This window comes from Cupressus sempervirens, chromosome 1, assembly GCF_028749045.1.
Source record: "Cupressus sempervirens isolate cs-2001-9-10 chromosome 1, ASM2874904v1, whole genome shotgun sequence".
NCBI classification, from domain to species: Eukaryota; Viridiplantae; Streptophyta; class Pinopsida; order Cupressales; family Cupressaceae; genus Cupressus; species Cupressus sempervirens.
This window is the reverse complement of record NC_143118.1, coordinates 758,361,299-758,505,477: the sequence shown is the minus strand read 5'-3', so window position 1 is coordinate 758,505,477 and position 144,179 is coordinate 758,361,299. Positions and strand designations below refer to the sequence as shown.

At 36.3% G+C, this 144,179-nt stretch overlaps 1 protein-coding gene across 4 annotated transcripts; it reads left to right on the top strand.

The window, feature by feature from the left end:
* Nucleotides 1-30,353: 30,353 nt before the first annotated feature.
* LOC149580113 (enhancer of mRNA-decapping protein 4-like) lies at nucleotides 30,354-124,798 on the top strand. 4 transcript variants are annotated; one of them, XM_089789297.1, is made up of 13 exons: nucleotides 30,363-31,373; nucleotides 52,891-52,940; nucleotides 53,020-53,176; nucleotides 53,362-53,583; nucleotides 98,334-98,462; nucleotides 98,695-100,120; nucleotides 100,217-100,350; nucleotides 110,007-110,363; nucleotides 110,572-110,691; nucleotides 110,922-111,092; nucleotides 123,465-123,632; nucleotides 123,760-123,903; nucleotides 124,003-124,798. In XM_089789297.1, exons 1-13 carry the CDS (start codon nucleotides 30,561-30,563, stop codon nucleotides 124,303-124,305), a joined length of 4,194 nt encoding a protein of 1,397 aa, XP_089645423.1. In that variant the 5' UTR covers nucleotides 30,363-30,560; the 3' UTR covers nucleotides 124,306-124,798. The 4 variants fall into 4 exon arrangements, with proteins under 4 accessions (XP_089645398.1, XP_089645423.1, XP_089645415.1 ...); XM_089789289.1 differs by having other exon boundaries at nucleotides 100,211-100,350; XM_089789280.1 differs by having other exon boundaries at nucleotides 100,202-100,350.
* The last annotated feature ends 19,381 nt before the right edge of the window (nucleotides 124,799-144,179 follow it).

The window sequence follows — 144,179 nt, the reverse complement described above, 5'->3', positions numbered from 1 at the left end:
ATTTAAAGTCAAGTTAGTTGTAAAAGGATTTGCACAAAAAAAGGGCATTGATTTTGATGAGATATTCTCTCATGTTGTTAAAATGACTTATATTTGCATTGTTTTAAGTATTGTGGTCGCTGAAGATTTGCATTTCGAGCATCTTGATGTTAAAACAACCTTTCTTCATGGTGATTTAGATGAAGATATATATATGGGACAACCAAATGTATTTGAGGTCATAGGTAAGGAGAACTTAGTTTGCAGATTGCAAAAAACTTTATATGGCTTGAAGCAAACACCTCAGAAATGGTATCTGAAATTTCATAGTTTTATGCATGAGCATGAATACAATAGGTGTAATATATATCATTGTGTTTATTTTAAGAGGTTAGATGATGATAGCTACATTATTATTTGTTTATAGATAGCCAGAGTGTCATTCATCTTGTAAAGAATTATGCTCAGCATTCAAAGACAAAACACATACATTTATGCTACCATTTAATTTGGTTAGTTTTGGATGATGGAGAGTTAAAGATGGACAAGATACATATAGATGGAAATCTAGCAGATATGTTTACAAATGTAGTGACAAAGGGAGAAGATGAACTTTAGCGTTGGTTGGTCTTCTCAACTAAACACAATAAAGGTACAACTAAGTCTAGGGTGGTTTGATCTACTGGAAGCCTTATGGATTAGCGACATTGTTATAGGATCAGTCTCCAAGTGGGAGATTGTTGTCTAGTGTGGACCTTGATCAGTCCCCAAGCGGGAGAATGTTAGTTTGTGGTGACTAATCAGGGAAGTATTGTACATACTCCATAATTCCTCAATGGGGCTCTTTTATCGACTTTTTTGGGTCGACATGTTGTAACTAATTTTTACCCCTAAAGTGACAAAAATACTTGTATAAAATGGCTAAGTGTTAGGGATTTCATAAGGTGTGATGCAATAACTTCTTCTTGAGGTGGTATTGAGTTGTAAGGATACAGATTGTAATCAGGTTGTAATCACTTGATAATAATTATATTGGACTCTCTTTTTGGTGGACGTAGACCAGGGTTGGGTGAACCAAGTTAAATCTTGGTGTCTTGTGTTCTCTTCTATGTGATTAATTATTTTCTAATATTTGTTAAATTTTCGTGTAATTGTTATTTTTTGTTTGTGGTTAATCCTAACAAGTATTTCACTAAATGGGTCTAAGTTGTCCCTCTTTCTATTACTATAGGAAAGCATGTTACTCTCTTTATACTAAACCGCGTCATTTGTCATTATGGAATTACCTCCTCTATAGTCACTAGAAATGGAGGACAATTCAAGAATAAGGACCTTAGGAAACTCTATATGAAATTCAAGATTAAACAACATTGGTCCTCTATATACTACCCCCAAGGGAATGGTCAATCCAAAGCTTCAAATAAGACATTGCTCAAAATCTTGCATAGAAATGTACATAAATTTGGAATAGATCGGCATCTACAGATTAATCCTGCACTATGGGCTAATAGGACTAGCATATGCACACCTACTGGAGCTGTAAATTTTTCTCTAATTTATGGTTTTGAGGTTGTTCTACCATTAGAGGTTGAGATTCCTTCCTTGAGAGACTCCTTGAAAGGGCTAATTACATTTGAGGATTATAGAGCTATATAGGAGCTTGAACTCCTAGATGAACACTACAAGGTTGCTTTTGATCACATGAGAGCATATCAAAAACAAATATCTACTAGCTATAACAAGAAGGTTCATCCTAGGGAGTTTCAAGTTGGAAAATTTTTCCTTAGAGAGAATATGAAGAATCAACAAAATAGAGAACAAAAGGGCAATTTCGAACCTAACTAGATGGGTCCCTACATTTTTTACTATTAATTTTGGATCTGGTGCATATAATTTCTCTATACCTAAGGGAGAACAGTTCTCTGATCCCATCAATATACTACATTTGAAAAAGTTCTATGCTTAGTGTTCTTGCTACTCTGAGCTTGTACATACTTTATGATACTGAAAAATTCAAATAAAATCACACATGATGCTAAACAAATCCTAAAAACTTGAAAATTTCCTAAAAAAAATGATCATCTTAGTGAAAATCTAGAAATAGGCACTTTGATGTATCACCAAAAAAATCACATATCTAAAAATACAAAAAAATCATTAAAAGTCCTGAAAAAATAATCATGCAAAGTGGTGAAAATCAACAAACATGCACTACTTGAGACCCTTTCCCATATTTCTATCAGCATCTCCCCTTGCACTCGTAAGCTATTCATCTCATATCACTTTTCCTTTCCTATCTTGGTATTGACTCGTGTCTACGTCTAGGGGGCACAGACTATTTAAGCTTATCAAGGTCTCTTAGTTGTGATAGGGTTTCTTTGACAGCTGTTAAAACAATGTTTTTCAACACTTCCCCTTGACATCGAGTGTTTCTCAACATTTATCATAAGCTTTAGCTATAGTCTAGGATGTTGTGATATTTCTCACTAGTAGATTTGAGTCCTAGGAAGATAGTCATGTGACTTACACACACACACACACACACACACACACACACACACACACACACACAAACGATTAAACTAGAAATTGATTAATACTTGTTGACTTGTTTTTCTAGTGTGTTGTCTATGATGATTTCTTTGTTGAGTGTTCCTTCCCTAGTATTCTCTCGAGGATGTCATTGAACTAGAGGACTAGGGGCATGAGGCATGTTATCCTTTGATTTCTATATGTGGGTGTAATTTGTAGATCTTGGGTGTCTTGAGCATCTCACTTGACCCACTCAGTACTTAGGATACTCAAACATATGTCCTTGTTTATTTTCTACAAGACCGTCCTTATGGGAGTCTTGACATTTTGTGTCTCAATGTGAGCATAATCTTGTTACACTAAACTTAGGGAATCTAATTGCGTAGTGGTCTTGACCTCTATGTCTTTGATGCATAGGTTGGGCTCCCACATTCCTATATGATATAGATCATATGCATATCCTCATGGTTTGCACTAGTGATGATTGTATGATATTTTAATGTCCCTAATAAGACTCGATGATAAAAACTAGTACCTAATTATATAAACCTTGCAATTGCACTTTGCATACTAGCTTACATTATAGGGTTCATTCTAGCTTAGCCTGCATTTGAGTGTCAAGAGAGTCTTATCTATCTTTCACAAATGTGTTAGTCAGTTGTGTTCATCCTCTTGATTCTTCTTGATCATATCTTCGTCTTCTTTTGATATTGTCATCTCATCTCTTCTCTTCTTTTTCTATCATCACAAAGGGGTTAATCTTAACATCATATTTAATCTATTCAAGTGCTAAATTTTCAAATCACGAGTCCATATAATGACATAGAGCTAGACACATGAGAGAGATATCAATACATCCATGAGCACATAAACATAATATAAGCATACATAAACCTGAACATACACATCAACATCACATGAAAAGATAAACACAAGTGTGAAACATAGAGAAACATCCATCACATGAGCATTGAAGAGACAAGCATACAATGTTAAACCCAAAATCCAAAATCTCATGTGTGTGTGTGTGTGTGTGTGTGTGTGTGTGTGTGTGGTGAAATATCAAGTATACATCCAACATGAGTACAAAATATGGATCAATGTCTCAAAGTGATACATCAAAATATCACAAGGACATAGAGCCCTATGCTACATCCTAGCTTTGACTCCATCCCTCTTGAGTTAGATGTGGCTGAGGAGGAAGTGCATGAGTCCTAATTGGGGTTTGCACTACTCCCTTTGATCTACTCCTCTAAATAGTAGGGCACCTGTCTCTCCAAGGGTATAACTTCTATGTACGCACCAAAGCAATAAGATGCTTTATCCCCATGCTACTATGTGTCCTTCCATGCTCTAGCTAGGTCCTCACATGGTATCCTCTCTCTATCCTAAGCCTCATCTCTAGCATCTGCTAGTTGTTGATCTCTCATAGCTATAGTAACCTAGGCATGTTGGAAATCTTCCTTCAATGCCCTAATATGATGCTCTCACTCATCGTCTCTCCTAGCTAGCACAAGATAATCATGTCTCTTCTCTCTATCTCACTCCCTCTCCACTCGAGGTTTTCTAACAAGCTTTTCCTCCTCCTTTGGCTCCTCCTCCTTTGTTCTTGTCCTACTCTAAGATTGAGTAGCAACCTAACTACTAGATGCTCCTCTTGACCTGCTAGGATTATCTCACTCTCATCCTCCTCTCCCAACATCCCCTTTGTCTCATCCATGATCTTTGTCATCCCCATCTCTACCACTATCCACTTGTACTGCATTAAGGTCAGTAAACCTCAAGAAGAGTCATCTCCTCATCTCCCTCACATAATTTGGTGAGACCCCTACATCTATCACCACTACGAGATACTCCTATGCCACTTATTGTAGCTGTTATGTCTCTTATAGGCATGGAGTATAGTTGAGCATAGCTAGCCACCCCATGTCCTCCTCCTCATAATATTTGGCATAAGTAGTGGTCTCCATAGGCACTCTCTGCCTTCACCTAAATTGTCACCATACTCAATTGATGGTGAACCACTCTACTATCCCCTGATGCCTTCCTAATCGTGCCATGCTATAAAACATGTACCCTAGCTCCTCCTACGTCTCTACCCATCTCTCATACACCACATATTGTTACAAGCTAGAGTTGTCATTACACCAAAAGATCAACTTGTTAATGCCCGATACAACCACTAGACTTATAGAACACAGGAGGCAGTTAAGCCATGTCATGAATCTTGAAGGGGAACATTGGTGGTTAGTCCAATAATCCCCCCCAACATTACCCAAGGAGATTCAAACCTATGACTGAGCTCTAATAGCACTTGTTACAAGCTAGAGTTGTCATTGCACCAAAAGATCAACCTATTAATGCCTGATACGACCACTAGACTTATAGAACACAGGAGGCGTTAAGCCATGTCACAAATCTCGAAGGGGAATGTTGGTGATTAGTCCAAAATGTACGGCCTCCACTCAAATGATGCCAAATCATCTAGCACTCATCTATAGTGTGTGGTATCTCCATTACATGGCTATGCAATGAAATCTGATTACCTATAAATCTAGGGCCTACCCCTATCTCATAGTTGTGCCCTAGGGTGCACTATAATAATGTGGTCCCATGCCCATAACTATGTTAGGATGGCCCCATACACCTAACTTTTTGCCTTCATGTAGATAATATCATGGATGTTTTCCAAGATGGTGGGTCCCCAAGACATGCGTCATGGCCTTCCTAGTAGGTTCATCATTAATATTCCTTAACTACATGGGAAGCCCTTCTGACTTGTGACTATAATCAAGGTTTGTCCATTCAAGGAGTATACTATGCATGTCATTGGGTACTGACCCTTGTAGTGCTCTATTATTTGCTCCCATATGATATATTTGTCCAAAATGGTGTCATCCTCGAAACCCTGTTGTAGGGTCACTCTACCCTCCTCCAAGGATTGATCAAAGTATACATGCAACACAACATTTTCACATTAGACATGATAAACATGAGGCTAAGTATACATGACAACTCAAATGCTAAACTGATATGCACAAGATATCCAGAACATGGGATCTGTAGGATCCTATACACATCATCTAAGGTGATGGTCACCTAGTCAGTAGAAAGGTGAAAGGTGTTATGCTCACTATGCCACCTCTCTACTAACGTTGTCAGGAGCCCATGGTTTTCCCAAATATGGGGAAATCACAATAACTCTCCAAATCACATGGCTCACTTTGCATCATCCAACTGGGACACAAGTCTCAACCCCACAACCTTAGGTGCCTTAATTGCTAGCATTGGAAACACCTCCTACATCATACAAACACATAAATGTATCAATATATGTTAGATCATAATCATAATGAAATACACACATCATAACACAACTATATGAGCAATCAACTAAGTCCTCAAATTTGAAAAATTCCTAAGTATAATTTGTTTTTGGCTGAACTAGTATCATACGATACTTTCTTCTATACCAGTATGATACTTTATGCTAGTACAATACTTTGTTCAGTATCATATGACTAATGGCTTGGTTTGATATGATAACAAATAAGATAGTGAGCTATACTTTTTGGACATCAGAATTATCATATGATATTTTGTATAACACTAGTACAATACTTAAAAGTATTGTATGCAACTTTCAATTTAACTCTCAAAAACATGACAAAATGCTAAAAAATATTCAAAATAGGGCTCTAATGTTCATTACTTATCGGTGGACCATACACTTGGACCTAGTTGTGCAATTTACTAAGCTCAAAATGGTGCATCATGATAGGAATCCTCTTCTGTGTCATCGTGATCTCTCTCTATGCTCTAAGTTTTCAAAAATCAAATAAGACAAATGATTTGAAAATGACCCCTTGGGCCCCTTATATACCCTTTTGACCTAATTTTTAACTCCTACTATTTGTGTGAAAATTGCACCCTTATCTAATTTCGACATCTTGGATCCATTTTTGGGATTGAAATAGAAATCTAGGTTCCTCTTGCTAGTCAAAGTTGTATTTTAAAGTTCTTCCTTCTGTTACATAGTTGGCTAACCTATTTGAGGCTTAATGGATCCTTCTGAGGCAATCTTTATTTCTTCATCATTTCTCATCTCTTCTTCTTTATTCCATTCCATTTCATTGCTTATTTTCTTTTTGTTTGACCTAATTCATATACTTTATCTTCTGGTCAAATCTAGTCAAACTAGGGCATATCTTCACTGCTTGGTGGTCATATTTAGTCTTAATCTCTTATATGTCATCATGTACCTCCTTTATCTCGATTTGATCAAATACAATTCATTTCTACATATCCTCTACCTCATTTCAATTTTGATCCCAAGGGGTCAAAAATATTCTATCATTTCTTTTCACTGCTGCAAAGTGATTCTATTATAAGTTATTTCTCAAGAGCATATTGTTGACCTTTCCATTTGCTCTTTATCCATCTATTTTTCTAGGGCATATGATATCTCTCTCTCTCTCTCTCTCTCTCTCTCTCTCTCTCTCTCTCTCTCTCTCTCTCTCTCTCTCTCTCTCTCTCTCTCTCTCTCTCTCCCCCTAATGCTCAGGCATTGTTTCTTATCGACTATGCATTCAAGATCGTCCATCTCTTTATGCTTTGTTCTTCAAAGTCAAATCTATCAACTATAGGATTTGAGCAAAAGCACATAACAAATCCACGAAGCCCAAGAAAATCTGCATGCAGAAAACATGTCACAGAGAAGAAAAAGAAAAGAAGAGGCAAGGGTTTGATCTAAAAAACTCAAACAAAGAAAATATTAGTCAACGAATCTTCATAATAAAAAAATACAAAGAGATCAATCCTTATAAAAGGAGATTGAAACCTGAAAAGGGTAACCTAAAGCCTAAAAAAGCTAGGGTTGCACATTATAATTAATAAAATATTAATTATATGTACCTACAAGATAGCTTAAGCAAACTAGAGTAATAGGAAACTTAATTAATTAAATGAAAGTGATTTAATTAATAAGTGAAAAAAACTAATTACTCTAATACCCCCCCTTAAGCGAAGCTTAGGAGGTAAGCTAACCTAGTACAGTTATGAAAGCAGAAAAGTGGGTCCTGGCAACAAGGCCTAATCAAGTACCCAATACAAGGAAATCTTTGTAAACTAAAGAAATAGAGAAAACCACATGGGAAAAACCCTACTCCAAAAAGAGATAGCAAAGAATGTTTTAGAAGATAGGAACAAAGAAAGATCGTGAAGAGAACCACTGAAGCATGAAAAGTTGCAAAACTCTATCAAAAAGTGCTAATCTGAAGAACCTCAATGAAAAAAGAAGACACGAACTAAGTGTGTCTATATGGTAGATGATCCATCTCACTGAAATGCATAGGTAGCCAACCACTGCAATCGCCTAGTATGTAGGATCAGGTACTAAATACATAGCTCACACTAATGAACCATCGAACCAAGGAAGCATTAGAACCAACAATATAACCCCCCCCTTAATGCAAAGGGGGTGAGGTGACAGGCAACTGAAAAGATGGGCCAAAAATCTCCTACAACACAGGAACCAAACACGTCAAGAGTGAGGTACAAACACCTATAAAGACACGTGTCATTGACATATCATGGGGCTAATGTCATGGAAGGTACACTCACTCGATAAAGGAAGAGGGCCTAAATGGCAATCAACTATCCCCCCCATGGTACTTTATAAAATAGTGCAAGCACAACAAATCACAATGATGAAAAGGATCCCGAAATGTAAGAAGTGGCACTTTATCTCAGTGTGTTTGCATAAAGATTCTTACAATAAATATCAACAATGATTAGAAAAAGCATAAGGCTAGTACAATAGAAAGTACAAGCCAAAACAAAGCATTTGAAGCAACAAAATCGATCCCCAGACTTGAAATAGCCAGGATATCCACCAACATGCAAAAACATAGAAGGCTGAATAAAATGTGCCTAGAGTAGAATCTAGAACAACAACCAGCATCATTAAAAAGAGCATAGAAAGAGCTTTCCAGCGATATAAAGAAGTCCAAAATCAGAGATCGGATGCTCAAGCTACGCCTCCCAGAGTGCAAAATAGAACATCTAGCTTTGACTGCCAAAATAGGCAACCAAACTGCACCAAAACCCAAAAACACCTATACCAGCATTTCCATCTTGGAACCAGCTTTTCGGCACATTTTTTAGATCAAAAAAATACATCCGTATGCTCAAGTTATGGAAAAAAAACCTCTAGGGCCTCCAAAATGCAAGAAACAATTTTTTTTTTTTAATTAGAAAAAAAAAAATCAACCATTGCCGCGCTGCTGGTGGAGATGAGGCCGGGGTGGTGGGCTAGTGGAGGGCTGCCTCGGGCAGAGTTACGGTGGGAGCCGTTGCGAGCTGTTGGCAGACTGCCAATAGTTTCACCGTGGTTAAAAATCGTGCCAAAAAAAAAAGCGATTTTAAAAAAAATTTCGTACCTCAGAGTACATGCAGAGGTCATACGACAAAAAAATTGCCTCCCAGATCAACGTTGTCCAAATCGGACAAATTTTATATCAAAATGAGGGTTTTAACGCCTTCTGAATCCATCTGTGATGTCCGTTTGGCCTCAAATTGCTCTGAAAATCAGTGACCCCCCCTATTTTATCATAAAAAAACTTGAAAAAACACAAAATCTAATCCACCAAATCCTTGTTCTCCCTTTTTCTTGAAACATCAAACAAGCTACAACAGATCTAGCTTTGATACCATGTAGGATTTGAGCAAAAGTGCATAACAAATCCACGAAGCCCAAGAAAACCTATCACGAAGAAGAAAAAGACAAGAAGAGGCAAGGGTTTGATCTAAAAAACTCAGATGAAGAAAATATGATTCAACGGATCTTCATAATAAAAAATACAAAGAGATCAATCCTTATAAAAGGAGATCGAAACCCGAAAATGGTAACCTAAAGCCTAAAAAAGTTAGGGTTGCACATTATAATTAATAAAATATTAATTATATATACCTACAAGATAGCTTAATCAAACTAGAGTAATAGGCAACTTAATTAATTAAATCAAAGTGATTTAATTAATAAGTGAAAACAACTAATTACTCTAACATCAACTACTAGCTTAGCTTCTTCATTATTTGATGTAATGTGTTCCTAGATCAATCACACACAAGTCAAAGAGGGGCAAATGTAATCCCTCAAAAATGGTCCTCTAGACAATGAGCTCCCTTTCTAGTATTTTGCTTAATTTATTTATCACTTATTCTTTGATCAAATCATCACTTTGTTATTTATTTGATTATAACCTATGGTTTTACCACTTTATCCAAAGTCATTTATTTAATTGAACGAACTTGCCCCTATTTAATTAAATAAAATCCCCAATATCTCACTTGTCCTAAGTGTGCACATGAAAAACATTATTCCTATTTTAAAAATAAAAGAAAAGGTATTTTTGTCTCACATGAGGGGTACACTTTTCTATCTGAGAGGAATATTTATTTTTAAAATAACTTTAATTCTCCTTCGTATATATTTTGCCTCTTAAACACCATCGTTGATATTTATTGGGTAAGATTCCATACACATGGATCATTGAAGGCTCATTCTCCACCCTTGATTTTGCCTCTTAATATATATCATCCATTTTTCTTTAAAAGGAGGCTCTCTCCCCACTCTCTCATCTCTTATACTCTCGTGCTATTGTTGTGCTATAGGTTTTCTTATAGCTTTTGGAATTTTTGGATCACTTGGAGCACTTGTCTTGCACTTGCATTTAGCTTACTTTTTTTCATGCATAGCTTATCTCACATGGCTTAACTAGGTGGTTCTTGTAACCCTTTGTTAGCTTGCATCTCATTTAGAATACATTGCACTTCTTGATTCTTAGATATTGGCAATCCTACCTTTACTCTTTGAATCTTCCATTCTTGGTGCACCTTGCAAGGGTTGTTTAATCTAGGTTCATTTGAGAGCCACCATCTGATAGCTCTTCAACACCATAGATAGGAAGCTCTAAGTTGTCATCCAAGGCTCCTAATCTATTGGATCCCTTGGATATAATGTCCTAGAGAAGTGTGACATATTTGATGCACATATAATGCACCACTACTTGTGCTCTTCATGTCATCCATATTACCTACCCAATTAGCATCAATATATGCACTTAATTATTTGAAGAGTCCCTTAACTACAATCAAGTGGGATTCCTTTGGATTAAAGGAAAACCTCGAACTACTAATCTAGCTACCTGTGCTATTTTGGGTTTGTTATGCACCATGTATTGTATCTTATTGATCATGCATTTGTATAATATTTCATCCAAAACTTCTACATATTCTTCTTTGGATAGCTTCCATCTTATTATCATATGAGTACCCAGTAGTTTTGAATCTTGAAGACCAATTGTCTTCAATATCTCTTTTATATACTTGGTCAGACTAATTTAAATGCCATCCTTAATTTGATAGATTTGCAAACCTATGAAGAATTTGATCTTATCAATCATTGACATTTCAAATTACTTCTTCATTTCTTGTGAGAATGCAATACTCATCACATCATTTCCTCCAAAGACAATGTCATCAACTAATATTTCTACAACTAGCAAATTGTCATCACTTTCTACATTCAGGTACACATTGATGTTGTGACTTGTCCTAGTAAGTCCAATTTTGATCAAGTATGAATGTAACCTCTCATACCATTCTCTAGAAGCTTGTTTAAATCCATACATGGCCTTCTATAATTTGTACATCATGTTATTTCTTTCTAAACTATTTAACCCTTCAATTTTTTACATGTAAACTTCTTCTTACAAGATACCATTCAGAATTGATGACTTGACATCCATTTGATAAACTTAAAATCCTTTGTAGGCAAAAAATGCAAGTAGCATTCTAACCCCTTCTAGTCTATCCATAGGTGCAAAAGTATTTCCATAGTCTAACCCCTCCTCTTGTGCATAACCTTTGCAAACTAGCCTTACTTTATTTCTTATTACTTTACCAATTTCATCCATCTTGTTTCTAAAAACCCATTTAATTCAAATCACATTCTTGCCCACTAGTCTGGGCACTAGAGTCCATGTTTGTGTAAGCCCTGACTGATAATATTGAAGATGAGGGAGATAATGTATGTGAAATAAGCATATCAATTGTTATATTGTCGTTGATGTCAAGCCTAAATTGGTCAGACATTGTGTTAATTCAGTAAAGTGATAAATCATCTAAAGGATTTAGTGTTGATTAATGAAGAGGATTTGAAAAGGAAATGGAAAATTTATTGAAAAGTATAAGATTTCAATGGACACTTAATGATTTTGATTTTGATAGTATAATGTTGATTTGATTATTTGACATGAGTTGAGTGAGTGTTGATATCATGTATAAGCAATATATGTTGGTTGACAAAGAAGAAAAACAAGTTATGAAGTGAGAAAATAAGGAAGTAGTAAGTAGCATCGAGATAGACAAATGAGGTCTGTAAAAGAAGGATTGTTAATCACAGAGCATTCACACTAGTCATCGAGTGCAAAATAAGTGAGTGAAAAATGAACAGTATTAACAAGGAAGAACAATGGTAACCGAGTGTAGTACTGACCCAGTGAGTGTAGTGTTAACCAAGCATGGGAAAGATGAGAAATTTCTAGAAGAATAAATTTGAGGCCAACACTTGATGAAAATATGGATTACACGAGAATTTTATAAGATAAGGACCAAGTTTGTTATGACATATATGGCTGGAAAAACTCAAAGAAGATCTTATGATGGAGATATAATGATTTGAAATAGAGCTCATAGTTTGAGGTCAAAGGGTGATACCTAAGTGTCTAGATCCGATGAATCTAACTTGGTTAAAGATTAGGTGATTGTTATTAAGCGAAAAAACATTAGAGAATCTAGCAAAGTAGCAATAAGATATCTATTTAAGGGATGAATGAGTTGTTCATTATTGTTGATCAAGTTATTATTTATATTGATAGCCAGGGGGTCACCGAGCATAGAAGCATTATGAAATCAAGCAAGTAAAGTGTGGATCTAATGTATATGTGATTGGATCAACCAAAATGAAGGAAGATGAAGAAAATAAGAGAAAATATGAGGGAAATGGGGATCCAAAACAACAAATGTAGTTGCATTACTTATTAGGTCATTTCATTGTTACTCTCTAACCATTGTAATAGAATTTCTCTTGACCGAGTGGACTTAATAGTCTTATTTGTAAACCCTTTTTAAGGAAACATTCCATTGAATGTTTGTAAGTCAGTTAGAGTAGGCCACTTAAATGAGAATTGATATGGTCTAGATGATCTTATGTGTAAATCCCCTAATAGGGTCACATCTAACAATGTGTATGTAACCTTTAACAAGGTTGACTCATAACAAAGCTCACATCAAAAGAGTGCAAATTTTGGGTTGTCAATTCCAAGGTGGTTTTTCCTTAACAAAGTTTCCACATTAAAATACTTGTGTCAAAATGTGCGGATGAATTTGTTGCTTGTTATTTCACGTTTCATTCTCTATTACTGCAACTCACTATATATAATTAATTAATTTCTCTAATACTCAATAGATGAAGTTAATAAAGTTAACAATTTATTGGTAATGATTAAGTTTGATGTTAGTGTGAAGTTTATATCTATTATTGTGATGATGTATTAAAAGTTTAAAGTATAGTTAAGTTGTTGAAAAGTTATAAAAGACCCAAGGAACCGATTCAACCCTCCCCTTTTAGTTATCTTATAGTTTGGTTCTTTTCAATGTGTTCCAATTCTTCCTTCATGGATTTTACCCAGTCTTCTTCTTTTAAATCACCTGTTGTAGTTTTTGGCACAAATTGAGATAGCAGACATACACTTTCTCTTACCTTTCACCTTGTTAGTACACCAATATTCTTATCACCAATTGTTTGATATGGAGAATGATTTAACTTGACATACCTTGGTAATATTAGTCTTGCTTTGGAAGCTTCCTCAATTGCTTGAACTATTTCCTTTTTATTCTCTTGTTCTACCATAATTTGTGTCATAACATCCTTTTTCAACTATCTGCATGTTGAAAATCATTTATAGTGTTCTAGTTCTTTGTTGCTAGATTCATCATTCTATTCAGAGTACTCATCAATTTTCACATATGCACTAATTTCATCTTGATTTTCCTTTTGTTAAAGTACTTCTAATATTTTCTTTTGGTAGAATAGGTTGGAAATATTCCTTCATCACCTATTTGATCAAACTTTCCTAATCTATCGTATCTTTTGATGTAACATCTACTTCCAAATACTCTAAAGTAACTTATAAAAGGTGATCTTCCATACCATAGCTCATAGGGTGTTTTGTTTGTACCTTTCTTCAATTTTACTTGGTTTGATGTGTATATTGTAGTGCTTGTGGCTTCTCTCTAGAAGATCTGAGCAACACCTTTCTGCAACATTAGTGTTCTTGCATAATCAATGATCAACCTATTTCTTCTTTCAACAATTCCATTCTACTTAGGTGTCTCAGGAGATGGCATTTCCTTTTAATTCTTTTTTCTTCGTAGTATGCATTGAATTCATGTGAAGTGAACTCACCTTCTCTATCTAATCTCAAAAAAGTTAGCTTCTTATTGGTTTCCCTTTCTACTCTAGCTTTAAACATGTGGAATTATTTTGATTTGCACTTTAGAAATACAACACACATCATCCTAAAGTAATTATCTACAAATAGAATAAAATACTTGACTCCATGATAACTCTAAGTTCTTATGGTACCACATAGATCTGTATGAACTATGTTATCAATACTTTCATAAGTGTAACTCTTACTTGTAAAGCTAGAACTGATTAACTTTCCAAACTAACACTCTTTGCACATTACATTGTGTGGTTTCTCTAGATTAGGAAATCCTCTTACCACTTTTATTTTACTTACTTTGACTAGGTCATCAAAGTTGACATGGCAATATTTTATTCCATGACCAACACCCCTCAATCTTAGAAATTAGACAACTTTTAATAGTATACTTTAGTTGGAATACGTTACCTATTGTCTATTCACCAATACTGATCACATATCTTGATTTTCCAATGATCCTATGCATTCTTTTCCTAAATTCCAATATGTATCTTGTTATTCATTTGGGAAATGCTTAACAAATTGTATTTCAATCCTTCAAAAATATAAACATTTTCACACTATGTTTTATCATTCAAAACAATATTTTATTCCATGACCAACACCCCTCAATCTTACAAATTAGACAACTTTTAATAGTATACTTTAGTTGGAATACATTACCTATTGTCTATTCACCAATACTGATCACATATCTTGATTTTCCAATGATCCTATGCATTCCTTTCCTTAATTCCAATATGTATCTTGTTATTCATTTGGTAAATGCTTAACAAAATGTATTTCAATCCTTCAAAAATATAAACATCTTCACACTATGTTTTATCATTCAAAATAATAGTACCTTTAGATTTCACAACATAGGGACCGTTGTTTCCAAACTTCACTACTCCTCCATCACATTCTTCAATTTTGATTTATTTTATTTTATCACAAGTCATGTAATGTGAACAACCACTATCATTTATCCATTCTTTATCATTGTTCATTTTGGAGATCAAAACTTTCTCATCAACCTCAATAAGATATTCCTTGACTGCAATAAACACAATCTCTCTTCATCTTCTCGATCAGACTCTTCATTGGTAACACATCCTTCTGTAATGTAGCATGTTTTCTTGTTTCCCTTGTGTTTCTTTTCAATTATCCTTATTTCCTTTTCCAGAGCATTTGATATAGAGATGTCCACATTTTTGCAGTTAAAGCACTTAAAAGGTAGGATACCTTTATACTTATCACTTCCTCTAGGTAACCTCGAGAAAGTAGAACTCTATTTCTTCTTGTTCTTTTTATTTTGTTTAAATATAATCATAACCATAAATTTTTTTTTTTTTAAAACTATATCATTCTCTTCCTTTTCTTCCAAGAGCAAGAGTCATAGATGCATTGAAAGTAACTTTGTTTTAGGCATATTATTATCAAAATTACTAAGCTTAAAAGTTGTCACCTTGTCTATCAATTAATCCAATGCAACTACATCAGTGCCTAAAGATCTAACCTTTTGAAAAGATGAAACACTAATAACATATTTCGGTGTTAGGGTTCTTAGAATTTTGCTTACCACATAATCTTTCACAAGTGTTTAACCAACACCTCTGATAGCAACAACTATATCCTTGATCATTTGTTGTATTGTTCAATGTTCCCATTTTACATCATTCTTGTCTCATCATATTTTCCTATCCACTTTTTCCTTCTATAAATGTACATCTCCTCCATAGAATATCTTTAGCAAGGAAAGGTATTACTTGCAAATTAGGGTTTGTTAAACATATTCAAAGTGTAACTTACAATAGTGTGTTATAAGCTCATTATACCTTTTGAAAATTCATTTTTTATGTTGTTCTTGAAGGAGAGAAGAAGAAAGAAGAAAGATGAAGCCACAACAACCCACACAGATGGAGGTTCTTCGACATGATGTGCTAGATGGTACCACACTTGAGGAGGTGAGTACCAAATCCATAATTTGTACCATTTCATGTATTTTATGCATTTATGATTTCAGTGAATGTAGAATCTTTCCATATAGGTAATTTTTAGTGTCTCTGGTGAGACGTCCACCTAGTCCTAGGCCAGGTTGACCTAGTCCTTGGTGCATCTAGGGTGTTCCAAGGTGATGTTGACCTTAGCCCTAGGTAAGTCAGCCTAGTCCCTGGGAAGTCGACCTATTCTAGAAAGAAGCCGACCTATTCTAGAGGTAAAGAATATGACTTATAGATGTTGATATGTTTGATAGATTCCTGTATTGATGGTTTGTAGGATCCACTAGTGATGAGGGAGTCTTGTACTTTAGATGCGATGGTATACATCTGAGAGCATATCAAAGATATAGGGGTAGTAGATATCCATATACTTTGGGATAATGGCCTCTATTGGGTAGCATAGTAGCCGCATGCAAGACTTCGCAGAGGGAAGTTATTAGCTTATATGGGAAGATTGGATGACACTACACACTCAATCTATCTACCAGTAAGAGAGATGATAGTGACCGTAAATGACATGTATTGGATCTTATGATTATTAGTCCATAGATTGACAGTAAGACCACAAGTACACTCATCACATGCAAAGATCATGACAAATTTTGAGTATTGTATTGGTATGAGAGACAAAAACTAGAACATGCGTGCTTGTAGGGCATCATCCTTGGGTAGATACCTCTACTTAGGAAGATCATGTTGTGTGTCATATCATGAACATCATACATGACACAAAGGGTATAGTGTTTTTGACTCCTCTTGCAGATATAGTCAGGCATATAAAGAGAGTCAATAACCTATGCATGGGGATGAAACATGCAAGCGCATTTATACTATGAGCTAAGGAAGTTTGTGAGGTACCATTGATAGAATCTTATGACATGTACACTCTTATTTATAGGTTTGGGGCTTTGATCACTTGACATGTATGTTACCATCAAGGTTTTTGATCGAGATACCGAGTCGAGTTTATTATTACATAGCGAGTTATCCTTGACAGTTTGGAGATATAGTATACTAGAGGATCAGATTCGATCAAATATAGTCTAGTGATGTTACATGGAGACCCTACCATCTCATGATAGTATGGTTGGACTCAATAGTATAACTGAAGTAGATGTATAGGTGGAGGGTCTTAGAGGGCAGTCACAAGTACATAATGGTGCCCTACTATTACGATAGAGTGTTGTGGTAGTTTGGTCTTCAACATGGTCCTCTTCCATCCATGCCCCAATATTCATATGGAGCTCCAGGTGTCATAAAACCAAAGGAAGAGAAGAAACCCATGAATCATATCACAAATATAAAAGGGAGTAAATATAATTCTAGATCAATATTGTGTGTGGTTTGCAACAATCCATTAAATGTGACGATGTTCATGAATAACTGGTGAAATGTCTATATGAGATGCAAGTAGAGATCTACCAATGATGGTCTTCTGATTACAATCGCCATGATGTTCTTTAAGAAGTGAATCTTCTCATCTTTTGTAATTAATTTTTGTTTTTATATGCATATTTTTGTTTTATCTTTAATTTGCAGGCTAACAAAATCATGCTCTGATACCACTTGTACTATCCCCAATTGAAATTTTATCTAATTTTTACTTTGTGCTTGTCCAAATTAATTTATTTCAAAATATATATCTAATAATTGAGGTTCCATGAACTTTATATACATGATAATTCTAGGGTTAATGCTCTTTCGAACCATTTGATTAATAATATATCAGATATGATTACTTTTATTAACATTTTCTTTTGATTACAAACATCATGAGGTTCTTTAAGAAGTGAATCTTCTCATCTTTTATGGTCTTTTTTTTTGTTTTTATATGCAGATTTATGTTTTATCTTTAATTTGTAGGCTAAAAATATCATGCTCTAATACCACTTGTAATATCCCCTATTGAAACTTTATCTAATATTTACTCTATACTTGTCCAAATTTATTTCTTTTAGAATCTATATCTAATAATCGAGGTTCCATGACCGTTATATACATGGTAATCCCAGGGGTAATGCCCTTTAGACCCATTTGATTAATAATATATCATATATGATTATTTTTATTAATATTTTACTTCATATAATCAATTTATTTTATCAATTAAATGTTACCGCTTCATTACAAAGTTAATTAGATTACATTATTACTCCTGCACTTTGTTATCTTATTATTTCTTTATATAATTTGATAACATAATATTGTTTGTATATTATTTACTTATTTATATATATTTTAATTTCATTATAATTATTATAATATCAATTATGTTAATTATATTTTCATCATATTTTATATTAACAATAGAATTACAATAATCTATTTACTTGAATATATATATATATATATATATATATATATATATATATATATATATATATATATATATATATATATATATATATATATATATATATATATATTTATATATTATGATATCTATATTTATGCTTATTTTATTTAAACTTTATTAATTTATTAAATTTAAATTATATTTCAAAGGTGAGTGGTTTAATTAAGATTTTAAATGAGGGGATATCACATCCTCCATGTCGAATGTCTCCATGATCTCCTTCACATATTTTGTTCACCCTATGAAGATCCCTTCTTTCAATTTGGATACTTGAAGTCCAGTGAAGAAGTTGATCTCACTGATCATGGATATTTTGAACTCTCTCTTCATGGCTTCAATGAATTCAACACTTTGCAACTTATCATCTCCTTGAAATATGATGTCATCCACAAATATTTCTACAATCAACAAACTTGCATCATGTATAGATTGCAGTTGTTAGTTGTTCTTACAAACCCAATTTTTATTAAGTATGAGTACAGTCTCTCATACCATGCTCAAGGTGCCTTTTTCAATCCATATAGGCGTTTCCTTAATATACACACTTAATTTTTATCTTCTTCATTCTCAGGCCCTTCTAGTTGTTCCATGTACACTTCCTCTTCTAGAATTTCATTTGTAAATGCAAAACTTACATCCATCTGGTACACTCTAAAGTTCTTGTATTTTGAAAATTATAGGAGTATCATGACTCCTTTCATTTTGGCCACCGATGCAAAGGTTTCTCCATAATCTATGCCTTTCTCTTGTGCATATCCTTTGCAAACAAGTCTGACCTTGTTTATGACTACTTCTCCATCCTTGTTCATCTTGTTTCTAAACACCCACTTTGTACCAATGACATGCTTGTCTTTTGGTCGGGTCGCCAACACCCCTGTATCATTATTTATTTTATGATCAATCTCTTTCTCCATGGCCTTTCTCCAATCTTCATCTTTGAGAGTATCCCTTGTAGCTTTGGGCTCCATGTGTCAGAGTAAACATATTCTCTTTCCTTTCTCTTGGTCATCACTCCAATGTCTTTATCTCCAATGATGTAATCGACTGAGTGGTGTCTTCTTACATACTTTTCTAGCACTAGTTCCCCTTTAGGTGCTTCTGCTATTTGTTCTTCAGGCTGAGCAACTTTTGCATGAGTGGGTACAACTTCTACTTTTAGAAGATTTGTGCAACATTGTTCTAGATCATCAACATTCTAGCATAATCTATGATTGTTCTATTCCTTCTTTTAACAACACCATTCTACTGAGGTGTACCAAAAGCTAACATTTTTCTTTTGACTCTGTGCTCCTCATAGTAACTTTCAAACTCTTGTGAGGTGAACTCACTTCCCTCATCTAATCTCATTCATTTCAATGCTTTGTTGATCTCCCTTCCACCTTTTCCTTATAGACTTTGAACATATGGAAGGCTTTTGACTTATCTTTTAAATAGATAGTCCACATCATTCTAGAAAATTCATCAATAAATAACATAAAGTATATGTCATCAGATACAATCTTTGTCCCTGTGGGACCACACAAGTTAGTATGAACTAGATCTAGAATTTGTTCAGAAGTAAGTGACTTGCTAGAGAAACTAGAGCTTGCCAACTTTCCTAGTTAACAATCTCTACACATAACATTGTTAGGTTTGGTAGTAGGAGGTAGACCCCTTACAAATTTTTTCCTTCCTATCTTAACAATGCTTTCAAAGTTTAAATGACTTAACCTACTATGTTGTAACCAACTATTGTTATTCTTAGCTATCAAGAATTCATTATCAAAGATATTGAGGTAAAAAAGGTTACCTCTACTTTGTTCTCCCATAATTAAAAGTTTGTATGTCTTGTCAAGTAATATGCAACACCCTTTGTTAAATTCAAAACTATAACTTATAGCCATCAATTGGGCTAGACTAAATAGGTTATATTTCAATCCTTTGATTAAATAAACATCTTCATAATTAGTTAATTCATTTAAGAATACAATACCCTTTCCTATCACTGTAAATGGCGAGTTGTTATAAAAATTCACCATTCCTCCATTGTAGAGTTTGACCTCACAAAACTTGCTCGTATCACCAGACAAGTGGTGTGAACAATCACTATCAATTATCCAATTCTTGTGGATATCGATACTAGTTATGAGGGCTCTTTCCACCCTTTCTTTTGTGATAGCAATTAAGGATACTTCATCCCCACAATCATCATCATTATTGGTTGACTCTTCATTAGTCACAACTTCTTCAAGAATGTAGCATCGCTTCCTCTCCTTCCCTTTCAATTTTTGCCATCTTTTGTCAGTCTCCTTCTTTACATTCTCTGGATATATAACAACATAGTGTCCTACCTTTTTGCAGTTGAAGCATTTGAATGGAAGCTTACCTTTGTACTTCCCTTTCCTCTAACCATTCTTTTTGCAAAACAAGCCTCCAACTCTTCTTGTTCAACCTCTTCAACATACAGACTCTCTAGTTCTCTTCTGTATCTAGATGTGCTTGCCTCCTCCCTTCCATTTTGTGTTACAACCAGTGCAATTGAGGCCTTGAATGCAATAACAACCTTAGGTGGTTGACTGTTGCCAAAGTTGCTTAACTCAAATGCAGTGAGCTTGCCTACTAAGGCATCAAGAGACACCTCCATTTTTTCTATTGTTCTCAGCTCTTGAATGACCAACACCCTTATGGAATATTCAGGTTGCAAGGTTCTCAATATCTTTCTTACACACTCATCTTCTTGTAGTACACCTTCAGAAGCTCTGATGGCTAACATTACATCTTTCACATATTTGTTGTAGGTTTTGATGTCCTCCCCTTCTTGTATCCTTAGGTCATCAAACTTTACTCTAAGGCTTTCAACTTTAACCTTCATGACATGCTTATCTCCACCATAGACAATTTTGAGCTTTTCCCACATCTCATATGTTATTTCCAAATCTTCTAAAAAAATTACTCACAGTAGGATAGGGTGTTGGGTAGAGTATCAATGTGGTAGTGTGCGCTTCTTTCTCCTTTAACTGGTTCGAACTGAGTTGACCAATAGGTTTAACATATTTGAACTCTACATAGGTCCAGTAAGCATCAACAAGAGTTCTCAAGATGCAAACACATCATTCTACACCATGAGCTATAGTTCTCCTTTAAAAAATTTGATGCCTATCTTTTAAACATCTTCATTTATTCCTCAATCTTTAAACTCTTACTTCAAAGGTCCTTGGATTTGATACCAATTGTTGGTCCAGTCACATGATGGTATACTAAGAGGAGGGGAATCAATATACCCTACTAGTTTCAACTTTTCTAGTTCTATCACACTTCACAATAGTCTACAAGTTTGTGTTGACAACAACTAAACCAATTATTTGTGTTGACTACAACTAAACCAATTAGGATTAAGAAAAAACAAGAACATGAACATAGCAACACAACACATTATTTATCTAGTGTAAACTTAGTTACAGTAAAAACCATGATGTGTGAGTCAATCCTCACAAAGATTGCACTCTGCTGAGGTGCACTTAGTTCCTTGGTATGACAACTCCATCACCATTAAGTGCAATGATGATTGCACTTCTACCCACTTCATAACGTGGTAGTCATAGGTATCATGCTTTATGCTTCCCTAGCTGATTCGGCTAAGTCATCTTGTATGGTCACTAGTTGATTTGACTTTATTCCTTTATTGACATACTTCTGCACATTCTTTCTTCACTTAGCATAATTCCATCTAGGCAGATCTCCTTTGTTGTAGCCTTTGCTGAGCTTGTACTTCATCTTTCTTTGATCACCCTCGCGAACTAGAATCACACATATAAGATCAATATTCCATGCCGATCATCGCTTCCTACCTGTCTTGGTTCCTTCTTGTGCCTTGACATCAGTGAAGACATCATCATAATTGAGTTCACTAGTAATTCTACTAGTCAATCTTCAAGCTTTGAGACAATTATGCCAACAATACCACCATTTTTTTTATTGCATTCTCACGAGAGTACAATTTAGTCTTGTCATATTGATCTTCTTCGTTCATGTGCTTTGTGTTAGGCCTATGTATCTTGGGTGGATATCTTTGTAAGAATTTGGTATAGCTCTGATACCATGTAAGAATTTTCCTAAGGCAATAATTCAACACCAAGATCAAGAAGCTCAATAGATAGCACACGAGATACAAATGATGATAAAATGAGAATGGATGTTAGATGATTAGATATCAGATAACTGGATGAATACAACATAGAAGCACCTTGTATATAAAGGCAACTGATATGACTAGGAGTCAGCAAAGAGATAAGCATACCAAGCACATGTCCACCAAGAGTGGATTATCCTCCATTATGCATAAATGTGTGCAACAATGAGAGGATAAGAATGCAAAAGTGTATCTCATAAAGAGATGTAGTAAACAACACGTGCTCAATTGGAGTGCAAACTACTGTGTTGTCTACATGACAACTCATATGAATATGCAAACTCCTAGGTGTCTACATCACAACTAATATGCTAATTCATTAACCTAAGTAAACTTAAGTAAAGTGTAAATAGTAAATACTTATCAATACCCCCCCTCAAGTGTAACTTAGGGGAATGCACTTAAGCTCACAAAAGCTAGATGAAGATGTATGATGGGTCCTGACTACTAGGCCATGTTAGGTACCCATGTACAAAATGCAAAAAGAATGAAATCTCTCATAAAGTGGAGAAAGAGAAAAAAACCTCATGGGAAAAACCCTCCCCCAAAAAAAGAGATGAAAAAACAAGATGCAATGATGATAAAGACAACGCCCCCCCCCCCCCACCATTATGACATACATTATGCATATACAATAGAGAATCCCTCCATAAGAAGGAAATAAGGAAAATGAAATTCCCCCATAGTGAATGATCTTGGAAATGATGAGGGACTGAAGAAAAAAGAGAATCCAATGCTTATAAACAACATTTCTCCCTTTAGGAAGAAGATACACCAAATACAAATGCAAGAAGGCTTCTCATTGTGGATAGGAAGATGGAAGGGGAATCCATATGAAGTATGTTGTCTCAGAAGTCTGAAGATGTGTCACCATGTCCTTGAATAATGAAGATGTCATGAACTAATCAAGATCAAGTCTAATAGAAGATGATGACAAACAAGGAACCAATGACAACTGCTTTGTATAGGAATGTGGATCAAACTCCAAAGACCAAGATGCCTCCTCAAGAAAAGTAGGAAGAGAAACAAAGAAGCCCCCCCCTCAATGTAGAATCTGCACCCATGAAATATGCTCCTAGATCAATGTAGAAGTTGCACCATGAAAACTGAATGATATTTATCCCTTGAGAAAGAAATGGTGGCATGGGTGTACAAAAGAATCCTCCCCAATCAATAGGAAGAACTCTTAGAATGTAATTTGTCTCAAGAAACTGCATAGGAAACTGCAACACATGAGTATGATCAACCATGCAATTTGACATCTCAAGTGAAGTTTGAGATTCATGTAAAACAATGTCCAAAGACTCAAATGTCTTCTTTGAAGTGAAAAGGACCTCTTGCAAATGTTGTAAGAAAGTATCCACAATCATGTCAAACTCGAAAGAAAGATCAGGTGGAGAATCATGAGGGTTAGAGTATTCCCTCGCAACAATTGAAAAAGGATCACCCTCAATAAAGAGAAGATGTATATCATCAATAATGTCTCTCATATCCTCAATGTAGGACTCCACAAACAAACTTGCAATATCTATCAAGAAGTCATCCCAAGGAACTAAGTTTGGAAGACGATGAATATCTTGTTGCACTGAATCATGTGAATCCACGACTATGTGAATACAAGCATCATCAAGAGCAATAATAGATGCAATATCAATAGGAGAATTAGTAGCTACAACTGGAGGTAAAATATCTTTTGGGAATGGAGAAACATGTGGATCTCCATTCATCTCCCAAAGATAGATCCAAAAATCATAAAAATTAGTTGACTTCATGTCATCAAGTGAATGCATAACCTCCATATCCATATGTAGAAAGAGTGCACGACAAATGATTGTAACACTGTTACCATTGTATGAAAGTCCTTTCACATATGGCAATGCATTATGCTCACTAAGATAAGTGAGAACTAATTCACTCCACTGCTTATAGTTTTATGCTGTTAAGGTAATTAAATCTTCCTCGTCCATGATGTACTAATCAATGCAACGCCCTCCCCCCCCCCCCCCCCCCAAAAAAAAAAAAAAAAAAGATTTTTGGTAGTTTATACTAAGTGTGTGTACAATTGCCACTTGTCAAAATGAACCAAAGTGGACTTCTGATTTGATGGTTACAACAACAAATATGAAGCTATATATGACTCAACAAGATAAGACACAAGACCTCTCAAGGATCTACTTAATTACAAGTGCCAAAATAGGCCAAAAAATGACCAAATGCTGAAAGTACTATATGTCTACTCAAAATTACTCCAAACTGATACCAGATCTGGACAGTACACAAAAAATTATGTACTTTCAAAAAAAAATAGCATTTGAATATGTGTCTAGAAGCCTTTGAAGTTGTAAAAATTGGGATTGGCAATTTTTAGAAAAATTCAAGCACAGAGATCACAGACAACCTACACCCAAGTGTAGATCATGAAATTCTACCCCAAAACAAAAAAAAAAATTGCTTTGAAAAAGGAGTCTATATGAGGGAGATATTGTCGTTTGAAAATCACCTCTGTAATTATTTTTCCTAAATCGCCACTGTCGCACCTTGAAAAATCAAATGACTCTAGATTTCACCTCAGATGTCCAATTTTGATGAAACAAAAGTCAAATTGGGGGTTTTTTGACCTTCTGAATGTGATACCAATATCTAATTTGCACCAACAAGCTCCAATCTTGCAAAAAAAAATCTCTCCAATGGTTGTGCAATGAAACTCCTATGGCTCTGATACCATGTAAGAATTTGGTATAGCTTTGATACCACGTAAGAATTTACCTAAGGCAATAATTCAACACCAAGATTAAGAAGCTTAGTAGATAGCACAAGAGAGACAAATGATGATCAAATGAGAATGGATATCAGATGATTGGATGAATACAACATAGAAGTGTCTTGTATATAAAGGTAACTACTACGACTAGGAGTCAACAAAGAGATAAGCATACCAACTAAACACATGTCCACCAAGAGTGGATTATCCTCCATTGTGCATAAATGTATGTGCAACAATGAGAGGATAAGAATGCAAAGGTGTACCTCATAAAGAGACATAGTAGACAACATGTGCTCAACTGGAATGCAAACTACTGTGTTGTCTACATGACAAATCATGAATATGAAAACTCCTAAGTGTCTACATCACAACTAATATGCTAATGCATTAACCTAAGTAAACTCAAGTAAAGTGTAAATAGTAAATACTTATCCACAATCTTCATAGCCAAAACTCTCTCTTTCTCTCTCTTCGTACACACACACACACACCTCTCATCCCTCACCACTCCCCCCATCTCTCCCTTCCCCCCCCCTCCCTATATGTATCTTAATCTCTCATTCTCTATCACTATCTTCTTTCATTTCTCTCCTCCCCCTCTCTTCACATTTCTATCTCTATGTCACTCTATAACAGTACCATGCATAACTCTCTTTCTCTCTCATCTCCCTCTTCCTCGTCATTTATTGATTTTTCCCCTCTCTCTCTCTCTCTCTCTCTCTCTCTCTCTCTCTCTCTCTCTCTCTCTCTCTCTCTCTCTCTCTCTCTCTCTCTCTCTCTCTCTCTCCCTCTCTCTCTCTCTCTCTCTCCATTAATTTCTATACATCCATTAATCTCCATCTACCTCTATCTACATCTCTCCCTCTATCTCTTTCTATATCTCCCCCTCTTCCCTCTTTCACTATCCTCATCTCTACCTCTATCTTCCTCTACCTCCTCTATTTCTAGATACATCTCCCTCTCTTTATCCATTTATCCTTTTACTTCTCTTCCTATATCCTTGTCCATATCCATCTCCTTACATTTATCCTTCCATCTCTTCCTCAATTTATATCTCATTATTTATCCAAATCTCTCTCCACTCTTGTTTCTCTCCATTTGTCTACCTCTCTCTCTCTATACATCATTTCTTACATGTATCTTTTTCTCTATCTCCACCTCTATTTTCCTCTCCATCTATGTACACTAGTTCTTTCTCCTCACCCCTCTCTCACACACTCTTCCCCTTCTATCCCTCCGTCTGATCTTTACACAAGCTTTTGGTAACGAAGCTTGGTTATCCTAATGATTTGGAGGTTTTGGATCTTTGCAAGTGGACACATAGTTGATAGTTGATTTGAAGTGAACAATTCTCCATTGAGATCTTTGTTAAATAATTTCATTTACTGAATGTCCCACCAATGCACCCCATCTACATTGCACAAATATATTAAAAAATTAGACTAGATTTTTTTGTAATTATGTTTCTACACCTCTTCAACATCTGCATTGTGAACTAAGGTGTGATTGCTGGGTCTACACACACACACACACACACACACACACACACACACACACACACACACATGTATATATGTGTATATGCACGCATGCACGCACGTGCACACACACACACACACACACTCGCACACACATCCGCTTCACCCCTTCTTAATTTCCTTCTCTTTTCCATTACATGCCCAACAAGCTACGCAACTTTCTATATCTCCCCCTCTTCCCTCTTCCACCATCCTCATCTCTACCTCTATCTTCCTCTACCTCCTCTATTTCTATACACATCTCCCTCTCTTTATCCTTTTATTCTTTTACTTCTCTTCCTATATCCTTGTCCATATCCACATCCTTACATTTATCCTTCCATCTCTTCCTCAATTTATATCTCATTATTTATCCAAATCTCTCTCTTCTCTTGTTTCTCTCCATTTGTCTACCTCGCTCTCTATACATCATTTCTTAAATGTATATTTTTCTCTATCTCCACCTCTATTTTCTTCTCCATCTATGTACACTAGTTCTTTCTCCTTACCCCTCTCTCACACAATCTTCCCCTTCTATCCCTCCATTTGATCTTTGCACAAGCTTTTAGTAATGAAGCTTGGTTATCCTAATGATTTGGAGGTTTTGGATCTTTGCAAGTGTATACATAGCTGATTTGAAGTGAAAATTTCTTCATTAAGATCTTTGTTACACAAATAATTTCATTTGTTGAATGTCCCACTAATGCACCCCATCTACATTGCTAAAATATACCTAAAAAGTAGACTAGACTTTTCTCTAATTATGTTTCCACACCTATTCAACATCTGTATTGCAAACTAAGGTGTGATTGCTAGGTTTACACACACACACACACACGTATATGTATATATGTGTATATATATACCTATATATACACACCCACACCCACACCCACACCCACACCCACACCCACACACACATATACACACACCCACACCCACACTCCTCCACACACACATGCATATACACACACACATATATTTACACACACACACACACACACACACACACACACACACACACACACACACACACACACACAGACACAGACACAGACACAAACACACACATCAACCCTTCTTAATTTCCTTCTCTTTTCCATTACGTGCCTAACAAGCTACTCAACTTACTAATTCATAAGCCCCACTTTAATATTGTGTTTTCCTTTCCTCTAGCACATCAAAAATATTCAACACATTAGAAAAAATATACGAAGAAAGTAGAGTAAAAAGCTAACATATTAAAAACTTTTGGACATTTGATTTTCTCGAATTAATTTACAATAAAATTATAAGAAAATTTCCACCCTCTCTCTCTCTCACACACACACCCACACCCACACCCACATCCACTGTTGGAAATATATATGATAGGCTAATTTACTAAGAGGGGATGGGTGAATCAATAACTAATAAAACTTAATCCTTAATTACCAATTAATCCTTCATGTGTATTCTGATCTAATTGCATGCATGAATAATTGAAAGCATTAAAACATTCACAACACTTTTGACACACAATATGGTGACCTAGAAACTTTCTAAATAGAAAGTAAAACTAGGGTGGGGATGATACCCACAAGCTTTAGTACTGCAGTATAAAGTTGGCATTTTAAGGCTTACAATGATCACTTTTGATGATCTGCCTTGTTAGGAGCAATAATGACTGCTAGGTCCACCTTGCAAAAGGATTTACAAACATACGCTGAAGTATGTACTCGGTAAAGAGATTTACAAAAGACTCTTAAGTCTACCTTGTGAAAGGATTTAACTGATCCACTTGTTAGGATGAAACAGTGACTAATCTCTGATCTGCAAATTGGTTTGCTGAACGAGATTCCTTTGAGTGTAATGATCACCTTCCTGTGATAGATAAATCTTTGCTGCTCCTTATATTGCTATAGCCTTGTATTTTGCCCTTCTGCTCTTCTCTACTTGTTACATTACTTTCATTCTATATTTTGGATGTGATACAATACATTACATATATACCAATCCAATTTACAAATAAAAAAAGTTAGCTACAATACAAGTTTACACAAAATACACAAAGTCGACCCAACTGTAGGAACTCAGGTTCTGAAGACTAGCTCATTGAGGTTCTGATACTTGACATCCACAGTCAATGCTCGACATCATCATGCATTTGGTAGATGTAGAAGCTCAGTCTATACTGATCACTTCCAAGTAGTCTGAACTCGGTCTGTACTGGTGACTCGATGAATACTGTGAAACTTGGCAAATGCTATCACTACAAGCTTGGTATAAATTGAATCACTTGGTTAACATCGAGTGGCTTGGTCAACACTGGATTCACATTGCTGTAACTATGAGCTCGGTAAGCACTGCACAAGTCGGTAAGCCTTATGAAGCTTGGTTTACATCGCTGATCATTATCATGGTAGAAACTGCTTGACATAAACTGAATACTATCCCTTGAATTTGGTAGCAGCTGTAGAACTCGGTAGAGTTTGAAATGCTTGGTTAACTCTGTTAACTGTACAATATGCTTGGTAGATACTTACAATCTGAATAAGTGTGTGTCACTAATAACAAACCTAACTGTAATGTCAACAAACCCACACACCCCCCCCCCCCCCCCCCCCCCCCCCCCCCATGCACACACACAATATCTTCATATTTAATCTTCAATCTCTCATTCTATTTAGGTCTCATTATCTATCCATTGATCTTTATTACTACATCTCTCTCCATCTGTCTACCTCTCCCAATATAACATTTCTTATCTCTATCTTTATCTTTCCATCTCTCCCTCTTCTCCTTCTTTATACATTGATCTATTCCATATCCCTCCCTCCCTCCACAATCTCTTTTTATGTCTTTCTCTCCTCTCAATATCCATCTCCACCTCCTCCTTCCTCTTGATCTCTATCCAATGATTCTACTTCTTACTAATCTCTCTCACTCCTCCTCTTATCCCTCCATCTTTCTCTCCCTTTGGCTCTTGCTTTTTCTCCTTATTGAAAACATAATACGAGCTTTTTGGTAATAAAACTTGGTTACCTTAATAATAGAAAGATTTTGGATTCTTACAAGTAGATGCACAATTGATTTAATGAAATGATTATTTCTCTCTAGATCATTGTTGCACAAATAACATCATTAATCATATGACCCACCAATGCACCTCACTAACATGACATAAAATATATGCCAAAAAAAACATACTAATTGTTTTTCCTAATTAAACTTCTACATATATACAATATTAAATTGATCCATCTTTAGAAAAAAAAAATGTTGTTTCCCTCTACACTCATCCACATCACCCCCTTCTTGATTTCCTTCTCTCTTCCGTTACATGCCCCACAAACTACCCAACTTTTGTCATTCATGAGGCCCACTCTACTACTTCGTTTTCGTTTCCTCCAGCTCATTAGAAATGGTCGCGTTTGAAAAGTAGAATAACAAGAGGAAGCAATTAAAAAAACCATCATATTATTATTTAAAAATTCCTGACAATTATTTTTGTCCAATTAATCAATAAACAATTCGCGTCCAATGAATCAATAAAAAATTCGCATCATTCTTCCCCAATTTTTTTCCCCTTCCAGAGGAGGAAAGAATCCAGACTCCCACAACACAACCATGGCAAGCCGTCGCTCAGATTGAGCGGTTTCGAAAATCCCATAACTCCTTAACTGAAAACCACTTGAAAAAGCCCTAGAATGGGCTCGGCAGGAGCACCAGCAGGTGGTTTCGACATGCAGAAATTCTTCAAGCCAGGCAGCCCTTCAAATGCCGCGATGCCGTCCCCTTCAGCTCCATACCCACCAGCTCAGTACCCTCCTTATTCCGCCGCCTCATTTTCCTTCCCAGCTCAACAACAGCAGCAGCCTCAAATGCAACAGCAGCAGCAGTATCTCCACCATTATAACCCTAACCCTAGCCCGCCGAATCCTCGCCCTTATACCGGCTTACAAAACCAATCTGGTTTTCCACAGCCCTCTATACCGCCTCTGCCCTCCCCCATCGCAAGCCCTCCTTTGGACGGTGCGCGCTTAATGGCCCTTCTGACCGCTCACAATTCCGACAATAACAATGCAAACAATAGTAATTTGCCTTTGCCTTTGCCATTGCCGTTGCCTTTTCCGTCAAATCTTGAGTTGCCGCCGGCCGCCCTTAGCGCTACCCACGGTCACATGACCGCTAGCTCTGTTGCTCCCCCGGCGCTGGCGCCCGCCATTCCTACGGCTCCGCCACAGCCCCCACCTAGCAGGCTGCCCAGTGGTAAGCTTCCGCGCGGCAGGCATTTGGTGGGAGAGCACGTGGTTTATGATATTGATTATCACCTGCCCGGAGAGGCCCAGCCGCAGCTCGAGGTTTCGCCCATTACGAACTATAGTTCCGATCCACTTCTCGTAGTCGGACGGCAAATTGCAGTCAACCAAACCTACATTTGCTATGGATTACGAGCAGGGACCATCAGGATTCTTAATATCAATACTGCACTGCGAGCGTTGCTTCGCGGCCACACCCAGGTACTCCTGATTTTTTCTGATTACTTAGTTTTATTTGTGAGTTAATTATTACACTCTCAATGACATTTACTACGAGCTTAGAAACAAGCTACTAGAACTTTGGTTTACAGCAACACTTTAGTAATATTGACCGAAAATTCTTTCGTATTTATTGTGTTCTACCACCCAGTCGCCATGACTTCAAGCGGAAAATAATGTAGACTTTTGTAAGAAGTTTTATATCCAAATCCATGAAAATTGCATGTGTATAGTGAAATATTAAGTGATTCACAATATTCAAATTTAGGTCTTGCTCAATTTGGATGACTTCAAGTGGTAAATATTAGAGGCTTTTATAGGAGATTACAGGTACAAATCCTTGCAAGACAATTTAAATGAGTAGCCTACCTTATCCAGTTTTAGGAATTACTCAAATGTATAGAGCTCAAGAGATGATTAACTGGGGTTTTTGTTGAAGTTGCTAGTTTAAATCTCTGTGGAAGTTGCATTGCATAAATGCGTAATATGTCACTTTTCACATACAATTTATGGTCTAAGTAGTCTGACTTGCACAGTGAACTGTGTTTAATTCCCGGAAACACATGTTTATGTGTAATATTGAGTAATATGCCCCGTCCAACATTGGAACTTATGTTCCATTAAAGACAATTAGTAATATTGAGTAATATACCACATCCAATTTTGGAACTGAATTTAATCTGTTGTGATGATCTTAACTGCTAATCATTGGAGCTGCAATAAAAAATTCTAGGATTATCATCGAACCCACTGAAAAGTATGTTGGTATGTAATATTGAGTAATCTACCACTACCAATTCTTTGCGCTGCCAACGTAACCTATCCTACACAAAAGTCCTCAGTCAATTTGACACACTTCACATGTAATAGTTTAAGGATTTTGAAGTTATGCCTTCAATATTGATTTTTGTTTTCTTGATTTGATTACAAAAAATGTGACCCATGCCTTTACGCACATTTCCTTATTTACTTAATGTCAACATTGCGGAGAAGTGTGCTTTGTCACCAGAGGTAGGAAATTTTGCTTTATAGTTTTTCTTTATATGTAACTTTGGCATAAGGGAGTCATGCCTATGCCACAGGAAGGGATTACATAATCCAAACACATCACATTCAAAAGAGATGCTACATATTCAAAATTTTGGATCTACCCATCGAATCCCTTAACTGTTTAAAACAGCGCTATCCAAGTCCATGTGTCAGCATTAGAATAGGTGGAAAAAAGCATACTATAATCATTTGACAAAACCAGAATGACTTAGACTTCTTACTTCTCATCCTTCTTGTTTCATTGTTGTGTGACCACCACAACACTAGTTCCCTCCTTTCCTGTGGCATGGGAAGAGACCATCAAATCCTTCAGTAACCCAATACTTATAGCAACTTGGCCTCTTTTTGCATGTTTGTTCTTGTCCAATCCCCAACCAGAAGGGGTAGGAATGGACTATTGAATTTGTAGTATAGCCTTGACCAGCATCCACCCTTTGGTTTAAGCTCCCTCAGAGCATTAACATATTTAAAAACTGGGATATGCCTACTCTCCATTTCGGCCGTAGAAAAGCTTCTGCTTTCCTTACACCTTGTCGGTGTCCTCCAACACCATCAGCCATGTCATGAACAGAAAGACCTAGTCAAAATTTGTTTTTGTATTTATAGGCCAAGCCAATGTATTCTTCTTCCATTATCATCTTGATGGCCTGCAATTCCATCTCAAAATGGCTCTGAAAAATATTCTTCGGGTGCCCATATGCAATTCACCTGATGAAAGCAACTCATTATTCCCTAACTTTTAGATTGAAAGTGGCCTTCATGTTTACGAATACCCTCTGCTCTCAACAATTCAATAGATAATGCCTTCCATTACTTCCCATGTAGGTGGGTGCATGGAGTTCTACTTGTATCAGCTTTAGTGGCATTTAAAGATTTTGTTTCTTTATCCTCTATGATGTGCGATGTGGTCCAATTTCTGCCAGATGTATCCCACTATCATTTGTCTTTTCTGTTGTTTAATTTGCAATTTCCTTCTCTACACACGAGAAATTAAAAAAATTCAATTTTTTTCAGTAGACTCCAGTGGAAGTAGTAATTTATTTTATCTTCCAGTTAGATGGATTTCAATGAATTGTGTTCACGATAATCAGAAAGTCTTCTTTCAGGTGGATTTTCTTGAAATTGAAATAAAAGGCTCTCAGTGCAAACTAGACTGCTGTAAGACCCAAACCCGTACAGCAGTAGTCTGGAGTAGTTTAACTGAATGTGTAAAATAAGTGTGATGACTTGGTTTTGTCCCAACTTTAACTTTTTGCAGTTTGGCAGAGATCACAAAGATAACACATAGAAATACTTTAAGAGGAACTCAGCTATTATAGAGGACTCTAAACTGCCTTAAGCCAAAGATTTGATTTCTTCAAGTTTCCAATCCAAAACAAGTTTGCAATATCAATTAACTTAGGAATGCCTCACACAACGATTCCTAGCATGAACAATAAGCTGGAAATGTAGATATCAATTAAAAGACACAACAGATAATACTGACACCTGCTATAGCCGTGGACGCTTGACTGTAACCCACCCGCAATGTGGAAGACTGTGTGGCTAGCTGCTACTGCTACTGCCGTGTGCCTGGTACCCTGATGCTGCCGTGGGTGGTATGACTGCTCACCAGTCTGAACTCAGATTACCGTCCAGTGTGCTCCCAACCTTGCTGGTTACCAGTGCCTCCAGTCACTTCCGCAACACTCGATATGTGTAAGTCGTAAATTCGGGCTACCCTCACACTGTAATTTCAACGTCTTGGCTCCTTCCTGCTGCCAGGTAGAACTCCCGGTACCATTCACCACCTTCTTGCTAACTGAACCTGGATGTATCTAGAGGTCATGGGATGGTATGGTCCACCATCTAACTTCCGTCATATGTATTGTCTGATATCTTAACCTGGGGACCCTAGTAACCCTAGTAAAATAACAGCAGTCTTCTCCTAAGGTATATACGTAGGATACTTACTTCTGAGTGCCGATTCTTAGCTATGCTAGAGGCTGCCAATCTCTGTACTTGATTCTGAACAAAAATCTCCAACGAGTTGCTGGGGCTACGTCCAGCTCCTCCACTCTCTCAAGGGGTTTCATCCATTAAGTGTGCCGAGTCACATTCAAGCAACCATTTGTCATTTTTCAATAATATTATATTCATGCTCTAAATCCCAATGTAGCTCCTTGTTTTTATAACCTCGATGTGAGGGAAGATGCAAATAACTAAGCAATGTGGGATAAAGCCAATTTTGTCTTTTAGTCACTTAAGTTACTTTTGTCATGAAGTGACTTTAAATGATAAAGTAACTTTATAAATCAACTTACAAAATAAAGTGACTTAACTTTAGGAAGTTCCCACTTAATATTTCCCCAACGAAATCAAATAGACTCCTGTGACTGGCTGGCATCCTCAAAATAAATGTTGTTAGCTTGTTCGGATGGAAAGATAGACCAATAAAGCACCATAAGGTATAGTGCGGAGAAGGGGACATTACAGTCCTCCCTTCTTGGGATTGTTTGCCCTCAAGCAATCCCAATGCCGGATGCTGCAGAATCGATTCGCCCTCCCAAGTGGCATCTTCATATGGCAAGTTCTTCCAGCGAACTAGATACTCCCTGATGGACTTGTTACGCAGCTTCCTTTCTTCGATCTCAATCACCTCTGTTGGGACCAATTCCCTTCCACATCAAGTGGTGGCAATCCAATGGAGGGTACTACATGCTGACCAACCGCTTTCTTGAGGCAAGAAACGTGGAAAACGTTATGAATTCTGCTGTCATCTGGTAAGTCCAACTCATAAGCAACCTCCCCAACCCTTCGTGTAATGCGATAGGAACCATAAAATCTAAGCTGAAGTTTTTCAAACCCACTCTTCTTTGAGGAGCTCTGCCTGTAAGGTTGGAGATGAAGTAAACCATGTCACCCAACTCAAGACTTCGCTCTGTCCGACAGTGGTCAACATACATCTTCTGCTGATTTTGAGTCTGTAGAATGTTCTCTCGAAGAGATCTGAGAATGTCCTGCTGATCCTGTATCCAATCTCCACCTAGTGGTGCCCTATTGTCCTGTAAAGCTAGATCTACGAACGACAATTGTTCACTGCCATAGAGAGCTCGAAATGGAGTCATCTAGATGGACATGTGGTAGGAGTTGTAGCAGTACTCCCCTAGATGTAACCATTTAACCAAGCTCTCTATTGTTCCAATACATAGTTCTGGAGATAACCCTCCACCCATTTGTTTACTATCTCAGTCTGCCTGTCCGTCTATGGATGGTAACTCGTGCTGGGTATTAACTATTTACCTACTAATCTGAATAGTTTCTTGTTAGAAAGTGCTGAGAAATTGCTATCTCTGTCGCTCACAATGGTTCGATGGAGACCATCTAGATGAAAAACCTCTCGAAAAAAATAACTCGGCTACCTAAGAGGTCTACCAATCTGTCGTTATAGCAAAAAAGTGGGCGAACTTAGTCAATCTGTCCACAACTACAAAAATAGAGTCTTTGCCTTACACTCTCGATAATCCTGTAATGAAGTCCGTGGAGATACTTTCCCATTTTTGTGTTGCAATAGGAAGAGGCTGTAATAATCTAGCTAGAAACTCGTGCTCTGACTTGTTTAGCTGACAAGTCCGACATACTTTGACATGCTGAAGGACATCATCCTTGAGTCCCTTCCATGAAAATCTTTCCTTGACCTCCCTATAGGTTTTGAAGAAACCTGGGTGTCTGGCTGATGGTGCATCATGAAGAGTCTCCATAATTTTTCCTTTGAGCTTAGACTCTGGTACGAGATAGATCCTATCTTTATAAAAAATCACATTATCAATTACATTGTACCTGCTGTCTTGGAGCTGCCCATCCATGATCTGACACACTTGAGTATTCTTAGAATACTCAATATGCTGAAATCTTGGAAATGGCACAACACTCTACTACTGAAGGTCTCCTAGAAAGAGCATCAACAACTATATTGTTCTTACTCTTGACATACTCGATGCCAAAATCATAGGTCTAAATCTTGCTGACCCACTTTTGTTGTCTTTCATTAAGATCCTTATGTTCTAAAAAGTATCGCAAGCTGTTGTGATCTGTCTTAATTGTAAATTTGCCCCCCACTTAGTATTGTCTAAACTTGGCTAAAGCATGCATAATGGCTAACATTTCCTTGTAATAGGCAAAGTACAATCTCTCACCGTCCTTGAGTTTCCTACTCTCATAAGCTATCAGATGCCTATCTTGCATCAAAATTGCGCCAATTCCGCTACCTGAAGCATCACACTTTAGGACAAAAGGGCGAGAGAAATCAAGAAGTGCCAAAACTGGGCATGTGCTCATCACCTTCTTGAACTTATCAAAGGTCACCTCTGCATCATCGATCCACCTGAACGCCCCTTTGTGTGTGAGATTGATGAGGGGAGTTGCTGTCTGAGAGAAGCCTCTAGCGAACCTCCTGTAATAAGAGCAAAGACCGAGGAAGCCTCTCAAATTTGATACGTTCCTCGGAGGTGGCCATTCTAGGATTGCCTGTATCTTTTCCTGGTGTACGTACCTTCACCCCATCTGCACCAATCACGTGACCAAGGTAAAGAATCTCGGTAATCCGAACTCACACTTTGACTGCTTAACAAACAATGAGTGCTTCTCCATAATACTAAGTACCTCATCTAGGGGTTGTAGATGCTCCACCCAAGTTTTGCTGAAAACCAAGATATCATCAAAAAATACTCACACGCTCTTGCGCAATTGTTTTTTAAAAATATGGTTCATACATGACTGAAATGTAGCCGGTGCATTGGTGAGCCTAAATGGCATAAACAAGAACTCATAGTGTCCATAGTGACATCAGAAATTTCTCTTATGCACATCCACCTTGCAAACCCGTATCTACTGGTTTTCAGATCTAAGGTGTATCTTCGAGAAATGCACTGCCCCATGTAGTTCATCTAGTAACTCATCAATGCGAGGAATAGGGTACCTGTTCTTGATGGTCCTCTTGTTTAGAGCACGATAATCAATACACATGCAAAGAGTACCATCCTTCTTCACCAAAACGACTAAAGAAGCAAAGGGACTGGAGCTAGGTATGATGTGTTCCATGTCTAAGAGTTCCTTAATCATCCTTTCTCTTTCCTCTTTATACTGACTGGGATGACGATAAGGTGCAGTGATGACGGGTTTGGCGCCCTCCTCTAACTCAATGATATGCTCAAACTCTCTATCTAGGGGAATGCTCAGAGGTATGTCCTCAAAAACCTTCTTGTGCTTATCAAGCACCAGCTGAATGTCAATATGAATCTGCTGCCCTGAGTCTAAAGTAGCCTTAGAGGAAATGAAATAGTGTGCTGCCCACTCCATGTCATCATGCCTCATAATAGCCTCCATCTTGTGGGTTGAAATCAACCTGGGTTCACCCTTTGGCATAGCTTTGAGGATCACCTGTCGGCCATCCTGTAAGAATTCCAGCTGCATCTTATCAAGATCAACTGTGTACCTGCCAATAGTTTGCAACCATTGTCTCCCTAACATGGCATCTAATCCGTCCAAATCAACCACATAAAAATCTGCCTCAAAGTCCTCAAAGTGAATCGGAAGTCCTGACACTTTCCCTGAGCACCTCAATCTCTCATCTCCTGCCACTCTAACCTCAAACTTGGGTATGTAATCAATCTGTAATATTCTCTTTGAAACCCAACGCAGGCTTATGAAGTTATGTGATGCCCTTGTATCTAAAAGACACACAATACACTGTCCTCTAACTACACCCTTCAAGCGAAAGGGGTGACCCGTGGGATCGTTGGAAAGGGAAGCTATGATAGGAGACTGTCCTGGAGTGGATCCCTTCTCTCTCTCTCTCTAGGTGTCTGCTCCTCACTTTCTTCCTCATCGCTGCCATCAACATCACTGCCCTTGTGCTGCTCATCCTCCTCTTGTGAGAGTACCTCGACATAATGTATTTTGCCTTTGCCAAGGCATTTGTAATTCGGTGTCCATGGCTCCCTGCAAGTGAAACATGGCTTCTTCCTCCTGAGTTCATTTTGTGTCTCAAAGTCCAACCTGGGAGGGGTAGCCTTATGCTGGTTCTTGTTCTTTTGGAACGGAGTAGACCCCTTATAGGGTTTCTTAGGTGGCTGTAGTATCAAAGAAGGTGAGTCTAGATCATGTGCGATCTTAATAGCATTATCCAAGGTGTTTGGTTTAAGGAGCTTGACCAAACCTCTATATTTGTCCTGTAAACCCTTAGTGAATAGCATTACTTTACGCTGTTCTGACATATTCGGGACCATCACTGAAATTCGTTGAAACTCATCAATGAAGTCCTCTAGAGATCCACCTTGTCGCAATTGCACCAAATCCCTGTAGTAGACCTTAATGTCTTTCCTATCAAAATGGGTGATCAATATAGAGCTGTTTTGGTTAACAGTTTGTCCTTCTATTAGATTTTATAACCTGACTCGTTGATACCCAATGCTTGGAGAGACGAGAGGATGTTTACCAACAAATGGGTCAGTGTAAGTATTTTATCATTGCCCTCTGAATTACTAGGTACAACTCCCTATGATTTGCAATGATATGCAATGAATATGTTTTTATGAGATAAGAAGTTTTGACATTATAAGCTCTTAACCTAAGAGCAGTGAAGGATAACCAAATTGTTCGTAGGCACAAACAATTCGGGCAAAATTGATTTGGACAACCTATCAAACCCAATGGAATGACTGTAATAGACTATCTTGAGATTTCTGACTCTTACTTCTATTCTAAATGTAGAATTAACTATCTAAACGCAGAAGAGGAATGAAGAGATATACACATGAGGGCAAATGGAATTACTTTAAAAATTAGCCTTGAATGAAGTGGAATCCAATTAACAACTAATAGATTCATACACATTTATCTTTTATTTCCCAATGAAACTATCTAACACGTTATGAAACCAGCAAGAGATGAAGCAGAACCATACATGAAAGGAGTAAATGGAATCACCTATACTATAAACATCAAAGTGAAATGGAATCCATCTGATTATCATAGGATCATATATAATTGTCCTTCAACTTTCAATGCAAAACTAATCTAAGAATGTGCCACAAAACATGACAAGCAAATAGGGTAAATGAAATTACAGACCAATTCACCATCAAGTTTGCAGACCTTTGTATTGTCAAATAAGGTTACATTTATAGTTTTCTGTCATCTCTCAATTCAGCAGGGCAATATTCGCAAAATAAAAAGAGGATAAAATATACAATTATCGAATCATACGAACACCTGACATCTTCTCTATTAGTGATTCTAAATCCATGGTGCTTCTGAAAACACGCGATGACTATTTAGCTTCCTGCAATCTTCATAAAATCTTGTAGAAAATCACTATTTTGTTCATCTTCTTTCGTTTCGTGTCAAAACCATGTATTTCATATTCCAACGGTCATTGCATCTTTGAACTGTGGCCTTTGATCTTAAATTAAAGATCGTGATTAAAACATTATAGCCTCCCTTTATAACTTCCTTTGCAGGTCCCTCCATATACACGTGACTTTTTCGTTGTTATGTCGCTATGATTATTTTCCATGCAACTTTACATAGTGAGATAGCGACAAACGTAGATCTTTTTTCCGATCTGATGGTGGTAATAAAACGATGTTAAGTCTCTTTGTTTCGCGACGTGGGTCTACTTTCCAATTAGGCACATTGTGGCAGATAGATGGTAGTAATTCATTGCTTGGAGAGTCTGACGACTATAGAATGTAATGGGCCCATTGAGACATGTGCCTTCATGTCGCTTTGTCGCATAAATTATCAACTGGGCATCTTTTTATGATGACACAACGACCTTTGTAGATCTTTTTTTGATCCAACGATCAACATTATGTTACTCAATACTGCGCATGATTCAAAGAAGGTTCTACCTCAATAGGGTCCCGTGGACAAGTGTCAGCTTGTTGCTATTTTGCATTGGTTATTCCTTGTGCAACTTAGGAAAGCGACAAAGCGACGTCTGTAGATCTTTGTAAAATTTGACGATCGTGAAAAAGGTCTTATTCCTAAGGTAACTTGACTATTCAACTTGATGACATGGATGTTCAGATTGTTTTGATTTGTCAATTCAACTTAGGTCTTCGCCACCTTTGATCGCGTTCTTCACCATTTCAACATTTTTTGAGTGCTCACTCTGTATTGAATTCAATTGATCTTATTTCTGACTTGTTTTCACGATTTGCATATCAATCTTTTAGCCTTAGTTTTTGATGTTCTCCACCACTGTTTGCTCTAAATATGTCTGTGATTTCTTTTAAATGTATCCTTCCTTTAGATATAGATCTTTGATTATGAATTAGAAATTCTCAGAGATTTAGAATTGCTTTCATGAAGAATTGTTTCACAACATGAATCCTTGTCTTCTGCTTGATTAGGAACAAATCAATAGAAGATCCAGAGCTTCTTCTCATCGAGAGGACGCATAACAAACCCTCCAAACCCTAATCACCTAGCTTTGGACTGATGCATTGCTCATATGATTTCTCGCATTAGGCTAGCTCAAAGGAATGATGAGAAGAAAAGCCACCCTATAGGTAGTTCATGTTGAAACTTGAGCCTAGAAATCAATGAAGATAACCGGTTATAGGAAAGATATAAAACTGAAACAAATACTCCAGAAATATCCTGGGAAAACCCTTCGAGAATGAAGGGAAAAACCCAGCCACACAACAAAATATATCTTTATTGATAATGAAATGTTCAAGTGTACAATGCCTATCGCTTGATGCGAATATATAACAGTAGAGGAAACTCTTCATATTATAACTAAAAGGTCTCTTGAGATTCCTATAACTCCTATAATAAATTACAATTCATTGAATATTCATGCCTTAATTAATGAGAAATACACGTCATTTACATTTAATATTACAAATTAAAATTTAAGTGTCTTTTTCAGCGGAACGTAACAACAACGGTAATAACCTTCATATTTCTAGAGATAAAGATCTCTATTGCAGCTAACATCTTCAACACTCCCTAGAGATCTTTGGCTGAACAAACACACAAAGCTGCAACAAAAAATGTCAATAATAGATTCTGATCATATGTATTCAAAACATAATTCATGGAGTTACTCAACATGAACCCTTGTAATAATGAATCAATCATATTCATGGAATCACTCTGTAACAATCAATCATATTCATGGAATCACTCAAAACTCTATAATAATCAATCATATTCATGGAATCACTCAACATGAAATCCTATAACAAGCAATCATATTCATGGAATCACTCAACATGAAAAGATTTGCAAGACTTACAGCTAAGCCTTTGTTCACGGACTCTCTCAACGTGAACTGTCATGGAATCTCTCAACATGACATCCAACTCCCATCACGGAATCTCTCAATGTGATGACATCATGGACTCTCTCAACATGATGTTCACTATCGCATAGTGAAAGAGTTATCATAGGTGATCTTACAATCTCATTTATTCACACAAGAATAGAAATAGATGTAACAGAATAAGATTTAGTTCCATTTAAGTCAAATTTACAAATAGCATAAGCATCACAAGCACATATAACAATGAAAGGAATTTCATAAGCATTCCCTCTTAATCATGAAACTCCCTCTAAAGCTAATATCTCCCAAAGCAACCTATTGCCTTTCTTGTTGCATCCTGCAACAAAGAGAGATTGAATGGATTGAAATTAAGGACTATTTTGATCATTAGAAACCAGCAAAAGAAATCTCCCTCTCAAGCTTAAACATTTCCCTCCGGATGGAAAGCAACATTCTCATCTTAATACATCTTGTTGCATTTTGCAACCAAGAGAGGAAAATCAACATAGTATTTTAAAAACATTATGATCTATATGAGAAATATGATCATAAAATATTTTCCCTTTAAGCTGGTGAGAAACCATTATTTTCTTTCTGCATCTTCATAATTATAAAATAACATACACTAATCAAATCAATATTCAATGAAGAAAAGCTTAGCTCTTTGATTTTCTTCAATGTCGTCAACTTTGACAGGTCTTCCTCTTCAACTTTATTCAATGCATCAAAATCATGCAGCTAGGAGCTCACTCATCAAAAGCCCAAAAAAATAACAATCGTTGTCATTGCATCAAAGAATAACCACATGCAACACCTCTCTCTCGCATATATAGAGTACAATAATGAGACGTCAGTTACAAGATAATCCATGCAAGAACAATCTAACAAGATTTTTTAGGAGGAGAATATGCATTGAAAGTAATTTACCTCTCGCATATACAAAATAATATAGACACTTGTGGCTACAATCCATGGTAAGGGTCGAAAAATTAGTGAAACGCTGCCCTGAGAGATGAGAGAATTCACTCCACTCTTCATAATCCAAATCATTATCCTCTGGTAGAGGAATTTGAACGAGCTGCACATTGTTGTATAGAAAGTCGTGATCAGACCTCATGTATCTGTAGTTGTGCCATGGCAAATAGAAACCCTCTGCTCGCTGCATGTCCACAAACGGCCACAATGGTGGGCACATTCAATTTCATCATATGATATACGACTCTCTCAAATTTCCTGAGAAGAAAGGGGAATCTTGAGGTGGTGTTTTCTTTCAAGTATAATCCGTTTGAGTAAAACTTGCCATCGTTGGTAGTGACGAGAGCTCTGGCGTCGGACTGTTCAACTGTTCTCAGGGTTGAAAGAATGTCCTTGCAAAGGTCAGGAGTGAACCTATGATGATTATCCTCCACGAATTTTAGTAGGAAGATCTTTCCGTGGTGCTCAAGGCTACACATTTTTGTCTTACAGGTCTTCTCCCACGACACGCCCTGCCTTTGCTAGTATGTCTTGCAGGAATCAGTGACTGCCCTAAACTCATAGACTTGATCTTATTATCTCCCTTGACCATTGATTTTGCGGGATCAAATCAAACTGCTATGATATCAAGAAAACCGTCTGCTGGGGGTTGAATTGTAGAGTTGCGCCTGTTCAATCGATAGCCTGCAAACTAATTTCAATGTTTCGTTCCTTACCACAAGATCAGTTGAGGGAAAACATAAACCTTTCACTGTAGTGTCGACAATTTAATCGCTTGCAAAAGAGTGATATTTATTCAAAAGATGTTTTAACAGCACAAGAGATATAAGAAAAAAACTTTGAGAAGAAGAAAATGACTCCAATGATCATTGTCGCAAAATTAGACCATGCAACCAAGAGACCAAAAAAAAATAGAGGCCTTCGCTCTTCGACTTATAGAATGAGTATAGCAAAGATCGCCATTGAATATACAATACATACACGGGTTGAGAGTCAGCACTTCCACAGAAACACAAAGAGATCAAGAAGACAGATGATCCTCAACATAGCATCAAAAATAAATGACACCCAAATTAAGAGAGACATTGAGAAATCACAGAGAATATACGCTGATATCTAACTTGGCTCTGATACCATGTTGAAACTTGAGCCTAGAAATCAATGAAGATAACCTGCTATAGGAAACATATAAAACTGAAACAAATACATCAGAAATATCTTGGGAAAACCCTTCGAGAATGAATGGAAAAACCCAGCCACACAACAAAATATATCTTTATTGATAATGAAATGTTCACAAAATATATCTTTATTGATAATAAAATGTTCAAGTGTACAATGCCTATCACTTGATGTGAATATATAACAATAGAGGAGACTCTTCATATTATCACTGAAAGGTCTCTTGAGATTCGTATAACTCCCATAATAAATTACAACTCATCGAATATTCATGCCTCAATGCATGAGAATGACACATGTCATTTACATTTAATATTACAAATTAAAACTTAAGTGTCTTTTTCAGTTGAACGTAACAATAACGGTAATATCGTTCATATTTCTAGAGATAAAGATCTCTATCGCAGCTACCATCTTCAACAATTTAGACTTATACTTAAGACATTGACACTTGACCTAACTCAAAACCCTAAAGCAAAAGATATGAACTGAAACTTTGGCAACAAGCTGAAAGTCTCGTAAGATGTAATGAGACCATGATCCTGGGTGACCAGCCCATGATGCCACCAATCATATGTTGCTCCCTCTAAATGCATTGTGGCAAATCTAATGACTGCTGTCTCTGACATGGGCTTAAGTGTTAGGTAGGTGTCTAGCTTGTGAATCCAAGCTCATGCGGATGTCTTACTGCTGCCATAAAAAATTGGGAGAGATAATTTGTTCATGGTGTGCTTCAAGTCCCTATTCTGTGCTCTAGGCCTCCTGTCCTGCTGCGGTCTCTCTGTCTCCCTTTTTTGATTCATGTATTGAACAAAAGTAAGATTCTATTTAATTTGATTAGGGAACAAATCCCATTCATTGTACATAGCCATAACGTTATCCAGGAGTAAACCTCATGTCGCGGGTTGTGCTACCTCTTCCTATGCATTAAAAACAGCCATCAAAGGCCTGTCAGTGTTTTGTGTGGGGGCCCTAGCAGCTCGGGGTGATCTTGCCACATTACTACCTCCACGGTGATGACTCGGTGCTCTCCTGTGAGGCAGAGCTAATTGCTGCATAGTACCTGTAAGCTGCTGAAGTGCAGTAGCGATATTATTCTACCCATCTCTAATAGCCTGCAAGGTTTCCCTCACTTCTCATTCCTATTCATTCCCTTCGTGTGCCATTTGAATGGTCTGTACTTGTTCAACCTGTATGTTTGTCCCAAAAGTTAGCTCTACATCAAGTGAGTAACTGTCTTCAATGTCAATCTGATCTGAAGATTTTGCCTGTTCAGGTTGGATGTGACTAAATTTATAAGGTTTCCTATTCATGCCTATCTGACATTGTTCATGTTCAAATCAGCATGCAACTCAAAACTTACCCACAAGTCGACGGGTCTTGTGGCTCTGATACCACTGTAAAGACCCAAACTGGTGCAACAGTAGTCTGGACTAATTAAATTGAATGTGTAAAATAAGTGTGATGAATTGGTGTAGTCTCCTTCAATTTTATCTATATTCTCTCCTTAGGGAAGTGATGATCTTCTCCTCCTTTATTATCACCAATGGAATCTTCTAAACCTTCTTTTAGCCGTTTCTAACAAGTTGTGTACTCTAAAAATATTAAATATTCATCACATATCGGGCTCCTAAACATCTATATTTCTGCTGCAGCTTCCTCTACACGTGGACTGTTTCCATTGCTACAACAATTTGAGCCTCCTCTTGTGATAGGCTGCATTGCTTCTCATTGCAGTCTTCCAACTCTTCTCTTTCTGCGTTGTAACCTTCAATGCCTTTCGCTTCTTTTGTTAATGTTTTGTCCAGGAATAATGATAAACAACAATAAATAAAAGAAGAATAAACTAGGTATGAAAGATACAAGTAGTTACTCTTGGAAAGCCCTTCAACTTGAAGGCGAACAACCTAGCCACACCAGAAATTTTTTTCCTTTATTAATAATAGAAGCTCAAGCACAATGTTTTCCATTTGATACTACATCTTAACACACAAAACAATCACACATATATATTGAATTGAGAGACTGTTCATATCACAACTTAAGATCATTTCAATTTCCCAAAACAAGTCTCTTTATATTTCCAAATCTACGACCCTTCGCATGTCGTATGTCTCTTTCATATAATAAAATGTCAAATATTTAGAGTGTGACAGCTAGCAGACATTGATTTCCCCATCATGCTCACTTGGAAATATCATCATAAATCTTTTCTTAATTTCAACATATAGCAATATCAGAGATAAAGATTTTTATCATAGGTATAATCTTCAACACTCCCACTTAGCAAGAGAGAGATCTTTAGCATGGCAGGCACACATAGCTGCAACAAAAAATGTTAATAGCAAATTCTTATCACATATTTTCTCAGTGACACATGTGGCTTCCCCTAGGGTATTTTTTAGTGGTGAATATTTGTAATTTTGTGAATTTTAGAAGTTTTTTGCTAGTAATTTGGCTAATGATTTAAGATTTAATGCAACCTAAATCGCCACATTTTTATTAAATTTAGTTCTAAAATATTTAAAATTGTTCAATAATTTTATTAAAAAATTTAAATTCAACAATTCGCCACAATATTCGATACATGATTAGATTTGATTCACCTAAATATTATAAACTATCGAAGATATTAAAATTAATTCACCAATAATTATCATAATTATAATTTACTTTAGGGATATATTACCAATTTTTAGTTTTCACTATTGATTTAAAATATATTATAATTATCCACATAATTTCCATGAGATAAAACATGTTCAATTTTGATTTGTAATATTCCATGATGACTAGCAAACTTCCAATTATTATTGACATTCGCCAATATTTTCTACTAAAAAATCATGATTCCAAAATAATCGCCAATGTAAATAATATTTAAAATAAAAAAAATGAGAGATTCACCAATAAAAATAATTTGGTTTTTGAAAATAAGAAAAGATTCGCCAATAATTTATATTTTTTTCTGGAGGGGGGTTTCTTAAAGTTTACCTTGGCTTCCACCATGCTGATTCACAGAGGGTGGAACGAGGGCTTTGCCCTATCCCAGTGAAGAATGCATTTTCACCATGCCTAGTTGCAGAGGCTGGAATGAGGGCTTTCACTTCAAACTTTTCCCAGAGAAAAATGCATTTCGACCATGCCTACTCGGAGAGGGTGGAACAAGGGATTTCACCTCGAACTTCTCTTGCAGAGAACTCATTAGCAACATTTATAAGAATGATTGAGATTCTCGTTCAATAGAGACTCCTTCTCAGCAGGAGTAACATTCACTATTTTTGATTACCACAATAATAGGACTGATTCCAACTTAACCAAACGAGGAGCTGTAGTAGTCAGACTACAACATAAACTTGTAAAGAATTAGATATCTCCCTCTGTTATGTAACCTCCCTTTGAAGCTGAATAGTCTCCCTTTGAATATTATTTCCTGTATATGGTCTTCCTCTTTTAATGAAGATATGTATCGTCAATTCAGTCCCATGACTACAAGCAATGTCCCCATGTTTATGACTTTTGCATATAATCTCTCATCATCTCATTGCTTCTTGATGCATTCTGCAACCAAGAGAGATCAGTATTAACTCATAAAATCAAATATAGAGATCAATGCTAAAAGCATACACTATTCCTAGTGATATAAAATTCATAATCAATATGCAGGATATAATCATAGAATACTTATCTGAAAATTGCATGGTCCATTAGTAAGAAAAGGAAATGGAAGAATGGAAGGTCATGTGGTGAACCCCTTCAATCAACACCATGATTTTACAGCAACTTTACCAATGCCCAGAAGAACAACCCTGTCTCCTTAAGAAAATTTGTGCCGAACGCAAGGTCTCCGATGGGCCATTTTCCCAGCATACCAGAGTAAGTAAACCTCAGAGTCTCTGATAGCATAGCTGGTGTCTTGAGCCACGTGGAAGGGGCCTGTGTGGGACTCACTACGGATCGTTTCCTTGCTGCACGCTTCAACTTTGAAACCTTCCACCTCCTGCCAGTGTTCTCATCCTCAATCTCATTCTCCTCAGATATCTTGTCTTGAGCTACAGATGACCTGCATTCAAAGAGTAATAATACTAAAGCGATGCTGCTCCTGCCACCGTAGCCATTGTTGCTGTGGTCATTATTTCTCTTTTTACAACAGTGAACTGATTAAATTCAATAAATCATGCCCAGATCATTCAGAATAATCTTGTATGTATGCGCTAGATTTGTGTGCTTCTGACTAACAGTATCATTCAAAGTTCGCACTTGGTGAAATAAACAGAAGATGTTGTGATGCTCCAGGCAGGCTCCCAGATTGTTATATCTCCTTCACCTAATACTTCTGTTCACAGATTGTATAATGCAGTAACAAAAATCTACAACACTTATTACAGCAAAAATATATTCTCCAGGCATAAAATTTGACAAACTTCCTGCACAGCCATATATACGCCTATAACTCCAATCATACAAGAATAATGAAATCCCATGAATAAAATGTCACACTTCATAGAACGGTCATTACCAATGAAAAGGTTCCTACAGAATGGCAAGAGATGACAGTTACAAGGACTGATGACACCCACAAAGGTGTTGACAGAATCTGTAACATAAGCGATTGACAATCTTCAGAGCCACTGACATTGTGGTTCAACCCACAATTAATCCAAGTTGTTCAATTCATATCATCAATGGTGCTATGTCATCTAATACAGTTGCCAAATCAATGAATCATCAAAACCAATGCCATGTCGAACTATCTCAGTGGTTAACAAGAATAACATAAATGAAAGAATTTGATCAAAACCGAATAGCTGAAACAAGGTAAAGGAACAGCTCGAATATTTCCATCCAGCTTAGTGACAATCGACATTAATCCATGAACCAAATGTGAATGACCACCTCATATGAAGAATGAAATTTGATGATGCTGTTAGGCAAATGTCTCAGATAAATATGAAACAATTCAAAATCTGATGCATTTCTTAGCTTGAATGAATAAGAAATCCAGGTCCAGATTTAGCAATGACATGGTGCATTTGAAGACAGGAATAATGCTGTACGACCAAACAGAGGCAACAGAGAATGAAATATGAGAGAAATAATAACAAACGAACTTTAGCAGCGTGACAACACTGCAATGCTGGGAACTAACGAACCACATAGATTTTTGAGATGCACAATTAGACATACTCAGATAGAAAGACCTATCTTGCAGCTAGATCAGATCTTAACATTCCTACATTGCTGATATCTGACCTAACTTTGATACCATTTTAATGTTTTGCCAATAAATAATGATAAGCAACAATAAGTAAAAGAAGAACAAAACAGGTACAAATGACACAAACTTATCAAGGAAAACCCTGCAACTTGAAGGCAAAAAACCCTGCCACACCAGAAAAATATCTCTTTTATTAATGATAGAAGTTCAAATACAATGTTTTCAACTTGATACTATAGCTTAACACACAAAGCAATCACATATATATATTGAATTGAGAGACTCTTCATATCAGAATGGAAGGTCTCTTCAATCTCCAAACACAAGTCTCTTCATATTTCCAAACGCACAACTCTTACATTTTGCATGCTTCTTCATATAATAAAATGTCAAATATTTAGAGTTTTACACCTAGCACACATTGAATGCCACATCATGCTCACTTGGAAATATCATCAGAAATCTTTTCTCAATTTCAACATATAGCAATACTAGAGATAAAGTTCTCTATCGAAGCTATAAACTTCAACATCTTTGAGGTAACACAACTCAACTGCTCCATGAAACTCAACTATGTTTTCACATTCCCATCCATCTTTCTCTGCTCCCTGTAACTTTTGGAATATCTCATTCAAGGGTCTTTTATCTCCTAATATTTTGGTCAATTCCTCAAGGGATTCTATCTTTCCCTTCTGTGGCAATTTTGTGTTTTGTCTAATCCTTGACTCAGTAATTTTCTTATGTGTGAATGGATCTTGCCCAGAAAATGAGTATTTATCCTCAAACTTCTTTCCTATCTTATCATTCTTCAGTGCTTGCAATAGATTTTTTTTCTATTTGGCTTTTTATTTTTGCATGCATCATAATCTAATATCTTCTAACATGCACTATAAATACAATTCAAATTCCAATTGTTGCAACTCCTTTCATTGCTCCCTTGTTAACTTATTTCCTATTAGTTTTATGATCAGAAATGAGACAAAGCAGACATAATAGATACACCAATGAACACGCAATCTTATCCTGGGAACCCCTTTTACTTGAGGGAGAAAAACCCAGCCAAATATATCTCTTCTATATATATATATATAATATATAATCAGATGAACAGATCCAGAATACAATTGAGGAGATACTGCTCCTTTTGGATAAAACACAAATGATACTGATAACTACAGAAAAAGCATAAAGAATGCCCCCTTCTCTTCAGAAGACTTTGCGACATGAGCATGCTGCTTTGACTCTGAATCTGTAAAACTTCTGGAATTGGCCAAGAGTACTGAAATATGTCCAACCTTGTTTGATAACAAAGCCACCCCTCTGAGATCAGTTGCTGAAACCAACAAAAAATTGAAACAAAGATTTTATGGAAAAATTGGCAAAAACTTCTAGATCCAGTATTTGTCAAAACCCGCATAAAGTTATTTGCAGATGTTTGCCCATCAACTCTAGGTGTGACCCAAAACAGACTGCAAGAAACCATAATTTTTGTGGAAAAGATTGGCAAACCCTAAAAGTTTACAAAGCATTGTTTATTTGGAAACAAATTGGTAAAAACCTTAAAACAGGAGCACCTGGCATAATTTTTTGTGGAAAAAATTATCACCAATTTTGTTTAAAGAGAAAAAATATTAAATACCCACCAATAATATTTTCAGGGACAAAATTATACACCCCATAAAAAATTTTCATTGCAGAACACTGAAGAAGTCACATGCTTGGAGAAAGAAGACAGGTAGAAAAATGTAAACTCGTGGCATCAGAAAATCTTAATGTAGAGCCAATGCGGGCTGGAAAAAAAAAGGTGAGCTCAAAGATCGCAAGAATGATTCAAAAAGCCCTCGATTTGCAGTAAAATATGAGGGAATAATGCAAGCTGTAGACAGAGGAAACCCTCAAATAAAAACCGATGAGAAGTCCTTGGCTTTTCTTGGACAAGCAGCCAGTTTATTTCTCTGGAAAACAATTCCAGGTTGAGGATCACAAATTTAAATTTTTGTCAAACTACAATCCTTTCAACGTGCTTCGGTACCATGCTATAAAACTTGATGGTTCAATATTTCAATATTGAACATTGGGGATGAAGTCTCCTTCAATATTAAAGTGCAAGATGATGTTTCCAAATGAAACAATTGTTTACTGAATACAAAAAAGAAAATTAACTATTAAAAGTAAGCCTACTAAATATGGCCATTAGGATCATTACATTATTATTTTATTAGATCCTCCTATTGATTTGTCCAGGGTTTAGGAAATCCTTTGTGGGTGCGATCAAGACATATCTGTGTGAACTTGTGACAAATTTTAATACATTTTCAGGTTGCCATGACAAATCCCCACATTTTCTTTTAATTCTCTGGATTTTTTCAGTTCTTTTCTTCTTTTGACACATTCCGATGCATTATTAATCGGAATGCATTAAAACAACACATTTTAATTTGTTTTAATTTTTGGCCATTTGGGCCGTTAATTTAGATGTCCGTGGGAGATAAAATCTGCTATGGTTTGAGCTGATTCCTCCAAGCAGCTATGGGGCTGCCAAGTTGCAATGCACAAAAAGCTATATTATATCAGCACAAGAATTTCAGTTTGAATTGACTCAATCCTATTAAGATGAAGACAGCAATTTTCCTTTCACGGGGACATCACAACTGTTAATGACACGATTTGGTTTCTTTCCTTGTCCAAATGAATAGGGCATGGTTCATCACAAGTGATTGTGGCAAAAGGTTCCAATAATATTAAAGCACTTTAAGCAAATTCATTTGAAATGTCTATTAATTTTAATTAAGCAATGATGATGATAAATATTAAAGTGCAAGAGTATTAAAATATGGATATTTTTTATTTATTAAAATATATATCTAGTTTTTATATGATTTTTTATGGACAAACCCAAAACAAATGAAACTTTTTTTTTTTGAACAACTGCGTAGTGAAACCATGTCACTCCCAGATTAGTAACTTAGAGAGAATCTCCTAGAATGCATGCTTTAATGTTTTGAATGCATGGCTTCAATACTAAAGGTTAGTACTCTGAGGATTCTTAATCAAAAAGTTAGACAAGGTAGTAGGTAAATTTTGGCTGTGACAAATAATGACAAACTATTACCTTATTGTTTTAAAGCCTCAATAAACAAAAAATGTGATGATTATATAAGATACGAGTATTTCATGAAGTTTTAACTCCTGTTTTGGAAATATTGTATATTTATAGATCATTCATTTTGTAAGGACATAGCCAGCTAGTCTTTTAGCCAACCCTTTTACATTATTTTAGTCATGAAATATTCAATTCCGGTGCTTAGTTAGGAAGTACAGTTAAAACAAGATTTATTTTAGAGTTGAGTGGAAGCCAGCTTAGTTGGACAGCTGGTTAGAAGGTTAAGGAAAGTCGTAATGTGTAAGTTTAGTTTATTTGTTTCATAGTGTTAAATTGTACAATTTACATGACATCTTTATTTTGGCATAAGGTCAGGGTTTGTGTCCATTGTGCATTGCCACCTAGACTTTAGATGATAAACTATAAATATTAAGAACTCATAGACAATTATAAAAGAAGAACAGTCAAGTCAGTGCAGCAAAGTACATTGCAAAGATTATCGGAGACAAATAATAAAATTGTGGCTTACCATAGAACTCATCAGAACAGGTGTCCGAAAACAGGAAAATATGGGTTCTTGTTTATTGTAATGATTACATTGTTTACATTTTATCACAAGACACTGAAAGTATTTGGTGTTTTTTGAATCCTGCAGAGGGTGACAGATATGGCCTTTTTCTCTGAAGATGTTCATCTCTTAGCCAGGTTAGGTCATCAGTTGTCATTGGTGTTCTTTATTGTAATTAGATATATATTTTCTAAGGCATGCATTGTGAAATGGCAGTGCAAGTTCGGATGGGAAGATTTTTATTCGGAAAATTGTAGAGGGCTTTGGCGATGATGAGAAAATACAGATAACAGAGCAAACTCTCTTAGCTATTCAGATTGCAGGTGATTGGGAATCAGTTCATCCACGTTTATGTTGGCATTCTCATCAACAGGTAAACTTTCTAACCTTCTGATCTATATTTTTGTTTATTTATCCTAGCAATTGAGTTGATATGGAAGAATGCTGAACTTGGCTTATGGCATTCTTATCCTACTACACAAGAAAACCCATTTGTTTTAGTTTTGTTCACTATTAGCTTTGGACCATGATATGTGGTTCCATACTATTGTAATGCAGGATGTGTTGGTGGTGGGAATTGGGAAGTATGTACTTAAAATTGATATTGGGAAAGCTAGATTGGCTTCACGTAGTGGTGGTGCTGCATCTGAAGAGCCTATCAAATTCAACGTTGAGAACCCAGTTGAAGGAGTCTCTTGCATGGGTAGACATGATGGAGATGTTACAGATTTGTCTATATGTCAACGGACGTGTTGGGTTTCAGCATCCAAGGATGGAATGGTTTGTAAAAATAAATTTTAACAAAATTATGTCAACTGATTTTGATGTTTGCAACTAATCAACATTTGTTTTGTATTAATCACTTTTGTGACATATGTCCAATGAAGTAAATGGCTGAAGCAAATATTGTTATTATCTTCACAGAGGTTGAACACCTAGACGTAATGATGGTTTCCCTTGAGATTGGTATGGTAATACATTCATTTTAAAACAGGTAGTGATTGAATCTGAGAATGTATATTTGGTATGGTAAATTGATTCTATCCTTAGGATTCTAGGAAGGATGATGAAAATGCACTTATGATATTGCCATTGACAAAGACCTTATTCTTGCATCATGGAAAACCCTTACTGGTAACAAAATCACATTATACAATAGATTTTCATTAACAAAATGGGTATAGACCTAAGTTGCAAAAGTGAGCACCAGCTTTTCTCAAAGCAGTTACCTCAATTTGAGCACCAACTCCAGTCTGGTGGGAGGGGGAGAGGTGAAGTAGTATTTCAGAACTTCTAAACTGCATGAAACCACATAAAACATATAGAGAGCAACCGTATAGATGCACAGACTAAATTTCTGATGGCAAATGGGTAAACAATAATGGCATACAATAGCTTTTCACCAAATGGGCACTGGCCCAGACTACAAAAATGAGCGCCAACACACACAAAGCACCAATTCTCGTTGAAGCACCAACTTTGAACAATTGAAACACCAACTTGAGTTAGCTGAGGCACGAACTGCAATTTGAGCACCAACTTGATAAATACACTAAAACTTGAAGCAATTACTGAAATACACTTTAAACCATTGTATCTCAATCACTAACTCAAGCAATTTGTACATATGTTGGGTTTCTAAGAATCGCTGCAAATGTAATAGTACTGCTTGTAATGTATGTGTCTTCCAAAGTCATCGATCACTTATATTTATATGGAGAATGATTCTGGAATAGACATGTCTATTCATTAACATAATTACAATCATTACAACTATATATATATATATATATCTTACGTCACCAATTCCAATTTCCCTAATATATAAATAATAATGGTTATGTATATATATATATATTTAAGTATATATATCCATCTTATATAAACTAAATATATATATACATATCTTTGCTAGTTCTTATCTGACTGAAGCTACAAAACATCAACAATATATATACTACTGCAAAATAGCATAGCCTACTCACTGAAAACACCACTGTCCAAACATATAGCTTCAAAAATAATGAATAAGATGCACTCAAATCATATATCTTTCAGTAAAAAATGTAGACAATTCGAAAGACAAAACACACTACTGTCCTTTTTGAATAGATTTTGGTACACAAGCAAAATACTCATTGGTTATATCATACATGGCTCCAAACTGCCTGATACAAAAACACCATTCAACATACTCATGGGTCATGTTTTCATCCTGAATTGCTAAAGAAAAAAAATGCTTGCTAATTTCTGAATTTAGGTACCAACTCTCTGTCATGCCGTTGCAGTGATAATATTCAGAGACGACTCCCTTGTACTGTCAAAAACAACTCTCTTTTTTGAAGTGTGTTTCATACCACAGTTTTTAAGAGTGGGGCTGCATAGTCTTTCCATCCCTACTTACATCTACTACTCAGGAACGGCACACATTCCATCTGCAGAGTATTATTGCCATGAGAACACACGTTTTTTGCAATTATGAATCTGATATTAATCTTCCTTTTCCTGCAAGAACATCCTCAGAGAGAAAGAAAAAGATCGAGGCAAAAAAAGCTCTTACAATATGTATAGAAATACAAATAAGAGAGATTCTCATAAGAGAATACTTATGTCATGTAGTCAAAGGATATGAATTAAAGAAGATTCTTCAGCTGTTCACACTAACATAGATGCATACCCTTGAACAATAACCTTCATCTCTATACACTTCGAAAATTATAGTGCAGAGTGTGTTTATAAGTTCTCTAACTCGAGGCCTTAGAAAGACACAAGTCTTCGACAAGAGCAAACACTCGCTTTGAATTCGGGCCCACTCTTCCTGCTTGGTCTGTAATCGAACTTTAACTTTGTCTTTTGTAAAATAACATAATGATTCTTCGTAGTGGTTCCATCTCCATCCATGTAGCATGTAATCCTGTTGAAGAGGGTCTTTCATCATTTGGATGCTCTAATTTATTTTTTCATCTTACCTTTATCCCTTCCATATAACTCTCGTGGACTCCCTATACTAACTCTTTTTGATTGCGAGGGAGAATGTTTGATTTCTGCACTCCATATAGTCTCTCCATTGCACTTAATTTATGTTGTATTAAAACCACTGAAATTCTCTTTTTAAATTGGTATGAAGTGAATTATTTATCAGATATGTTATCCTTAAATATGGGCCGACTTTCCTTTCAGTGACCATGCTTGTATTAAATAAGACTCCATTATATGTATGCATGGTTAGTAATGGGTCTGACATGTAAGTCACCTTTAATATGTGGTCAGTTTAGAATGGTCTTTTTCTAAGTTTGAGGGTCGATGTCATTATGTAGAAGACCAATTTGGTCGTCGTTACTTGGCACCGCTTTCTCGGTACACAAGTTCTATGCAATACTTGTTATATTTATTTGGCTTGGATTTGTAGTTAGCACGTAACTCTTTCGTCCATGTAATTGCCTTTCATCATATATTTGAATGCCATTTCATATGGGTCAATCACCCTCTGAGTAGATTATTTCTCATAGTGATGGATACCTCCATTGATATAATATCTGACATCTATCTTTTTCTCCATAATGTATTCCTCCACGGTGCCCTCGTCGTCTTTGCTGTTATTACTGATGGCCAACAAAACACACCTCCCTTCGCTTTTCTTACTTTCTTCTTTTCGCTTCTTATATCTCTGTTCATTAATTTTCCGATTGCTTGATCTGCTCCAAAGATCAACGCCATCTGTTCGATTGTCCTTTCGGTCAATGCTCTATCTTTGCTTCCTCCATTGTTCGCTGAATTCTTTTATTGGGAATTTTGTCCTTCCTAGTCCCCTTGCTATTTGGATTCCCATTACTGCAGAAATAATCATCACCGCTAACAAAAAATATTGTCGAAGTCTGCAGTTAGCGCACGTTGGTTGAAGATTATCAACTCCTCCCTGTCTACATGTCGCCAAATTTGATGCTGACTAGACCTCCATTCATATGTATTCCTATTCCTATACCAATGTTCTCTTCATTTTTATCTACTGGAATGAGAACGAAAATGCTGTGTATAATATTTCCTTCTAACTGAATTTCTTTGGAGTGGAGCATTATTGCCGCTTGACCTGTCATATCTCTTTCGAAGATTCTTCTTCTATTACGCTTAGGAATCCATCAATATGTGACTCCCTTCGTAGAAATGGAAATGTTAATCACTTTCTTACATTTGCAGTCTGGTTCTGATACCATATTGAGTTTTTAAGAATCGCTGCAAATGTAATAGTACTGCTTGTAAGGTATGTGTTTTCCAAAGGCATTGATCACTTATATTTATATGGAGAATGAGTCAAGAATAGACATGTCTATTCATTAAAATAATTAGAATCATTACAACTATATATATATATATATATATATCTTACGTCACCAATTTCTCTAATATATAAATAATAATGGTTATGTGTATATATATATATATATATATATATATATATATATATATATATTTAAGTATATATATCCATCTTATATAAACTAAATATATATATACATATCTTTGCTAGTACTTATCTGACTGAAGCTACAAAACATCAACAATACATATACTACTGCAAAATAGCATAGCCTACTCACTGAAAACACCACTGTCCAAACACATAACTTCAAAAACAATGAATAAGATGCACTCAAATCATATATCTTTCAGTAAAAAATGTAGACAAGTCGAAAGACAAAACACACTGCTGTCCTTTTTGAATAGATTTTGGTACACAAAGCAAAATACTCATTGGTTATATCATACATGGCTCAAAACAGCCTGAGACAAAAACACCATTCAACATACTCATGGGTCATGTTCTCATCCTGAATTGCTAAAGAAAAAAATGCTTGCTAATTTCTGAATTTAGGAACCGACTGTCTGTCATGCCGTTGCAGTGATCATATTCAGAGACGACTCCCTTGTACTATCAAAAACAACTTTCTTTTTTGAAGTGTGTTTCATTCCACAGTTTTTAAGTGTGGGACTGCATAGTCTTTCCACCCCTACTTACATCTACTACTCAGGAATGGCACACGTTCCATCTGCAGAGTATTATTGCCATCAGAACACACGTTTTTTGCAATTATGAATCTCAGTGTTATTATGTGTAACACATAGCCAAGGTTCAAGTCACTGCAGTTTTAAAATACGATTCTTGTTTTTTCTTAAAACGCATGCATTGACTTTTCAAAAAGCTGATCCAAGATTTTCATACATGCATCTAATACAAACCAAAACAGCTCCTTTTAATCTATACATTGTCTTGCTGTTAAAAACGCTACTATATCCAATAAGAAAATACTGCTCAGGCTCCCAATAGTCAATGCACAGCATTATTGTCTGCACGTCTTCACTTCATCAATTTTGAAGCAGCGTATATCATGTAATGCATGACTCCAATAGCAGTATATGTGGCTGACAGAAGAATCTTCAGACGCTACACTTTAGGGAGCTGTCATCTTCATACTCAAGCTGTCAAGTATAATAGGAGAAATAATAAACAAGATTCTGAAGTGGTCCAAACACATGGAGCATGTCTAGCAAATGCTCATTTAATCTATAGCTACCATATTAAAAAACAAACATAGAATTGCCGCAGTTACTTTTTTGCATAGTCAAATGTCTAAACAACATTATAATACCAAAGTGCTAATAATATGGTTCGAATAATCCCAAACACTGATATTCACGCTTTACTACCAAGACTTGGACAATTGTTGAATTCTGACCTGGTGACCTGGTGCTGATTATTGTATTCTGACCTGGTGACCTGCAGGAAAATGTTTGGATGTGAAAATGAGCTATGTCTAATTACAGAGAGATTCTAAAAAATGGCTAGAAATCGGTTACAATGCTTTGCAAATACAGGCGACCTTTTTATGGACAAACCTAGATATGGATTATACTAACAAGTGTTGCCATTAACAAGATGAGTGTTGAAGTTACGTAGAAGTTGGCTCCAACTAGGAGAAAAAATGGCTATATGAGATGTAGATATAGGAGGGTCAAACTATAAGATTACTGCTAACCAGGTAAAGATGGAATATCAATTATACCAATTTATTGTGCAATTATGCAAAAAAATCAGCACTGTAGGATTTGCTATGTACTATTTATTTATAAGGTACCTAATGTTAAAATGTAGCTTCTGTAGAAGTGAAGAATATAAGTATATGGAATTGTAATATATATATAATCATTATCATTTCTGATATTAATCATCAACTTAAATCATGAAATAATAATAATGATAATAATAATAATAAAGAACAAATCATATATGATCCTTGCTGAGAGTTTCCTTATAAGAATGGGCTACATTTATAGACTTGAGCCTACGATGTAAAAGGGAACAATATTGTATTAAGGTCCACGTAGGGACATGACCCTACGTGGCCCTTTGGCTGCGTAGAGTCATGTCCCTACAGGGACTGAACTCCTTATATTTAATCCTCATTTGCTCAATGATTGAAGGACAATATCAATACAATTAATTGTCTGGATACGTCAGCGTTTTCTTACATCCGCTCTCTGCCATTCATAAAGTAATTGAAGGTAATCACAGTTCAGTATTTCAGACACACACACACACACATATATATATATATATATATATATATATATATATATATATATATATATATATATATATATATATATATATATATATATATATATATATAAGAATCAGATTTACATCAGAATTCAGACTTACATATTTATAAGGATCAGAATCATATCAGAAACTCAGGCTGACTATTTCAGAGAAGGTAAACACACACACATATATATATATATTCTCTCTATCAGGAATCCTAAAAACATTTACATGGTATCAGAGCCAAACTGATAGAGATTCACAGTAAGTTTATAGAAATTTAAATCTGTTAAAACTATCTTCAATCTGAAACTATGGTGAATCACGTATGACTGAAAGACAGACTTGAAGGGGCCTCTAACTTTGCATCATGGAAAATATGAGTAATGATCATTCTTCGAGAAATGGAATTAGAAGAATATACAGAGGAAGATAAGTCTATGCCCAAGAATGGTCCAGACAAAACAACCTGGAAAAGACACAATAAAAATACGAGTAATGATCATTCTTCGAGAAATGGAATTAGAAGAATATACAGAGGAAGATAAGTCTATGCCCAAGAATGGTCCAGACAAAACAACCTGGGAAAGACATAATAATAAAGCTATGAAGATCATTATAGATTCCGTCAAAGATCACAGTCTACCATCAATATGAAGCCTTAAAACAGCTTAGGAGATTTTCACCACTATTAAGCTAAGTCACCGATGCTGGTTCTGATGCTGATATGGTGCGGGGTGCTGATGTGCAATTTTTTTTGGGGGATTTTGGATGCGTCCATATATAAATATACATTTACATTTTTTTTATATATATTTATGTATATATTTAAAAATATGTATATAGTGTATACTATAATTTATGTATGCAAAGAAATATACAAAAATAAACCATTCCTCTTTTAGGGCCATCTTAGGGTTTTGTGGCAAAAAAGAGCGAAAATATAATTAAAAAAATCAATTAAACACTTGTTTTTTAAAGTCACTTAAGTGAATGGGCATTGAAAAAGTATGGATGCTCTCCAAATGCACCTGGATGCTCTCAAATGCATCCTATGCGCATTCGCAGGCGTTGGACGAGCTTCCAGTACAACATCTGAAAGCACTAGAACCAGTGTCCGATGATTTCCTGGACACACCGGTAACTTAGCTATTAAGAATACATTCGAAATTAATAATACCAATAGACTGTTGACATTGAATCAACAACTACTATACATCAAAATGAAAAATGGAAAGTCAATTACATCTTATTTCTTAAGAATCTTAGAATTAAAAGATCAACATGCAACTATTGGAAATCAAGTGGATGACAAAGAACTTTGTAACATAGCACTAAAAGAATTACCCTTATCTTGGGAAACGTTTATTCGTGGACTAAGCTCTTGGCTTGAATTTCCAAAATTGGAGCAACTAAAAAGCGAATGTACTCGAGAAGAGTCGAGATTAAGTTCAAGAGGAATCATTCTAAATCAAGCGGGAAATATTCAAGCCCTCCAAGTCAACACCAACAATAAGGGAAAGAAAGGTAAATTCAAACGAAAAATAAAGGAATTTAACAAAATGTACAAGAAAAGATCCAAATACTAAAGAAATATGGAATAGAAGACTTGGTCATCTCCATTTTCGTGCCTTACCATCCATAGAAAAAATAGTAACCGAGCTACTTAGTTTAAAACCTAATAATTCTTTAACTTGCAAAGGATGTGCTTTAGGTAAAAACACAAAAGCGTCGTTTCCTAAAAGTGAACACAAAATCCAAATCCATACTCGAATTCATTCACACTGACCTGTGTGGTTCAATGTTGGCACCTTCCTTAAGCGGATGTCTATACTATGTAATTTGTAGATGACTTCTCTAGAAAAACATGGATTTACTTTCTTAAACTTAAAGAATCAATTGAAGTGTTATCCAAATTGAAAGAGTTTAAAGCCCTAGTTGAAAACCAAATTGGAAAGAAAATCAAAATTCTAAGATCCGACAATGGGGTTGAATACATTTCAGATAACTTTAAAGAGTTTTGCATCTCTGTTGGGATTAAGAGGGAGATATCTGTACCATATAATCCTCAACAGAATGGAGTTGCAGAAAGAAAAAATAGATCTATCATAGAATCTCCCAAATCCATGATGCGTGACCAAAATCTCCACACCTCATTTTGGGCTGAAGCTTCTAACACTGTAGTACACACATAAAATAGATGCCCTCACTCAATATTATAGAACATAACCCTTGAAGAAGTATTCATAGGAAACAAACCAGACTTAAGTCAGCTAAGAATCTTTGGATGTCCTATATACATTCATGTACCCAAGGAGAAGAGAACTAAACTCAAACCATCAAGAAAGAAAGGCATATTAATAGGATATAGTTAATCATCCAAAGGTAACATGATTTATGTCCTTGGTCAAAGATCCATTGAACTCAACAGAGATGTAAAATGTGAAGAAGACATTGCTTTTAATCTCTCGAAAAACATTGATGACTCATACACAACCAACTACCCAATTAGATGAGAATCTTCCAATAGAGAATCAGAGGGAGATTGATTTTGAAAATTTTGCAGCCACAAATTCTATCACAGAAAACATTGAAAACCCTAACAACAAAAAGAGGCCACTTTGGGCATGAAAAATGATAGGAGAAAATCAAGTATAACGTGATGAAGTATTAAGAGAAAACAAGAACAAGGAGCCATTCATGTTATGTAGCACAAATATCCGAACTCATCAAAACAAAACTGACAAATGTCGAAGAAGCATTATCATGTCAACCTTGGAAAGATGCAATGATTGAAGAATATCAATCCATATTAAAAAATGATGTATGGGATATTGTACCTAGACCTAAAGATAAATCAGTAGTCTCCTCTAAGTGGTTATTCAAAATCAAGCATGCACTAGATGGTAGTATTGAAAAACACAAAGCCAGATTTGTAGGTCAGGGATTTTCACAAAAGGAAGGAATAGATTATGAAGAAACTTTTGCTCTAGTTGCTCGTTATACTTCTGTCAGAACCATCATAGCCATTGCAGCATCCAAAGGATGGAAGATACATCAAATGGATGTTAAAACTGCATTTCTAAATTGTGTAATTGAAGTAGTATACATTGAACAATCAGAAGGTTTTATAACCTATGACAAAAATTCTTGTGTATGTAAACTGAAGAAAGCACTATCTAGTCTTAAAAAAGCTCTCAAGGCATGGTAAGAAAGGATAGACAACTACCTTTCAAAATTAGGATATTCCAAAAATGAAGCTGGTTCTAACATATTATAAAATAGTTAATGGTGATATGATTATTCTTGTACTGTATGTTGATGATTTACTAATAACAGGTGAAGAACATTTTATAGCAAAATGCAAACAGGATTTGACAATAGAATTCGACATGAAAGATCTAGGACTTCTTCATTACTTTCTAGTTTTAGAAGTATGGCAAAAGAAGACATCATCTTTCTAAATCAAGGAAAATACACTGTTGACATTTTGACTAAGTTTGGGATGATGGACTACAAACCCTTAACTACTCCTATGGAAGCAAATCTAAACAAACTAAAGAATGATGGATTTGAATTTGAATCCACTGATCCCACTCACTACTGGCAAATTATTGGATCACTGATGTACTTGGTGAACACTTGTCTTGATATTTGTTACACAACCAATGCCTTAAGTCAATTCATGTGTGAGCCAAAGAAGATCCATCTCATGATAGCCAAACACATTTTACATCAATGTATCCATCATTTCCCCACCCTAACATGGTGCAGTGGGGGGGGGGGGGGGGGGGGAGTGGAACTCGGCTCTACGGTGAAAGAAACTATTTTGGAAATTGAAATTGGAACCGCTCGAAGTCTCTGTTACGTGGTACAATAGGTCTGAGCCTCAAGTATGATCAAGTCGAGATTAATCTTTGTGGATATTCAGATTCAGATTGGGTAGGCAGCTTTATTGATCGTAAAAGTGCTACAGGATGTTGTTTTAGATCAATGATATCTTGGTTTAGCAGAAAACAATCATCAGTCGCCTTAAGCTCCACTGAGGCAGAATACAAATAGCTTCTTCCATGGGAGAAGCAGTATGGTTTAGAAAATTGCTAGTTGGATTATTTGAAAAACAAGCCTACAATCATCCACTGTGATAATCAAAGCTGCATCAAGCCTTCAGTGTATCCAGTTTTTTACAATCGATCTAAGCATATTGAAATTCCTTATCATTATGTTAGAGATATGGTAGATCAAGATGTTATCAAGCTAGAATACGTAAGTAGAAATGAACAGACTTTTGATGTACTCACTAAACCTCTTTCCAAGCCAAAATTGGAATATTTTAGAGGTAAACTTGGAATGATTCAGTCATGATTGTAAATGCTGAGATCAGATCTCAATTTTGATATATATATATATATATGTACATTCATTTTTGTCAATTGCATATGATATGTAATGAAAGGTGACAATCTTTCATTGACATATAAACAAAAGGTAACCATTCTAAGGTAACGATCTTACAAATGGTAGACCTGTTATTATGACAAGAAGTTTACGTAGTTACTCCGGGCAACTAGAAGTCATAACAATGAATATAAATGCTGAGATCAGATCTCAATTTTGATATATATATTCATTTTTGTCAATTGCATATGATATGTAATGAAAGGTGACAATCTTTCATTGACATATAAACAAAAGGTAGCCATTCTAAGGTGAGGATCTTACAAATGGTAGACCTGTTATTATGACAAGAAGTAAATGCTGAGATCAGATCTCAATTTTGATATATATATATATGTATATTCATTTTTGCCAATTGCAAATGATATTTAATGAAAGGTGACAATCTTTCATTGACATATAAACAAAAGGTAACAATTCTAAGGTGACGATCTTACAAATGGTAGACCTGTTATTATGACAAGAAGTTTACATAGTTACTCCGGGCAACTGGAAGTCATAACAACGAACACATTATGATCAGACTTCATTAAGTTGTTGTCTAGGAGTGCTGGAGATCATAATACTTGTCATGATAGAGTTCATGACATTGTGATTTTGGTTATTTGATGGACTGCACTAGATCATTGTTTCTAAGTATTAGAAATCAGATAACTTATTCTACTGATAGGTATTGTTGAAGATGATACCAGTGCACATATCAAGAGAATATACAAAACTTTGGTGTCTCACTTCTCCCTCGGTAAGAGGGAGTGTTAAGTTGTAGCTTCTATAGAAGTAAAGAATATAAGTATATGGAATTGTAAAATATATATATATTATCATTTCTGCGATTAATCATCAACTTAAATCATGTTATACATATATATAATAATAATAAAACAAATCATATATAATCCTTGCCGAGAGTTCCCTTGTAAGATTGGGCTACATTTATTGACTTGACCCAATGATGTAAAAGGGAACAATATTGTATTAAGGTTCACGTAGGGACTTGACCCTACGTGCCCCTTTGGCCACGTAGAGTCATGTCCATACAAGGACTGAACTCTCGTGTCCCTACAGGGACTGAACTCTCATGTCCCTACGGGGACTGAACTCCTTATATTTAATCCTCATTCGCTCAATGATTGAAGGACAATATCAATACAATTAACTGTCTGGATATGTCAGCGTTTTCTTACATCTGCTTTCTGCCATTCACAAAGTAATTGAAGGTAATCACAGTTCAGTATTTCAGACATACATATATATATATAAGAATCAGATTTACATCAGAATTCAGATTTACATATTTATAAGGATCAGAATCATATCAGAAACTTAGGCTGACTATTTCAGATAAGGTAAACACTTATATATTCTCTCTATCAGGAATCCTAAAAACATTTACACCTAAAGTATGCTAAGGGAGAGGACCCAATAGTTGAGCAGCTTAATTTCACGCTTACCAAAATCCTACATGGAAATTTCATATCACTCCCATTTTTTTACAGAAGCTTACTTGGCAAGTCGTCTACTTATAACTAAGGTTTTAAGTTCACATCATCAAATATGATGCCACATCAGCAGGCTTTTTGCCAAGATGCCCAAAATAGCCCAAATAAAAAGTGATACCAATAGTCGTGCAAAAAGGGTACCCATAGTTGCACAGCTGATTTGGCAACGCATCATTGGTTTCTTATACAACTAAGGGTACATTTTATTCAATTATGGGTAGACATCATTGCACGAACAACGTTTAAGTCACAACTATTGGTGCAATGTTGTCAAAAAAGATGGACATTAAGTCAATAAGTATGGATATTGAATCAATAAGTGTGGCTATCAAATCAAAAACTCCTAACACAACCATTGAAACACATTCAAGTACTGGGCCATTTTTCCTATATAGGGTTTTATCCTTTAAATTTTAAAATAACTTATAACCTCTGCAATATGAAAATTACAATCTTGATTACACAAAGCTAAAAGATAAAAATATATACTACAGTAAGATTTGTGCATGTAAAAGTAAGCTATTTGTGATTACACAAAGCAATTCAAAACAATTGCCTACAATTTGAACAAAATGTTGTGGAAAAGATAGATTTTTATAGACAAATGTAGACTATGAGCATGAAAACACGCGTCACCTTAAGACAATGATTGTTGAGGTGACTTATACAGGATGTAGACTCATGCCCCTTGTTGAATGAGAGTTCGTAGATTGCAAATACCCATTCAGTTGAACCTACCGTCTAAGAGAACCACCAGTTTATCTAGGATGTAGACTCAAGGCCCTTGTTGAATTGTTAGTTTGTAGATTGCAAAAGAAGTTCTGATTATGGTTTTCTTAGATCCTTGGTGAATGCTGATTCACTGTAGCATAGGCCTATTCTTGAGGGTTCCTCTCCCTTGAATGTTTAATTCATGCACGTAGATTGACATCCCAAGCACTCAGCTGCTGTAGTAGTGTCTCCATTTGGAAATAAAATGAAATCTTTTTTGGTTTTAATTTTCAGAGTACGTCTTTTCCCTTTTTCTTTACTGAACTCCTGCAACATACAATCCATGATACTAGGCAGTGATTCCTCAAATGGTGGCAGTAAACTCTGCAAACTGATATGCTTTCGTCAATCAAAGGCACTTTGACTGACTAGAAATGTGGGATCAAAGTCCTCCCATCTTAGGTTGACAGGCCAAAAACAAGGAATTGGCCTTTCTCTATCTGCAGATATAACTGTCATTACTAGTTCACTTAGCTGATTAATCTGCTGGAGACTCAGCCACCTTTGTTTTGATAGAAAGATTAAAAAAAATGTTCGACAGAACTATCTACTGCTACTCCTACACTTCATAATAACTACTCATGACTACGAATAATAAGGGATTAGGAAGGGGTCACTTGAAGTTTATCCTGTGCTAGCTGCTGCTGCTCTGATTCATGACTGTCATAATCAGTCTCCTCATGCTTCTGGTCAAATCAGTCCCAAAATCTGCAACCCCTTGTTTGCAAAATGTTCCTTCCCTTTGCAACTAAACCATGCACACCACTCATGAGTGACTCTTCTGAAGCGAAGGGAAGCAAATTTAGTTGCATCCTTGTTATCGAGAGGGCTCAGTGAGAAGTAGGTACAAAAAGAGGGACAGTGAGTTTTCCTATTTGAGGAATGACAAATAGAACAACAGGGGTTGTATCCTGCTAAAAGAGTGGAGACAATCTTTCGTCATGAGCAAGCAGCATGAGCAACTCAGTGCTTGGTAACTGTGAGTTTGTGACAAACCCCTTTAAATGTAAGAAAATTTATAATATGGCTGTATAAAATTATAAATTACCTTGATCAAGCCAACAACTTTACTTCAGGGAGGATACTGGATAGAGGCTTTGAGCATGCGATTGAGTTCAAGAAGGGCACCATGTCTGTTATTGGTATTCTCTATCACGATCGTAGGAGGCATATGGAGGATATGAAAAAAGAAATAAAGTAACTTTTGGACAGATGAATTGATAGATGAGCTTTTTGGAGTGGTTTATTTTTCATACGTAGATCTAATATTAAGCGCCTGTCTTGTTTGAGTTCGAGAGGACATTTACATGGCAATATTTTGGTGCCAATAGGAGCTCTATGAATTTTTGGTTATGTTTGGTTTGACAAACACCCCAACAACCTACTTGGTAATGCATGAACCAAATTTTCTCCAAGCAATTGAGAATATTTATTCTTGTCTTCGTCGATGACATTCTGATGAATCTTATCTATAACAAGAAGTGGGAGAAGCACCTATGGCATATTGATGAGATGTTGGGAATCATGGAAGCACAAGCTCTTTTTGTAAAAGAGTCAAAATGTGAATTTGCCATGACAAAAAGATGTGATATTTCGGGCACATCATTAGTGTAAATGGACTGCAGGTGAATATGGGTTAGATCAAGGCAATCTTGGATTGGCTATCATCGAAGTGTTTGATGTAATGATAAGGATTCTTTGAGCTTTGTAGCTACTATAGAAGATTTACTAAGGGGTTATCTCAATAGGCCATCCCCTTAATTGATCTAATCAAGAAGAGGGCCTTTGCATAAGATGAGGTTGCACAATGATTATTTCACAATTTGTAAAATTCAGGAGCTTGTGTCTTGTGTTAGCTATTCTTAATATTTCCCTTCCACATTGTGCAACGCGATGCATTGAGACGAGCAGTGCTTATGTAGAACAAGCACCCAGTTGCATTCCAGAGTAAAAAAATCAGAGGTGGAAACATGACATGAGAAGGAAATGCTAGCTATTATGCATGCATTAACCAAATTCAGGCAACACTTGGCGGGCAGTCAATTTGTGGATAAATTGATCACAATAGCTCGAAGTATTTTTTTCAATCAGAAGGATTTGAATGTATGGCAACCAAAGTGGGTAAGGAAACTTCAAGAGAATGACTTTGACAATGATTATGTTAAAGAATTATTTATTTATTTATTGCCAATGCGTTGTCCAAAAGACCAATTCTATTCACAGTGTTAAGGTAGAAAGATCATTCTCCATAATAAGCAAATGTTATCTAGCATGTACTTGTTAACCAAATATGAGCAATAGTTGGGAGGTGGTTGATTTGTGATCAAAACTGATTAAAATGGCCTGAAGTGTTTTGTTTGTTAGACACATTTGAATGAGTAATAGTGAAAATGGGTTAGCAAGCTTCAAGAATTTGACCTTGACATTGAATATATTAAAAGAAAAATGCTGTTGATGCATTATCCAAAAACAAGTTCCTGTTTGACGTCTCCAATGTCTGTTGGTTTGAGGGTAGAAATCATGGTAGAATATGTTTGCAGCCAATGTGTTAGATGTGAAGCTGCTAGATGACAGGCATATAGTATGGAAGTAATTCATTTTCTACAAAGGAAGAATCTAATTGAATGAAAGAAAAGATTTTGAGGGTTCATGATATTCCCTTTGTGGTCACCTTGGGTATTTAAAGGCCTATAAGTGGATTAGGGAAAGATTTACATGTAAAGGACTCTCACCTTAATCATATCAGAGAATGTATATGTTATTAAATGAATAAAATAGAGAATTAGAGCTATTGATTTTGATCCATTAGAGCATAGGCATGTTGAAGCCACTCAAGCATAATCTCCAACAGGCACAAAATCAATAAAAGATGTATGTAGATGACCATAGGGTTAAGAGAACATTTGAGATTGGGGACATGGTGTTTGTGATATTGTAGCCATACAAACAATCTCTTTTGAAAGTGAGTGGGTTTCATATGAATTGGATCTGAAAGAGGGATGTATTATTCATAGTGTATTCCAGGTGTCTTGTCCCATAGGAGCACTTGGAAAGTAAACTATATCTTCAAATGAGTTGCATCCATTATATGAAGAAAGCATACTTATTTTGATTCTCAAAGCAATCGTGGATGTGAGGGAGAGGAAGCTGAAAAATGTGGGAAGGCCCTTAGATTTTCGAGCATACTAATCTGCAATTGCTAGAGGTCAAACAGTTTTGGGCAGAGCAAACATGTTACGTCCTGTTTTCAATTAATTCAATTCTGTAGACTATAGGCTTATTTATTGTTTATTGTCTTCCTCCTAGTCTTGTTTTGTTTTGTTCTTCCCCTTTGTTTGAGTCTTTCTGAGATCTTTTCTATTAAGTTTGTGTCGGTTGATAAAGTTCCCCTTCTGAGTGTTCCTTTCCTGGCAGCAATATTTTTCTGTTCTTTCTATTAGAATTGTGGACTTATCATTCTATAATCTCTTCCATCCTTCTTGTGTTCATTCCATTGAGCTCGTTGGGCTTTTGGACTTGTCCTTACAGGCATGCTCATTGCTCTAACCTTGCTGCCTGCAGTTTGAGTTTGGTGGTATCACCAAACTCTGATACTTCCACCTTTGGTTCTGTTCTCTTTCTAACTCACTAGCAGCAGGTGTTGCAATTTTATTATTGGTTTCAAAATTACCAGTTAGGATTTTCCTGCCCAAGATCATTGTTCAAATGTGATGATTTGGATTGATTTCGTGGTCAATCTAGTATTGTTGCGGTGGACATAAAAGGGTGAATGTGTCTATTCATGGGTTAATTTGTACAAATTCCTATTTGGAAACTAACAGAGCACTTGTATCAAGCATGGAGACTAGAGGATGAAAACCCTGTGATTTTCCAAAGTTAAAAGACAAAAACCCCCTCCAGCAGGAGAGCAATCTCATTTAGAGGTCACATTTGAGATTGATTGATGATGTAGGAGAGGTATTTGTCGCTCGTGACAGTTACATGCGATGGAGCATCAATGCAACTCAATTGCAGTGTACATGTACAAATATATATCAAATTGCAGCTCTTATAGTTTCCTAGCAGTGAGTATAAATAAGAACTCTCCTTAGTTTTGCTACTAGATAAAAGACGAGATTTTTAAAGTCATTCAATTTTGTCTATGTTACTAATGCATTCGTCTTCAACATAAGAGCTTATTGTACATAGCCTTTGTTAACTGTACATCCAACAGTCTGGGGTTTAAACAAGTTGACACTTCTGTCAAAAGATGCAATTACTGATAGAACAATTACTTGTACAAGTTGAGGAGCACATGAATTCCTTTGATTTGGTAATCCCATACAATATATAAATCATCCAACAGCAGACAATTGTGTGAAGGACAGATTTGAATCCAAAACACCTATTCAAATATTGTCCAGTCATAGAATAGCAACGAACTTGCTGATGCTAGTCATATTCAAATAAAGCTATCTTGCATTCTGGAAAACAGCTTCAGCCACAATTTCTGCGACTGACAGTGCAAATCAATGTATAGCTGCACACTACTTCTTGATTTGATTCTGATGTGAACTGTTACATCCGGCAGTGTTTTAAAATTCTTATCTAAGTTAATCTTTTTAGGAGTTATATTAAACAAGAAATATGAAGAATTAAATCATTTGATAGTATGATACTTCAACATCGATCAAAATAAATATTAAATGCTAATTGATAGTTCACAAATATTCAAATAAGCCATATCATATACCTCTATGTTCACATGTCCAATGAAAATCAGAAAATCATCACAATTACAAAATCAAAGTGTACTTCATGATTCAATGTTCATCAATCAAGATTTACTAATCAAAATCATAAGGATTCTCAAAAAATCCTCTTCGTCTTCAGCTGCCGACAAGCTCAAGATCATTTGGACCTAAAGTGGTTCCACTTGCACTAGATGCACCATGTGTCTGGGTGTAATCATCATAATCATAATCTGCAGTGAGTCTAGTAAGATCATCAACGCTTGCATCCAAGTTGGCACACTTAGGGGCTATACCCCAAAACTTCGCTGCTCCATCCTTGTTGGTTGAATCTTTACGCGAAAAAAGACGCAAGTTGGAATGAATATAAACGACGTTTATAGCTTTTCTTTTCAGCCCAACCAATTACACTTAATTGAGTGGATAAAGGTGTTTGTATTCCAATTCTGTTCAGCAGCAGAAGAACTTGCATCTTGGACAGTGTTCACAAAATTGAAATTAAAATGCGAAGCTAATTAAGGAATGTTAAGTGTTAAGTTGTAGACCACTTAAATGCTTGACTGACCATATAGACTGTAGATACTTAAATGGTGGACTGACCATAGAGGGACCACCATGTTATGACTTCCATGTCGTATTTATCCTTAATAGAAATTGGACTATGTTTTATTCTGGAGGCAAATAAGCCAAATTCTGTTATGACCTTTTTGTAAACATCTTCATTTGGGAAGAGTCTTTCAAAAGCTTTCTCACCCATTAGAAAATTTTTCATCTGCATATAGTGCTACTCTATTTGGGAGATGGTGCATATGCAAGGAGGTGCAGTGGGGTGGTCTTCTTTTCCCAACGATGATGAAATGATTATTTCCACCTTATTGCATAAGGCCACACATTTGATGGGGTCATTTTCATGTGTTTGTATTACAATTTTTACCTTACCTAAATTGTGTCCATGAGATCATAGACATTCCCCAAACATGGTGCATTTGTATCAGCAAATTGGAGCATATTCATGATAGGCTCAATGAAATCTAATATATATTGCACAAGACCTCATCCAAGACCAATGTCTTGATTAGTGCTACTTGAGTACGCGTCCCCCGTATATTTTCAGCAGTGCCCATTTCTTGGGGACACCTAGGGGACTTTGACTTTGACTTCTAGAACAAATTAGACATTGACTCCCAAAGTAACACAAATTTGGCATATGAATTTTGCTGATTCTTATATTTAAAAGTTCTATTATATTTAAGTACATGCTTTATCCACATTTCATATAAATATTTCAAATTTCTCTTTATATTTTAATTTTCCCTATTGTTATATACCCATCCCCACCTTTCCCCAAAATCGGCAATTTTTTTTGCCGTCATAGAAACTTGTTATGCTTTCCCCTGTCATCCCTGTCCCAGAAACTTGGGGGAACATAGGTCTTGATATTTTCGGCCCTCTCTGAATGTGACGCGTTCCATACCACCCCATATTGGAAATGACCATTTGTCTTAATGCCTCTTGTGTTGAGAATGTTAGCATTATCGTAAATTGAAGCAATATAATATATGCTAATGAGAATCTAATTATGGAAGTTGATTTAATATGTTCACACACACACATAATCATCAACTTTCATCTACAAAACATTAATATCGGTCAAGTCTCTAATCGGGTGTGTTAGTTCTGTTTATAGAATACCGATTATTATTGACTATCGGGTTAGTTTTGAAGTGGTATAGCTGAGACATGACCACGTAGGGTCATGACTCTACATGGCACGAGCCACATAGGGTCATGCACCTACATGGCCATGCCTCGAGATATGTTTATATGCCGTGTGTTCAACTTCAGATCGATATCATTAACAACAGGCAATATCGATCTCAGTAAGGAAGACATAATTGTTTATATAACAAGTCAAGTTTACAATAGGACAGTCTGATTGAAGGTCTGCATTCATCATTAGAGTTGCCTCAGTACAAATTGAAGGGAGCTCTGTACATTGATCATCAGTACAAAGAGTTAAAGAGTTAAAAGTAACTCAGATCTGAACTAAGACACAGAATTAGATACTGCCCTGCATATTGTAGCAGTCTGGAATAGCTCCAATAAAGACCCAAAACTAACATCTTTTACCTTGAAAATTTGTCTCATAACAATAGTATGAAATGCAAATTGGGTCTCGACTCTCAACAAGCTAAATGAGTTTATAACAATATGTGAATAAATAATAAGAAAATTTATATACAATTTGATAATTGAACAAGACATAAGATTTATTAAAATTAAATTTACTAAATTGTAATTTATCTTCAACATCTCCAATTTTGAGAAAGATTTGAATATTGATTGTGACAGCTGGAAGTTCGTCACAAACATTTGGATTCCTACCCATCTAGGTATATTTGTTTACCCAATCTATTAGAGTGCCAATTTGTTGCATCACCAATTTGAGGGAGAGTACGACGCATAGTGTTCAAAAAATGTGGTCACATCGGCCTTCAACCAAAGCACATGCACCCCTACATTTTTTTGCATTGTTTGTGATTACCTCGACCATATTCTCACTACCCACCATCTTTATGGCCTCAATTAAAATTTTGGAAATGAACTTTGCATCTTTCAATTCCCCTTCACAAACAACTGCCCTAAAAAACATTGCCCCTATTGGGGACAATATGGTAACATTAATCAACGGATGATTTCTAGTATCTTTTCGACCTTCAAAAACAATTTAAAACCCCCAAATTATCCAAGAATCTACAATTGGTTAAAGAGATTTCTCTATAGAAGTAACCTTTTCATACCTAGGACTTGTGTAAGCAACCAGTGCACTATTAATGGTTGCCACCATCTCCTTCTAATATTGTGATCTCACTAAGTTTAAAGGACACCATTGGCATAGAGGTAATGTACAATGGCATGATCAACAAGCTTTCTTGCCTCCATTTTAAATGCCATGCACAATGGACCTCTTTTGCAGGTGGTAATTGCTACTTCCTCTTCCTTTTTTGGCACAAGCAAGAATGGATGTTTGGAGGATACTATTAGTTTAGTGGGTAATTGCATTTTTTTCTTTCCAAATGGACCAATAGATTAATTTTGTTTTGGTTTTTTAACTAATCTATCAACCTCTTCTTGTTCTTTTACAAAATTTGCTATTTGTGCATGATTTAACCCCTTCTTATTTTTGTGTTTGCACAATCCCATCCCTTTACTAGAAGGGCCCCTCAAGTGGAGTTTAACTCGAGAATATGAGCTATTATTATTACAATAATAGATAGTTTCTATTATCTTTGCTTAGTATCTGATGGTTATCTATTGTAATCTTTTGTAAATATTAGAATGTTTCTAATAGTTAGTTTTCTATTTCTAGTATAGAATGTTTCTATTCTTTATGATTGTTTCTTAAGGAAACATAGTTCAGTTTCTTGTATAAATTGATCTCTTGATCACTGTTAATAACTAGCAAATATTTATCGATTACTTCCATAATATGGTATTAGAGCCAATACTCAAATTTCTTTCGAAAATAATTATAATTTCTTGGTTGAAGTTATTTGTCTTTTATTTTCATAATGATTTACATGCATATTTGCTTCCAACTCTCTCTATATTCCGACTAGGGTTTTTGTTTTGAATCCGTACACTTTTGGTTTGGTTTTGCAACTAATTTCTGTCCAGATCTATCTGTTTTTTCTGCACATTTTTGCCATTTTTTATGGATTTTTTGCAACAGGGCCGTTTTTCTTCAAAACCCTAATTTGAGTTTCGAAATTTTTTTTGATTCCAAATTCTTGGTGGGTTTTTTGAGAGCTCAATTGGGTTGTCGTCAGATTTTTCTGGGTGCCTCAATTTTCAAGCCAATCGATCCATAAACCGACAACATATTTTTTTTGGGTTTTTTCGAGCTCTCTTCTAGGTCACCCTTCAAATTGTTTGGGTCTCTACTTTTTGAGGGTTGCATGTACTTGCATGTTTGTTGCATGTTGTTTGCATGTGTTGCTTTACTAGGCAAAGTCTTGTGTTTTCATAATTATTTTCCTTCAATTTTTTTTTCTTTTTCTAATGGGTTTTCATATTTTTTTCCCAATTTTTTTTATGGGTTTATATATTTTTTCCTTAAAAAATTTATGATATTGTAATTTGCAAAGTTGTGTGGGATTACTTTGTGGGTTTGTAATTTTTTCCTCAAAAATTATCTATCGTGTTTGACCGATTTTACTAAAAAAAAAAAATGAAGCTTTGCAATGTTGGGTTTTGATTGATTTTCGCCTCAAAAATCATGTTGGGTTTTGATTGTTTTTTCACCTCAAAAATCATGGATATTTGCGGGCTTGTTTTGGAGCATAATGCTCATTTGCAAAGTTCTAGAGCATTATCCAAAGTACCATCAGCAGTCTTTACAACAGACATCCTTTGCTCCAGATTTAGAAGGCTCATGGAAGAAAAACATTCAATGCAACTATTGCCACAAGTTTGGGCACATGAAGGTTGAATGTCGGAAGCGCTCTGCCCTATCTAAGCAATCAGGTTCACATCCCACAATGAATAGTGCGGAGCACCTTGAGTAGACACAGTCTGCCTTTTACGCTTTTTGACAGCTTCGTGCTTTGGATAGATTAACCATTAAGGGTGGGTATTACGATAATAGATAGTTTCTATTACCTTTGTTTAGTATCTCATGGTTATCTATTGTACTTTTCTGTAAATATTAGAATGTTTCTAATATTTACTTTTCTATTTCAAGTATAGAATGTTTCTATTCTTTACGATTGTTTCTTAAGGAAACATCACTTAGTGTCTAATTGATCTTTTGATCACTGTTAATAACAAGCAAATATTTTCCAATTACTTCGTAATATTATGAAGGTCAGTACTACATTTGCAGTTGAAGATTTGTCTAAGATTGTGAAACCTACTAACATGATGTGCAAAGAATGTGTGTTGACAAAGCAGAAGAAAAGTTCATTTCCATGTAAGACATTTACTACTTCAACAAAGTTGGAGATTGTACATACAAATCTGAGTGGTCCTACAAGAACAAGAGTTTTCTATGGTGAAATGGTATTTCATGCTACTTATCGATGATTTTACTAGAATGATGTGGGTTGCATTTCTAAGAGATAAATCTAAAGCTTTTGAGAAATTCAAACTATTCAAAGAGTATAGTTGAGAATGAATCTGGTTGGAAGATTAAATGATTAAGATCTAATAGAGGAGGAGTATTTATTTCCAATGAGTTTAACAACTTTTGTGAGAATAATGGTTTAAAAAGACAACTTTCAACCCCTAAGACACCGCAGTAGAATAGGATAGCAGAGAAAAGGGACAAATCAGTAATAGAAGTAGCAAGAGAAATGATGTTTGAGAACAATGTGGCACATATATTTTGGAGAGAAGCAGTGAACACAACAGTATACACTATGAACAAAGTACAAATTAGACAAGGTACTGGTAAGACACCCTATGAACTTTGGTGTGGACATACATCTTCAATGAATTACTTTAGAATATTTGGAAGTAAATGCTATAGGAAGAGAGATGATGATATTAGAAAGTTTGATTCTAGAAGTGATGAAGGAAAGTTTCTTGGTTGTTCGTTGAAAAGCAAAGAATATAGATGTTTTAATCAGAGATTGAAGACTATTGTGGAAAGCGCTAATGTGAGAGTTGATAAAAATTTTAGGACTCAAGAAAAGATATTGTTTATAATTCTGATGAAGAGACTAATCCAAGGACTAACACTTAGAATGTTGAGAAAGAATTGTTTTATGAGGAAAAATACATAGAGAAGAACCTAGATATGAGCCTAGAACAGAAATCAGAGTAGAGCAAGTAACACCTAACAGAAATGTGTCAAAGGATCAATTCTGGATAGATTAACCATTAAGGGAGGGTATTACGATAATAGATAGTTTCTATTATCTCTGTTTAGTATCTAATGGTTATCTATTGTAAACTTCTGAAAATATTAGAATGTTTTTAATATTTAGTTTTCTCTTTTTAGAATAGAATGTTTCTATTCTTTATGATTGTTTCTTAAGGAAACATTGTTTAGTCTCTTGTATAAATTGATCTCTTGGTCACTGTTAATAACAAGCAAATATTTTCCAATTACTTCATAATAATTATATGGTTTACTATAACAATAATTATAGTTCCAAATATATGACCCACTTTGTGCAACCTGGGATATTGTTGTGGTATGTCTCCATAAAGAATATATGAATCGTTGCCCATGGCCGACCTTTCTTATTTGATTTTCAGCTATAATAAGAAATAAAGAAACTAAGAAAAAATCTTAAAAATTCAAGCATGCATGCGCTAAAAGAGATTCAAAAACACTAAAACGAAGAGCTAAACTTGATTCTTTATATTTTTTTATAAAAAATAGGGAAAGAAATTAAAAATTTTCTTCGTAGACTTGGAAAAATTCATCAAATGTCAAAAAATTTTCATTAAAAGACTCAAGAATAGGGTTAAATGCTTATCTTAGATGCTTCAATCTCCTTTGTGGAAGCTATTTGCAACCCACAAACAATCCTCTTCAATAATAATCAACTACCCTTCAAAATACCAAAATGGAGGCAAATGAGAATAATGCAAAAAAGAAAAAAAAAACTAGATGCAAAAACAATGAATGGCATCTATTAAGGCCATTTTACAGGTAGTGGTAAAAAAAAATTTAATTTTTTTGGCACACATTACGTATAAAGTGGATTGTTTTCACTTTATAAAGTTTTGTTTTTTAATTTTTCTCTAGGTTTGCCTATTTGGGTACCCATGGATGCCCTCGGGTGCGCTTGGAACCCATAGGAAGTGCAAAATCTTCTTGTGGATGCCTTCTATTGTAAAGGGGTGGAGGCGGATGCACCTGGAAGCCAACATGGAGCGTAAAATCTCTTGGTGGATAATGAATGAAGGGTAGAGCCCTATGCTATTGAATGGTAGGGCATTGAGGTATGGTGGCAACACCCTACATATAAATGGTGAACAACTATTGAAATCACGTCCATACAATTCTATGGCGATCTCTAATATTTAAAAGGACCAACTCCCTTGCTGGTATGGGTAGGCACCTAAAATTCTATGGTAGTCGGTAGATTATTGTAGGGGATTCCTCACTGCTGGCTCTTGTAGGAGTTTGGGCCGCTTGTCTCAGTCCCAGAGTGGTTGATCATTCTCCCAAACCAAAAATTGATCATCCCTGTGTGTTGGAAAGCATCCATGTGGAGATTTTATGCTCCCTGTTGGCTTTCGAATGCATTCGTGTTCGGCTCCTCTTTGTAAAGCGTCTGGCTCTGCCTTCGCTTTCAGCTGCTACACTTGCACAATCGGTAACATGGATTCTTTTAATAGCAACGTTGATGTTTCCAACTTGATCTGTCATCTTGTCCTTAGCTCTTCTTTAAGCACATTGGCAACTTTTCAGTAGACCTAGAGTTTGGTGCTGGAGTGGAAGCCTTCAACTCTATACTAGTGGCATTAAGAATTCCTTGACATCCTTAAATGATTTTCAACTACTTTTCTTGTTGTGGTCAAATATCGGTTATATTTGATTGGAAAACATATGCTCATGATAAAGAAAAAAATATAAGGTACAATCCAATGATTGGAAAACATATGCTTATGATACGATAGTTCCCTCATTTCTTTGTAAGATACCCCTGGCTATATGTTGTCCGTCAAGACAAGATGAACAAAGCTTTTTTTCATTTTTCATTTAAGGAAATGATAACAATTGTGTGTAGTTGACTACTTTTCAATTTTGTCTTGTAGTGTAACCTTAGTTAGGACCTAAGTCACAAGGTTCGACGCATTTCATGGATGAGATTCAGATTTTTTTGAATTTTATTTCTTTCTAAAAAAATTGCCTAAGTTGTTATTCAACCACAAAAATCGGGGGCTTATTCTGCTGTTAGAAATTGCTAATTTTTTCTTCAGCACTTTGTTTTAGGTCATTTCTGAATCATCTTACCCTATATAATAGTCATTGGACCCTTAAATGCACATAATCGCAGGCTTCACCATTTCCTTTCCTGTCTGCGTGAGTTTGGTATCTGTGTTCCTGAGGAGTGTTGTTTGCATAAGGATTTGAGGAGTGTTGTTTGCATAAGGATTTGAGGAGTGTTGTTTGTGTGAGAAATTTCATATATTGTCTATCTCAGCTCCATTAGGCTTTAGCATTGTTGGTTGTTGATTTCTGCACAGTTTGTCTCAAATCTGTCAGGCTTCAACATCGTTGGTCTTTTCATCCTTTGATAAAGTCCACATTTGAAAAGTAAATTTAATTTTCAATGGTTATTATAAAGTTTTTGGGGGAATTTGGTAATATGTTTTAGGCATAGTATTTATATTGTTAGTTTTACATAGTTCTTTAAAATATAATTTTTATTTTCTATAGTTTTTTAATTTATAATGTTTCTCTATTTGGAATTTAGTTTACATTTTTTGGCATAATGTTTTTATTAATGTAATATGTATGCGTCAAATGTTGAACTTTAACTTGTTAGTTTAATTTAATATTAATATGTAATATGATATTGATTTATTTTACTTAATATATTTAAAATTAAAATTAAGTTTTAATTTATTCAGTTATTTTATTTTAAAGTTTAAAATAATAATTATTTTTTCATTTAAACAATCTTTATTTAATGTTTTAGATATAATATATTATCTTGTTTTTAATTTTATAGATTGCAATATGGCTCCCAACAAATCAACTGTAAAGGCATGGAAACATGTGACTTGTAATGGTGCTGATAAAGCTCATTGTAACTTGTGTCCAAAAGTTATTATTGGAAGTTTAACAAGGGTCATGGATCACTTGCTTGGTATTACGAGGGGTAAAGGTAGAGGTTTTAGTTGCATGTCTGGGTGTGACCCAAGAACTCAGAGCCATTGTAGAGAAAGAACATTCATCTTCTATTGTTGAAAAGATGAATAAGGCACAAAAGAATCAATGAATTGCAGATGATGTCTCTAGATTCACATCTACTAGACCTTCATCTTCATGTGTACCTCAGGTTGTAAAGGCATCAAAAGAGAGTGGAACATTTAGCAACTTTTGGAAACCATGTGAGAAACAACAAGTGGATGATTTACTAGCTGATTTATTCTATACAAGTGAGATTCCATTCAATGTATTTAGAAATCCACTTTTTCGGGCTACATTCCAAAAGGCTGGAGAGTTTGGCAAAGGGTACATACCTCCCTCTTATGAGGCTTTGAGAAGAATTCTCTTGGAGAGGTCAAAAGATAGAGTGACTGGGAAATTAGCCGTGGTCAAAGCCTCTAAGAAGGCAACAGGTTGCATTATATTGAGTGATGGATGGTCGGATATATGTCAAAGGCCATTGATCAATGTTTTAGTGGCTTGTCCTGAAGGGGTTGTCTTGTTGAAGGTTATTGACACTATCAATAAAAAAAAAACTTCTGAATATATATTTCAGATATCAGATGAAGCAATTCTTGAAGTAGGGATTGCAAATGTGGTTCAAGTGGTTATTGATAGTGCAACAAATTGTGTGGGAGCTGGGAAGTTGATTGTACAGAAATACCCGCAAATTTATTGGAGTCCATGTGCAGCTCATTGTTTGGATTTGTTGCTTCGTGACTTGGCGAAATTCCCTTGGATACATGAAGCAATTCATAGAGGAAGAGCAATTGTCAATTTCATACAAAATCATCATCTCACATTGAGTCTTTACAGACAACATGCATCTAGGGAGTTGTTGAGGCCTTGTAATACAAGATTTGCTTCATTTTATAACACTTTGAAAAGAGTGGTTGAAGAGAAAGCAACATTGAGATTTTTAATTTGTTCCAATGAGTGGGAAAATTCTACACTATCTAAAAGTGCTAAGGGGAAGATCGTAGAGCAAATTGTTTTAAATAGCAGCTTTTGGGAAAGTGGGGCAAAGGTCTTAAATATATGTGAGCCAATCGTTGATGTGCTCCATATGGTTGATGGTGACACTCGTTGCCTTGGAATGCTTTATGAAAGCATGGATCATTGCAAGAAAGCTCTTCAGAAAGCACTAAATAATGTGGAAGCAGAGTACATAGAGATATGAGAGGCTGTTGATTCCAGATGGAGAATGATGCACACTCCTTTACATGCAACAACTTGCTATTTGTAGCCTAAACTCTTTCACATTGATAGACAAGGTGATGCTGAAATTATGACAGGGTTTTATGAAGCCATTAGTAGGTGTGAACGAGATCATCAGTTGCATCTCTAATTAGAGAACAATGTTGGAAACACATGAAAGCGGAAGGGATGTTTGTAATAGGAGTAGACAAATATGATATGACATGAGATGAGGTACTTGGTTATAGATGGTGGATGAGCTATGGGGTAGAAACTTCTGAACTTCAGGGATTTTCCATTCAAATATTGAGTCAAGGAGCAAGTTCATCAGCTTGTAAGAGAAATTGGAGTTGCTTTGACCACATCCATTCCAAAAAGAGGAACAAGTGCTTGTCTGGAAAGTCGGGAGATCTTGTCTATGTTCGCAGTAATTTAAAATTGCCCATGAACATGTAATGGGCACCCTAGAAATGCCCAAAAACTGAACCAATAATTACTCCAGCATTATAACATAATATTCCAATAATAACTTTCCATCTTGTTGCTACAGTAATATGAATAGTGCCGTGCTACAACAAAATCTGCCTTTAGTCAGTCCAGGACCCTCATAAAATCATCCCTTCACAATGGTATGAGCATCAGACAAGAAGTGAGGATGATATGAGCAAACACCCAATCCACCTGTAGCTGGAAAAGCGCCCAATCTGCCTGTTAACGAAGCTGATAGCAATGAATTCTAAAGGCCAAACCCCAAGGGAATGATGTCTAGAATGTAACAAGAGAGGATAGACGTCCTTTAATGCCAAGAACGGATTTTGAACTCACACATCAATTTTGTTCTTATATTCCACCTGCCGAACAAGGGCCACAAGCTCTCCCTTCTATTTCTACTTCATAGGGTCCACCCACTTTTCACAAGCAATGTGGGATAAAGTGTTCTAAAATAAAATAAAATAACACTTTATGTCTCCCTTGGGCTTCCTTTTTTCAACACACAACCCAACATGAATAATATTAAAGTAACACTTTATTATTTTCACATTTAATTTAAATGTTACTTTAATAAACTTCAGGTATTAAAATCAAATAGTAATTGGGCTCGGAATAATATGAGTGATAGCTTGTCGGAAAGCTCTCATCGAGGAGCATCAAACCCAATCACTAATTCTGACATCGCATATGCCTTGCTGACTTACTAAAAATAGTAAGTTTGCCCAACACCATGTAAATCAACTTCGTTCTGGCTCGAACTGGAAATGACTAGGCTAGAACATCTCAGGATCCCATCGACCTCTTCATTAGCCTCCGAGAGCACGCAGAAATACGCTAACAATCAGACAACTGGACAATTGCTAAAGTGGGGGCATTATAGTTCGCCCCCCTTGAAATTGCTTGTAATCAAGCAATCTCAGTCTTGTTTGCTGTAACACCTGCTCAGTCTCCCAAGTAGCATCCTCCTCTGGCAGGTCTCTCCATCTGACTAAATATTCTTTAACCACCCTGTTCCGCAGAGTCCTCTTCTTAGTAGCCAAAATAGCCTCAGGAATCAATACGAGCTTACCCTCCTCATCCAGTGGTGTCAAATCTGCAGAAGGTACAACTCTCTGACCAATGGCTTTCTTAAGCCTTGACACATGAAACTCATTATGCACCCGACTACCCTCTGGAAGCTCAATCTCATAGGCAATCTCGCCTACCCTGCAAATCACTCTGTGGGGACCATAAAATTTAGGCTTCAACTTCTCTGCTCCGTTCTTCTTGAGTGATGACTGTTTGTATGGTTGTACCCTCAAGTAAACCATATCCCCAACCTCAAAGTTGTGCTCTATGTAGTGCTGATCAACATACAATTTTTGCTAATTTTGGGCTTGCTGTATATTCTCCCTGAGCACCCTCAAAATATCCTAACTATCTTGCAAGAAGTCTTTGGCTTTGGGCACTTTACTATCCCCCAAAAGCAGATCCATGAATCTAGTTGCTTCATAACCATACAGTGCTATGAATGGAGTCGTTTTGATGGACATATGATAAGTGGTGTTATAATAGTACTCTCCCATATGTGGCCATTTGACCCAAGCTCTCTGTTGTGCAGTCACATAGTTCCTCAAATATCCTTCCACCCATTTATTCACAATCTTCGTTTGCCCATCTGTTTGTGGATGATAACTAGTGCTAGGTGTAAGATCTGTGCCACACAACCCAAACAATTCCTACCAAAAAGCACTCATGAATTTACTGTCCTGATCACTGACAATGAAACTAGGTAGCCCATGTAACCTGAATATCTCTCTGAAGAAAAGATCGGCCACCTGTGCCGTTGTGTAGGTGGATGGAATAACAAAGAAGTGAGCAAACTTTGTCGTCCGGTCAACTACCACATAGATGCAATCTCTCCCCTGTACTCGTGGTAATCCAGTGATGAAGTCCATAGAAATACTTTCCCATTTCCTATCCATAATGGGCAAAGGCTGTAACAACCCTGCAGGATATGTCTGCTCTCGCTTATTCTGCTGACAAACTGCACACTCCCTGACATGGTTCTGAACATCATCCTTGAGCCCTTTCCATGTGAACCGCTCACAAATTTGCCTGTAGGTCTTAAAGACTCCTGGATGTCCAATTGTGGGTGCATCATGAAATGCCTTTAGTATTACCTCTGTAAGGTGTGATGAAGGAATCAAATATATCCTACCCTGGAACTTGATCAATCCGTCCATCACCACATAACGATCATCCTATATGGTGCCTGCAATCACTTCAGAAACCCAAGTGTCCCTCGCATACTCTGCTGTAATCTTATTGCTCCAATCTCTTGTAATCTCAACTAGAGCACAAATATGAGGTCTCCTGGATAAAGTATCTGCCACCACATTCTTCTTACCTTTGACAAACTCAATGTCAAAGTCATAAGCCTGCAACTTCGTAATCCACTTCTGTTGTCTATCATTCAAATCACGTTGGCTCATGAAGTATTTGATGCTATTGTGATCAGTCTTGATAACAAACTTCCTCCCAACTAGGTAGGACGGAAACTTGCCCGTTACATGCATAAGGGCCAACATCTCTCAGTGATAGATGGAATAGCTCCTCTCCACTTCACAAAGCTTCCTACTCTCAAAAGCAATGGGATGCTTCTCCTGCATCAAGACTGCCCCAATACCATAACTTGACGCATCACAATGAAGCTCAAATGGCTTCGTGAAGTTCGGTAGAGTTAATGCTGGACATAATGACATCACCTTCTTGAAATGATCGAAGCATCTCTGAGCTGCCCCTGTCTATACGAAGGCCCCTTTCCTAGTAAGGTCTGTCAAGGGTGTAGCGTTCTGTGAAAATCCCTTAACATATCTCCTATAAAACCCGCAGAGACCAAAGAACCCCTTAAGCTGTGTGAGGTTTGTAGGAGTAGGCCAATCAACAATAGCTCTAATATTTTCGGGATCTACCCGAACTCCATCTGCGCTGATGGTATGCCCGAGGTATAGTAACTCAGTCAACCCAAACTCACACTTAGATTCCTTGGCATATAGTGACTATTTCTCCAAAATGGACAACACCATCTCAAGATGTTTTAAATGCTCCTTCCAAGTCTTATTGAAGACCAAAATGTCATCGAAGAAAATTAGGACAAATCTCCTAAGCTGCCCTCTGAACACCTGATTCATGCAACTTTGGAACGTAGCAGGGGAATTGGTTAGCTCAAATGGCATAACCAAATACTTGAAGTGACCATAGTGACACCGAAAGGCTATCTTCTCAATGTCCTCCACCCTCATCCTGATCTGATGATACCCTGACCGTAAATCAATCTTCGTAAAGAAGCATGCACCATGTACCCCATCAATCAACTCATCTATCCGCAGGATGGGATATCTGTTCTTAATGGTCCTCTTATTTAATGCCCTATAATCAATGCACATGCACATCGTCCCATCCTTCTTTACCAATACTATTGCTGAAGCAAAGGGGCTCTTACTAGGCCTGATATGCCCCATCTCCAACAAATCCTTAATCGCCTTTTTTTATCTCATCCTTGTGTTTCTTAGGACGACAATAGGGAGTAGTCATAATTGGTTTGGCTCCCTCCTCGAGCTCAATAACATGCTCTATCCCCTTGTCAGGAGGAACCCCATGCAGAATCTCGCCAAAAACTTTAGCATGCCTATCAAGTATCTCCTAGATATCTAGTGGATGACTCTTCACTTGTGGCTCCTGTGGAGCTGGCATAATGAAACATTCTACTGCCCAGTCTATGTCATTATGCCGAAAAAGTCTCTGCATTCTCCTCAAGGAGACCACTCTGCAACTCCTATCCGAAAGTCCTCTAAGTTCAATAGTTCTGCCCTCATGCTGGAATCTCATCTCCAATTTTGCTCGGTTGAGTGTGAACTCAACTAGTGAGGCCATCCATGTTATGCCGAGGATGACATTATAGTCTCCCATGTCTCACATGATGGTCCCCAATTTGCTAATCATTCTTTTCAGGAACACTCATTGGATTCAGTGGTTCTTTTCATCCTTGGCACCTCCTGTAGCTTTACTGCTCTTGCAACTTAGTGTGGTCCTCAAATCTTTGATCACCCTTGTATGTGTTGCATGATCAGTTGAGGTGTTTTGGTGGAATTTGCTACATACCATATGATCTCCAGTGCTTCAATTAATGATGGTGGTCCCTCAGATTGCCCTTTTTGGCCTAGTTTTTTGGTTCATTTTAGTGGTGTACTCTTTGGAGATTTCTCTCTTTTATGGTGTTGTGGGTTTGGATGCCTTTCTTCAGTCCTTATTGTTGATTCCTCGCTTTTGATGGCGACAGTTGCTGAGTTGCTCTAAGTTCGTGCACCAGACTCTCTATACATGGATGTTGGTAAACCAATCAATTCAGTTTTTCATTATCTTATCTCTTAACTTTATTTGTATTGCTTATTATATTGATCATTGTGCAACACCCCTGCCTAGGCTCTCCTTGTTTCCTGTGGACGGTCAACCTTGAAGTTGGGGGGAAGAATGTCACCTTGTTATCTTCCATCTGTCGCCCTTACTAAACTCATCATACTATAAATTATATCCATTGTACAATAGCCTTTGTTTAATCTCTCATCTCTCCTATTTCACCCATTTAAACTCCTCTTGTGCAAATTGAGATAAATTCTCCTATATGAAACCTTTTGAACCATGATGCTATAAAAAAAATTGAAACGAAAAGCAAAAGAAAAGAAAATAGAGAAATAACTAATGAAAATTTGAAAGAGATATCCCTATTGAAGAAGAAAAAAATAAGAAAGCTTGTCATGTGAATCAAAGAAAGAGATTTGTGTTTATATGAGTTATCATGGTTCAGGGTGGAGATCATCAAAGCCATAAATCCAAGTGTTTTTAATTGAAACCAAAGACCTCCTAGTCATAATGATTGCACGGGGACGTGCAATAAGCTAAGTTGGGGGTGGGGCGGAATGATGAGAGCATTTTATGTCCCAAATTAAACCATATTTTATCCTTCGTATAACCCTTAACACTCTTTCAATCCCCATTTTCTATTCCATTTTATCCTTCTATGTTGCATATGATCTAACATATGTGAGTAATATTTAATATAGTTATTAGATAGAATAGCTGAATAAATAGATGAAATTGTATTTATCTAACAAGTTGATAATATGTTATGGTTCTTCCTGTCGCCTTCTATGCATCTTCCTGTAGCTCTTTCACCAATCTAAAGCTCCATCAACTTTTAAATATTAAAGGGGAAGACCGCAAGCCTTAATTTGTGTTGCATATTGTTTCTTGCTAGCATGGAGACATATTTTGTTTTCGTCAATATTTGCTGCAGACTTCATACATATGACATGAATATGAAGGAGAGTTATGTGCCAAAGGATGGGAGTAAAGCTGGACCAAAGATTAACCATTGCTGAGTATTCTGGAGGAAATGGGTGTTAGGAAATGAATAAAAGATATTGTAGTTCATGAATCACGTGAACATCATACCCATCAGCCAGATTTGCTCCATAATTATACTTTGTTACAACTAAAACATTTTCAAAACTATAGCTCAGAAACGATGGATGGAAATGAGGCTTCAAATAATATCAACTGTTGCAGCTGCTACAAGTAATAGTAATCCATTTGTCACGGTTTCATTTCTGCAAGCAAGATTTACAAGCATATACGCAGGTGTAGAATATAAGAAATATGTGGTTCTATATGCCTTATGTTATAACAGCATTGTATTAAGCTGATATGTATTGTTTTTCCTTCCTATTTATTGGTTATGGTCCAAAACCAAGTTGTGCTATTTTCAGGCAACATTAAATAATGTTTGTTATGATCTCGAAGCTATATATACTCGCTCGAGCAGAGAATATGTAATGAAAAAACTTCAGATCAATAAACACAGAACCTTGCATGATTGAAATTGCTTAAGGAAGAGACGTTTTAAATTTCATCACTCAGCAAATTGGGGAGGAAGGGCCCACTCTGCAGAATGCTGGTGATTTATGTAATTTGAGTTTAGCGTGTTTATTTTTCCATAGAATAAGGTTTTATTTTAATAGTTAGTTTATATTAATATGTCCACAATCTGATTAATAGCATAGTTGAGTAAAACAACATATTTAATAGTAAACAAATTATTAGTAACTCTTTTCATGTTTTGATGTTGATATCATATTTTCATAAAGAGTTAAAATATTATAGCTATATCAGATTTATATTAGTAAATTACTGTATTAGATTATTTATATGCATGGTGTTGGTATTATTTTTAATGTTTATTTTTGTTTCTAATGTCCCTGTCGCCAAGAAGCAAAAATTCCTGTGGCTGGAATTCTTTAGTTTTCCATAGATTCCATTTTGCATGTTGTAGATGCATTCATAATCCCTCATCTCACAATTATCATCCTTTGATTGCATACTGCTCGGACACCTTTTGCAAGCTTACGCTCTCGGATTGACATGTATAGACCAGCCGAACTTCATCATAAAATTATTAATTCTTTCTTATTATTTGCCCCAGTGTTGGCCTATCTCATAGAACTCATCCTCTGTCTCATAGCCATCTTCAAATCTGATGTGAAGATTAGATATCTTCTGAGTGCATAATAATTTGTCACTATTAGCTACCATGACTCTAAACCCAACATGCTCCTCAGTCTGCAAACCTCTCTTGGCCACCAATTGTGCATCTATGAAATTATGTGTAGCCCCAATGTCAATGAGTGAGATCACTTTTTGCCCCTGGATAGTACCCCTAACCTTAAATGTGATTGCCTCCTGAGCCCCCGTTAATCGTGCCAATGACTTCTCATCCTTAGGAATGTTGCTCTCCTCTATAGTGCTACCCTCGTCTGAATCAGTGCTAATCCGCCCTCTCTGACTGTGACTCCTCTACTGAGAAATAATCGATTTGATTTGCCTTAGCCTTGAGAGGACACTTATGAGATAAGTCCCAAGGTTCTCTGCAATGAAAACATAGCTTCTTCCTCCTAAACTCATTCAGAGTGTCATTATCCAACTTATTATCCCTTTTTTGGCTGAGCATTTCGATGAAAATGTTTTTTGTCTATCTCCTTATCCTTCTTCTGATGTGAATCACTAGGCTGAAATCTGCTCCTAAAAGAAGAAGGTGCTATGTCACGAGCCTTCTTAGTAGCCTCCTGTAATGTAGCTGGGTCATGCCCCTTGACCCAACCCCTCAAAGGATCTGAGAGTCCATTCATAAATAACACTAATCTCCTCTTTGAGATGTCTGTAACCAACATAGCTAACCTCTGAAATTCACTGATGTATGTTTGAACCGATCTCCACTGCTTTGAGCTGTGCCAACTCTTTAAACTGTAACTTAGGATCTTTGGTATCAAATCTCTCTATGAGTCTCTCAGTGGACTCCTTGTAAGATGTGATCTGATTATGCCCCAAGGTTACCATGCCATGGTGCCACCACTCATGCGTTGGGCCATCCAAATGAATAGCCGCATACTTGATAGCCTCCACCTTAAGCATATGATTCAGCTGCAAGTATGTGTTTACCTTCTGCACCCAAGCTCGTGTAGTCATCTTCCTTGAAGCATCATAATGAGGTAGAGAAAGTTTTCCAACTTTCTCTCTCAACTCAAAGTTTTGATTCCTCCCCTTGGCTCTAGGCATGTGTCTCATTCTCAAGTCCATCTAATCTCTAAGGGAAATGTCTGCCTGAAACTCCAATCCACTAGCCTCCCATTCTCTCCTGAATTGATCTTGTAACTTGGTAATATACAGTTCGTTTACTGGTTGAACCAGATCTCTCGGTGGGAAGGTGGGTAGAAGAGGTCTCAAGCTCGCTGTTCGAGCTGGACATGCAACTTATCTAAATTTATCAGCCTCATTCCCATTGTTGCCATGTACATTATTACCATTAATGTTATTCTCAGGACCGTCTTTGTCTCGGCTTGTATTATTATCATTGCCCCTATTGTTATCATTTCCATTGTTGGCATCACTTGGATTAACATTTATGCCCATCTGTCTAGCCATAAGCTGCAACATCATATCCATTCGCCTATTTTGCTCCTGTTGCATATGCTACCCCTCCTCTAACGTAGCTAGTAACCGTCTGAACATTACCTCCTCCTGATCTGGTCCGACATTCCTACCTCCGTCTAGTTCTGTATTCTTGTCATATTGGTTACCCATATTGCTTTCCTGATCAAAGAATATCTCCTCTATGTTTGTATGATTGGATTGTATGTCCACCCGCACGGATGAACTAGACCGTTCGCTTTGCGAGTTGGAAATCCTATTTTGTCTTGCTCTTGTATTGTGGAAATTATAAGGCCCTTGTTGCATGCTCAAACATAAATGCTTATGCGTGTAACAAACGGTTTTTCATATCGAAAACAAACATAGTTTAAATAAATATTTTCCAACATTCATTGATAGATAATTGGAATCCTTTTCATACGACTTTAACTGTTTTAACAATTAACTGCAATAACCATAACCATATCCATGATCATCTGAAAATAACTAGCTTAACGATTAATTGAAGATAACTGTATCTATGTTCATCTGAAAATAACTAGATTATTGATTAACTGAACATAACTATATTTATGATCAACTGATTTAACTATATTAATGATCAACTGAAAAAAATTGTATTTATGATCAACTGAAATAACTAGATTAATGATCATCTAAAATAACAAATTGTCGACTATCCTTTCTACATACCAGTAAATGCTTTATTAAGAAAAGAAGAAAAGAACATACAAGTATCTTCCGGAGGGTCTTTAGCTGATTGTGCAAGCCTTAGCTTTGGTAAGAGGAGAAGCATTGACATAGGCTTAATCTCCCAACTTCGGACCATACTTATCCCCACACAATCTATTGAATTAGAAAGACCCTTCCTACTTCGGGATCGGGCTTGGGATGTTTTTTGTCCAGCCACCTGAGCATCCTAGTGTTTAGAATGTCTGCACAGCTATGAAACGAACATGCTTGCATAACTGGTGCCACTAACATCAAGTGATCGTTAGATGGAGACCATGCTTTAAACTACCTTGGCCAAGGATTTTCTGATGGGCTCAACGAACTTGATCACCACCGCTCAACTTGAAAACATGTTACATTATTAGGGACGAGCATGAGCTATTAAGTAAGATTTATTTATTTTGTTTTTATTGTATCAATTCTGATTTTACTCTTTAATCCTTGCAAGATTTCATCTCACCTCTTCACCTTTTCCATGGCTTAACAACCGATGAGTCTTAGGTGTTCAGAATTTCAGAGCATCTGGCTCTTATTGATTCATGAAAATTGCAATCTTCTAGCATTTCACAAACTTCTTTTAAAGAAAGAGACTTGAATAAATATTAATCAGCTGACTTTAAAATTTATTGGCAAATGGTTTATGAATCCATGCTATAACACATCAATATGCTTATTGCTAAGCAACTCTTTAAAGTTATAAGTGATGGTAAATTATAGCTACAGCTATGGAAATCGCTTGTAAAAACAAATATCATGTGAATAACATGAACTAGTATAGTGTTTCACGTTACCTGATATAAGTTTAGGTTTGTCCTGAAGTATTGCAAATTGACTTGGTAACCAGCTCTCTTTCAGTTGCTGTGGACGTATCCAAAATGCAGAGATACTTAGTCTTTAGTGATGATAGAATCACATATGACAGAGTTCTAAGGCGCTGCGTGTGAATGGAAAGTGCAGATTGAAATAACAATGAATTCGGCACATGAAATATCTAGAGTTGGGTGTTATGGAGGGCGGAGAGAAGACTGGAAACGTAGCAGAAGATAGTCGGGTGTATGAATTATATGTCCATCTCTTCTCACGGCTTCCATATTATAAGAACAAAATTGTGACATCTTGGGTTCTGCAAGTTTAAAGATTATTTTCCAATTTATCATGCCAAGTGTTTAATTGGTTAAAAGCAACAAAGAATAAAATTGGAATTGGAGTTGGAAGATTATAATTCGAATGTTATAATATTTTGAATATTATTATTATTTTATATTTATATATGTGCATGTAAATATATTAATGAGGTGACATCACTTTATTAAATTATTATATTATAATGGTGCCATTTCATTTTTATATCTGTATGTACGTATATACATATTTTATAATAATGTGGTGAAAGATCGTTTAAAATCCTTTGAGGTATGTTTTATGTTTTAACTCAATTATTTTATGTTTCTCGAATTATTTATTTAAATAGCTCATGCGGGTCTCACAGATGTATCCTGTATTCAAGTAGATTAAATCCTTACCAAAGAAGTTTAAGGTCATAACTATCAATCTTGTTAACTGAACTAAGCGAACATTCCATTCCGATGATCCCGTTTAGCAATGCTTCCTCCTCTTCATCTTCTCCTGCAATCACCCATGAAAAACACTTCCGCCATAATAACATTTCTATAATAATTTTCATATAAACATTTAAAAGACTTTAAATTATTAATCATAATTCCAAAATCAAGCAACAACTAACATCATATAACAGTTAATAGTTAACAACCATCTTCATTAACAGTTAATACAACGGATATAAATAACTACCTACTTCACATGATCATGAAAGAAAAATCCGTTAAATCCAACAATTATGAGCAAATTTAAAATTAGGTCAAAAATTTGGGATGTAACAATGCGGCTGTTCCAAATTCCCTATAAGACCTCCACAGGATGGCCGATTTAGGCTCTGATACCACTGTAATGGGTATCCTAGAAATGCCCAAAGACTAAACCAATAATTACTCCAAGATTATAACATAATATTCTAGTAATAACTTCTCATCTTGCTGCTACAGCAATATGAATAGTGCTGCGCTACAGCAAAATCTGCCTTCAATCAGTCCAAGACCCCCATAAAATCATCCCTTCACAATGGCATAAGCATCGGATAAGAAGTGAGAATGATATGAGCAAACACACAATCTGCTTGTAGTTGGAAATGCGCCCAATCTGCCTATTAATGAAGCTGATAGCAATGAATTCTAAATGCCAAACTCCAAGGGAATGACGTCTAGAATGTCACAAGAGAGGATAGATGTCCTCTAATGCCAAGAATGGATCTGCAATTCACACATCAATTTCCTCTCATATTCCACCTGCCGAACAAGGGCCACAAGCTTTCCTTTTTATTTCTACTTCATAGGGTCGACCCACTTTTCACAAGCAACGTGGGATAAAGTGTTCTAAAATAAAATAAAATAACACCTTATGTCTCCCTTGGGCTTCCCTTTTCCAACACACAACCCAACATGAATAATACTAAAGTAACACTTTATTATTTTCACATTTAATTTAAATGTTTTTGAAATATAAAGCGACCAAAACAAGGGGGTCGGCCCTTACAAACAAAATGTTGGCAATCGGCACATTACCAACAAAAACAAGCAGGAGGCATCACTGGAATAGAGAACTACACTAACAACCAAGAAACTACCAGCTAGCAGAGAATTAACCAAACTAAATTTACAGCTATAGTACTAACCATACTATGATTGTTCAAAGCATAAACTGTTGGCATAAGCAAACCAACCCATTCTAGAAGCAACACACTACCATTTACATCTATTAGAGTAACATCTATTCTAGTGTTGAAGACTGTAGTACTAATCATACTATTAAAGCTCAGAGTATAAAAGTGTTGGCATAAACAAGCCAACCCAAGTCTTAGTAACAGCTGTAAACTAGCAAACTAGATAGGAGTAGAAAACAAAAAAACAACTAGGGTCATAAAACTCTTAAAGGCTACCATATTATTTTTCATCCTCTTCCTTTCCTTTCCCAGCCAGAAGCACTCTAGCCCAATCCCTAGCTAGAAACTTATAAAGGAGCTTGTTATCCTCCATGTCCAACCTTGTTTCGTCCTTCTCCTATGCCAACAATTGGAGGGTGGTAGCAGTAGCATGGGTAACCTTTAGTGCAAATTTAGAGGAGTAGAACCCCTTCGCTAAGAATTTGACCCTTTTTTCCAGCTGTGCCTTCTCATTCTGTTCCTCCTCGTTCTCTTCGTTTTCTTTTTCATGATTTTTATACACCTCTTTAGTCTTTGTCAATGGCTGGTTCTCATCCTGTAAAACCTGAGGGTTAGTAAAAACATTGATTTTTATCTTTACCAGAGAGGAGATGGTGATAGGGGAAGTGTCCACTTTGCTGCTATCCTCATAAAAGGTAATAGGCTGCAGGGTAAAGCTCGCCGACATGTGTGGTCTTAGTGGTATTGACATCACCAGAGGACACTTGGGTATCATCAACAGAGTTTTCACTTTTTTCTTTCTCCTCATTCCCTTTTTCTCTCTCGGAGTCAAAATGTTTCTCCTCCTCCAACTCTCTTTCATTATTTTCTGAACTCTCCTCCTCCGCCTCGTCAACCCTAAGTCTATTAGCCTTATGTTTATACCTTGCCTGTGTATTTGCAAGCCTTCTCAACCTTCTCCTACCCTTTCCACCTCCTTCCTCTTCCGAATCCTCAGTTTCCACCTCCATTGGTTTTTCAATTTTGATTTTTTTACTACCTTTTTGTTCAATAACCAGTTCTGCGTTTTTCTTTTTCTTATTTTCTCTACTGGAGGAAGGGCATGGAGTGTGGATTCTAGTACCAGTGTTGGTACTAGGCCGGGAATTCTAGTGGTGGCGCTGATTGTCAACCACAACAACCCTAGGGGGGCAGAGGGCAAGATGGAACTGGTAGAGTCTAAAAATCAGGCTTTGCTGGATGATGGTAAAATTATTACCCTTACTTCTCTTCTCCCTAACATCACTAATCATATCCTCAAGGGAATGTAACAAAAAGAACGGAATAGAAATGAAGTCTCTATTTCTAAAATGGTTTAGGAGGGGGAAGTGATAATAATAATAAACTCCAAACTTGCCTTCGAGTGTGAGGTACTTCATTATCACTAGACAAACATCTTCCCATGGAGTTGGTAGCTTATCCCTCCAGAAGCCTCCTCTATAGCGAACAGGTTCTTCATCCTCTGCAAAAAAAACTATTCATGCTGGCCTCGTCTGCCCTTTTCGTGACCTTCCATTTCTTCCCCTTCATGGACAACCCAGTAGCCATTGCAATAACATCCTCATTAACTTGGAACATGATACCATTTATGGTAACCCTACGGTTATTCCACCTGTTCACAAACTGAAGAGAACAATTTTCATCATACACCGCCATTGCCTGCATATAAGTAAGAAATCCCCCTTCTTTTAATAGGAACCAGGTTGCCATCCTATCTTTAAAATTTTGTATTTTTGTTGGCTCCAATCGATTCAAATCTCCACCCATTTCTTCCCTGCTAATTCTTGATCCACCAACTTTAGTAATTTGCATCTGAACCTTCTTGCCGTCAATCTATTTGTCAACAATGATATTATTAAACATCAACAACACAACAATGATGCAAATAACCTCTATAGGATCTTTAAACTTCTTGCAAGCAAGTTTTCGGGGCGTTTCGAAATCCCATTCATTTTCATTATGGGATTCGTGCATACTTAGCATCATTACTCTACCATCCCTGAAATCTTTGACAGCATCCATAATTATGTCTTTCATACTTACAAAAAGGAAATAATTTAAATTTTGCATTATGTTACCATAATGGTGAAGTAACTCATATCTCAAATTGCATCTATGTATTATCCAGTCTGTACGATGGTGTCTTGTCATCTTTCCCTTGTACTTTTTATTAAATTTAGCAAATTTCACCTTCCTAGATATAATACTGCCAAAATTGGCACTGATCTTTGTTTGTCTAGCCATGGTTAATTTTTGTCCCCCCCTTTCCTTGCAGATTAGTCTTAATTTCCTCCTTTAGGATATCCATGCTTCTCCGACACGTCATTTCCTTTAATTCAAACCCCATGGCAGCCACAGCATCCGCCACCATATTACCTTCCCTGTATATGTGCTGCAACTGGACTTTTTCCATCCCGTTTATAATATGTCTAATATCCGTGATGATATTTTAGATATTCCAACTGGGTTGAGAAGCTCCCTTCACCATATCAATTATTAATTTGGAGTCACCCTCTATAGTTATTTCCTTTATTTGCATTTCACTGATCAATTGTATACTCCAAAGTAGAGCCATTGCTTCAACCAAATTATTACTTCCTCCACCAACATTCCCAGAGTAGACTAGTAGCGCATCACCATTTCCATTCCTTAGCACTCCACCCGTCGCCCCTATTCCCTTTCTTGCAGCACCATCGAAGTTTAGCTTAAGCTGTGTTATTGTTGGTGGTTTCCATCTTGTTTACTGCCTCTTTATTACCTTAGAGTTATCAAATTGGTTAAAATTCCATTGAATACACCACTTTTTCGCTATTTGGCATTCCTTTCTACCTGACTCTTCCTTCGGTGTCTTTACATTTGGCAATCCTTATATTTTCTTTCAGTAGTTTCTCCATAATTCCCATAACTACCTCCTTAGGTCTTTCCTCTTCCCAAAAGATTCTAGTGTTTCTTTCTTTCCATATGTGCCAGCAAATATATTGTGGTTCAATTCTCCATAAGAATACTAGCTTGGGATGATAAAAGGGACAGTCCCAAATTTTCACGAATTGACTTAAGTTCTCCTTCAATACCCAACATAGTCCAAATTTCTCCCATGCCAACGACTAGATCTTTAGGTTATATGGGCATTCAAGGAAAAGGTGAGAGATATTCTTCTCTTTTTCTTTGCATAGATAGCATCTATTTGTGATAAAAAAGCCCCTTTTTTTTAGATTGTCTAGTGATAGTGTTTTACCATGTTGAACAGTCCACTAGAACAAATTTATTTTGGATAGAAGATTACTAGTCCAAACTTTACGCCATATTGTGGGACAAAAGTCCTTTCTAAAGAGATGTTTGTAAGCCGATTTGACAATAAAATTACCAATAGGAGTAAAATCCTAGACCACTTTATCCTCCTGAACTAGAATTGGGAGTCTTTGAGCTTCAGTCAACTCTTCTAGTTCTTTAAGAAGTTGAATATCCTCCTAGGAACATGTATCTTTTTGCAATTTCTTCCACTTCCTTCTAGGGTCAATATAATCCCCCACACTTAGCATCATCTCTGTCTTCAATTTCTCCATTAGTCTTCTAAATTTGCTGTAAACCAGCGGTTTCCTCCCCATCCCATTATCTTCCCAGAACCTGATGTTCTTCCCATTTCCCATGATCCACCTTACCCCTCCCCTTAGCATACCTCTACTTTTGACAATATTCATCCATATTTTGGATCCTCTTGGGAGGTCATTGTTAAAAAGATTATGAGTGAATAGGGAGCTAGATAGATATTTGGCTTTCATGATATTGCTCCAATCCGCATTGTTTTCTCCTAGTCTCCATCCAATTTTAGCAAGGAGGGCTTTATTTAGATCTCTAAGCCTTCTCACTCTTAAACCCCCCCTTTCCTTTGGTTTGCAAACATCCTCCCAGTTGACTAGATTTAATTTGTTCTTTTCCTTTGTACGTGACCAAAGAAAATTCCTTTGTATTCTCTCAATTCTGTCCGCCATGTTTTGATTTATTTAAAAAAAGGATAGAATGTAGATTGGAATGCCCTGGAGAGCTGCAAAGAGTAGCTGTAGTTTAGCAGCATTACTAAGGATTTTCCCTTTCCATCCTGCCAGCTTCTTTTGGATTCTTTCAACAATAGTATTCCAGAAATCATTAGTCACCTCCTTAGTGGTTAACAGTAGGCCAAGATAAGTATCCAGGAGGTTGGCCGACTGAATAATATAAACTTTAATAAACTTCAGGCATTAAAATAAAATAGTAATTGGGCTCGGAATAATATGAGTGATAGTTTGTCGGAAAGCTCTCATCGAGGAGCATCAAACCCAATCACTAATTCTGACATCGCCCATACCCTGCTGACTTACTAAAAATAGTAAGTTTGCCCAACACCATGTAAATCAACTCCGTTCTGGCCTGAACTGGAAATGACTAGGCCAAAACATCTTAGGATCCCATTGACCTCTTCGTTAGCCTTCGGGACAATGCAAAAATAGGCTAACGGTCACACAACTAGACAACTGCTAAAGTGGGACATTACATAACAAATCAGCAAACAACCCACTAATTCATTACTTGAATTAGTGGGTTATTTGTATTAAGCCTTGTTGGATTCTAGAATGACTATCTTTGTTGTTGCTGTAGCCTCTTGATAAGGAACTCTTAGTCTTTTTCAAAACTTAACTATGGTATTCAAACATCAGTATGACTGAATCAGGTGACAATATTGACCTCAATCTCAAGAATTTCCCTTGCAATTTCAATGATGATCATGGTAAAAAGAATCTGTATTAATAGATTGATGACACAATTCTCTGATTTTGGTTTCAATTCCACATGATTGGACAATTCTCTGTTTTTTGTTTAAATTCCACATGATCGGACAAAATGAAAAGGGATGTATATCTGGATTGTTACTGGCGAAGTTTCTGAAATTTGCATTCTCCTGATCATTAGTTGATTGGACATGAAAATTAAAGAAGCTTAGTTTGTAGTGGGTAGGAGATATTACTCAAGTAGAGCTACAACTTGATGGATTGAAAGTGATGACCATATCAGTACTTTCTTTTTCCAGTATTTGTTGGTTCTGCCTTTCTGGGGAGATATTGTCTTCCTTTCGCATTCTTCATATCTTTGCATTATCCTCATGAAAAGTAGACAACTTTGGAAATCTTTGACAGTTTTCTGTAGCAATGTCAAGCACCTGCAAAGAAGACTTTGCTGAAAATGCTATTGTTTAAACATCTAAATTATAATTGTGATGAAACTTTCAAATTTGATTTCTTGTTCAGATTCTATACTATTTTGTATTGGTAAAAGTTACTTCAGATTGCGTGGTTTGATTTATTTAAATGGTCTCTATCCTCAGGTGCAAATTTGGGGAGAGAAGAAAATGGCTCCTCTTGCAACACTCAAGCCTCATGATGGACAACCTGTTAGCTCAGTTGCTTTTTTGACAGTACCCCGTCGGTCTGATCACATAGTTCTTCTTACAGCTGTAAGAATCTGTAATCTAAAAATAGTTTTTTATTAAACATGCTTACAGTCTGACTATGTAAGTTTTTGTAAAATTGCATGTCAAAATGGTCTTCTAGACATAGCTAATTTGTTGTGCTGATGGCTGTTTAACAATAGTCTGGAGAGATTTTCTTACCATCGTCTGTCTCTGTTGTTTCCTATTTAGCAGTATTCTAAATTTTTAATACGCAGTGCACACTGCCATTTTACAGGGGCCTCTGAATCGACAACTGAAGTTATGGGTTTCTGCAAGTTCAGACAGTTTATTAATGTCATCAGATACAGAAAAGTGGCAGTGTATTCAGACCCTTGATCTTAAGAGTTCTTCAGAACGGCATGAAAATGCTTTTTTCAATCAAGTTTTAGTTCTACCCCGGGCAAATCTGATTTTACTGGCAAATGCAAAAAGGCATGCTATATACGCAGTACACATGGACTTCGGTTCTAATCCTGCTGCTACAAGGATGGATTATCTTGCAGAGTTTTCTGTAACAATGCCTATTTTAAGTCTTACTGCTACAAGTGATAATGTGGCTGATGGTGATGGAATAGTTCAGGTTTATTGTGTTCAACCCCAGGCTATTCAACAATATGCCCTTGATTTGTCTCTCTGTGTGCCACTATCTGTAGAACCTGTAGCTTCAGAGAAGGGAATTTCTGCCTCACGTATGTTTGAAATATCACCCTCTTCAGCTTTTACACCTGTAGAACCATCTCATGGTAACGGTGCAGTTCATACAACTGCAAGTGACCCTCAAGTTAAGTCACCAGGGCCGTTGAATGTTGTGGAGAAGGTGCCAACGACTAGAAGCCCAGTTTTGGTCAGTAATATGGATGTGCCAAATATGCATGACCCATTGGCTATGTCTGGTGTGGATTCCAATTATGGTATCTCCATGCCTCCAGCTATTCGTACTGATACTGCACCTTTATCTTCTCAAGTTCCTGTCCCTTTAAGTCCAAGACTCCATGGAAGACAACCACCACCAAAAAGTCCTAGAACCATTGAGCAAGGGGTTGCACCTGTTTCTTCTGCTGGTGACCAAGAATATGGCATGGAAAGGAAAACTGATGTTGGTCTCACTTCAGGACCTGACATGACTTCTTTTGAGACAATTAGTACAAATCGTAAAGTGGATGATAGTTTCAAGAAAGATGATGAAAAGCTAGGTCAAAATCAACTGTCCACCACAATGAATACTACTATTTCTATTGAGAGCCAAATAAGCTCCAACCCAACTCACCTTGTAACTCCTTCACAGCTCATGTCTTTGGCAATGCCATCTCTTGATAAGAAGGAAATAAAGAAAGGGGATAACAAGCTTGAAGATGTTAGTGTTAATAGGGTGAATGAAAACATGAAATCTGAGACTAAAGATGTAGCTACTACTGGCTTGCATCAGCCAGAGGATCTAGGTTTGTATAAACAAGTTGAAAATACATCTGTTCTTATAGACACAAAGGAGAAGGTATTTGCAACGCAAGCTTCAGAACGCAGTAGTGAAAATGCAAGACAGGTGGATTCTTTGTCTGCAGAAGTTCAAAACATAAGAGAAAATCAAAGTGGTGATGGGGAAATTATCAAGGGAAGGGGACAGCTTTCAGACAATGTTCAAGGAAACGCAAAGGATATGACTGGTAAGGCCTCTCATTCTACCTTATTACCATCAATATCAGAGTCGCCTTCACTGGGAAAGGGTAAAAAGATAAAAAATAAAGCTTGTTCAGTGTCAGGTCCTTCATCAACAACAGTAAGTCCTTTCACTTCAGCGGGCTCTTCTGATGGTGAGCCAAGCAGTACCACAAGCATTCCTTCAATTGAAGTTGTTTCTTCTCAGGTTTCAGCAATGCAAGATGCACTTAATCAGGTAGGTAAAAAAACCCTAGCTTTCCAGGGAAGGGATGTAAATTTTTGTTGTGCTTTTGAGTCTTTTTATATATTATTTTGGGGGAACCATCATACCTAATTATTTGTAAGAATTTCTAATCATGTGGGAGAGTAATTGCAATTTGCAATGGTCTACTTCATTAAGATTTAAAGCTTTATCTCTATTAAGAGTGGAATCATTTAACTTGGAATCTTGTCAAGGTGAAATCTTCTGTAAAAATCATTTTCCATTACATTCTTGCTCCCATTACATTACATCCTTACCAATCAACACATTGTGCTTGAGTCTGATCTTAGACTCTTTAAAGTTACACAGCTCACATTAATGGTTGTGCAGTTTTTTTCTTATTATTTTTGATGTCTTTCTTCTGTTACCCGGGTTTAAGAAATCTTTCGTTTGCATCCTCTAGTTTTTTTGCTTGGTAAGATGTGCACTCTATTTGTGGCCACTCCCTTAGAATAGACAATATGCAATGAGAGAAGGAGCAACACAAATTGATGACTGGCTAACCAATTTTTCTAATGCAATGTCAGAACAACACTGAGGAAACCTTCATTCTAGGTAAAGGTTTCCTACAGAAATAGTAGCCTAAATATTCTCCTCTGGAAGATCTGCTTCAAGGGTAGGAATTGCATTCTGGCAACTATTGCTAACCAATCCAGATGGGAAGCTCAAACTGAAAAATATGCAAGGTTTAATGATCACTTGAAGGATGTACATAGATGGAACCATAAGATCCAATGAAGGGCTTAAAGGACACTCTCAACCTTGAAGAGAGGAGGAGGATGCAAGCAAAGCATATCGGTAATAGAGGAAACAAATGTCTGGAGCAGCAGAGGGGAAGTTGAAGGAGAGAAATTCCCTGAAAAGTCCTGGATAATGTGATATAGACGTGAAGCATTCCCCCACCAAGAAGGATGACCTAGATTATTATTATTGAGTTCTTTACAATCGTGGACAGATTGCCAAGTTGAAAACAGTTGTGGCATTTGAAGGACACTTTTTCCAACTTGTGTTTCCAAACACGATCTTTAAATTTGAGTTGAATCTTCATGCGAAGACCGAATGGAAAATCCAATTCCACTTGCTGATTAACAAAAAAAAAAATGGGAGCTGAGGTTATTTCCAGTGCAATAGCTAAATCCTTGCTCAAGGAGTGCCCAATAGCCTCCAAGTTAGAAGGGAGCAAAAACTGCAGTGGGAAATATGGTAACCTTGCGAAAATTGGCATCATAAAAAGGGTTTTGGTCAAAGTTTGAACAAATGCTTTACAAGAAAAGCATCATTTGTCCAACACACAGGCTCTTCATCGAGAATAAACTCTCTATCCTTCTCATTTTAAAAAACCTTGCAACCAAGGGTGGGTTTCTACTGCCTCGTATAAGTCAGATGTTAAAGATTTGGAGACCCAGGAGTAGTTGAGCTCAGACATCAGTGACATCAGTCATGAGCTCAAGAAGGGGATTTTATAATAGCATTCAGCCATTAACGACCAGAGTTGCTGCAGTCAACATAGATTCATTCTCACATATCTGTAGCCAAACCCCTAGATGGTACTTGATCCTTGGCTGTTAGAAAGATGGAAGATCAAAAACCAAAAAATGAAACATAAACAATGCAATGTTTGGGATAGGATTCATGAAATGGAAACTGTTTGATGGAAGGAAACACGACATGCAATAATGAAGATGTCAACTTGAAATCCTACAATACTTACAATCTCTCTACAGAAGAAATTGTCTGATACTTGATCCTTGGCTGTTAGAAAGATGGAAGATCAAAAACCAAAAAATGAGACATAAACAATGCAATGTTTGGGACAGGATTCATGAAATGGAAACTGTTTGATGGAAGGAAACACGACATGCAATAATGAAGATGTCAACTTGAAATCCTACAATACTTACAATCTCTCTACAGAAGAAATTGTCTGTTCAAACCAGCAAGATAGCTAGTTACACACCTAAAGAAAGAGGAGGAGAACCTCTAATTTATAAATTATAATTATAGAGGTGAAAAGAGGAGTTATAGTCCAAGTCTTAGTATTTGCTCTCTTCATCAGTGTGTCTGTGCCTTGTTCCTCACAAGAGGTGAGCACACTCACATGCAAATAAGATGACTTACATATCAATATTCCTTGTAAGGAATATGACGATCACCTAAGAAAGTAGTTACACTCTATTGGTTAACAATTTGTCCCTCTTTCTAACTTGGCTTTATCTTGACTCTAGACGCCCAGAATGTGAGGAAACAAAAGGATGTCACCAACAAATGGGTCAGTGTATATGTTTTACCACTACCTGCTGAATTATAAGGTACAACTCCCTTATATGCAAGATATACTTGGAATGATGTTTTTATGTGATCAAAAGGGTGACTATGGGTATGCTCTTAACCTGAGAGCAGAAGAGGCTAACCAGATTACTCATAGACATAAGCAACCTAGGTGAGGTTTTAGGTTTAACACTAACTCTACTCTTAAATGCATCTAACACTATGGGATGCAAGGAGATGTAATGGAAGAAGGATATCTATGGCCCTAAGTGGCTCTCTGATCAAGGTTACCTAGTGGCAAATTCCCAACACACTTATAGGCCCCCTTTTAGGGTTCTTGATCAGTTACATTTACAGAGCACTTGAATCGCTCAACAATCCAACAGTCACCAATTACAATTCAATGCATTAGAGAAAGAATACAGAAATGATTAGAAACCCTCAAAATGGTTCATATTCCTCTTTGATTTTTAGCATCCATCTTGGCGCCAAAACTTGTATTTCATATCCAATAGTCACTGCAGGTTTAAATCTCCACCACCGATCTCCTATCAAAGATCACGATCAAAACCTAATAATCCTCTTTATTTCTCTTTTGTGGCTTCCTCCGTGGGTCTCTCTGTCATTCATACGATATGTTCTTTCGATGCAATGATGCAATCGATTGATTTTTGCTGTTTTGTTGTGTTAACTCAAGGTTTCATTTAACCCCTTGCGAATATGCGAACACTTATTGTCACTCCTTCGTAGCCTTCACCCCAAGTTATGATTAACCCATTGTGACCATGCGATCACTATCTTGGTTTACTGTTTGCAGTTTCGCCACTTAAAATTAACTTAAACTCCTTGCTACCATGCGATAACCATTTGGCTTAACTATTAATACTTTCGCCAGGTCGCAACCCAAAAAACCTTTAACTGCCTGATTACCCGCGACAATGCAATTGTTTGCTTTTAGGTTTAACTTTTAACACTTTTGCCAGGTCGCAACTTAAAATGTCTTGAATGCTCCTTAGCTGGCGACCTTGTGAAAACTATTCACCTTAACCACTACCATTTCTTGCACTGTCGTAACCTTAACTTCAGGTTACCCTTGACTTCCTGCGACCATATGATCAATGATTTTTGCTGCTTTGCCACATTAACCTCGTGTCATCTTTAACCACCCGTGACCATACGATCATTGGCTTCCGCTGCTTCGCCGTGCTAACTCTGGGTTTCATTTAACCCCTTGCGACCATGCGACGATCATTGATCTGTAAGATCTGATGGCTGAGATTAGAAGACCTTAACTCTTTGTTCTACTCTACAATGTGGGTCCATCTTCTAGCTGTGTACATCGTGGTAGACAAGTGACGCTATTTCATTGGTTGGCGAGTTTGGTAACTATAGAATATGATGTGCCCATTTAAACATGTGTCATTCTATTTTCTTTGTCGCATCTTCACAACTGTTTATCATGCAATGCCTTTAACTGGTGCGATGATGCGATTCATTAACTGTTGTTTATTTCGCAGTTTCGCAACCTTAAGTGTCTTGATTGTATTGCTATCTGCGATGGTGCGATGCCCTGTTTGATTTAACTGCAGCTATCCTTCACATCTACGTGACCTTAACCTTGAGTTAATTTGAATGCCACGCGAACATGTGATCTTTAGGTTTTCGCTTCTTCGCAACTTAAAAGTCTTCTAAACCAAATCCAAGTGCAATCATGCGATCCTTTCAAATTTGGACGTGGACATTCAGATGAGATTTGTGTCATTGATCTGAGAGCACATTTGGTCTTCGCCATCTTTGACCATGTTCTTCCATACCTTTACATATTTCAGTACTTATTTTGCATCGAACTCAACTTATCATTCTTTAGCTTGTTCACGCGTTTGCAACATGTTCTTTATTCTCAGTCCTTGTGTTCTTCATTGCCATTTTGCGCTGGATATTCCCATAATCTTTTCATTCAACCTGCATCATGTTGTCAATGGAACACTTGATCATAGAGTTAGGATTTCTTATGAATAGAACTGTTTCTCTCTCTCATTTGGGGAATGTATTAACTTATGCTTCCCATCCTAATCACCTAGCACGACTGAAAATATTTGCATTTGTCTTGTATTCCCACCTAGGCAACTCAGAGCGAAAGATGAGAGAGGAAACCTAATGGCAACCTACACCAAGACATGGCATGAAACATTGACTTAGCACTTGACCTGAAAGCTTGAAAAATATAGGGGACTGAAATCATGGCAACACACTCCAAGGGTATAAGATAATACAAATTAATAAACAAAAAATAATGAAACCGCCTGCAACCTCACAAGGACAAAACCTCTTTACATGTAGTAAAAATCAATACATAAATGCTAAGTGACAAGGTCTGAATCCGAACTCGAGTTTGTTGATCATAAAATTTGGATGAAATTCAGCAAGGGTAAAAGTTCAGAAAAAAATCGATATTAAATTTAACTTATATAAATTTGTTTATTTTTAAATGTAACTAATGTATCCACAAAATTGTAAAAATAGTTTGAATTTGCCAAATAATTAAACTAAAAAACTCAATATTATTTTAAAATAAAATAATATTATTATAAATAACAATATTATATTAAATATCATAATATTCGGATGAAGTTCGGAAAAAATACGCTGAAATTCGAACTTCACGGATGAAATTCGGCAAATTCTGTGACTTAGCATAAAAGGACAAAAATGGTTGAGTAAAGAATAAATTAAATTAAATAAGTAAGAATAAGGACAAAATCTCTTAAAATGCAGAAAAATTCAATACATAAAAAGACAAAAAGGGTTGACTAAGAATAAATAAAATTAAAGAAGTAAGAATAAATGAAATTAAATAAGTACCTCTTATTTATGGCTCTAAGACTTAAATAACCAGGACTGTAAAGACCAAGAAAATACTAATCACAGAGAAGGATTTGGTTTGAGGCTTGAAAGCAAGAAATTTAGGCTTTTCTAGAACATTGGTTTCCCAACTCAGGGGCCTCACTTTGAGATTGAGCTTTTTATTTTTCGCATTTGAACATGAAATCAATTAAAAAATAGGGGAAGCCGCTACTGTCCAGGGTAGTGGGTGCTTATCTTCATTAATGACATTGGCCCCAAGCTTGAGAAGGGGGATATTTGCAAAGCATTTAACATCAACAAATTTGATTTGTTACCTAGTGTGTGTATGTCTGACATAGATTTATTCCCATGCCCCAAGTCCTAATACAGGAGAAATCGGGATGTGTGAGGCCACCCCCCTACAGACAAATGCAATCCTTAGTATCTCACACCAACAAACCTCCGGATGCAGGAAGAAATGAGTCTTTCTTTTGGACAAGAAAATTTCCAGAACTCACAACAGGAAGTGACTTTTACATATACACAGAGCTGAAAAACCTGCAGCTCCAGCTGAATGAAGAGATACCACAGAGATATCAGCACAAAATGCACAGCCGCTCCTGCATCATAAATAGCTAAGTCACAAGGTTCGAATTTGAATTCGAGTTTGGCTGGTATAAAACTGGAATGAAGTTCGGGAAGAGTAAAAATTCGGAAACAAATTCAAATTAAATTCGCTTTATATAATTTTGATTATTTTTAATATATGCAATATATTCTATAAATTATCAAAATAGTTGAAATTGCTAGATAGATTTGACAACTTTATAAGCATGATGACACATTTATAAAGTATAAAACATAAGAAACATGAGAAATCACAATAGCAAAGATGTGTTTTATTTGCAAAGTTACAATTAAAAGTCAAGACTTCATAACTTCAAAAAAACAAGTCATCAAGAGCACTTGGCTTATATGGTGTAGCATCATCATCGGTATCACTACCCAATTCCTCATCAAAAAAGTCGGGCTCATCTGTGTCTGGTACTGCTATGTCTTCGAAGACTCGTTTTTGTGAAGATGACTCATTTGCTGATTTGTTCATGAGCAATTTTAAATTGCTGCGAACATAGACAAGACCTCCCAACTTTCTAGACAACAACTTGTTCCTCTTTTTGGAATGGATGTGGTCAAAGCAACTCCAATTTCTCTCACAAGTTGATGAACTTGCTCCTTGACTCAATATTTGAATGGGAAATCGCTGAAGTTCAGGAGTTTCTGCCCCATAGCGCATCCACCATCCATAACCAGGTACCTCATCTCGTGTCATATCATATTTGACTTCTCCTATTCCAAACATCCCTTCCACTTTCCTGTGTTTCCAACATTGTTCTCTAATTAGAGATGCAATTGATGGATCTTGTTCACTCCTCAAATCCTCATGCAAACGACACTCCTCAAGAACGCAGATAATAAACTCACACAGACAGGAAAGGAAACGGTGAAGTCTGCGATTCTGTGTATTTAAGGGTCCAATGCAAGGTTGCACGGGGACGTACTTGGGGTACTTAGGGTACGGGTACGGCTATTTTTCATTATAGGGGATGTGGGTACTGGGGTATGCCAAACTTTATTTTTAATTATACTTTTATATTTATAGAAAACCTGAAATCATGAGTCATGACAATGGTTTTTCAATAAAAGAACAGTGATAAAGTCTGCAAATGTAATGTAGTGTTTTCAGTTTCAGATTTGCTATATATTTATAATAATAATGTATGATAAATGATTAGATGCATAACAAGAACGGTGATAAAGTTTGCAAATGAAATGTATTGTTTTCAGTTTCAGATTTGCTATATGTTTGTAATAATAATATATGATAAATGTTTATATGCATGATAGAGAAGGGAGACTTTAAACATGAACAAGAAGATCATAAATCATATGACAATGACAGATTGCAAATGATAAACTTCTGACTTGAACAGTGATAAAGTTTATTGTTAATCAATATTGCATCAAAGTTTCAAACTGATTAGGTATTGAATTAAGCGTGATAAACAACAAGCTGATACATAAACCAAAAAAAAATAAAAAATAAAATAAAAATTTAATCAAAGTCGTTAGCTATGATGCTCTCCACCAAGTACCCGGTACTTGGGTACGTGGGTATGAGTACCCATGCAACCTTGGTCCAATGACTATTATATAGAGTAAAATTATTCAGAAATGACCTAAAACGAACTGCAAAAGAAAAATTTAGCATTTTCTAACAGCAGAAAAAGCCCCGATTTTTGTGGTCGAATAACGACGAATAAAATTTGAAAAAATCCAAATCTCATCCATGAAACACATCAGACCTTGTGACTTAGATAAATAGCATCACAGAAATATAATGAAGGTTTGAAGGAGGAATGAGGCACAAACAACTACAGGAGATAGGAGTCATACTTGAACTAGGATTATAGATGATTTATGTTTTGCCTACTTTAGTTGCTTCAAACTTATTTCTTACAAGAAGTAATTGACTTTGGCTTAAAGAGAATATTTTTCAACACATTTGGTCTTGACTCTTTGTTAATAATCTTAGACCTGTCAAAATGTTTTCAGGGACAGCTTTTAAAAAAGGTGCGCAACAACTTTTTCCAGTCAATGTTGTAGGCTCTAAATGTTCCCTACACTATCTCTAAGGTCTATATACAAGGGAATCCTGTTAAGGTAAATTGATGTTGTACTAAACAGAGGAGATTTGAGCGCCTTATATAGATTTACAAAGATGATGTTTATAAAAGAAACAATTGTGAACTGAAGACAAAAATAGAAACAACCTAATTAACTGTAGACTAGCTGAGATGACCAATAAAGAAACATTACAATATTCTAATAGCCTCCCTTAATGGTCATCACCTAACTACCCTTCAGAAGACTGTTAATGTCATGTGGTCATAAATTCTTAAAAACATCCTGCTGCTGCTGAGACCCTCCTTCGATTGGCAAAATGTCAATAACCAAGGAGGAATGAGGCACAAACAACTTCAGGAGATAGGAGTCATACTTGAACTAGGATTATAGATGATTTATCTTTTGCCTACTCTAGTTGCTTCAAACTTATTTCTTACAACAAATAATTGACTTTGGCATAAAGAAAATATTTTTCAACACATTTGGTCTTGACTCTTTTTTAAATTATCTTAGATCTGTCAAAAAGTTTTCAGGGACAGCTTTTTAAAAAGGTGCGCAACAACTTTTTTCAGTCAATGTTGTAGGCTTTCAATGTTCCCTTGCTGCACTATCTCTAAGGTTTATATACAAGGGAATCCTGTTATGGTAAATTGATGTTGTATTAAACAGAGGAGATTTGAGCGCCTTATATAGATTTACCAAGATGATGTTTATAAAAGAAACAATTGTGAACTGAAGACAAAAATAGAAACAACCTAATAAACTAAAGACTAGCTAAGATGACCAATAAAGGAACATTACAATATTCTAATTGCCTCCCTTAATGGTCATCATCTAACTAGCCTTCAGAAGACTGTTCATGTCTTGTGATCATAAATTCTTCAGTACATCCCGCTGCTGCTGAGACCCTCCTTCGATCAGCAAAATGCCAATAACCAAGAAGTCATCCAGTCTGATGTTTTTGTAACAAAGGCATTACTCCATGTAGCCAGAGACAGCGAGATGAAACTGAAACTATGGTTTTGAAGAAAATTGGCAAACCTTTTTTCGCAGACAAGTTCTATATCCCAAGTAAACTTTAAGATGATTCACTGATAATTTTTGTAGATGAACACTATGACTCAAAACAGAATGCAAAAAACCATAACTTTTTAGGAAAAAATTGGAAATCAGACATGATTGTTGTGGCAAAAATTTGATCAAAACCAGACAATAGAATCTGAGACACGGATCCATATTTGGCATTATTGTTGGCAACTTAATATTATGAAAAAATTTAATTGAATATTGTGACATCTAAATTATGGGAATATTTGAACTTTTTTATATTTATTGAAAGCTTTTCTTGGTTTCATTTATTTCTATTAGTGCTTAATATATAGAGTAAAAAAAATTAATTAAAATAATAATTTAAATTATTATATACTATGTAATATATTGTCAATAAAAGCATATAATAGTTTTATAATAAAATTATAAATAAAAAACTTGGTACTTTTTATATTTCTGCTTCTATATTTACCCAAGGGTAACCAGTTCCTTCAATTATTTCTGTTACCAGTACACCATATCCACACACCCAATTACAATTCTGATTCAGCAACTTCTGTTATTGTTTGCATTGCGGGAACCCTAAGATAGGAATTTTAGTTTTATATTTGTAGTATTATCTTTTGACGAGGATGCTCTATGGTTTGCAATATTTTTTTTCTACAAATAATCATAACGTCTTCAAAGTCAGTTTAAAAAATATAATCGGTTATGTCTTTGTATAGAAATCCCAAATTTTAAGGCTCATTCTTTCTTCTACATTCTTGTGGGAGCTGTTGCAGCTTATTGCCCTGCAGAAGGATCTGCAGAACAAGATGGGTATGATGGTGTCTATACCTGTTACAAAGGAGGGGAAGAGACTGGAGGCTGTCCTAGGTCAACGTATAGAGAAGGTAATGAAAGCTCATACAGATGCTATGTTGGCAAGATTTCAGGAGGAGAATGCAAAGCGTGAAAAAGCAGAGCGTGAGCATGTGCAACAAATGACAGCACTATCAAATGCAATCAATAAAGACCTTCCGGCTATTTTTGAGCGTGTTTTGAAAAAGGAGTTCAGCTCACTAGGACCTAATGTTGCACGCATGGTTACTCCAAGTTTGGAGAAAGCAATCTCAACTGCAATAAATGATGCATTTCAGGTTTCTCTCTTCCTCTGTGCTACATTAGTTTTCTCTCTTGCTATGTTCTACACTGTGTTAATAGCTCAGATATGAGCATGAAGTTTTTTAATAAACCGTATTTCCTTCTGCTTCTTGAGCTGTTTGTTATTCAATACTCTTTATTGTGATACTGTAAACCCCTGTTTTGCTTTTCTCCAATTAAAAGATTTTCCAAAAAAATGTGCAGAAAGGAATTAGTGACAAAGCATTTAGTCAGTTGGAGAAGTCAGTTGGAACTAAGCTAGACTCTCTCGTGACAAGACAAATCCAGACACAATTTCAGTCATCTGGAAAGCAGGCTCTTCAGGTCAGTCAAAATTTGGATGCATCACATTTATTATTTTTGCCAGAATGAATATTTTTTAATAATGTTATAGACAGAAATGTGAGACTGTAAATGCTAAGTAGGAGATATTTGACATGCTGTGGAAAATATCTCCCACTTATCAACCATAAGTGTAAATGCTTTTTAATAGAATTGTGAGCAACTTATAGACTGTTTTTTATATGCCGTGGAGCCTAATACTATGTCTGCAGGAAGCTTTGCGAACAAGCTTTGAGAGTTCAATTATTCCTGCCTTTGAGAGATCCTCCAGGGCAATGTTTGAGCAAGTAGACACTGCATTTCAAAAAGGAATGGCAGAGCACACAGCTTCTGTTCAGCAGCAATTTGCAGCTTCCCATTCAGGGCTTGCATCTACACTTCAGGTAAGGATGTAGTGTAGTTTTCCTTTTGTTTGTGGATGTGTGATTATTTTACTACAACCTCATTTAGAAACTTTTTGAGAAAGCAGCGTACCAAAATTATATTTGTTTTTACACTGGCTATTTTGTGTGTTTGTTGAAGCGTGTGTTTTACGTCTAGTTGGAACAGATTATATTGGTATTTATGCTGGTTGGTTTATGTTTATTATCATTGCCTTACTGTGGTTGTGTATTGGATATTACCACATACCTTTCTATGCGTGCCTATCCATCTATATCAACCCATCTTCAATATAAAATAATTCAATATACAACTCTCTCTCTCTCTCTCTAATATTCAGTTATATGAATCCAGTTATTTTTAATATCCATCCATATCAACCCAGCTTCAATATAAAATAATTCAACATACAACTCTCTGTCTCTCTCTAATATTCAGTTATATGAATCCAGTTATGTGCATAATTGACCCTCTTTATTTGTTTGTATGTTTATGTGGTTGGACATTGTATTGTTGTCATTGTTACTTGCATCCTTTTACTTAGTTTGTGATTATTTTTCCGTGTTTAACCAAGTTTTTGGGATGGAGATGACAGGGGATGTTTTCATAGGACATTTTTTGAAAACTATTTTAAGGGATGGCTATAAAAATTAAAAAATATATAAAATTCAACTATTCATATGATAGCAGTTGTAAGGCATTCATTATATACATCATAGAAGCTTATTACATGACATTAGATTTGAATTGAGATTTCATGTTGACAAACAAATTATCAAAATCTACTTTCTTTTATTGTCTATATGCATATATATTAGGATAACAACAAAATGCCCAAAGGCTGCAATTTTCAACTACAAAATGACAAAAGCATAGAAAATACTAAGCTGTCCTTATAAAACATATGGTTTAAGTCACTGCCACTATGACAATACAGATTGACAGAGGCTAGCCACTATGTTCTAAGAAGAACTTCTCATCACTGCACAACTTTGAAGGGCCTTCTCTTACCTTCATCAATAGATGGAGGCACTCTCTCAAGCCCAGCTGCATATCAATTGGGCTGTATAGCATAGGATGTTATATGGATAGGGTGTTCCTAGTATTCCACCTCTAGTTGATGACAGGCTTAATATGCTCCTTTTAAAAGCCCAATCTGGGTTCCCTACTATCAATAATTTGTTTCATCTGCCCAAGAATGTCTGAAGTTTCTCTGCAAGGATAGGGGAGTTTGTATCAATGGCTGAGGTGGGGCAACATACATTATGCAAATAATAAACTCAAAAAATATAGTTCCATGTAGTTTCTTGACAGGGGACTAGGTTTTGAGGACATGTTTTAGGGATCAAGGGCATAAGTTTGGGGATGACAGGGGTTGACATAAATGCATATAGTTCTTGAAAAACTAGTTACAATTGAATGTATAAGGAATAAGTTTTCTTAGAATTACAAATAAAACTATAAAAATCTTCATGCTATGTAATCTATTTGAACCTATGTTCCCTCCAGTTTCCGGGACGGCAAATTTTTTTGGCATTGAGGGGGGGGGATGGCAAACAGGGACGGCTATATATGTAGGGAAATTTTAAAATATACATTGAAATTTGCAAATATACATGTCATTCATATGAAACTAAGCACAACATTTGTACAAGCTTAAACATTATAGAACCTTAACATAGACCATTTGAATGCCATCTAGGAAATAATAACCGATTTCAGTACTTAATTGTCAATATGCATATCGATATGTGAACAAAAATATTTAAATATAAGTTTAGCTGTGAACAATATCATAAAATTTTGGAAAATTAAATATGCCCAAAGGCTAGAGGGCTGCCATAAAGTGTCATAATCATGTTCAAATTCAAGATGAACATAGAAAACAAAATATAGAAAAATGAAGCAAACTGCTGCTCAAGGTCTTGGAAGCAAGAAAATCACCTCCTCTTTTTGCAAAATTAAAATCCCAGCCAGCTGCAACACACTCAAAATTCACAAGCAAAACCAAACAAATGACAAAACAACCATAATGTGGTCTTTTTTGACCTTTTTGGAAATTTGGAAGGGCGGAGCCCACTGGACGACCAAGTAGGGACAAACAAAATAATTTTTTTTGTTTTAATTATTTTTTTAAGCCAGCTGTCCCCAGTACGGTTAGGGGTCTTTTGGATGTCCCATTTCTGTACCATCCGTCCCCTTTTTTCTCCCAGAAGTCCCCAAGTACCGGGGACGCCCCCTACATTTTTTGCCTTATTGGGGACAGTGGGGTGACGTCCCATACCCGTCCCTCTGTCCCGGGGACGTCGCCGTCTCGAAAACCTTGGCTTTTCAAGCGGGGATGCGTCCTTGGGGTACATAGATTTGATCTAGTAAACTATTAAACTGTAAAGTTGTAAACACATTGCAACTATTGCTCTAAACATTTGTATCTTGAAGTGAGCATTGGCAATGAAAATGTCAAATTCAGAATTTATATCCTTGTCAAAGTTTATGTATGATGATTACAGTGATAGATGCTTAAAATGATAAATGGGTCGAAGTGAAGCTTGTAATCATTCCCATGCTCATCACCAAAACCAATTCCAACCAGCCTTGTCTATGTATGTAATGTCCCCTCTTGCGATTCACCCTTAATTTGCTTCTACTTTCCAACTTAGGGTTTGAAATAGATCTTATTTGTACTAAATAGTGTGAATTATGGGAACTTGAATTTTATGTCACTATTGAAAATATACAGTGTATTTCCACACAATATGTTCACCCCAAATATACAAGCTTGTCAAATTTTATATATATATATGAAAAATAATTATTTCATATGCAAAAACATGGTATATTGAATATTATATATCTCCCATAATAATAATGTGGTGACTTAAATTGATGTGCTTATTTTTATCCAGTATTGTTTCTTCCTTTGTTTCATTGCTTAATTCATACGATGTTCCTATTACCATTGAGTTTTCTACATATTATTTGTATCGGTGCCTTTAGACCTATGTCCAATTCCCCTCCCTGTCAATTTCTTTTTTTATTTTGCTCCAAGTTCTTCCATCCTTTTAATGCCCATTCCCATCCCCCATAAATTTGCATGAAGATGGGCTTATGTATGTCGCCAAGGGGTGGGACTGCTTGGTTGACATCTCATGTGATATGGCCCTTGATTCGGCGAGGTGTTAAATTAATAACTTGTCCTTATGTGTTATCTGATGATTATGGGAGTAGTTGGTAAGAGATAATAATGAAATATGAATTATTAATATATATTTATACATATGAATGCCTACCATATTACTTGTTATAAATTTTGAGTTCTCTTATTTTTGATCACTCCATGTATTATATTGATTACTCAATGTGGACTCTTTTCTCTTATCATCAAAGATGACTTGAAATTGTAATTAAGGCGTTGCATTTACGAGGGTTATTTGTTATTGCCACAATATTTGTAATTAATAGCTCCTTGTAAGTTTATTGAATCAATATTAATCAATGCTTCTATTATCTCATTTTATTTCCAACTATGATTTCAACAGTAAATTAGAATGTCATATATTTATTCTTAATGGTATTAATAATTATCATACGAGATAAATATATTAATATTGATATTTGATTATATATTATTTAAATATATCTTAATCATATTAATATATTGCGTTGTATCATTATTATATCTTTACTTCATATATAATATTTTTTTTGATTGGTGATAATATTTAATATTTTAATAATTTCTAATCATTGGGTTTCATTCAAGGAGGGGTCATGACAATGTAGCATCATCATTGGCTCTACATCCCATCATGATATTGGGCTCTCCTTGTACATGTGTTGTGATCATTGAGGGAAGCATTATCTATGGCCACAAGTTTCTTTGCCCTTCTAGCCGTAAGCCCCTTTCTATTAATGGAGTGGAAGAAGCTACACATAGATTAGTTTCTTTCAACAACAAAAGAACTAAAAATCTGGGATAGAAAAAATGAATGGATATAGGTAGTCAAAGAAGTAGGTCTATGCATAGTCCATTACAAGATGGGACCTCCTCTTCCATAGTCTCCTTATACATCTTGGCCTACTCAGAAGAACCCTTGAGAGTTGCAAATTTTGTCGAATTAGTATGATGAATTATGCTAGTATCTGAAGAATCTTACATTTTATGGATAAACTTTATGAACCTTGCCATCATATACGGGTGTAATTCTCCCTAGCTTTTCCACATATCACTTTGAGTCAATATTTAGGCAGCCTTGTGCAAGGAGTGTTGAATTTCAGCTATCTCTAATGAAGAATTGGCTGAATGTTTTCATTGTAGGATTGCAATGTGGGATCTTTCTGTCTTATAGTGCCTTCATTTGTTCAAGGATAGTAACAATGCACTCATACACCTCAATGAGACTAGGTACATTGGTATCCCTATATCTAATGACTTTAAAGTTTGGAGTAGTGATGTAGATAACATTTTTTGCATCAACCCAAAAATTATCATTCTTTATTCACCACATCATCACCCTCTTCCCTTGCATTGTCTTGGACGTGGCAGGAAATTATATTTTGTTTTCTTAGTTTATGGTTACACTGCCTCTTTCAATTAAAGCATATTTTCAACAAGAATGAAATGCAATGCATATCTAGTTTTTATAGATTTCAAGAATTCCTTCTTAGAGAAGGTCTTGACGAGTGCATGTGAATTATGGTGGTTGCAGAGGATCTACACATCTCTAGCACCATTAACAATTGATTTAATTTGGCTAATTTGTTCATGGGATTGCACATAACAATCACCTACCAAATATGTCAATAAGCAATCTCTATTAACTTCCCTACAAATTTAAACACATGGGACTCTGTGAACTTTGAGGAACTCCAATAGAATGGTGGGAATGTTGAGGGCTGGCAAATTGTGGTCCCCTTCTCCAATGTCTAGTTGACCTCTTAGGAAAAGAAACTGTTAATTGACTATGTGGAGGAAGAAGGAAAAGCTAGGAAATTTTTTTATGAGAAAAATGGATGCTTTATCTGAACGGGTTGATAAAACAGAGGAGACCCTGAAGAAAATTTTGGAGAATAGCCTCAAGATCATGAAGTCTGTTGTGGATAAATTTAGAGCTTTAGTGGCTAGGCTGGAAGTACCCTACCCTGAGGAGGCTGCCATCAATCTTGATCAGGACAAAGAGATGCAGGCTGGTCAGGTCAAAGGTCCAGGAAAGGGCAGCAGGGCCAGCATGAAGAAGAAGGCTGGTGACTTTGCCTTTGGACATTGAAGAGTATAAAAAAATGGCTCACAAAATGAGACAGATGGAGGAGGTTGCTGCTACTCTCAATAACCTTGGTAAACTCTTTTTTCTGCCTGGTTTCCACTCTTGGTGTCTGCTGGCTTTTTGCTGGTTTGTGGTTGGTGGCTGGTCTTCTGGTCTTTTGGTTTTTTGTTGTGCTGGCCTGTTGTTTGTAAGGGGTCTTGTCATACTTTAATCTTTTGTTGTAGCTTTGTAAAGGGGTTTTGTCATACTTAACCTCTTTTAGCATTAATAAAAAAACTAGCATTAGTAAGAAAGAAATCAGTCAATTATAAAAGAGTCAATAAAGGAAGAATTAGAAGCCAAACTTTGAGGCTTGAGTAATGCTTTGATTCAATGATGGATTGGCATCACACATCCTCTTGCTCTTCCTCAATCTTAATGCTTTCACACGCCCTTACAACTTGCTGTTGGAAATTTGGAGCGACTTGGAATGAGGCTTGCCTTTGTAAGTTTTTAAAAGATCATTCATGATTTGGGTGGGGCACATAGGCCTATTACAGTTTAGACCTAGGGCACAAACTTCATTTTTTATTTTGATTTTTTAAAAAAAGGTGACTTTCATGCTCTATTCCATGGGTGGTGCTTTGAGTCATTTTGGGGACGATCAAGGGATTCTTGGGAGTCTCCTGAACATCTCAAGGATATCTTGGTAACCCCTAGCAGTCCCCATCAAATGAGAGTTCTATGCCCCATGGAGTTTTCGAGACGGGGACGTTTTAGGGGACGGGGACGTGTTTCTGGTACGGGTACGGGTCGAAGCCAAAATTTAGGGGACAGGACCTCAAGGGACGACTATAAAATATAGGGGATTTTTAAATTTTAATATATGGAGTATTAGACTTTAGAGATATATTTCAAATATACATATCATAATATTGATAAACCATTCACCATAGAATACATGGAAATGGAAAACTATCAAGATTAAAATCAAAATGAGAATATGATATGATATATCCGAATATCACATACAATTAGCAAAAATGCCCAAAGGCTCCAACTATCAATGTATTATCATCATGCATGAAATTAAAATAACATAATGAAAGTAAATACTAGAAGTGCAAATGTGATGTCCAACTCCATAATAATCAAAAGCAATAATGTATCTGAGTATCTGCAAAGCGGAAAGCCAAATATATGGTTGTCTTCTAGGAATCTAAATCTATATCTAAATCAAGATCAGTGACCGTCTCTTCCTCTGAATCACTGACAGGGGTAGGCAGAGGGTCCTCATCCAATGGAACACCAAGCAGCCCTGGAGGTTTGTCATCCTCATCAATCTACAATGCATCCTCATGATTAACATCCCAACGTAGTGCTAGAGTCTGTGGATACTCAAGAGTCAAGACTCTCCTGTAGTCGCAATACACTATGAACAGCCACAAGCTTCTTCGATCGCCTAGAGGTAAGGCTGTTCCTCTTGACTGATTGGATGAAGCTATATGTAGACCAATTCCTCTCTGCAACAGAGGAACTTCCAACTTGTGAGAGAAGACGAATGGCAAGACCTTTCAGCTCAGATGCGTCTCTACCATGCCATGTCCACCATCCAATTGGGTCCCTTTGAGCTAATGTAGCTCTATCAGCCCTCGCCTTTGGTCTACCAAATGTAGGACCATGAAGATTGGCAAAGTCAAGCCATTGCCCTCAAATTTTTGCAGCATATTTTGCATTATGCATTATATATTGAACAAACAAAAATTTAGAAGTTAAGAGTTTATAAACTTTACAAATAAAATCAAAATTTTGAAAACATATTATGAAATGAGAAATATTAAACATAAATTAAACTCACCTCCTCTTCACTAGATGGAGGCACTCTTTCAGGCCTTGGTGCATACCATTTCGGATTGATTGCATAGGCTGCCATATGAAGTGGGGTGTTCATAGTGTTCCACCTTTTCGTTACAATGGGCTTAAGATGCTCCTCATAGAACTCCAAAGCAGGTTCCTTCTCTTTAATAGCTTGCTTGATCTGCGCAAGCATGCTATCAAAGGTCTCATAAATCTCTCCAAGGCTAGGAGAGTCAGTATCAACATATCTAATGACTTGCACAATAGGGTCAATGAAAGAGCAAATGTATTTGCAAATGAAAGAAAATTGCAAGTGATAAAGATCATATGTTAAAAAAATCAGCGAATGCTTAAAATTAAAAATATTTTTATCAAATCAGCAATAACCATTATGATGTCAATTATTTAAGTTTCTTACCTCATTGTGGTCCACCAGTTCTCATCCAGGATTCTTCGTTTGACAAGTCTTCCAGCCGGGGTGCTTGATTTATGCCATCTATTCCACTTTGCATTGACCACCATGGATTGTAAGGCCTCTTGGACCTCAAGCATCTTCTCCAACAAAAAGAAGTAGCTAGCATATCTAGTGTCCATAGGCTTGAGGAATTCTTTTTTGGAAAATGTTCTAAATAATGCAAGAGATGTGTGATGATTGCAAATAAATATTTGCACGTATGTAGCCTCGGACACCATAGCCTTATCCAATCAATTGTCCCAAAGTCCTTCAAGGTGTTATTCGATGCATGTAGACAACATGGGGTCCAAAAAATGTGTTTATAGGTGTTGTCTACTATCAATCCAGCTGATTTACACACCCGGGCTGAATCAGTGACTACTTGCATAACATTTGAAGCCCCTATCTCTTCTATAGCATCCTTCAAAATCTGAAATTGGAAAGTTGCATCTTTTTTTTTCCTGAATAATCAATGGCTCTAAGAAAATAGGCCCTTGCTGTACTAGTGACAATAAGATTGATGAGTGGCCAATGTTTGATATCGGTCCAACCATCCATGATGATAGAAAATCCATCACTCAACCATGTTTGTCTCATATCCTCCATCAAAATGCTTACTTTTGAGTACTCTTTGTCAAGGATAGTGGTGCGTGATTTAGTCTCTCCTGGTGGTACAAATGAGGGACCAGCAGCATAAATATCTTTGCACATTTGTTTATAGAATGAGGAACAAGAAACATGGAATGGTATGCCACGAGCAACAAGAAATTGGCCAATGGACTCTTCAGCTCTCTGTTTTGCTTGTATGTTAAATAAATCAGTCACATTGGTAACTCCCTTGGCCTTTCCCTTCCCTTTACTAATAGTGCTAGTGGGAGTGAATGAGGCTGTGGGTGTGGTACCTGTAGGACCTCCGGATTTGAATAACTCCCTCTCCACATACAACCTATTGGCCTCAAGTTTTTCATCATCCTTAATTGTTTTGCAACCTTTCACCCCTTGCCCACCTATCCATAAAAGATGACAATACACTCTTGTGTAGCTCCCAAAATAACGTTTCTTACATATATGGCACACCCATTCCCTACTACCCCCCGATTTTTTTTCTTGTTGTTGTCTACATTTGTGGCAAATTGTAGGAGAGGTTTCTTAGGGTTGAATGAATCTTTCACATATTTTTTTAGGACTTTGTAAGGGCACTCAAACGGATTAGGCATTGCATCTTCCATAGGGACATTTATATTATGCTTAGATGAAGAATCATTCATGGCTGCCCTAGGTCTTTTCTTGGTCTTTGTACATGTAACACTTGAGTTTCTTGCATGGCAACATCCATGTTATCATTACTTCCCTCATTCTCACTGATGCTCATGTTTTTGCCTTTGGATTAGAGAATGTATTATACTGCTGCAAGTTATGGGAAAAAAAACATTTCAATGTTCCATTCAACACGCCCTCTCCATGTTATTAGAGAAAATGAAAAATGGCAACAAACAATAATAAAGTTTCAATCAAACAAAAATACCTGGAATGAAGAAGAAATGAAGGCAAAACCTCCTTTTGCATCCAAAATGTACTCCTCTTTGGCTGCTACTGTTTTCCTCTTCCTCTTCCCAACTTGCAAATAACTCAAATGAAGAAAAGACTTGACTCTTTTGTGTTTTAAAGCCAAAGTAGGGTTTGCATTGCTTTATCAATACCATGCTGAGAAAAAGGGGACGGGATGAGGTTTCAGGGACACTCAAGGGATGGGAATGGTGTCCCCGGTACGGATTTCAGTACCTGAGTTTCCTGCGAATCACGAAATGGTGTTTCGGGGATAGTACCCGAAATTGGTCATTTGGCACGGCATGGGGGACGACCAAAAGGGGTACCTGTGTCCCTGTTTTGTACCCGGTATGGGTATGAGGGTAAAAATCCAGGGGATGCATCCCTGTGGAACATAGAATGAGACATCTTTGAAGCATCCCCTTTGAGAGGGGGACATCTCAAAAAGTTGACCCTAAAATGTGGGCAGTGGGGCCAGGATTGTGAGGAGACATCCCCTCCCAGTACCCTCTTCCATTTCTAAACTTACCATGGAATAGTCTTCCTCAAGGAGGGAGGTGGGTAGCTTTTGTTCTCTATAGGGGGTACAAGTGAAGAACCAACAAGTATTGCTTCTTTGAACATTTGTTTAAAATACAGAGAGCCTGCCATTTGAAATGTTATTGCATTGACATAGAAAAAATTGGCATTAGAAGACTTGATAACTTTTCCTGATTGCAAATTAAACACGCATGTGACACTAGTGGCCCTTTTCTCTCTTCTTTGATACTCAACATCTATGCTTGGGCAGACAATGGCGACCTAGTTACCTTGACCTTGTTAATTAGGATTATTTTTTAACACAGTTTTACTTCTTGTCCATTTATGGTTTATAAATTATAATTATACCCTATGTAGAAGAGAAAACCCTTCCATAGCTGCCCTTAGCTTTTTACACAAATGATATAGGCATAATCCACCCTATCTTAATGTATTTTCTTGTTTTTGTGTATGACTTGCAAATTGTAAAAAGGGGCTTTAAATTTAAATGGAGCATATATCAAGGAAAAGCTCCAGCAATGTAAATTCCCAGATCTGCAGGATTTCCTCATACAGGTATCTGGTTGTCTTAACTAATATATCCTGGTGGTTTGTAAAATCTCTGCATTCAGGTCTGGTCCTTATGAATGTCTAAACCAGTAGTAACTAATGCTGAGAAAATAAAGAAGCCTTTTTAAACACTGAACTTTTAGCCCATTAGATCTTGAAACAATCCAGTTACCACTAACAAAATTGCTGCTTGTCAGAATAGCAGTTGTATCCAACTGGTCTTTCACAGTTTCCTTCTTGACATAATAAGCATTTTATGAATTATAGAACCTTAACATATACTGGTTTAAAGTTACATTATTTAACACAAACACTATATGTTAAGGTTCTATAAATCATATAAGCATTGCTTTATCCATATTTTGATATGAATATATAAAATTTCCCTATATATTATAAATTCTCCCTATTTTTTATATAGTTGTTCCCATTGCCATCCCTTGCTCTGAGGAAAGAAAACTGTCTTGGAAACCTGTTTCCTCGTCTTCCCATCCCCTCATCCTGGAAACTTGGGGTAACATAGATATAGGTTCTCCCTGGGATAGATGGAGGGACAAACCATAGCCAATGGGGTGAGGGATTTGGTCCTACTTGAAATAGTGCTCTTAAAAGCATTTCACTAGCTGGTTAATTGTGAGGGAAGTGGTACTAGTGTATAATGGTCAGTCCTGACTGAGGTGCTAGGCACATGCAATGACATCTTCCTGAAGCAATATATAGAGGTAACATTGTAAAATGGAAGATTACCAAATTTTGAAGACATCTCTTTTCTGCTAAGTTGCCGAATTGGGAACTGAACGGGTATGGGTATGTGGGTACGAAATGCTGATACTGCAGGAATTTTTGTACGGGGTTGGGTACGTCTTTGGTATGTTCATACAAATATATACGTATGTATGTATGTATATATGCAGCTTAAAAATATATTAAGTTTAGAATGTCTCTACCGATACATATGCTAAACAAAACCAATGGAAATTTCAAAATTTGAAACATATCATTCTACTATAAATTCAGGATTCTGTATCAAGCCAGAATCTCATGGTAGATAAGATCAGGGTTTGCTAATCAGCAGTATACTTCTTAAAAATATCTAAAATATCAAACTGGAACACTAGATATTTAAGCATTTAAAAACACAAATCCTAGATGTGTACCCACAGGAGAATTGTTTCAGGATTGGATTCCAGTACGTTTTGTACCTGAAAATGCCCAGAAAAGTCACACTATTCAGCAACTTGGCTTTTCTGGCATTCATCTCTGTAAAAAAATCTTATGGGCTGTTGTTTTCTTCAAATTTTTATTTCTATACTAGTGTAGTTGGTTGCAGTTTTTCTTAAGGAAGAAAAACGTAGTAAATTCTACCTCCCTTAGCACAAAAGTTGAAAGCATTCTCTTAACAAGCCATTTTTTTGGGACATGTTTCTATTGTGCAATTCTTCAAGAACCAAGGCTGACCACAGGTGGTAAACACATTTCTAAGTTTGTTCTGCTGTTATTTTGTGTGCTCATGAAGCTATTTTGGCTTGACGTGTAGACGCTGGCAAGATTTGTAGCTCTATAGACAGAATCTCAGGAAATAAATCTTATTTTCTGGACGTTTGAGCTAAATCAAAGGGCTTGTAAGAAACATTGGGAGAGCTAGGAGTGGTGGTTTCTTTAACTATGAAATTGCTCTTGCAAACATGCACTTTGTCATTCAGCTGGAAGATTATCTTCCATGCCATGTTTTTGTATTTCTGCCTGATTTCTGTGCTGAACATTGCACTTCCAGACTACTAGTTAGCTTGGAATGCACAGGACCTTGATCATATATGGATTTTCATTTTCCCCGCAGTTATTAAAAGTTTCTGTTTTCTCTCATATGACATTCTGGGGAATCGTCTGTCTTCACTATTACAGGTGACTTTAGTTTGCTCTAATACTTCTATAAATGTTTAGCATGTTAATTATTTGAATATAGCAGAAGTTGCTTTTGTGCACTACTTGTTTTTAGTGTGAATGACATTATTTACAACCTGAGTGACTAAAATTCGGGTGTTTTTACTAATAATCTGGTACATTGATCGAATGAAATGGAAATCATATAATCTAAAACATTTGGCTAAGTTTGTCCACACAAATTTTCATCCAAATTATTTCTCTCCTCACAAAATGAGTTATTTAACTTGCTCATATTTCAGGATACTGTTGCCTCTGCATCCTCTCTTGCACAATCACTTAAAGGGGAGTTGGCAGATGGACAACGCAGACTGTTGGCACTAGCAGAGGGAGCAGGAACAAGTGCAACACGTCTGCCCACATTTAACACCAAACAGGGAAATGTGGGACTTGTTGGTTTGCCTGATAAGGTACTTTGGTTTGCAACGACAATTAGACTGTCTTGCAAAAAGATAATGGCATTTGAACATGTTTGCTTTATAGATTTGTATGTGACATGGTTAATTCATTTACCTAATGACTACAATAAATTTTCAGGCCATATCACTTAAGCATTTAGAGGAAACTCTTGATCCAACAAAAGAACTATCCAGATTGGTTAGTGAATGCAAATTCGAGGAGGCATTTCATAAAGCTCTTCAAATGAGTGATGTCTCAATAGTTTCATGGTTGTGTTCTCAGGTATACAGTCAAGCGTTATACATTCCATTATGCATGATTATTGCTATTCATTTGGTTTTAACTATGCACAAGGATCACTGATATCAATATTTGAAACAGGTTGATCCACATTCTTTGTTGTCAACTATTCCTCTTCCCTTGAGCCAAGGAGTGCTTTTGGCTCTAGTTCAGCAACTTGGCTGTGATCTTTCAAAGGATATGTCGAGAAAGTTGATTTGGATAAGAGAGGCTGCCCTTGCCCTCAATCCAAATGATCATTTACTCGCTCCACATATGCGGCCAATTCTTGAACAACTATATCAAAATTTGCATAGACAAATGATTGTCACTAGCCCAGGAGAGACGAGTTCTCTTCGTTTGCTTCTACATGTGGTTAATTCTATATTGACAGCATGCAAATAACATGGAGTCAAATTTCATGTATTTTGACATCCAGACATGGAAGGTTGAAATAACAAATTCTGAGCATCGTGTACAGTAGGCAGGATAGGAAATTTAGATGTGTGGGGGTGTATCATTAAATGTTTTCAGGTGTATCTATCATACATTTGTATCAATTCCACCGACTTTACCTGAATTTGCTAAACATGATTTGGAGGACAACAAAAATTTCTAGTAATACACCCAGCAGGCTTCCATTCATCTGGAGTTTCTGTTTAAAATAGTAACCTCCGGATCCAATGCATCGAATCATTCTTCAGAATATTAGGCTAATGTTTCAGTCTGCCTACAGGTAACTTCATTTGTTGTACTATGTAGAAACCATCTTGTACGAGGAAGGTATCCTAGGCCACTTTTGTAGTTTTGAAAGTGTAATGCTAGTGTCCCGTGCACTAATTCTTTTTTGTTATGGCACTTCTTTTGACAGTACATGGCAAAACTGAGGTTAGTTCTATTATGGTGTCCAAAATTAGATGATTTGTTTAGCTGGGAAGGCAGGTCTCCTATTACCTCAAATTAATTTACTGACCATAGCCTTACCCTTCATTATAATCTTTCTAAAGTGTATTCATTTAATTTTGCATCTACAATATTAGAATAACTTGTCCTTTTCACGTCGATCTAAAGGATCCAGAGGTATAAAAGGTTGGGTGTTGCTCTCGATCGATCCAACTGGGTAAATTAGGTATATCGACACAGAATTAAATTGACAAAGTTTTATGTGGCCAGTGTTTGAGAAGAACTGGCTTAAATGATGTAAAAATGTAATGTATATATAATAAATTATCCAAAAACACTGTATCTATCGAATAACTTGATGAAGTTTTTATCAATTTTTTTGTGCCAGCACAGGTTACTGCGCATAGCATTATTATGCGCTTAAGAAAATACCAATTTGCTCACTACCATGTCGTCTTTAGTGATAGTGTTTATTTTAATCCACATATGCTTAGAGGGGTTATGTATCGATTATGAGGAGACCTCGTCTCATGGGTAAGGAAGTTGCAAATGCCCCATATATGCCTAATTAATAAACACCAAGAGAATCGTTAATCTAACTCATTGAAGTTACAAAAATCACTTGAATTCTCAAATTTAGGGCGACTTTGCTATTTTGATCGAAGGCTTTGTTTTAAATTCAATTTGTATGCAAATGTTTAGTTGGTTTTGCCAGGCAACTACAGTTTTCAATGTGTTGTCTAACAAATTTGAGCACCCAGTTTCAGTTTCATTTTATAGTGTTCGTTCTATAAAATTGTGACAAAGTCACTATCTCGCACATTGAAATCTTTTAAAATATGGTTGGACATAGTTTTGGAGTGCTACTGGATTAGGACAAGTAACTAGATCTCGCGATAATTCAGAATTGTATATTCAAAGAGTTTTAGGATTCTTCTAGGGTTTATGGGGGAATTACTTGTTCACAATTTGTTGATGTCAGTTGTATAATGAACGTTGTAGTGCATTAAAGTTGTCGCATAATGCACACAACATGCTAATTGATGCATTGGTTGTCCAAAATTTGTGTTTTAATTTAAAATCGTTTCATATGGATTCTAATTCATCTCAATATTTAAAGCATTTCAAATATTTTACAATACCTCTCACCAGGGAGACATTTCTGTGAAGATATAGACAACATCATATACATTTTACATATGATGATGTCACTAGTATTAGAGACTTTGTAGTGTATTAAAGCTGTGACATTTTTTTATACAATATGGTAATTAATGTATTTTTTTCGTGTTTTCCAAATATTGTGTTTTAAATGTAAAGTTATTCTCGTGTTGGTTCTAGTTCATCTCAATATTTAAAGCATTTCAAATATCTATAATGCCTTACAGTACGGGAAACATTTCTATACAGATAAAAACAAATTTATATTCATTTTATATGTGAATTCATTACCACGATTATGTTATACTTCAAAATAATATTTCTCCAAACATCGGGTTGAGGTGCATGGATTTTCTCCTGCTTAATCCTTGGAATATACACATGAACTATATTATATGCTTAGCTTAATAATATGCAGCCAAAAATTACAATCAATTAACTTTTAATCTATGTTCACTCGAGTTTTCGGTATGGGGACAGTGGGGGACAGAGGGACGGGTTTTTGGGACGGCAAATTTTTTTGGCGATTTTGGGGATGGGGTACAGCTATATATATATATATATATATGTATGTATGTAGGAAAATTTTAAAATATACATTGAAATTTGCAAATATACATGTCATTCATATGAGCATGTCATTTAAACATTACAGAACCATAACATACAACATTTGAATACTATATAGGAAATAATATCCGATTTTAGTATCCAATTGTCAAAATGCATATCAATATAAGTGAACAACATTTGAATACCATATAAAAAATAATATCCGATTTTAGTATCCAATTGTCAAAATGCATATCAATATAAGTGAACAACAAACAATGAATATTAATAATTGTCAATATCATAATGTCATAATCATAAACATGATAAATTTGAAAATCAAAATCAAAATGTGCCCAAAGCTATAGGCCCAAAGGGTAGAGGGCTGCCATAAAGTAATAAGTATCAATGTGTCATAATCATGTTCATGTTTAGCATAAAAAATAAAACATAGAAAAATGAAGCAGCTTGTTGCTCCTATTTTGCCTCTACTGCCTTTTAGGGCATATGGAGGGGTGGGGCCAACCTGGCCAACCAAGTTGGAGGCTTTAAAATATTTGTTTATGTAAATTTTTTAAAATTTTATGCAAACAAAAAAGGGGGATGGCCAACCGTATCGGGTATGGCTGGCCGTCCCCCTTTTTTCCCTCAGCGGTCCCCAAGTTTTCGAGACGTCCTTTGCATTTTTTCACTTTTTGGAGACGGCTGGGGGACATCCCCTATTCGTCCCCTCGTGTCCGGGATATCCTCGTCCCCGAAATGCTGGGTACGCGTCCTTGGGGAACATAGCTTTTAATATTGTCAAAATCTAGTAGGTAATAGTAATCAATTCAAAGAGATAAAGATATATTAAAAATAATTGCATAGTAGATTAACATTTATTGAGTGTATAAGTCAATGCAAATTCTATTTCAAAACAATGTAGATGCCTATGAAGTTAGTAACATTTATGTTTGTATTACTTTTTTTTAAAGAAACATCAAATATTTGGCATTTAACAAATAAATTGAATTTTTTGAGAGAGATAAGTTATGATGAGGGCTTCTTCGAGGGCTAGGTTTGTCTTAGTCATTGTCGTTCTCCTTTTCCCCCTTGTGTGGGTTCCATGTGGGGTTCTATATGTCAGGGTGTATAGAGGGGACCAGTGAATGTTCTATTTTCTTCATGTTTGTGGTGGATCAATAGCAATATTTGGGTAATGTTATAGAGGCTGATTTTGCGGTGTGGATTCGGTAGGTGTGGATGGTTTTTGGCTAGCTTGTCATCTTTTTTTGTTAGTCATTTTGTTCTCCATCTAGATGGAAGAACAATGGGTTTCCAACAACTTGGTAGTTGCAAGTGTTGGGTTGTTCTTTGGGTCTTCTTTAAGCGTGCATGAAAGGTTGGTAAATGCCTCCTATGTGGGAGTGAGCTTTAAATTGAATGGTTGCCTTCTGCGTAGTAATGAGTGTCACGTCCTTGTTATTCCACTTCAATATGTTGTGGAAGATGTCGATTATTGGTGTAAGCATGCTTTGATTTATAAGTTTCTTAGTATTCAAATTTCTTTATCGCGAGGCTTGGATTTGTCACACATGGCAAGTAGTTGGAGATATGGAGATAGTGATTATTGCAAACAACTATTCCGCGGCTTTCTTTACCTACATGTCTGATTCAAATTGTGTTCTTGAAGGAGGCCCTTATTTTTAAAATGTGGTGGATTTATTTTTTTGACCCTAATATGTAGGGTTCAGTTCATCGAGTGACTTGCCCTCGAGGGCTGTAGTTTGGGTTTGTTTGTCGAGGATGTTAAGGTTTTGTTAGGATCCCAACAAATGTAATTGTATTGCTTGATTGGTATGTGCTTTCCAAATTGCAATAATCTCTTATTTATTAAGAGCACAGATCAAGAAGAGACATATCCCTTCATGGGACATGTCTATTTGATTATTAGTAATTAATGTAATTATAAATTTTAATCACACACACACACACACACACACACACACACACACACACACACACACATTTGTATATATCTAAAATAGGCTCATCTGACATAAGTTGTCAAACATTAACACTCCCTCTTAACTAGGGAGGATAAACACATGACCATATATTACCTCAATAGAATATAATGATATCTATGATTAGAAGATATTCAACATTTTGATATCACATTTGATAACCTGAGTATTGGCATCTAGAATATCAACACATGATATTCACCAAATACTCTGAGTAATGATATTAAGAGTAATGGCCTCCTGAATGCCAATTCATGTGGCATTCACCAAGTACTCTTTGAGCAATGGCCTTCTGAATGTTGAGTTGCAAGATATTCACAAATACTGTGAGTAATGGCCTCCCACACATCAATTTTCATAACTTTGACCATGTACTCAAAATGGTTATAAGGTATGTGCACACACATTCTCATAATGCTTACCATATGAACAACCACAATCTGTTTAAGGAACTTAATCCACCATGCAAGTTATCATCTACAATGATATGCTTAAACATCATAAGGTGTCCATCACAATAGAAGGCCATAGTTCATTTAAGGAACTTAATCCACCATTGTGACATTGTGATATAGCTATTAGGATTTAATTGTGTGATTTTGAGTCAAATTCATTGACCCATGTTTCATGACTAGTGATTCAACATGAATCCATCTTTCATGAGAATAAATGGAACACTTAGCACTCATTGGATCTAGGTGATGCTCATAGGGGTGAAGCACTAAGACTTCCCGGGAGGTCACCTATCCCAGTACTACTCCAGCCTAAGCATGCTTAACTACGAAGTTTCCTCCATGGTTAAACCCAAAGCTTGCAACCCCATTTGTAAAACCTTCACCAAGTGTTGTGCCTTATGAACCATTCATTGGATAGCCCTTTAAGCTCATCAATTGATAAGCAAGAGATAATTTCCACAACAAGTCAAATTGTGATCTCTCATGAGAATAACGGGAACACTTAGCACTCATTGGATCTAGGTGATTCTCACAGGGGTGAAGCACTGAGATTTACTGGGACGTCACCCATCCTAGTACTACTCCGGCCTGAGTGCCCTTAACTACATAGTTTCCTCCATGGTTCAACCCAAAGCTTGCAACCCCATTTGCAAAACCTTCACCAAGTGTTGTGCCTTGTGAACCATTCATTAGAAAGCCCCTTAAGCTCATCAATTGATAAGTAGGAGATAATTTCCACAGTGAGCATAACCTAGATCCAATGAGTGCTAAGTGTTCCATTTATTCTCATGAGATATGGATTCATGTTGAAAAATTACTCATGAAACATGGGTCAATGAGTTTGACTGAAAATCACACAGTTAAATCCCGATAGCAATATCACAATTTGACTTGCTGTGGAAATTATCTCCTACTTATCAATTGATGAGCTTAAGGGGCTTTCCAATGAATGGTTCATAAGGCACAACACTTGGTGAAGGTTTTGCAAATGGGGTTGCAAGCTTTGGGTTTAACCATGGAGGAAACTCCATAGTTAAGGGTGCTCAGGCTGGAGTAGTACTGGGATGGGTGATCTCCGGGGAAGTCTCAGTGCTTCACCCCCGTGAGCATCACCTAGATCCAATGAGTGCTAAGTGTTCCATTTATTCTCATGAGCGATAGAATCACGTTGAATCACTACTCATGAAACATGGGTCAATGAGTTTGACTTAAAATCACATAGTTAAATGCTGATAACAATATCACAATTTGACTTGCTATGGAAATTATCTCCTACTTATCAATTAATCCACCATGCATGATATCATCTATCATGATCTTCTTAGACATCATAAGATGTTCATCATAATAGATAGCCATATTCAGTTTAAGGAACTTAATCCACCATGCAAGTTTACAATTTATTATGATCTGTTTCAGACATCATAAAATGTCTATCACAATAGAAGGTTAAGTTATTGAAAGATTGTCACCTTTCAACAGATACAAGTGATAATCATTTCAAAGTTGTCACTTCCTTATGATGTACATAGGGGGTAGCCACATTAATTGTGTGATCACATATGACACCAAAAATTCACATTAAGTCAAAACCCCCTTTGATTCTGATATGATCAAGATCTTCAAAGATTAACTAAAACATATCCTCTATCCGCTCGTTCAGACATATATGTCACTCCCTCTGAATATGATATCATTCTCCCTCTTCCTGCAAGAACATTCTCAGAGGAAAGATCAAGGCAAATAACTCTTATAATAAAAACCACTTTTAATAATTATTCTCAATAGTATATTATTGTATTTTAATTATAAGAATATTTAAAAAATTTTGTTCTATACTTAATTCATAATGAATTAGTTCTATTCCAATATCAACATAATTTATAATATATTATAATAAACCATTATTATAATTCTTGATATTCACATTATCTTATATGCATTATAGATTTATATTATAGACTAAATCCATAAGTATTTGTTTATGAAGCAATAAATCCACTTTATATACCTTATTATTACCATATACCTAATGTTATTATATATATATGGGGTTTATATATATATATATATATATATATATATATATATATATATATATATATATATATATATATATCCCCTTGACTTAATAATGTAAAGGGAAATATGGATTACCTTTATATTACGTGAGGGGCCCAATATCTATTTATCTGTATTTGGCTACATCGTTGATTTGGCCATTTGAAGGAGTCTAAATTACTCTAACTCTAATACTTGATTGCTTATCCAAGTGTTCTCTTGTAACTGGTGTTGGAGTGTATAGTAGCAATGGGTATCTTTGTTGATCTACACATGCCACTTAATGATGTAGGAGCATCCTTGGCTTTCTTGCAATCTTGCATGTTGGAGCCGAGTGCCAGTGGTTTCCAATTTTGTTGTTGTTGTCGAGCTGTTCAGGGGATGTCGACTGATTGTAGCTCCAGTGGGTGTCGAGTTATTGTAGCTCCTAGTGGATGCTGAGTTACTGTAGCTCTTAGTGGATGCCGAGTTATTGTAGCTCGTGGACGTCGAGTGTTCCTGTATGTGGCAAGTGCTAGTATTGGTTTTGGTTTTGTTCGTGACGAGTTGCCTGAGCTGACATCTTGGCATTTAATTTATGTTTGGGTATTCAATTTGTGTTGTGGCCGACTTGTGGCTCAACATATTTAATGTGAGGGATTTAATTTAGTTTGTAATGAGGTAGGTTGACTTATGGCTTAGTTGAATATAAGTAAAAGGTTTTGTGGAGTCTTTAGCATAGTGGAGAATTCATTCATTCAAAGGAGTGAAGTGGATTATGTAGATGCAAATTTTGAAGGGCTAGGTCTTTGGCTTAAGAACTAGAGGATTGCTTGGTGGACCTGAGGGTACAAGTGTGGATTTTCTTGGGGTTCTTATCTAGTTGTGGAATTGGACTAATTGGAATCGAGTTTGTAAGTGGATCTTGTTGGATCTTGTAGAATTGTTATTGTAATTGCTGCTTGTATTTGGCCCTAACCCGGAAGGCCTTACAACTGGGCATATTGCATGAAATCAACTGTTTTATGAATAAAGAAGTGATTTGGCATCATATATTGCATTATTGTTGCTTGTTGTATTTCCACTATGTGTTGGTTTGCTGGAGGTTTGGACATCTCCTTTGGGGATTCTCCTACCTTGTACTGCGTTAGATGGTATCAAAGCGAAGGTTGTTCCTGAGTGTGTAGACAGAATGCCGAAGTTGAGGCAATTTTGCATCAGGGTCTTGAGTTGGAGAAGGCTAATCTTGTAGCTAATTGATCTTCGGGATTGGTGGATTTGTTGCTTAGGGTTTGCTAAAATTTTGGAAAATGCCTCCAAGAAGATTGGACCCTAGGGAAATTGATGATCTTAGTGATGCTGTGTAAGAAAGGATCTTAGAAAAGATTAGAGCAGAGTTCAGATATGAGATTGCATTATTGAAAAGTGACATGATTGCTGAAATTGTAAGTGCTTTAGGTGGTGTACCTAGGCATATGGACATTGAAGATAGTTACGAGGAAGTTGCTGAAGACTTCAAAGTTGCTGGATCTAGTGGTGAGGACATGACTGATCGTGTGGAGAGAATTATTGAAACTAGGGCTGGTTAGTTTGCTAGACCTAGATCTCAGTTGAAGCTAAAGCATAAGATGGAGGTTTCTAATTTCTCAGGTACTTTGGACTCTTGAAGACCTGATTGATTGGATTGGTGAATTGGAAGACTACTTTGAGCTTGAGGATATTGAGGATCCACTCAGAGTGAGGTTGGCACACACTAAGTTGAAAGGACATGCAACTCTTTGGTGGAAAGAATTGTAAAGAGACAGAGAAGAGGAGGGTGAAATGAAGATCACTAGATGGAGGTTGACAGTGACTAAGTTGAAGGCTAAGTTCATTCCTGCTGATTATGAACTTGAGTTGTTTAAGAGATTACAGAATTTGAAACATAAAGATATGTCTATGAAGGATTATACTGAGGAGTTCTACAAGTTGAATATTTGGTTTGGTCATAAAGAATTGTCAAGGAAAAGGTAGCTCAGTACATTAATGGTTTGAGATTCAATATTCAAGATGAGGTTGGTATGCTAAATATTTCTTCAGTTGAGGATTCTTATCAATATGCTTTGATGGTAGAAGATAAGTTGAAGAGGAAAAGTCAAGGTGATGCTAGAGCGAAGGAGAAGCAGGATAGCTTGGCACAAGCTAAATCCAGTGCTGAAGGTGAACCAAAACCTATTGATTAGAAAACAAGGATAGGTGGAGGTGGGTTCAAAGATAATTGTTTCAAATGTGGTAAAGAAGGGCATAGATCTTTTGAATGTCCACTTAGCAGGACAACTGCTATTGTGAATGAGGTTGTTGTTCAAGACAGTCAGCCTGAGCAAGGAGAAAGTTTGCTGGCTCAATGAGTATTGGTTGGTGAGAGGACATTGGATTCTTGTCAAAGAACTAGTTTCTTCAAGACTTGTTGTAAGTCTGGTGGTAAAGTTAGCAAGGTGATTGTGGATGGTGGTAGTATTGATAACCTTGTTGTTGAGGAGATGGTTCATAAACTTGGTTTGAAGAAAGTAAGGCATCTTTATCCTTATAGGATTGGCTAGTTACAAGGTCAACACGCTTTGGAAGTGAGGGAGCAATGCCTTGTTGATTTCTAGATTGGGCAGTACAAGGATCAAGTGTTGTGTGATATTGTGGACATGAACAATTGTCATGTGTTTCTTGGTAGACCTTGGCAGTATGATTGCAGGGTTGTGCATGATTGTGTCAAGAATGTGTTTACTATTGAGAAAGGTGGCATGAAGTTTTCCCTGATTCCTTTGCAGAATGAAGAGCTCGGTTGGAGGAACTTGAGTATTGGTAGCTGAGTTGAGTTGGCGAATTCTAAAAAGGTTGGAGATCAATGTGGAAAGAAGATGTGTAGCACACCTAAGATGGATGTGAAGAAGTAGAAGAAGAATAGGGGACAACGTGTACAAGTTGAAGATTTGGAGGATATGTATGTGAAGAATTAGTTTGGGATTTATGTGCTATATTCTAGAAGATGTTCTTCCATTTACTAGAATATCTTTTTGAACCCGGGGTGTTTGATGCAGGAGCATCCTTGGCTTTCTTGCAACCCTGCATGTTGGAGTTGAGTGCCAGTGGTTTACAATTTTCTGTTGTTGTTGAGCTATTCAGTGGAGGCCAAGTTACGATAGCTCCTAGTGGATGTTGAGTTACTATAGCTCCTAGTGGGTTCCGAGTTACTGTAGCTCCTAATGGGTGCCGATTTATTGTAGCTCCTAGTGGATGTCGAGTTACTGTAGCTCCTAGTGGATGCCGAGTTACTATAGCTTCCAGTGGGTGCCGAGTTACTATAGCTCTTAGTGGATGCCGAGTTACTATAGGTATTGGATGTCGAGTGTTCTTGTATGTGTCGAGTGCTAGTATTGGTTTTGGTTTTGGTTTTGTTCATGACGAGTTGTCTATGAGCCGACTTTTTGACATTTAATTTATGTTTGCGTATTTAATTTGTGTTGTGGCCGACTTGTGGCTCAACATATATTTAATGTGAGGGATTTAATTTAGTTTTTAATGAGCTAGGCTGACTTATGGCTTAGTTGGGTATAAGTAAAGGTTTTTGTGGAGTCTTTAACATAGTGGAGAATTCATTCATTCAGAGGAGTGAAGGGGATTGTGTAGATGCAAATTTTAAAGAGCTAGGGCTACAAATTAAGAACCAGAGGATTGCTTGGTGGACCTGAGGGTACAAGTGTGGATTTTCTTGGGGTTCTTATCTAGTTGTGGATATGAACTAGTTGGGATCAAGTTTGTAAGTGGATCTTGTTGGATCTTGTAGAACTGTTAATGTAATTGCTGTTTGTATTTGGCCCTAACCCAGAAGGCCTTACAACTGAGCATATTGCATGTAATCAGTTGTTTTATGAATAAAGAAGTTGTGATTTGGTATCAAATCTTGTATTATTATTGCGTGTTTTTGTATTTCTATTGTTTGTTGGTTTGCTAGGTGTTTGGACATCTCCTTTGGGGATTCTCCTGCCTTGTACTAGGTCACCTATACGTTTGTTAATTTCCTTGTGCCAGACCCCTATGACATGTACTTCGCTCATGTGATTGATGTCCTCATTGTATGCAATGTTTGATGGGGAATTTGTAGTTCCCTGGCTTTCTCTTTCCCTTATGTGTACAACCAATAACTATGATTGTACACCATGTCTCGTTGTGTATTCCAGGGACTATTGACTTGGTTTTTATGGTGCATTTATTTAGTCTGTCTTGTCTAGAAGTGTCCTCAAGCTATGCAAACGCTTCTAGCTTGGGTGCAAAGCCCTCATCTAATATGGCTTCTCTTACTGCAACTTCCGGTGTTCTCACTTACAAAAAAGATCCCCACTACTCAACCTTTATGTTTCTCATGGGTGTAAAAGTATCAGTTCATAACATTTTATATTCTCTCCTAGCTCTTCCTTGTTGATAGATACCTCATTCATCACCGCTACTAAACATTTTCCTTCTAACCTAGTGTTGCTTTAGAAACGATCAATCTTCTTAATAATTGATGGTTCTTCTCCGACCTTCTCCTTGGATTATTCACGTATCTTTTTGCTGCTATTAATGTGTTATGATTTATACTTTTTGGCTGATCATCTTGGCATAATATGAGTTCCAAATAAAATTAGCTTGGACAATGTCATTTCCTGCACCTTTGTTACATCCATCTATCATTGTATACAATTACATTTACAGTTGGCTTTGATACCATGCTAAGGTTTTGTTAGGATCGCTGCAAATGTAATTGCACTGCTTGATTGGTATACGCTTTCCAAATGACATCGATCTCTTATTTATTAAGAGCATAGGCCAAGAAGAGATATGTTTATTCAATTATTAGGAATTAATGTAATAATAAATTTTAATTTTATTTCTATCTATAAAAATATATATAAGATTTCAAAAAAATATTGTTATATTAATTTCTCATATAATAATACTTTAGATATATATAATTTTGCAAATGCTTTTCTGGGTCTGATTGTGTTGCAATTTTTTACCATTAACATTTTAGATCACACTAAATGATCCATCTCTTATATATATATATATATATATATATATATATATATATATATATATATATATATATATATATATATATATATATATATATAACAAGTTTATTCAACAAAACCTACCTTTAGAGTTTTAAAGGGAAGATATTATGTGATAGATTGTTGCCTTGCTTCGGAAGCTTGTTGTGATAGGTTAACAAACTCTCAACAAAAAAGATAATCTCTTTTTTTCATTTTTTGCATTGAAGTTGATTTAAATAACCCATTGTTAGATTCTTTGGAAGTCTGTCCAGACCCTTCTTAAGTTTCGAAGACAAATATAGAGGGGAGAAGAAAGCCCCTATGAATGCAATTAACCCTTCTAACAATAGTTTCATACTTATTTGGTCTTGGACTAATGGCATAGGACATAAGCAATCATACATGAGTAGGGAAGTTGGTGAGTGTTTTAATGGGTTTGAAGCATTTAATACCTTACCTTTAAAGGAAGGGATTCCAATTGGTGTTTCTTCTAGTGCAACTATTATGGATGTGAGGGATGTCCAACAAGAGTCTCTTGAGATGACTCAGGTTGCCAAGATATAATCCCTATTCCAAGTGTTCTCATAGAATTATATGATTATATTTTTTTGGTAGATTTGGCTAAGGAGGTCAAGCATTTGGCAAAGGGAAAGGGTCTTCTCTGGATGCAAGATTGCAACAATGACCCCTGAAGAAAGTTTCTTTTGCTATTTCCTTGAAAAATTGTCATAAAAAGGATCAAGAGAAGATTAAATTATCTTGTAGCTACTAGTGAATTCTAGGTTTGTTAGGCCCATTAACACTCAGTTCTCCCACTTTGCTTAAAGATTGCTTTGTGATTAAATGTTAAGGATATTGAACCCAGAGACAAAATTTTATTCATGATTTGGTTGTAATTTGCTCTATGTCTATCTTTTGTATTCAAGAGGCTAAGGTCTCTATTAATTATATGTTTCTTTATGCTTCTAGTATTTGGTATCATGTGCAATGCCAATGTATTAGGTTTTGGGGGAGTTCTTGAGGCCCTGCTCTTTTTGGGATTTAAGAAAGATTGTTCCTCTTAGTTTGATATCCAGCCAAAAAAATCCTCTATGATTCCTTCTAGTTTGGAGACTAGGGAGATGATTTTGGTTACTAATGTTCAAGCTCTTGTTGATTTCCATGACAAAATCAAGCTTTGATACCATATAAGGTTTGTAGTGCCTCTCCCATTTGACTTTTGTAAGTCGTCCTGATGGATGCAACCTTGCTGATCTTTTGTTGTGATGGATCATGATTGTGACCCAGAGTGGTCTACACCGTCGAGGTGTTTGGATTTATATTTTTGTAACAGTTGCTTTATTTATGCTTTTGACTGATCTTTGAGATTATGATGTGATTTTTGGTTCACTGAGGTTTGTGCCAGTGGTTACCAGGATCGATGTGGTATCATGAGGTTGTTTCGTGATTACCCTGAGATGTGTGCAGAGATTGCACTGTGTACTATTACCATGCTACACTGGACTGGGTTCCTGTAGCGATGGTTAGTCATGTTTATGACTGTGTTCGTTTATGTGTTTTAAGTGCCTTATTAAATGCATTAATGATTAGAAATGGATTATTCTAGTTGGATTCTTTGGTTATGTGTTGCGAACATCTACCTTGTTATATTTCTGATTAGAGAGATATTTGTTACTCATGTTATGTTTTACATTTGAGATGACCTGAGGGTCAAATGTTACTCTTTGATTCCAATATCATAGATATTAGACTACTATGCTGTTCAGTTAAACATATTGCATCATGATGCCATTTTGAGATGACAGTGTGTTTTATGATGTTATTTGGTTATTTGGTATTTGGACATACCTCTAATTTTGTTATGTGATGGATTTAATGCTATGGTTATTTACTTCATTCCTGCGTTGCTATGCCTTTTGCGAATGTGAGTGATGTAAATAGATTATTTTAATATAATTAAATAAATGGTTAAATTAGGTGATTTAATGCATTTATTGCTTCGGCTATATTATTATATGCGATTGCACTTGATCGTGTTGTTTAGTGTGCAGGATTATATCCCTGGCAGTGGCACATGGAGTTAGTGATTCAGCCGTTCATATTTTACCAATGTCGCTTTTGTATGGTCGACATATCCTTAATTAAATGTTTAATTTAAACCTTTCGGTGATTATTAAATCCGAACTCATTTGCATTATGTGATTAGACTAGTATGCGTGTCTGTGCATTTAGAGGTTCGCATTGTCGCGAAAGTTGTTAAGGTGATTTTTGTGTTTTTGGGTTTTCGGGCTTTTAATTGATTTATTTTAATTTCTGGCAGCTTTGCCATAGATGAATTCCTATTTATAGGAATAGCCTGTTTTCGTTTGGGTCGATTCGGGGTTTAACTAGATTGGCTGATTAAATGCCCTAATTGATTATTCACCCGAAAAGTGAATAAGTATCCAAAGAGGAATTTAATTCCTCACTTCTCACTTTCAAATTGGAAAGTTGGAGAGTAAAACCCAAAATCCTCTTCATGAGAATTTACTGTTTTGTTCGTTGTGGGAGCTATGGGCGTGGGATTGTCGTGAGGTTGGGCTCGTTGGATCCAGCTCGGGGAAACCTTGGATTGCCACGATTTTTAGCTACTTCTGCGAGATATTTATTTTATGTTTCAGATTCCCGTTTTGCCCTTTTGGCTGTGAGGTAGGGCTTTCCCGTTTTATTGTTTCAGCTCCGTTTCAGCTTCTGTTTTTGGTAGCCGTTTGTTTGGAGGCTGAGAACTAGTGTTCCCCTCCGTTTCTGTATGTTAGTTCTACCCGGTTGGGCGGGTATGAACATTTCCCTGTTTTTTGGGATGAGGGTTTGGGATTTTGCACCGTTATTCTGGCCGTTTTTGCATACGGTGTCCGATTTTAGTTATTTTTGGATTTTTGGGGTTTTTGAACCCAAAGGCCAAATGGGTTTTAATTTTGAATTTTTTTAAATTTTTGGGGTTTTTACCTCGTTTTGCGTGCCGCCCTGTTTTCTCGGGTTTTCTTGGCACAATGTGGGTCGTGGACCTTGATGATCCGTTTGGATATCAGTCAGACCACTTTTGTACTGTTATGTTGCATTGGGATGCGTGTTGCATCCGTACTCCCGACGTTGTGTTCGGTTGAGTGATTTTATACCTGGTGTTATGGTTTCCTTTAGACCTTTGCTTTTGTTTCGTGAACACTAGGATTCGTGTAGAATCCATACTCTCGGATTGAGGCTGGTTGAGTGATTTCATGATGTTTGGTCTTGTTGGCTTTGGGATTCGTGTAGAATCCGTCCTTTCGGTTGGGTGTTTTCTTTGCTTTGTGTTCTCATTCCTGTCCTTGTGTTATGATCTTCGTGATGGTGGTGCGCCACACACGAGTACGTACGCATACATTTGTTGGGTGACTTGCGAGGCCCGATCTTTCGTGGATTTGCCGGAAGTTATGATCATTGGGGTTGGGATGGGAGTATGCATGCCCACGGGCACTTGTCGTAGGATGAGCATGGGTAGGGTAGGGTAGCATATGGAGGGGGCTTCTATCCTGTAACCTGGTGACTACTTCCCGGTTGGCAGAGGAAGTTTTATATAAGTGATAATTAAATTAAAACTTTGGGTGGTAATAAATACAAGATAACTAAAATGTGTGGGTTGTGCACCTTCCGTCGTGAAGAGTAGCTGCCCTAGGTTGTGCGCCTTCTGTTGAGAAGAGTAGTTGCCTATACTAGCTTGGGCTTGTCGATTCCAAGCGACTCTCCATGATGTCAGTCCCTACATAGCAGCCTTTTGAGTGTCTGACCAGGACCTGTACTCCTTGCATTGTCTTAGGTTCTTGGTTCAGCCATCATACTGTCTGGCGTGAGTGTTAGCCTTGGATGTTGTGTTTTATGTGTGTTTGTGGTTGGATCATTATCTCCATCAGCACGGCGGGTGTGGACCTACGGGTGCCACATGGTTGGGAGGCGTAGCTACCTTCACCACTGCTAGGGATCGGTGTACAGAGACGATCCTTGTCCTAGTGCGATCGTTGCTGGATGTTTTCACTTGGTACTTCGGGTTCCGAAGTATGCTTTCTTGTGATTTATGCTTTCATTGGAATGCTTGGATATCATGTTTAGATGATGTTAGTTTATTTGACGCATTCCCTTATTATGATGTTTAGCATATGATTAGATGCTGTGAATTATTTTATTAAGCATATATGTTGCTTATTGTTGTTTAGCATGTGATAGGTGATGTTATCTACTGTAGGATTATCTTATGCTTTACTACTAGCATGTTAGATTTCCTTATGCTTATATTGTTGCATGTTTTTAGTAGTAATGTCCCTATTACGACAGTACTGACAATTTGGTTGGTGGCTTGGGATGTTACGCGCGGGGGATGGCTAGGACCCACGATGGTCTTATGATGCTATTGACGGTTGGGAGGAACCACGTACTTAGTTTGGTTGTTTTGTTCCTGAGATGTATTTATGTACATTGCGATGTTGCTTTTGTTCTCTGCGATGTTTATATTCAGTGTGTTCTATGCTGCTGTAGTTTAGATGGTTGATGTTCTCCATTTTGTGTTGTTCTTGCACTCGAGTGTTCATTCCTCGAGCCTTTGTGGATCCGGTACTCCCTGGTGTGGAGGTTCTTTGCTCTATTTTGGTCCTTTTTGCTTCTGGGAGTGTTTTCGTGTTTCTGTGGGCGACATTTGTTCAGCATGGTGCGACACTTTAAAAAGTATCGCATGCCCATGCAAACTATGTCGTATGACACTGTAAAGTATCGCACGGCTTCTTGAGAAATGTCGTACGACACTGGAAGAGTGTCGCACACCTTCTTGAGAAATGTCGTACGATGCTGAAAAGTGTCGCATGCCTTCTTGAGAAATGTCGTATGACACTTTAAGAGTGTCGCACGCCTTAAGGAGAAGTATCGCCCTCCCTTAGTAAAAAGTGTCGCACGATTTTTGTGAAAAACCTGCGCGTGCCATCAGCGGGCACTTTTCTTTGTGATCCGATCTTTTTGAGAGAGGATTTGGATACCCTTTTGGGCGTTCTTCGAGCTTATGTTGCATTTTGAATTCAGGAGGTTTCTTTTGAAATTCAATTTTTGGGTTTCTGTTGTTGTCCTTCGGGGTTTAAAATATATCGTTTAAGTATAAGGATATATTTAATTCCTTATACTTAAGATATATTTTAATATATGCGACAAATTGTTTGAGATAGGTTTCAGACCTCTCAGAGATAAGTTATGGATTCTAGGAAATTTCAGGGCTTCAGAAATCCAGACTTAGCCAATTTTCAGGGCTTCAGGATTTCAGGCTTAGCCAAATTTCGAGATTCTGCATTTTACCCCAGCTTGGTGTTTTGTTGATGAGTGGGCATTTCTTGTGCCCTCATCTTGTTGTTGTCGTTGTGGGCTTGTTTGTGTGTGTCAGTTTGGTAGTGGCGTTTGGAGATTCGTTGGTTGCTAGGATTGTGTTGAAGTCTTCCATTGCGATCGTTGTGATCCTTGTATGATGTTGTCATGTGCATTCATACTTGTTAAAAAAAAAATATCTTGACTTGATTTGAATCCTTGTTTCCAAGGATCTCCGGGCGGGGCACTTCAAGGTTCACTAAAGGAAGCATTCCTTTTCTTCCATGGATTTTAATGGGTGACTTAGACTTAATGTTATGCTTGGAGGAGAAAAGGGGTGGACTTGCCACTTGGCTCGTTTGGGTTCTTTTGAGTGGGTCCATGAAAATGTGGACTTCCTACACTTGATTGATACCAAGTCATCTAATGTGGTCATCACTTGGAACAATAAAAGGGGGTGAAGTTATTTTGGAAATGATTGGATAGATTTCTAGTCTTCCAACTTTTGGGTTGGAGACAACTTTGGTATTGCTTTTGAAATTTTCTTTTGGAAGGGTTCTAAACATTGGCCTATTAAATAAGCCTCCTTTTAAGCTCCAACTAATGTAGGTTTAAGATTCATCCCTCCATGAATTAATAACTCAGTTGTGGCTCAACTTGTGACACTTTAATATATTCTTTTGTAATAAATTGCAATATGTTAAATGACAACTTAAGAAATGGAGTAGGTCTTGATTTCTAAATGTATGTATAATTATTTTTGTTCAACATACCGATGAAATATTAATTTGAAGAGTTAGATTAAATGAGAATAAAGTATCAACAGAACAAGGAATGAACTCTTCAAGAGTGTAAGAGCTAGAACTAGTGAGAATAAAGCACTAAAAACACAAAAAATGAACGCTTCAAGAGCATCTCATTGTCCTCTAATTTCAAGGACCTGTTTAGTCTATTTAATTTCTCTTAATATTATTTAGAATTCATAGATGACAACTTGAAATACAAGTTTTGAATGAAAGTTCTTAAAATGCAAGTTAGATTGGTGCTAGATGCAAGATGAAATACTCATGATACAAACTAGATAAACAAAGCTACAATGAAACTAATATGACAAAATCCATGCTAAATTAAAATAAGGATAATATAAATGACACAATATTAAGCTAAGAATGAAGATACAATGCAAATTCAACTAAGAAATGATCTATGCAAAATGATTGAAAACTAAAATTGTCATTATGATGATGGAAGAAATGAAATGAGCTCTCAAACTAGCATTATGGTAATGCAAATGAGAATTGGATGTAATTAACTTTAAAATGAGGCCTATCTATAAGATTTTCAAGTCCCATGGGTGATGTGTTACAAGTGAATGGTCAAGATAAATTTGTTGAGAATGAATGACTAAACTTTAATATGGTGATTTTGAGTTATGTTCTTTTGTCCCATTGGTTACAAATAAAGAATATTCTTACCACATGTTCTTTTAGGACTCGTTTATTTCTTGGAATTGGACCAAAATTGGGATTGTGATAATCCAGTTTTATTAATTTTGTTGTTTGGGTCAAAAATATTAAAATAGAATTAGAATTGTAGAATTCTTATTTTGCCCAAAATAAGGTTACCACACTTCCACTTAGATAGGTGGAATTGAGAATTGAATCCAAGGTTTCAATTTTTGAGAATTGGAATAAAAGTAAAATGAAATGATTTTTGATGTTCGCTGCCTTTTTTTGATCTAATATGTTTTAACAGTCGATATGTTACTATGTGAACATATTTTTTTACCAATTTTAACAATTTATTGTTTTGGTTCGCCTCTCAAGATTTTTCTATCGCAGAAGGTAAAGAGGAAAGTCATTTTTATTTGCATTGTATATTGGTTTCTAACAATACTTGTGTCTAAGCCCATTGCATCTCCCCTATACAATTCTTGGGCATTTTCTGCTCTTGCCATAATTTTTGCTCTCTCAATTTTCGCACACTTGATCAGGTATTTGTTTTTGGAAAATATTTCTTCATGCTATGCTAGGGGTATTGCATATATATGTGGTGGAGATGAGGGTATTTATTAATAAATGACATTACCTTGCCTTCGTTGTGCCTTCGATTTGATTTTGGGGAAATATAATATAAATAACATAAAAGGTTTAACACCTGTCCACACTCTTTTCCATTGTTCCTAATTAACGAATCTTTCTTCTAGGACATTTGAGTCCCGTTCCTCTCAGATTGATTCATACCCACTTAAAAAAGATTTAAATTGTTTTTCATGAATGTCAAAACTTCTGGACTGTCCACTTCCATCGATTTATGTAGCCCACTTGTCAATAATAAGTCTACTATTCCAATTTTACGAACCAAATATAGAAGTTGTATCTTCCCACTCATCTTCCAGGTTAACCAAATGGGATAAACTATTTTCTCAAACTAGATTTAGAAATAAAAAACTTGGTTTTGACAAAACCTAGTTTTAAATCAAAGCCTAGTTTTGCTAATTCCGCTAACCAAATAGACCCTTAGTTTCTTTGAGGGAAAATGGGATTTTAAATCAAAGTAATTAAATATCTTAGCCATAACATGAGGTTTCATGAGTGGGTTAAGAGGGGCAATGGTGTGGAAAATATGTAAATGGATTTTATTTTGATTTAATTTGATTAATGGATTAGACTAAATACATTAATATTATATTAAATGATTAAATTTAGTTACATGGTAGAGGAATTAGAATTTTGATTAAT

Coding starts and splice junctions, on each gene's coding strand:
- LOC149580113 (XM_089789272.1), top strand. CDS start 30,561: ATGGGCTCGGCAGGAGCACCAGCAGGTGGTTTCGACATGCAGAAATTC. Junction 53,177..53,361: donor GTTGGCATTCTCATCAACAG/GTAAACTTTCTA, acceptor ATTGTAATGCAG/GATGTGTTGGTGGTGGGAAT. Junction 98,463..98,694: donor ACATAGTTCTTCTTACAGCT/GTAAGAATCTGT, acceptor GCCATTTTACAG/GGGCCTCTGAATCGACAACT.